This window comes from Canis aureus, chromosome 25 (genome assembly GCF_053574225.1).
Source record: "Canis aureus isolate CA01 chromosome 25, VMU_Caureus_v.1.0, whole genome shotgun sequence".
NCBI lineage: Eukaryota > Metazoa > Chordata > Mammalia > Carnivora > Canidae > Canis > Canis aureus.
In genome coordinates, this window is record NC_135635.1 from 37,417,686 (window position 1) to 37,539,581 (window position 121,896).

Consider the following 121,896-nt stretch of genomic DNA (forward strand, 5'->3'; position numbering starts at 1 on the left):
AACATTGTTCTTCTTTTTCAAAATTATTTTGTCTATTTGAAGTTCCTAGAGATTCCGTGTGAACTTTAGGATGACTTCTTTCTATTTCTTTCTCTTTTGGGGGTGGGGGGCAGATGAAGAGAAAGAATCCCAAACGGCTCTAAGGCCAGCATGAAGTCGGACATGGGGCTCAATCCCATGACACTGAGATCTGAGCTGAAATCAAGAGTTGGATGCTTAACTGATTTAGCCACGTAGGTTCCCCATTTTTATATTTCTGAAAAAAAAAGTGTCATTGATATGATTTTGATACAAGTTGCATTTAATCTGAAGATTATGTAGTATGTACAGTTTAGCAATATTAAGTCTTCCAATCCATGAACATGGGATGTCATTCTATTTATTCATGTGTTATGTAATTTCTTTCAGTAAAGTTTTGTAGATTTCAATGTACAAGTCTTTCATTGCCTTAATTAGGTTTATTCCTAAGTATTTTATTCTTTCTGATGCTATCGTAAATGGAATAATTTTCTTCATTTCCTTTCCTCCCATGCCTGCCTGTATTAATGTACCTCTGCTTGCTGTTCACCTCAGTTTTCAGTAGCTTCTAATTTTGAGCTGGTCCCCTAAGCACTCTGAGTCAGGCAAGACAGAAACCAGTTCCTTGAGTAGTCCTCAGACAATCCAGAATGTTGAGTGCTTGGTCTACTCTTCCCCCCACCTGTCCCCTATCTAAAGGAGATTACATGGCATTTCCTCTCGATGTCTCCACAGTATACTCTCTAGGGGTGAGGACACCAATGATTGTACCAAATGCTGGGAATTATCCTACCACCTTTGGTGGAATGTGTTCTTGGTTCTGGTTGCTGCAGTTGCCCAGCTGGTCTCAAGGGCTCTTACAGAGGTATTTTGATCCATATTCATTGGAAGAGGTGGGCCTGTAGCCTCTTTTATATTATAAGCCTAAAGTGGACTCTCTTGTCTCCTGATTACTTATTGTCTCTTGTGTTTTCACCTTTTTGCACCAAATTATTCTCTTATCATTAATTTCTCCATTTCCTAGCCATCTTTTGACCTCTATTATATTTTTGCACGTTCAAAGATAAATTTGCTTTTATTTTACTCTCTCTTCCTATCCACTCTAACTCCCACCATTAACCTAGAAAAGTTCAATGTCAAAATAGGTGATAGAATTTTAAAAATCTATCTTTATTGTTTTCTGAGCTACTCAATATTATTGCTACTCTTACACATTCTAAATCTCAGAGCTTGTAATCATTCATTCTCTGAAATATTTAGCTTTAACATTCTATATATTATGTGTGTGCCTGTCTCTGTATGTGTATATATGTGTGTGTGTATTTATAAATACACACACATACACATAGTCAGGGATGTACTGTCAAATATATATGCATATAACATACATACATATAACATGTATACATATATACATACATATCTAACAGTATATTCCTAAATTCTGAAATACTTTTTACAAAAGTGCTATCTAGATGATTAGATGAAAATAACTAAAAAAATTCTCCAGGTTTGAATTCTCATAAAGGGTTTATTTTATATGTATACAATAATGATTGCACAATAACGGTCTTTTGAGATGGATGATTGTGAAGATGGCTGAACAAACAAAATGAGCCATCAATATATTGCATATTGCATATGGACGAGTAAAGAACTCACTTTTTGTTTCTACTTCAATCCAGTTTATACTTTTGCAGCTGGCTTTTACAAGCTTCTGTTTGAAGGAAACACTCTGAAAGAAACACTCAAACTATATTTTCATATGGTCATTGTAGATTCTTAATCTTCACAGTTGTGCTGCATAACCTTATTTTTAAAAAATATTTATTTAGCTGAGAGAGAGAGTGGGCATGAGTGGATGTGGGGGGCAGAGGGAGAAGGAGAAGGAGACTCTCCACTGAGCAGGGAGCCCCACATTTGGTATTCCAGGACTCTGAGATCCTGACCTGAGCCAAAGGCAGATGCTTGACTGAGCCACTCAGGCACCCCAGTGCTGAGTAACTTTATATTAAACTTTAGTGCACTAAAAGCATTATTTAAATACCCTATCTGACTTCTGTTCACTTTATTGATCTTTCTCAAATATCTCCACACTTTTTACTTGCTACATGAGTATTTATGTATGGTTCATGAACCACCTCAGTTACCTGGGCTGATTTTTTTTCCATATCCCCTACCTCAGACTAACTGTATTTTACAAAGGGAAGAGTATATGAGACAAGATTCTACATTATTAACAAGTTTTCAGGTGGTTATTATATATAGAAACTAAAATTCAAGAATGACTATTCTATATAGGTGACCCAGTATACCCTTCCATAATTCTGGCAGGTTATATTTACTCTAAAAATTTAGGTAAAATATGTGACAAAACCAGATATCACAGCACAAATAAAGTGACTCTTCCTGCTTCCTGGAGAATCAAAACCAGAAGACTGCTTTCACTGTTCAGTAATTTTGAGCATTTGGTACAATTCTGTCCTGGTTACTGCAAGCAACTTTGAGGAAATCCCTTTCTTATTTGTAACATGGGAATGTCAGACTTGGTGGCATCCATGGTCCTCTGCCTCAAAATCCTTGAAAGAGCAGAAATTCCACAAACTCACATCTTCCACTTTCTATAATTCTGGCAGACTAATTTTTTTTTTTTTTTTTACTTATGTGGAGACTGCTATACTCACAAGCACCTTTAGAACTAAGCTAAGATCGTTTTATGGATGGTTTTCAATTGTCTTATTAAGGGGCCATTTCCATATTTAAATACCATTTTCTAGGTTTTGCAACTTTATTTGGAGCACAAATATTTCAGGAAGAATTTAGAGCTTTTGAAATGCATCCTGCCAATTTTTGCATAAATCTTTATTTTTTACAACATTGCATTGAGTATTATTTCTCTTGACTGTGGAGTCTTTTTGGAGTCTCCCTTAAATTTGCACCATAGATGAATGTCTCATTTGCTTCACCCTAGTCCTGGCCCTGAGAAAGATACTCAAAACAGATGGTTAGAAGGACAACAAAAAATCTCCCCCAAATTTTGTCAAACAACAGACCAGTTAATTAAGCAAAGTAGATATTACATATCTAAGTATATTGGATCCCCAATAAATGGATTATCTCTCTAATTTATGGAGAAAACCCACAGCTAAAAGTGTGGGTGGTTGGGCATACAAAAGAAACAACAAAGCATTTCAGCCTGGGCACTTCCTTTTGCTGATCTTGACTCATAGAACTTGAAATCTGTCCTTGCACACAAGTTCAGTGCCATATTCTCCTGCTTGCAATGGATAGACAAGTGATATATGCTGATTTAAATTTATCCAGGGGTTCTTGCTTTGCGAGTTCATCACCTCCATCTCTTCCTCAAGGTAAGTACCTTTAATTTTTCCTTTTGGCATTTGTTTATCTTCCAGAGTTAGAATTTCCTCTTGTATTTATACTGACTAGCAGTCTTATATGAATGTTATGGTGGAGCAGCATAGTTTGTCTGAGGTAACAATAACTGTGAACAAAAGCACACACCTTGTAGATTTCTTTGTTCATCAAGATGCTTGTACGAAAAGTGAATATCACTTCTATTACTGAGCCTTGGTTAAAAACCAGGGAGAAATATTTTACATGTACGAACAAAGTAATATTTTTAGAGACACATTGGTACCTTGCTATTAATGGCAACCTACCTAATTCCAAATCCCTTCTCAAAATACTAAGATTAAGTTCCAGCTAATTCACTTCCATAGTATTTTTCACAATACAAAATATAAACTTAAATGACTAGCTTCCTTCATTCTCCAAAGAGACAGGGGAAAAAAATTCTGAAAGAAAATCATATTCAAGATCAAAGACTTCAATATAATTACTATGCAATAATTTCTAACTTTGAAACTTGATATTTGAAAAGTATCACAATTTAGAAGGAGATAAGCCATGAGACCTTGGAGAATATCATTGATGAACCTACTCAGCACTTGGTGAAATTAGCACTTGTCTGAGTTAGTGAAAAAAAATATATATGAAAATTTAATGTGAAGTAATAAATGAGGGATGCTATGGCCTAGACCTGGGTGAAAAAAAGCCAGAAACTAGGCAGAAAATATGTATGAAATTATCATGACTTTCTGAAATCTAAACAAATGTAATATTGGAATTTTTATCTAACCTGATATTCGTTTCATATTGTGCTCGGCCTGTGGGCTATATCCTTTTAGGATGATTTAGTATAGGTTTGAAACTATTAAATTATCAATGTTCCAAATGGGGGGAACAAGTTTAAGTTTACCAAACAAGTTTCACCATACTCTTCATAGGGGAATTAGGGTGAGTTGGAGGATTTTGATAACTACACCTGGGGTTTGGTTTAGACACAGTTGATTTTGTTATAGGAAAGAGCAAGACTTCTTGTACCCTATTCAGATCTAGCAAAAGTAGAGAGAAAGTAAGGTGATGTTGAAAGGGGATGCCAGAAAAAGGGAGATTTTCCTCAAAAGCTACTCTCTATGACCCCAAATCAATGGGTCCAGAATATTTATCTAGTCTGATTATTTTTTTATTCTACAAAATATCATCCTGAACATGGACCTGAAAAAAAAATAGAATAAAATCAACAAAATATGTCATTAAAAAGCACTGACCTGGGATCCCTGGGTGGCGCAGCGGTTTGGCGCCTGCCTTTGGCCCAGAGCACGATCCTGGAGACCTGGGATCGAGTCCCACGTCAGGCTCCCGGTGCATGGAGCCTGCTTCTCTCTCTGCCTCCCTCTCTCTCTCTCTCTCTCTCTGTGACTATCATAAATAAATAAAAATTTTAAAAAGATTGTTTAAAAAAAAAAAAAAAAAAGCACTGACCTGATATTACGGTTATTGTGAAACCACTTCTGAGCTTCCTAGCTAAACTTTTCAGGCTGTGGTAACTATAAAATAGTGAGTGCCCAAAAGAAATCATTAAAACCAGACAGAGATGTGAGCCGTGACCTATTTTGTTACAGCCAAGGGTTTGGTCCCCTAGAAGAGTAATTATGGTGTTGTGTTGGCAAAATGCTTCACGGTCATTCATTCATTCAAAAATAAACACCTTCTATGTGCCAGGCATATGACTGGTGCTGAGACTACAGAAGTGAGCAAAGTAGAGAAAAAAATCTTTTCCTTTATTGCGTTTATATTATACTACTATAGACACATACAGATAAACAAAGAACTAAGTATATTTAAAAAGATCACATAATATTAAGTGCAATTGAGAAAAATAAAAAGTAGATGTAGAATAACTTTGGGGGAGGACATCAAATGGAATATTCACAGAAGGTGATGGCAAAATGACATGTAAATCAAGACCTGAAAGAATTGTGGGAGAAAGTCATGGTATCTGGGCAAAGAGTCTTTTAGGGGATGAGAATTTGCCCATCCCACTGTAGGAGCAGCATGCTAGTAGCTCCTAGTGTGAACTGTCAGCATGTGTGCAAGGAGAGCTGCAGCAGGTGAAGTTAAAGAGGTCATTGGAAGCCAAACTGAATGGGGAACTGCAGACCATTTATAGACTTTATAGGTTCAGATCTACTGGATAGAAAGCCATTGAAAGATTTAGAGCAACAGAGTAAGATGATTTAGCATACTGTTTATACCCAAAGAAGAGCCCTGAGCGGGTATTTCCCAATGACTAAAGTGTACTGGCCCCTTCAGTTTGCTATTGTAACATCATTAATTTAATCTCATGTAGTGCAGTAGAGAAAGTTAATATGGAAGAGTATACCAAGCAAAGGACCTTCCACTCAGTTCCTTAAATTTTACAAGGGGCAACTGAGTGGCTAGGTTGGTTAAGTATAGGATTCTTGGATTCTGCTCAGGTCATATTCTCCCAGTGGTAGGATTGAGCCCCATGTCAGGTTCTGCACTCAATGTTGAGTTGGCTTCAGATTCTTTTTCCCTCTCCTTCTGCCTTTCCCCACTTGCATTCTCTCCCTCAAATAAATAAATAAAATCTTTAAAAAAAAAAGTCTTAGCAAGAACAAATTAAGTTTTGGGTGTTTTTTTTTAAGATTTTATCTATTTATTCATGAGAGAGGCAGAGACATAGACAGAGAAAGAAGCAGGCTCCCTGTGGGGAGCCTGATGCAGGAGTCCATCCCAGGACTATGGGACCACAACCTGAGCCAAAGGCTCAACCACTGAACCACCCAGGCATTCCTAAATAAGTATTTTTAAAGTCACTCCAAATTGCCTTTGACCTATACAAATGGCGCCCTACTTACAATGGTTCAACTTAAAATTTTTGGACTTTATAATGGTGCAATAGCAATACAATAGCAATTGCAAATACAATGGCAATAGCAATAGCCAGCAATCCCTGAGTAGCAAACGTGCAATATAGTCCTATCTCATAATGCTGGGCATCAGCCACACAATCAAAAGGGTCAACAACCCACACAACCATTCTGCTTTCCTGTACCTATGCAACCATTCTGCTTTCACTTTCTTTTTTTTATTTAAATTCAATTAGCCAACATACAATATAACATCCAGTTCTCATCCTTGCTTTTGACTTTCAACACAGTATTCCATAAATTATGATATATTCCACACTTTATTATAAAATAGGCTTTGCATTAAATGATTTTGCCCAACTGTAGGCTAATGTAATTGGAACCCTTTTAAGATAGACTATGCTAAACTATGATGCTCAATAGGTTGGAAATAGTTAATGTATGTTTCGAAAGAGCCAACTCATATGAATCTCAGTGTACTAATGGAAGAGACAATCTGAAGTTCTCTGCAAGTTGGGTTGCACAAGGCAATTGCCAGGGAGAGTATAAAAAAACAAACAGGAGAGGACTTGTAGGTCACTGTTGAACATCTAAGGAGCATAGAAGATAGAGTTTGAACAAATATGATATTAATGTTTTTAACAACCAAATCAAAACAAGTAATAATTTCTATAGAGAAATATAAGAGAAAATATTTAAAAGACTAGATAATATAAACAAATCCATAACTGTAGATAATTTGGAAAACCTTTACTGGTAAAGGCCCTCTGCTTTAATAATAGAATATAGAAAACAACTTATAATTGTAAGGTAGGTATGAATTACCAGAATAATTCCCATCAGATCTGATTTAATTTTGGAAGCTATAGCCCAGTGTTACTCCACAAATTTTTCTTTTTCTTTATTTTTTATTTTTTTATTTTGTAACATTTGAAATTTATTTAAAGTCATCTGTTTCATTTATGAAAAATTTTATTTTTTTATAATAATAATTACTTTTTCATTGGTGTTCAATTTGTCAACATACAAAATAACACCCAGTGCTCATCCCGTCAAGTGTCCCCCTCAGTGCCCGTCACCCACTCACCCCAATCCCCACTCTCCTCCCCTTCCACCACCCCTAGTTCATTTCCGAGTTAGGAGTCTTTATGTTCTGTCTCCCTTTCTGATATTTCCTACCCATTTCTTCTCCCTTCCCTTCTATTCCCTTTCACTATTATTTATATTCCCCAAATGAATGAGAACATACAATGTTTGTCCTTCTCCGATTGACTTACTTCACTCAGCATAATACCCTCCAGTTCCATCCACGTTGAAGCAAATGGTGGGTATTTGCCCTTTCTAATGGCTGAGTAATATTCCATTGTATACATAGACCACATCTTCTTTATCCATTCATCTTTCGATGGACACCGAGGCTCCTTCCACAGTTTGGCAATTGTGGACATTGCTGCTAGAAACATTGGGGTGCAGGTGTCCTGGTGTTTCATTGCATCTGTGTCTTTGGGGTAAATCCCCAACAGTGCAATTGCTGGGTCGGAGGGCAGGTCTATTTTTAACTTTTTGAGGAACCTCCACACAGTTTTCCAGAGTGGCTGCACCAGTTCAAATTCCCACCAACAGTGTAAGAGGGTTCCCTTTTCTCCACATCCTCTCCAACATTTGTGGTTTCCTGCCTTGTTAATTTTCCCCATTCTCACTGGTGTGAGGTGGGATCTCATTGTGGTTTTGATTTGTATTTCCTGATAGCAAGTGATGAAGAGCATTTTCTCATGTGCTTGTTGGCCGGGTCTATGACTTCCTCTGTGAGGTTTCTCTTCATATCTTTTGCCCATTTCATGATGGGATTGTTTGTTTCTTTGGTGTTGAGTTTAATAAGTTCTTTATAGATCTTGGAAGCTAGCCCTTTATCTGATATGTCATTTGCAAATACCTTCTCCCATTCTGTAGGTTGTCTTTTAGTTTTGTTGACTGTATCCTTTGCTGTGCAAAAGCTTCTTATCTTGATGAAGTCCCAATAGTTCATTTTTGCTTTTTTTTCTTTTGCCTTCGTGGATGTATCTTGCAAGCAGTTACTGTGGCCGAGTTCAAAAAGGGTGTTGCCTGTGTTCTTCTCTAGGATTTTGATGGAATCTTGTCTCACATTTAGATCTTTCATCCATTTTGAGTTTATCTTTGTGTATGGTGAAAGAGAGTGGTCTAGTTTCATTTTTCTGCATGTGGATGTCCAATTTTCCCAGCACCATTTATTGAAGAGACTGTCTTTCTTCCAGTGGATAGTCTTTCCTCCTTTATCAAATATTAGTTCACCATAAAGTTCAGGGTCCACTTCTGGGTTCTCTATTCTGTTCCATTGATCTATGTGTCTGTTTGTGTGCCAGTACCACAGAGTCTTGATGACCACAGCTTTGTAGTACAACCTGAAATCTGGCATTGTGATGCTCCCAGATATGGTTCTCTTTTTTAAAATTCCCCTGGCTATTCGGGATCTTTTCTGATTCCACACAAATCTTAAAATAATTTGTTCTATACTATCTGAAGGTATTTTGATAGGGATTGCATTAAACATGTAAATTGCCCTGGGTAACATTGACATTTTCACAACATTAATTCTGCCAATCTATGAGCATGGAATATTTTTCCATCTCTTTGTGTCCTCCTCCATTTCTTTCAGAAGTGTTCTGTAGTTTTTAGGGTATAGAACTTTTACCTCTTTGGTTAGGTTTATTCCTAGGTATCTTAGAGTTTTGGGTGCAATTATAAATGGGATTGACTCCTTAGTTTCTCTTTCTTCAGGCTCATTGTTAGTGTATAGAAATGCCACTGATTTCTGGGCATTGATTTTGTATCCTGCCACGCTACCAAATTTCTGTATGAGTTCTAGCAATCTTGGGGTGGAGGCTTTTGGGTTTTCTATGTAGAGTATCATATCATCGGCGAAGAGGGAGAGTTTGACTTCTTCTCTGCCAATTTGAATGCCTTTAATGTCTTTTTGTTGCCTGATTGCTGAGGCTAGGACTTCCAGTACTATGTTGAATAGCAGTGGTGAGAGTGGACATCCCTGTCTTGTTCCTGATCTTAGGGGAAAGGATCCCAGTGCTTCCCCATTGAGAATGATATTTGCTGTGGGCTTTTCGTAGATGGCTTTTAAGATGCTGAGGAATGTTCCCTCTATCCCTACACTCTGAAGAGTTTTGATCAGGAATGGATGCTGTATTTTGTCAAATGCTTTCTCTGCATCTAATGAGAGGACCATATGGTTCTTGGTTTTTCTCTTGCTGATATGATGAATCACATTGATTGTCTTACGAGTGTTGAACCAGCCTTGTGTCCCGGGGATAAATCCTACTTGGTCATGGTGAATAATTTTCTTACTGTACTGTTGGATCCTATTGGCTAGTATCTTGTTGAGAATTTTTGCATCCATGTTCATCAGGGATATTGGTCTATAATTCTACTTATTGGTGGGGTGTTTGTCTGGTTTTGGAATTTGGAAGTACTCAATACTCATAGAACGAATTTGGAAGTACTCCATCTCTTTGTATCTTTCCAAACAGCTTTAGGAGAATAGGTATGGTTTCTTCTTTAAACGTCTGATAGAATTCCCCTGGGAAGCCATCTGGCCCTGGACTTTTGTGTCTTGGGAGGTTTTTGATGACTGCTTCAATTTCATCCCTGGTTATCGGCCTGTTCAGGTTTTCTATTTCTTCCTGTTCCAGTTTTGGTAGTTTGTGGCTTTCCAGGAATGCATCCGTTTCTTCTAGATTGCCTAATTTATTGGCGTATAGCTGTTCATAATATGTTTTTAAAATCGTTTGTATTTCCTTGGTGTTGGTACTGATCTCTCCTTTCTCATTCATGATTTTATTAATTTGAGTCTCCTCTCTCTTCTTTTTAATAAGGCTGGCAAATGGTTAATCTATCTTATTAATTCTTTCAAAGAACCAACTCCTGGTTTTCTTGATCTGTTCCACAGTTCTTCTGGTCTCGATTTCGTTGAGTTCTGCTCAAATCTTTATTAACTCTCTTCTTCTGCTGGGTGTAGGATCTATTTGCTGTTTTTTCTCTAGCTCCTTTAGGTGTAAGGTTAGCTTTTGTATTTGAGTTCTTTCCAGTTTTCGAATGGATGCTTGTATTGCGATGTATTTCCCCCTCAGGACTGCTTTTGCTGCATCCCAAAGATTTTGAACGGTTGTATCTTCATTCTCATTAGTTTCCATGAATCTTTTTAATTCTTCCTTAATTTCCTGGTTGACCCTTTCATCTTTTAGCAGGATGGTCCTTAACCTCCACGTGTTTGAGGTCCTTCCAAACTTCTTGTTGTGATTTACTTCTAATTGCAAGGCATTGTGGTCTGAGAATATACAGGGGACGATCCCAATCTTTTGGAATCTGTTCAGACCCAATATGTCGTCTATTCTGGAGAAAGTTCCATGTGCACTTGAGAAGAATGTGTATTCAGTTGAGTTTGGATGTAAAGTTCTGTAGATATCTGTGAAATCCATCTGATCCAGTGTATCATTTAAAGCTCTCGTTTCTTTGGAGATGTTGTGTTAGAAGACCTATCGAGTATAGAAAGCGATAGATTGAAGTCACCAAGTATAAGTGTATTATTATCTAAGTATGTCTTAACTTGGGTTATTAATTGATTGATATATTTGGCAGCTCCCACATTCGGGGCATATATATTGAGGATTGTTAATTCCTCTTGTTGGATAGATCCTTTAAGTATGATATAGTGTCCCTCTTCATCTCTCACTACAGTCTTCGGGGTAAATTTTAGTTTATCTGATATGAGGATGGCTACCCCTGCTTTCTTTTGAGGACCATTGGAATGGTAAATGGTTCTCCAACCTTTTATTTTTAGGCTGTAGGTGTCCTTCTGTCTAAAATGAGTCTCTTGTAGACAGCAAATAGATGAGTCCTGCTTTTTTATCCAGTCTGAAACCCTGCGCCTTTTGATGGGGTCATTAAGCCCGTTCACATTCAGAGTTACTATTGAGAGATATGAGTTTAGTGTCATCATGATATCTATTCAGTCCTTATTTTTGTGGATTGTTCCACTGAACTTCTTCTTAAAGGGGAATTTTAAGAGTCCCCCTTAAAATGTCTTGCAGAGCTGGTTTGGAGGTCACATATTCTTTCAGTTGCTGCCTGTCTTGGAAGCTCTTTATCTCTCCTTCCATTTTGAATGAGAGCCTTGCTGGATAAAGGATTCTTGGTTGCATGTTCTTCTCATTTAGGACCCTGAATATATCCTGCCAGCCCTTTCTGGCCTGCCAGGTCTCCGTGGAGAGGTCTGCTGTTACCCTAATACTCCTCCCCATAACAGTCAGGGATTTCTTGTCTCTTGCTGCTTTAAGGATCTTCTCTTTATCTTCGGGAATTCACAAGCTTCACTATTAAATGTCGAGGTGTTGAACGGTTTTTATTGATTTTAGGGGGGGATCTCTCTATTTTCTGGATCTGAATGCCTGTTTCCCTTCCAGATTAGGAAAGTTTTCAGCTATGATTTGTTCAAATATATATTCTGGCCCTCTGGCCCTTTCGGCGCCCTCAGGAACTCCAATTAAACGTAGGTTTTTTTTCCTCGGGCTGTCACTTATTTCCCTTAATCTATCCTCATGATCTTTTAATTGTCTCTTTTTTCCTCAGTTTCCCTCTTTGCCATCAACTTGTCTTCTATGTCACTCACTCGTTCTTCCACCTCGTTAACCCTCGTCGTTAGGACTTGTAGTTTGGATTGCATCTCATTCAATTGGTTTTTAATTTCTGCCTGATTTGATCTAAATTCTGCAGTCATGAAGTCTCTTGAGTCCTTACGCTTTTTTCCAGAGCTACCAGCAGCTGTAAAACAGTGTTTGTGAATTGGCTTTCTGACATTGAATTGTAATCCAGATTTTGTAACTCTGTAGGAGAGAGGACTGTTTCTGATTCTTTCTTATGAGGTGAGGTTTTCCTTCTAGTCATTTTCCTCAGTATAGAGTGGCCAAAAACAAGTTGTATTGGGAAAAGGAGAAAAAGAGAGGAGAGAATGAAGGAAAGAGAAGAGAAAAAGGAAAAAGGAAGAAAAAAAGAAAAAAAAAGAGAAGAAAAAAAAGAAAGAAAATAAAGGTGCGGGAAGCAAACAGAAATCAAAAAGCAAAAACAAAACAAAACAAAAAACACGGCGAGTATCTTCTGATTCTGTGTACTTTAAGTCCCTTGACTTCCCCTGGAACTTGTCCGTCTAGCTGGTCTTCTGGGGGAGGGGCATGTTGTGCTGATTTTCAGGTGTGAGCACTTGGAGGAATTGCTCTGCCCCCTGCCTGGTGTAGGTCAGTGAGTCCTGTTTATCCTGTTTTCCCGATGTGGCCACTGTGAGGCTCAGTGGGAGTTGTTTACCCCAGTGGCGGGGCCAGCTCTGCAGCCCCGGATTCAGCCCCCGCAGTAACCCCGCAGCTCTCTGTCTGCAGGGCCTGGAGGCTCCAGGCGGGGCCGCTGATCTGCTCAACTCGGGGCAGGAGCGTCCTTGGGGTCCTGGGCCCTCCTGGCCTCTGCATGTCCTGGGGGACTCGGATCCTGGGCTGTGTCCCGGCGCCCTGTGCTCCGGGGCCTGCGCTGTTGGAGTCGCAATCCCGTCCCGCAGCCCCCTCCGCAGAGCCGCCGCCCGAGCCCCCCGAGCTGCTCCCGCCCCGCAGCCCCCTCCGCGGAGCCGCCCCCGAGCCCCCCGAGCTGCTCCGGGTCCCGCCGTGCGCGCTGCAGCCCTTAGGGAGCTCGGCGCACTCTCCCGGGGCGCAGGTGTCTGTTACTGTCCCGGGGAGCCCGAGCGCATCCCCGCCCTCCTGGGTCCTGCTCCACCTCCCTGCGATCCCCTTTCAGCCCGGGAAGGTCGGTGCAGCTCCTGCTCCTCCGGGACGGGGCTCTCCTGTCCTGGGGACACTCCTCCCGGCCTCAGCCCGGCTCCTCGCGGGGCCCCTCCCCCTTGGAGGCCTTTTGTTTCTTTATTTCTTTTTCCCCGTCTTCCTACCTTGATAGAAGAGCGAACTCTTCTCACTGTGGAGTTCCAGCTGGTCTCTCTTTAAATGTCAGGCCGAATTCATAGATTTTCAGGATGGTTTGAAGGTTGTCTAGGTAATTTGGTGGGGACAGGTGACTTGGGGACCCTACTCTTCCATCATCTTGCCCCTCCTCTCGCACAAATTTTTCTTATTAGAAAATTACTCTCAACAGGAAAGCTCCGGAGAGCTTTCCTGAGAGCAACCGAGAGCTCTGAGCTACTGCGGGGGCTGACTCCAGGGCTCCAGAGCTGGCCCTGCCACTGGGGCTGTTCCTCCTGCGGCCTCACGGGGTAAACAACCCCCACTGAGCCCTGCACCAGGCAGGGGCACAGCAGCTCCCCCAACTGCTAACACCTGAAAATCAGCACAACAGGCCCCTCCCCCAGAAGACCAGCTAGACGGACAAGTTCCAGGGGAAGTCAAGGGACTTAAAGTACACAGAATCAGAAGATACTCTCTCGTGCCCCCGTGTTTTTTTATTGTTGTTTTTTTTTTTTGCCTTTTTAATTTCTGTTTGCTTCCCCCACGCTTTTTCTTTCTTTCTTTTTCTCTCTCTTTTTCTTCTTTTTTTCTTTTTTTTTCCTCTTTCTCTTTTCTTTCCTTCTTTCTCTACTCTCTTTTTCTCCTTTTCCCAATACAACTTGTTTTTGGCCACTCTGTACTGAGCCAAATGACTAGAAGGAAAACCTCACCTCAAAAGAAAGAATCAGAAACAGTCCTCTCTCCCACAGAGTTACAAAATCTGGATTACAATTCAATGTCAGAAAGCCAATTCACAAACACTATTTTACAGCTGCTGGTGGCTCTGGAAAAAAGCGTAAGGACTCAAGAGACTTCATGACTGCAGAATTTAGATCAAATCAGGCAGAAATTAAAAACCAATTGAATGAGATGCAATCCAAACTACAAGTCCTAACGACGAGGGTTAACGAGGTGGAAGAACGAGTGAGTGACATAGAAGACAAGTTGATGGCAAAGAGGGAAACTGAGGAAAAAAGAGACAATTAAAAGATCATGAGGATAGATTAAGGGAAATAAGTGACAGCCCGAGGAAAAAAAACCTACGTTTAATTGGAGTTCCTGAGGGCGCCGAAAGGGCCAGAGGGCCAGAATATATATTTGAACAAATCATAGCTGAAAACTTTCCTAATCTGGAAGGGAAACAGGCATTCAGATCCAGAAAATAGAGAGATCCCCCCCTAAAATCAATAAAAACCGTTCAACACCTCGACATTTAATAGTGAAGCTTGTGAATTCCCGAAGATAAAGAGAAGATCCTTAAAGCAGCAAGAGACAAGAAATCCCTGACTGTTATGGGGAGGAGTATTAGGGTAACAGCAGACCTCTCCACGGAGACCTGGCAGGCCAGAAAGGGCTGGCAGGATATATTCAGGGTCCTAAATGAGAAGAACATGCAACCAAGAATCCTTTATCCAGCAAGGCTCTCATTCAAAATGGAAGGAGAGATAAAGAGCTTCCAAGACAGGCAGCAACTGAAAGAATATGTGACCTCCAAACCAGCTCTGCAAGACATTTTAAGGGGGACTCTTAAAATTCCCCTTTAAGAAGAAGTTCAGTGGAACAATCCACAAAAATAAGGACTGAATAGATATCATGATGACACTAAACTCATATCTCTCAATAGTAACTCTGAATGTGAACGGGCTTAATGACCCCATCAAAAGGCGCAGGGTTTCAGACTGGATAAAAAAGCAGGACTCATCTATTTGCTGTCTACAAGAGACTCATTTTAGACAGAAGGACACCTACAGCCTAAAAATAAAAGGTTGGAGAACCATTTACCATTCGAATGGTCCTCAAAGGAAAGCAGAGGTAGCCATCCTTATATCAGATAAACTAAAATTTACCCCGAAGACTGTAGTGAGAGATGAAGAGGGACACTATATCATACTTAAAGGATCTATCCAACAAGAGGAATTAACAATCCTCAATATATATGCCCCGAATGTGGGAGCTGCCAAATATATCAATCAATTAATAACCCAAGTTAAGACATACTTAGATAATAATACACTTATACTTGGTGACTTCAATCTATCGCTTTCTATACTCGATAGGTCTTCTAACACAACATCTCCAAAGAAACGAGAGCTTTAAATGATACACTGGATCAGATGGATTTCACAGATATCTACAGAACTTTACATCCAAACTCAACTGAATACACATTCTTCTCAAGTGCACATGGAACTTTCTCCAGAATAGACGACATATTGGGTCTGAACAGATTCCAAAAGATTGGGATCGTCCCCTGTATATTCTCAGACCACAATGCCTTGCAATTAGAAGTAAATCACAACAAGAAGTTTGGAAGGACCTCAAACACGTGGAGGTTAAGGACCATCCTGCTAAAAGATGAAAGGGTCAACCAGGAAATTAAGGAAGAATTAAAAAGATTCATGGAAACTAATGAGAATGAAGATACAACCGTTCAAAATCTTTGGGATGCAGCAAAAGCAGTCCTGAGGGGGAAATACATCGCAATACAAGCATCCATTCGAAAACTGGAAAGAACTCAAATACAAAAGCTAACCTTACACCTAAAGGAGCTAGAGAAAAAACAGCAAATAGATCCTACACCCAGCAGAAGAAGAGAGTTAATAAAGATTTGAGCAGAACTCAACGAAATCGAGACCAGAAGAACTGTGGAACAGATCAAGAAAACCAGGAGTTGGTTCTTTGAAAGAATTAATAAGATAGATTAACCATTTGCCAGCCTTATTAAAAAGAAGAGAGAGGAGACTCAAATTAATAAAATCATGAATGAGAAAGGAGAGATCAGTACCAACACCAAGGAAATACAAACGATTTTAAAAACATATTATGAACAGCTATACGCCAATAAATTAGGCAATCTAGAAGAAACGGATGCATTCCTGGAAAGCCACAAACTACCAAAACTGGAACAGGAAGAAATAGAAAACCTGAACAGGCCGATAACCAGGGATGAAATTGAAGCAGTCATCAAAAACCTCCCAAGACACAAAAGTCCAGGGCCAGATGGCTTCCCAGGGGAATTCTATCAGACGTTTAAAGAAGAAACCATACCTATTCTCCTAAAGCTGTTTGGAAAGATACAAAGAGATGGAGTACTTCCAAATTCGTTCTATGAGTATTGAGTACTTCCAAATTCCAAAACCAGACAAACACCCCACCAATAAGTAGAATTATAGACCAATATCCCTGATGAACATGGATGCAAAAATTCTCAACAAGATACTAGCCAATAGGATCCAACAATACAGTAAGAAAATTATTCACCATGACCAAGTAGGATTTATCCCCGGGACACAAGGCTGGTTCAACACTCGTAAGACAATCAATGTGATTCATCATATCAGCAAGAGAAAAACCAAGAACCATATGGTCCTCTCATTAGATGCAGAGAAAGCATTTGACAAAATACAGCATCCATTCCTGATCAAAACTCTTCAGAGTGTAGGGATAGAGGGAACATTCCTCAGCATCTTAAAAGCCATCTATGAAAAGCCCACAGCAAATATCATTCTCAATGGGGAAGCACTGGGATCCTTTCCCCTAAGATCAGGAACAAGACAGGGATGTCCACTCTCACCACTGCTGTTCAACATAGTACTGGAAGTCCTAGCCTCAGCAATCAGGCAACAAAAAGACATTAAAGGCATTCAAATTGGCAAAGAAGAAGTCAAACTCTCCCTCTTCGCCGATGACATGATACTCTACATAGAAAACCCAAAAGTCTCCACCCCAAGATTGCTAGAACTCATACAGCAATTCGGTAGCGTGGCAGGATACAAAATCAATGCCCAGAAGTCAGTGGCATTTCTATACACTAACAATGAGCCTGAAGAAAGAGAAACTAAGGAGTCAATCCCATTTATAATTGCACCCAAAACTCTAAGATACCTAGGAATAAACCTAACCAAAGAGGTAAAGGATCTATACCCTAAAAACTACAGAACACTTCTGAAAGAAATGGAGGAGGACACAAAGAGATGGAAAAATACTCCATGCTCATAGATTGGCAGAATTAATGTTGTGAAAATGTCAATGTTACCCAGGGCAATTTACATGTTTAATGCAATCCCTATCAAAATACCTTCAGATAGTATAGAACAAATTATTTTAAGATTTGTGTAGAATCAGAAAAGACCCCGAATAGCCAGGGGAATTTTAAAAAAGAGAACCATATCGGGAGCATCACAATGCCAGATTTCAGGTTGTACTACAAAGCTGTGGTCATCAAGACAGTGTGGTACTGGCACAAAAACAGACACATAGATCAATGGAACAGAATAGAGAACCCAGAAGTGGACCCTGAACTTTATGGTCAACTAATATTCTATAAAGGAGGTAAAACTATCCATTGGAAGAAAGACAGTCTCTTCAATAAACGGTGCTGGGAAAATTGGACATCGACATGTAGAAGAATGAAACTGGACCACTCTCTTTCACCATACACAAAGATAAACTCAAAATGGATGAAAGATCTAAATGTGAGACAAGAGTCCATCAAAATCCTAGAGGAGAACACAGGCAACACCCTTTTTGAACTCGGCCACAGTAACTGCTTGCAAGATACATCCACGAAGGCAAAAGAAAAAAAAGCAAAAATGAACTATTGGGACTTTATCAAGATAAGAAGCTTTTGCACAGCAAAGGATACAGTCAACAAAACTAAAAGACAACCTACAGAATGGGAGAAGATATTTGCAAATGACTTATCAGATAAAGGGCTAGTTTCCAAGATCTATAAAGAACTTCTTAAACTCAACACCAAAGAAACAAACAATCCCATCATGAAATGGGCAAAAGACATGAAGAGAAACCTCACAAAGGAAGACGTAGACATGGCCAACATGCACATGAGAAAATGCTCTGCATCACTTGCCATCTGGAAAATACAAATCAAAACCACAATGAGATCCCACCTCACACCAGTGAGAATGGGGAAAATTAACAAGGCAGGAAACCACAAATGTTGGAGAGGATGCGGAGAAAAGGGAACCCTCATACACTGTTGGTGGGAATGTGAACTGGTGCAGCCACTCTGGAAAACTGTGTGGAGGTTCCTCAAAGAGTTAAAAATAGACCTGCCCTACGACCCAGCAATTGCACTGTTGGGGATTTACCCCAAAGATACAGATGCAATGAAACACTGGGACACCTGCATCCTGATATTTCTAGCAGCAATGGCCACGATAGCCAGACTGTGGAAGGAGCCTCGGTGTCCAACGAAAGATGAATGGATAAAGAAGATGTGGTCTATGTATACAATGGAATATTCCTCAGCCATTAGAAACGACAAATACCCACCATTTGCTTCAACGTGGATGGAACTGGAGGGTATTATGCTGAGTGAAGTAAGTCAATCGGAGAAGGACAAACATTGTATGTTCTCATTCATTTGGGGAATATAAATAATAGTGAAAGGGAATAGAAGGGAAGGGAGAAGAAATGTGTGGGAAATATCAGAAAGGGAGACAGAATGTAACGACTCCTAACTCTGGGAAACGAACTAGGGGTGGTGGAAGGGGAGGAGGGCGGGGGGTGGTGGTGACTGGGTGACAGGCACTGAGGGGGGCACTTGACGGAATCAGCACTAGGTGTTATTCTGTATGTAGGTAAATTGAACACCAATAAAAAATAAATTTATTATAAAAAAAAGAAAATTACTCTCATTATTTTTCCCTATGAAATCTAAGATTTTAAAGATGTCTAGAACCAAAATACATTGATAAAGTTGTTATTAATTTAGGCTCCCTTCTTGTAAACTAATACAATCACAATTTCTGATGAACATGAGATATACAGCATGTTGCAAATGATATGATTTCAAAGAAAACCAAATGTATTTGATATTTTGTTAGACTATGCAATGCTGTAAACATAAGTTCAGGTTATGTTTCATTCGTTGAAAGACTGAAAATAATATGCATTCTTCTAAAACATTCTTCCTCAAATGCCATACAACTGACTCAAGATGGAGATAATTGTTTTAGACAATAAAGCAGAGGAATCCGTGTCCAAGAATAGAATTGTTGTATATAACCAGAACCTAAAATGGTGCTTAGCACAATATAGAGTTCTTTCTAAAATATCTTGACTGGACGAAGGTCATCCTTTTTAGACAAAATTCTTTGACTTACTTCCGACAATAGGGCAGTGCTTCATTTTTACACAGCACTTGGCAATTGTCAAAACTTTTTCTGTCTATCCCATTTGATTATTACACTGATCATTTGTACATAAGACAAACATAAATATATTTCTGTTTTATCAATGAGCAAACTCTTAGCTGGATCAGACTGAGAATCTACTTTGAGGGTCTCTAATATGGCTGATAAATGTTCTTTCCTGCCCCCAGCTCCCAACATGACTCTGTGTATATTGATCCAAACCACCCTTGCTTTTTTGTATGAAGTGAACTCAACTATATTAACTGAGTGTATTTTCTTACCTTCTCAGATGTCTGTCAAGGTTCAGCTTGGCATCAGTTTGCTCTGAAACTTGGTTGTACCGCAGTTATTCTTCTTACTTTGACTGTGATTGGGTTGAGTGTTTCAGGTAAGTGATTCAAGATCATTTGCTTCAGAATACTAATAATACTTCTATAAAAAAATGTTAGAGTACCAACATCATTTGGCCACCTTAAACTTAGTGAAAGAGCAATAACATAAAAACAATTACAAAAAAGTGCTTTTCACAATTCTCTGCCCAAATCTACTCCACAAACTTCAGCCTTTCACATTTCTCTTCCTAATTATTCTGATCACCTTTGTTTGATATTTCAGATGTGTTCCCAGAACCTAAAAATAATCACAATTATAGTAAAAAAAAATGGTAATGACAAAAGAATTAAATTTTTCCATTATTTATAGTTTTTTGAGTATCTACTAAGTCTACTAAATTTCAGATTGCACTAGGCATTCTCTCCTATGGGATACATGTAATTATACTCATCCTGAAGATGAGAAAGCTTGGTCAGGAGTATAAACAACTTAAAAGTAGATAGCCGATACGTCAAGGTCTGTGTGAGTTCACTGTTCTACGTAGTTTCTTGTTTGTTTGTGTATGTATGCTGTATTCTAACTAGACCCTTTGCTATTGCCTCGTCTTCTGTCCACATTCAGCCTTGTTGAGATAACATAGTGATCCTGAAATGATCAATATAACATATCCATTTCACCACATTCAGCATTTAATCTTCTTATGGTCTCTCCTTATTTACTAGTGATATTCTTAAGACAAAACTCATCAATAGAAGAATGTCGAGTAGATGTTCAAGTGAACGGGAATGAAACAACAGGTAAGTGGGTAGCTTGATTTTCCTAAAAATAACAGCCATACATTACAGAAGTAAAGGCTCCTAACAACTTATATGTTAAGATGGCGTTATCTTTCTGATTTTGTTGAACAAAACTGAGGAATGAAAAGGGTAAGCAACTCACTTAGGGTCATATTCCTAGTAAGAGGCACAATGGAAATTACACCTGTGACCTGATATCAGAGACTATGATCTTAACCACCAGTTCATGTCATTTCCTGAGAAGTTGCTCCTAGAATATTCAATAATTAATACCAAATATTATGTTAAAAAGTAAAATATACACTCCCATGAAATATTTAATGATTTTAATGAGGCTGTCAAAGAAATAACTTTTGTCTGAAGCTAATTAGTAGAACTAAAACATAAAATGAATTTTTAAATATTTATTGTGTTTGTTAATCTCAATGATCATTAATCTTAAAACATTACTCTTGCTGCACTAGGTAGTATGAGTTAATAAAGACACTATTGTGGAATGACTGTAGTAGGATGTGATCATGATTATGCACATTCTTACAGAACAGAAATGTTAAGAAATTGGAAAAATCCTTCTGGAAAATGTTACCCAATAGATTTCATTAAGTCAGCAAATAGATAATTTGGCAATTAGAAATTTTCCATAGAATTTGTCATCAATTTAGTGAAATCAATTGCCTTGCAGCTCACATGTTGTTTAACATAAACATTTTTTAGATAACTACATGTTGGACATATAGTGGAGTCAGCACTAGTGATGAGTTTAAGGAAACTCAGAAATAGTTTTGACTCTACCACCATCTGATTGTGTGGACTTAAATTATTCTGTCAGTACCTTAAAAAGCAAGATGTGGTTCCTTAAATGATTTTGATGCTCTTCCTCTGTTCTAATATTCTATGATTCCATCTATGCTCAACATATCTGGTCATGAATTTCCAATTCTTGATACCAGAATGAATAAAAATAAGTCTCAAAAATCGCAAAATTATAATAAATTCACTTGTTGTTCTCCTAGTGATAATCAGAGACTTTGGTGCATTTACAATGACCCGTGTATTTGTGATTGGTTGTGGTGGGTGGAGACAGGACAAAATATAACACTTACTTATTTCTTCTTTCTGTATACCTCAGAGAAACCAAATCTGTTACAGTGCCCAGTACATTGGCATCTACTCCAAGAAAAATGCTTGTTTTTTTCTCATGCTTCCAACACTTGGAAAGACAGTCTAACTGACTGTTCTGTGAAAGAATCCAGTTTGCTGCTTATTCAGGATCAGGAAGAGTTGGTAAATAATTATATAAGACACCTTAATAGAATTTAGCACTTTTTTGTAGCCATACCAAGATTTGGGCTTTAGAGCAGAGGTTCTATGTGGATAGAAGTAGCAACTCGGGCTTCAAGAAGCTCACAATCTGAGAGACTAAACACACGTGTGAGCAAATAATTGAATATAACTTAACATATGCAATAATATGAATATAAATAGACAATAATATCACAAAGAAGGAGTAATTAACTCTCATGGGGAGTTAAGAAAGGCATCATAGACAAGGTGAGATTTGAACTCAGTTTTAGAGAATAAGTAGAAAAATGCAAACCATGAATAGTAGTACAGATTGAATATCTAATCATTCCTTTCGTTTCATTGATAGAGACTCATAAGAGGACTGATATATAAAAAAGAAATTCTGTTTTGGATTGGACTGAATTTAACATTATCAGAGAAGAAATGGAAGTGGATAAATGGTTCGTTTTTAAATTCAAATATGTGAGTATTAGATCAGCTCATTTGAATATTCACTCTATCAGGTTTACATTTCTAGATAGTGAACATTGTTATGGAAAATTGAGTTTTGTGGTTTTAATTTAGTTTAGAAATTTTCAAGAGGTTCAGAATAGACAAAGAAGATGAATGATGTTGAAGTTATTGGTTGAAAAGTTCCATATATGAAAAGACATCAGGCCATTACAGCAAGGTATATTTTTATCTGCAAGGTGGTTTTAGAGGAGACAAGAAATAGGCTTTTTTTTGGGAGGAGCACATGAAATTAAACAATCTCTAGCTGGAAGCTTATAGTATGCCAAAATTTTTAAGTGAATATAAAAGGAAAAGGGAACAGTGAATATAAAAAGAAAAAGAAAAAAGCAAATATCAGAGTGCAGAATCTAGACACACCAAAAGCCTTATTGACAACATGAACAGTTGATTAATATATATTTTATATGTTTTATGTATTCTCTACTGTATTCTTACAATAAGCTAGAGAAAAGAAAATATTAAGAAATCATAAGAACAGAAAATACATTTACAGTACTGCACTGTATTTATTTTTAAAAATGCATAGAAGCGAACTTGTGTAATTCAAACCCATGTTGTTCAAAGGTCAGCTGTATATTTTAACCAGTGGTATAAAGGAAACAGTCATTTGAGGGAATGCGTTAATATAGCTTAGGCCACAAAGGATCTATTTGCTGTTTTCTATTGGGGTCTCATTACAGTTTCTTGTGTAAGATGGTCAAGGTAATAGTATAATAGGAGAGTGGATACTGGACAGGTAAATTACATATTTTAACAGAATTTATGGTTCATTTCACAACAAGGGAAGAGTATTTTTTTCCTCAGAAGCAAAAGTATGAAGGTATTCAATAATGTTTCTGAAAAGAACTTTCAATAAGTTTTTCAGAAGAGATGATATACATTGCATTTTTGAGTCTGTAAATGATTCAATCAAATTTGTATAAATTATAGTTAAAACGCTTTTTGTCATTTAAAAAACATGAGGAACATGAGGAAAAAACATGAAATTTAAAACACAAGAACATGTTCAAGTTTATCTACAGTGATAATTTATATGAGTAAGTATTAAACATTGAAAAGATGTTGGCTTAGTTAACAAATTTTTACATTGTTTGACCCATGTTCTAAACTGTTTTTAAAAATGTGATTCTTTAAAAGAAGGTTTTAAAATAAGTGCTGTGGATGGCACAGTTGGTGATTGGTTTTGGCTCAAGTCATGATTTCCTGGGTCCTGGGATTGAGCTTTGTGTTGGGCTTCATGCTCAGCACAGAGTCTACTTGGGTTTCTTTCTCCCTCTCCCTCTGCTCCTCCCCCTGTGCACTCTCTCTTCATATAAATAAATCACCAATCAATCAATCAATCAATTAATAAAGTAAGTGTTCCAGAATAGAATAAACTTATGAAAAGGCAAGCATACTCATTCTGTTAAGTAAAATCTATCCTTACACCACAGGTACACCACAAACACACCACACATACACAACACACACAGAAAAACTCACCAAAAACGACACAGACATACACCAAACATGCATCACACATATACTACACATAAAACACACTCACTACACATACACAACACATATACACCGCATGTACTCCACATATATACCATACACACACAGCACAGACACACAAAAAATCCATTCTCATTTTTTACATGCTTTCTAGGTATTATTTTCTATACTTTATTTAAATATAAATGAAAACTTGATATTAAATAATTTTTATTTTTTATACATAGTAAAGATTAATTTTGGCTGATTAAATTTAGCATGTGTGGGTGTGGATGTGTATTTATTTTACTGAGATTCAAAATAAAATTGGAAAATGCTGAAGTGTCTGTGAGCAGAGATATAGGTAAAGGGGATTATATTCAGCTGAACATTCCATTTTACTCTGGGATAAAAAACAATATTTTAAGGTATCAGTGAACAGATACACCTGAAAGGTATTGAGTTATAGTAGAAATGGTATCAGGTTCTGTTTTCATTTTAACTGTCAGCCTGGCTTTCAGGTAAGGAAAAAAATAGAGGGTTGATAATTTTCTTCACAGGACTACTGAAGGACTAAATGAGATAAATTTAGAGAACCAGGCTGACATCAGGCCAAGGAAAGCCTGGGAGGCCACTGAGGGCCTTTCAGAAAAAAAAAAAAAAAAAAAGTCATTGACCTGGCCATCTGAGCATTACAAAAGTTATCTTGAAATTGTTAAGAAGGGATCAAAAGGGTAGAAGAGATAAAACATGGCAGACTTCGGCAATAGCCCAGTTGAAAGAAGTTCATAATTTGACTAGAGTGTCAGACACTTGAGAGGAATCAGATTGGCTGCTCAGGCCCAAGGGGCTGCACGAAGGAATGCATTGAAGGAACAAAGAAAACCTGTGACACACCCTGTCCACTGCCACCACTCCACTTTGTTTGAAAGCAGATAAACTTATCTTGAACTCACCCCATCCTGGCACCTCACCCTAATGCTGCCTATTTTGTTTTTGATTCTACTCCCACCCTTACCTGCAGACACCCACCAACCTCTGTTTGGAATTGGAAAAAAAAAAGGAAACCTCTGACCACATACCACACAAATGAAGCCTCTCTCCCTAGCTGTGTCCAAAGTCTGTAGACTCTGGATGCCCATTACACACTGTGTACTTAATATGTTTCCTCAGCACATACTTTGTTTAAGCATTGTCATACTTTCACAAGTGCCATTTCAGTGTGTCCCCCAAATATTAGTGGTTATGTCCTATATATTTAAGAAAATTTAAGTTTAGTAGAATTAAAAAAATTTTTCACGTGATATATTAGTAATAGAGTGGGGATAAGAAGAGAATTCCAGCCTCTAAAGCTTGTTTTCTTCGTATATATTATGAAGTTTCTTGTTAGAGGACGTTTTTCCAGGGAAGATCAACTCGCAAGTTTCAGAGATTTATGAGTTCCACATGTTGCTCCATGCTCAGCGAGGAGTCTGCTCTCTCTCCCTCTCTTCTGCTCCTCCCCCCAACTTGTGCTCTAAATAAGTCAATTAATTAATTAACTAATTAATTAATTAAATCTTTTTAAAAAGTTTATACCATTATATTTGTGACTGCATACTTACTCTATACCTAATAATTTGGCATCCTATTGTTTCCTGAAAGTTGTAGGAGACACTGGCTAGATGAGGAGAATTAATTACGCGAGAAAATCCCAAATACTAACAGAGACATTTCTTTTGCTTCGCAGATTACAAATTGCTGGTTATAATAAAGAAAGCAGCTGCGTTTACATCTCTCTGACAGGAATTGTTTCAGAGAACTGTGATGCAGAAAATCAATGGATCTGCCAAAAAGAACTGAAACCTGACAGAAATAAAATATGTTCTAAATTCTGACTACGCATCCCCTCTCAATTTCTTTACTTTTCACTCAGGTCTCTGCTATTTTAATTATGCATATGGTTAAACTGGCCTACTGTATATTTAATAGCACAAAATGCATCAATACTGAGAATTCTAAAACTATTGTGAATCTTACAGAAGTTCATGTCTAATCTCCTCACTAAATGAATGAGGAAACAAATACATAGGGAAAACATGTATCATTTTTAAGATAGAGTGATGTTCTATGGAAACAGTCAGACCAGCTGAGAGGAATGGTTTCCAGACTGGGGTATATGTGTGGCCTTCATTGGTCCCCTCTATGCCTTAGCTCACCTCTAGAAGTTTTAGTAAAAGATTTCTAAAGTCCTGTGAATATGTAATAGTCTATGGTTTTTCATATTATCACACAACTGGATTGCGGCAGGACCCCGACTTAAATCCATTCATTTGACTCTGATATCAGAATCTCAATCAAAGGATCCTGGGAAGGGATCTAAAACTCCACCATTCCAATGTTCTTCCCATTTTAATGTTCTCATTACGTCTTTATTTTCCTTCTATGTCTCCTTTTATCTATGGCTCACATACAACTGTAGGAAATATGTAATTAAATTTTTCATTACTTAATGGGAAATAAGTGATATTTTTTCAACAAAAGAGAAATTATTCAAATAAATATCATGAAAGTTCACTTTTTAAAACATGCCATATTTTCTGTGGAGAGCAAATAAATAATAATTAATAATACTGAATTTACTCTGTAAGGAGGCTTATAAAAATTTTTCTGAAAAATACATATCTACTTGCTCTGATCATTCGATGCCAATTTGAATTATATAAACTCAAGTACATACTGTAATGACCAAAATCACATTTCAATTTCTGTTTTCCATGATGATTTATAATACTTGTTAATATAAAATTTTGAAGATATCAAAGAGCCAAAGTATAATTTGTGTCACTTAGGGAAACATTCTAGACAAGAGAATCATTATGAACAATATATGATAACAGTGAGATTTGGAAGTGTTGGGCACTTTTGGGGAAGCGACCTATAAAGAGCAGAAATCTGAAAAAAAGTGTTTCCATAACTGACAATGTACATTTCCATCCCTTGGAATGATGTTCAGTGCAACCTTCTAAAGCAAATCAGGATAAGGCTCTCTAAATCCAACCAGTTAATCTAGAATTCATTCCAAACATGGATCTGTAAACTGAGTATATGTTGTGTCAACTATACTCAAATTAAAAAAAAAAATTAGAATTTTGTCACAGAGAAATGATAAACAATAAATAGTTCTATAGCAGAAGTTTATCCATTTGTCCCATTCCAACACGTTATTTCCTTCACAACATGTAAAATTGGGTAATTATTTTGTTTACTTATTTATTATTTTGTTATTGTTATTATTTTGTTAGGTTGACTCTTGATTTCAGCTTAAGTCATGATCTCAGGGTTTTGAGATGTAGCCCCATGTGGAGCTCTGTGCTCAGCAGGAAGTCTGCTTAAGGATTCCCTCTCTCTGACCTCACTTGCATGCACAATCTTTCTCTAACTCTCTAAAATAAATAAGCAAATCTTAAAAAAAAAAAATGAGCGCCATGAGTGGAAGGACCTTCATAGTATTATTAACCAATGCATGGTTCTGGCACAGAGTAGATTCTCAATAAATATTTCCTGCCAAATAAATAATTGTACAATCAAATATGTTGATTAAATGGGCATACTGAGATGGTTCTTGCTTGGGGTCTCTAATGTAGTTAGAGTGAGATGGTGATTAGGGCTAGTGGTATCTCAATGCTTTCCTCATCAATATTTGTGGCTATTGATTTGTGGCTGTTGCCTCGAAACTCAGCAGGGCAGGCAGAATTACAGGAATAGTTTTTCTAAAAAGACCATTTCCCAAATAATAATACAAGCAGCATAGAATGACTTGTCAACATTTAGGAAGTGACCCACTGATAGAGCTAGAACCCAAATATGATCTCCCAGGTATATGAAGTCAATTGCATATCCATCTATCCTGACACACTCTATTAGAGCCCTTTCAAAATAAACATTTGAACACTGCATACTCAGAGTGTGCTTTGGATTTATCATTTGTGATTCATGAGAAATTTTCAATATTCTATCTCAGGAAATAGGTAATTGCAACATGGCTACAAATTCTCAGGCAAAGACTTTCAATAAACATAATCTGTAAATGTAATTCAAATTCTGACTTAAACTGCCCTCCAGATAGCTTGTTTTCTTCTTCAAGTTTTTATTCAGAAAGTTTTATTCAGTTGTAATGATTTTGAGGCTAAAAGCATGAGAGGCAGTATCCAATTATTAGTACCTTATTTCAATTTATTGTTTGGTGCTAATGTAAATACAGGGCAATTTAAATTAGTGATAATTTGTATGTGAAGTGATTTTGCCCAACCAGCAGTGGGAGGGGTGGATCCAGAATGCAAGCTCCTCAATCACAATGATCTCTGCCTGTCTCTTCACTGATGTGTCCCAAGAACCTAGAAAGATATTGGGCACATGGCAGGTACTCGGTGAATACTGAACAAATGATGATTTAAAGAGAAGAATAAATATTCTGTCAGAGTTTATTTTGTAGGAAATTGTAAGTGATTAATAAAACAATGTTTCAGGGGACACGTAGATGGCTCAGTGGGGTGTCTGCTTTTGGCTCGCATCATGATCTCCAGCTCCTGGGATGGTGCTCTGGGTCTGGGATGGAGCCTTGGGTCCTGGGATGGAACCCCACATTGGGCTTCCTGCTCAGTGGAGTCTGCTTCTTCCTCACCCTCTGCCCCTCCCCTACTCTCAATAAATAAAAATAAAAACGATGTTTCTAGAACTGTTATATGGGATGAAGATGCCTTTGTTCATGGTGTTTTTCTGAGTGAATGTCATTCTTTCCTCTGTATTTGTTGGGAACTTTGAATATTTTTAACCCTCAAATTAAGTCTACCTTTCATAAAGCCCCTGGCAAGGGACAGTGCAACTCTACCCAGGCACAGACACCTGAATCAGTGCAGCAGACTCCTCCCTCAGAAGACTAGCTAGAAGAACAGAGGAGCAGCATGTTTATTGACCAAACAGGACTGGAAAACTGTAGGACTGGGAGAAAATAGTATATAGAACTGGAGGGGTTTTTTTTTTCCTTATGATTTATCTTTCAGGTTAAAATTTTCCACTGTTTTTTCTTTTTATCCTATCTCTACAAGTTTCTTATTTAATCAAATCTTCATTTTGAAGTCTTTTCTTTTTAATTTTCATATTTTGCAATTACAGGTTATATATATATTATTCATTTTTGGCTTCCTTTCACTGTATTTTATTTTATTTTTGTATACATAAATAAATATATATTTATATATATAAATTTGCTTTTTTATAATTTGGAATTTAATATCTTCTAACCCACAGACCAAAATACACTCAGGACCAAGTGAATCACCCTGTTTTGTCCACTCTGTGAGATTATATCTCCCCAAATTCCCACCCCCTCTTTTCCCTCTTTTTTAAATGGTTTTCTTTTTCTTTGTCTTTTTTCCTTTATTTTCTGGTTCCTGACCTTTTCAGAATTGTCTAGTGTGTATTTTGCTTGGGTTGTGGTTGATATTTTTGACTGCTCACTCTACGACCATTCTGCACTTGACAAAATGACTATAAGGAAGAATTCACCACAAAAAGAACCAGAGGTAATATTCTCTGCCACAGATCTAATGGATATGGATTTAGTAAAATGTCAAAGATGGAATTCAGGATTACAATTATAAAGTTACTAGTTAGGCTTTAAAAACGTTTAAAAGACTAGAGAATCTTTTAGTGCAGGAATGAAATCTAATCAGGCCAAAATTGAAAACACTCTGAGATGCCTTCTAAACTGGATGCTCTCACCACTAGGGCAAATGAGGCAAAAGAGAGAATAAGTGACATAGAAGACAAGTTGATGGAAAGGAAGCTGAGAAAGAAAGAAAGGCAACTAAGAGCTCACAAGGAGAGGCTCTGAGACATAACTGATAGTTTGAAAAAAAAAATGTCAGGATTATTGGAATTCCTGAGGGCATGGAAGGGGTGGGAGGGACCAGAAGGTATATTTACGTAAATCATAGCTAAGAACTTCCCTAATCTGGAGAATTAGAGAGATAGAGAAGACCCTTCCCAAAATAAACAAAAGCAGACAACACCCTGAGGTATAATAGTGAAGTTTGCAAATTTCAGAGATAAAGAGAAAATCCTGAAAGTTCAAGAGGAGAGATTCCTAATATTTAGGGGGAGAAATATTAGATTAACAGCAGACCTCTCCATAGAGACCTGGCAGTCCAGAAAGGGCTGGCATGATATTCACGGTACCAAATGAGAAATGACTTGGGTAAGGTCACATCCCAAGTATTAATTGAGCCGGGAGTAGATACTAGATTTCTCCTTGCTTCTTTCTATTTCCATGTTTTGTCCACTTTCCAGCTTGCCTATGTGAATGTTAGCTACTAAATTTTAAGTGTGAATTTTCTCAGTAATTCTTGCCTCTTGAGATTTTCACACATTTCTCCTCCTAGAGCCAGCAGTCAAAGATGTGTTAAATGTCCTTTTCTGGAGGCTCCTTTCAACCGCAGGAGCATCCTTGTATAAATTCAAGAGTGAGTCTATCGCCACCTTGTGACCATCATGTGCATCTGCAACTGTAAAAGTGTAAAACGGTATCACAAAATGCTAACATTTAACAAAAAACATTTTGTTAAAATGTGTTAGTGGTGGGGATCCCTGGGTGGCTCAGCCGTTTAGCGCCTTCGGCCCAGGGCGTGATCCTGGAGACCCGGAATCGAGTCCCGCGTCGGGCTCCCTGCATGGAGCCTGCTTCTCCCTCTGCCTATGTCTCTGTCTCTCTCTGTTTATCATGAATAAATAAAAAATCTTTAAAAAAAAAATGTGTTAGTGGTTTCTAAAATAATGAATGATAGTACATTTAACTTTATGGTTTGTATTTTTCGAAAAAGAAATAGTGTATTCTCTGAGGTGCATCATTTAAGTAGCCCATAAATCTGCCCTATTATTTGTATTACTGTCTGTTATAATGAGCCTTTAGTCAAGTGAATATATGGAATATGGAGTCTGGTGTGGCAAAGCTCCTCACTGTAGTTTTGATTCTACACATTCCACATATATTTTAAAACATTTCTATAGATATTCTTTTTTTAATTTTTATTTATTAATGGTAGTCACACACACACACAGAGAGAGAGAGAGAGAGAGAGAGAGAGAGGCAGAGACACAGGCAGAGGGAGAAGCAGGCTCCATGCACCGGGAGCCCGGCGTGGGATTCGATCCCGGGTCTCCAGGATCGCGCCCTGGGCCAAAGGCAGGCGCTAAACTGCTGCGCCACCCAGGGATCCCTATAGATATTCTTAATCTATACTGTGGTACGTTAAAGTTCAGAATCAATTATTCATTGAAGAAATGCTGGATGACCTACAATGCCTGCCAACTTTTGTCATTTGGGATATGTCAGTGAACATGGTAGAGAAAGATCCCAGACCTCGTAGAGCTTCAGTTACATATTGTTCAGAAAAACAAAAAACAATAAAAATAAGTAAACCTGTAAAAGGTAATAAAGAAGGAAAAAAGGAAACAATGGGTGAAGGGTTTGAAGGATGGTGGTGTAGACCGCTCTACTAAATAAAAGGGTCAAGGTCAGATATAGTGAGCATAACCTTGAAGAGAGTAGGAGATAAGACAGGTGACAGACTATCACAGTGAGTGCAGAATCAGGTAAAAGGAAGAGCCAATGAAAAACAAAAGTATGGCTGGCATGTTCCAGGAACAGCAAGGAGGCTGGAGCCAAGTAAATGAAGGCACAGTCGCAGGAACTGATGTCAGCAAGATAACAAGCTAAGATCACGTAAAACCTGTAGGTCACTGTAAGGAGTTTGGTTTTCCTCTTTTGGAAATGGGAAGCTATTGTGGGGTTTAGAGCACAGTAAGGGCTTGATCTGGTTTACATCTTAGTGCTAAGTGTTCAATTTGATTTCTGTATTGATAAAAACTGTGGAGGGCAAAGACAGAAGCAAGAAGGCAGATAAGGAAGCAGCTGTGATAACCTAGGAAGGCAAAGATGGTGGCTCAGAGCAGGGTGACAGCAGTGGGGTTGGTGAGATCTGGATTTACTTCCAGGGAGGAAAGCCAGGCTGCTTAGGTTCTGGGTCTATGGTAAAGGTGAAATTCATAGGGTTTTCTGACAGATTGGTGTGGGATGTAAGAGATAGAAAACAGTTGGGAATGAGTCCAGATTTTACAGCTTGAGCATGGGAAGGAGAGATTTGTTATCAACTGAATGGAAGAGGATTTGGGGCAGATTAAGAGTTCCATTTTGGACAATGGGACCCAGATCCTCATTAGACATACAGCTTAAGATTCCTAGTTTGTAACTCAAAACGTGTGTTTTGAGTTAGGGAGACGGCTCTGGGCAGCAACTGGAAAGTCGGAGATTATTAGCATATAAAGCTAAGGAACTAAATGAGACCATTGAGAAAGAGAATGTTTACAGGGAAGTGAAGGGGCCAGGACTTCGCCCCCGTGGCACCTCAACACTGAACAATGGAAGTAGAAGAATGAACAAAGACAGTGCACAAGACACTAATGAGAAGGAAAACCACACAGGCCGGTGCCCTGTGAGGCAAGTGAGCCAAAGGTATCAGGAAAGAGGAAGCATGTCAAAGTGTGTGGGGGGATATTTCTTTTGCAGGAAAGATATTCCGTGCTATACTTTCTTAAATGGATTAGGTCGAAGCTAGACCTGGGCAGTAGAAGGAAGGCCCCGAGGCAGAGTCCCAAGATCTTGAAGAAGAATGATAGAGACAAAAAAAAAAAAAAAGAATGATAGAGACAAGAGGGGGAGGCATGGATGGTGATAAACTACACATTTTAAGCCCTGGAGCTCAACATCCTCACCTTGTGGCTTCTAAGAGCTTGGGCCTGACAGATCAAAAGCCACAGGTACAAAACTCTTCTTCCACCTCTGCTCCGCCCCAAGGTAACCTCTCGACTCTCCTTAGAAAACATTTGCATATCAGATACAGCCCCGCCTGATGAAGAAGGCTGCCAGGACCTTTCAGTACAAACCTGGTAGGGTCAACCTGTGGGAGGAGCCTCCCAAAAGATTGGAAGCAGCCTCCATTAGAGACCACCTGGGCTATTGCACCCTGTGGAACTTGCCAGCCCTCCCCCCTTGAGAGCATACTTTCTCTTTAATCAACTGCTTTGTGCTCTGCTCGCTACTTTCTTTCTGTCTGTCTTTATTCTGAGCGTGGATCCTCACAAAAATAATGGGGAATCCAAGGACCAAGACTACCTTTCTCACAAAGCTAAGTCCCTCTCACCCCTAACAAATCCGTGAAAAATTTGAAAATGTTCAACGTAGTATTCTTAGTTCAAACCTTAATACAAACAGACACAAAACCTCTATAGGAGGGTCTCTTGTAGTCTCTTAGTTATCATAGTATGGAAGTGGAGACCAGCCTGGCTTTCCTCCCTGGAAGTAAATCTATGTGGGTATCTACTGGTTTCCAGTCTCCAGTCTCACCTGTATCCTTTTCTTAAAAAGGATTTTTTATTTTTTATTGTTTTTATTATTTCTTAATAAAAAGGCAATTCTATAGGCTAGGACTAGACATTAGTCTCTTAAGATAGACCTTTACTTATATGCTAATTTTCAGTTTGTGTCAGCTAAATTGAAAGACAGACTTAATTGCTCTGTTTACTGCTCTACACTTTATTCTAAAACAAAGCAGTATTAGTGGGATTATGGAAGAGTCTTATAAACATTTCTCCTGGGTTTACTACTCTTCTAAATGGAAACCATCTGATCAAGATCTTCCTTTTTGCATCAATTTTTTTTAAACTTCCTGCACTGTATCTCATATATACATGGAAGACAGTTTTTCTAGTTTTCAGGACTCATGCAACTTTTTTGTTTTTGTTTTCCATTCTTCTTCTTATTTTGAGGATTCTGGAAGAGAATCACTCTTTGGGTTCATTTATACTTTTTCCTCTAGCCTCTAGCTAGCTAGATTGCTGCACTATGTCTAGCTGTGCTAGTTTACTTTCTTTCAGGAGAAAGAAAGAAAATAAAAGAGAAAAAAATTAGTCTTTTTTAAAAAAAATACAGAGCATTACAGATCTCTTTACCCCTAACCCCAAACATTTTTCTAGCCCTTATTTTATACATGCAATGATAAATTAATATACCCTTCTAAACATAGCCATATACTATGGTTCCATCTGTTTTCTCTCCATATGTTTTGTTCAAAAAGTAAAATGTAGGTGCACTTGTGGCACAGTGGGTTAAGATCTGACTATTGGTTTTGGCGTAGGTCATGATCTCAGGGTCATGATATTAAGCCCAAAGTCGGGCTCCATGCTCAGCACGGAGTCTGCTTAAGACTTTTTCTCCCTCTCCCTCTGCTTTTCTGCCCCATGCTCATGTGCTTGTTCTCTTCCTCTCAAATAAATCTTTCTTAAAAGGTAAAATGTAATATAGATCTTTTTTTTTCCACTGATGTAAACTATGTCTGTCTACATTAGTGCCGAGACTTCTACCTTAATTTCCTGAATCAATGTCTGCCAGCTTAAGACAAGAACAAATCTGAGTTAAAGCTGGGTTTATTGTGTGCTATAGCAAGGAATACCCACACTATGGGAATCCCCGGGTGCAAGGTTTTTGGCAGTTTGGATTTGAGCATCTCCAAGACTCTCCAGAGCATACTCATGTAAGCCCTTCACCTAAAAGCTACAGATACAGGCAACCAGAGAAAGATTATGTAGGAAATCATTTGGGATCCTGGGGACCTCCAGAGGCAGTCACCGCAGAGCTCTTATTCACACATAGTTTTCATCTGTTTCCAAATTGAACTACCAATATTTATGCAACAAACTGTAGTTCTGGGAAAACTGAAGACAGAAGTTCCCATCTGGGTTTTTAATTCCCCATTGGCCCCATTATTTATTGTCTGGCTGCCTCATTGGTGGTGCTAGTTGAAATCCATCAACAAACTAGCCGTAGGGGTCACCGTGGGAGTTTCAAAGTTTAAACAGCACATCATAAATCCCATTGTGCTTATCTTTGCCAAGAGTCAAACACACAACCAACAGTCCTCAGAGATAAGGCTATAACTTTTCTCATCCAGTTCAACTGTAAGTCAACTTTATCTCTGACAGTGGAATATTTTAGTAGGAAAATATTAGGAATGGCTTTTTAAAGGTTTGGACCTTATGCTAGGTGATTTAGGGGAGAGTCCAAAAGCATTGGTCTTGCTCTGGATAGGAGCTTTCAGAAACTAGCATTTTAGTCCACAGGGCAATTTGATTATTGAGTATTGTAGAGGGATAGAGCAAACTTGCAGCTGTTTTGTGGTAGCTCTAGCATTGTCTCTGCTGAAAATGAACAGATTGATGTTCTGTACTGGGTTAGCTTGGCTTCACAGGCAAGTTTTGGCTATGTAACCAATGGACGATAAAAGACCTCTCAATAGACTTGTCTTTTGGTTTCCCTGAGGCTGAGATATCATACAGACATCATGGTGGCTCATATTCCAGAGACAAAGCATGTTCTCTGTGGAATGCAAGAGGACCCTAGAAGATGTACCAGGATATCTAGTATCTTTGTGATATTTGCCTGTGCTTTCTTTCTCCTGTGGGCATAGATCTTTTGTCTTTATCAAAATTTCATTTAGGTATGCTATTTGGAGATCCCTTTCACTTATATAATCCTGTATAATTGCTGAAGGTTTCTTAGTAGTTTTAATCTAGGAGGTAGGAAGATCATAGCAAGACCTGAGCCAGAGAAAGAAGCTGGAGTCACATATGTCACTGAGAGAGGGAGATACTTGATTATTTTTATAGTTTGCACAAGGTTCTGATTTGTGTCTGTACTAAATACAAATAGGAGTGGCTTTGCATTTGTCTCATTTGAAAGAGACACTATTTTACTAATGATAGTTCTGAAATTAGTACACTTCTGATAAGCTGGATTTAACTGCTAAAAATACAATGACCTTAATAGAAGTATTCTGTTGGGGAGAGGGGCAGCAAGGCCCAATTTTTACAAGATTAAAGGTTGCAACTAATAATGTAAGGGTAATTTAAGTACCAGACAAGACCTGCAAAAGAAAATCTCCTTTTGAAATATTTTCACAGTGCTTCTCAATCTTTCTTCAATTCTGTCCCCCTTAAGGAGCCCTTTTAGGCATTTTGTTTCCAATTGTTACACCCAAGAAATGTTAATACCATAGATTTAGATATGCTTATAACTGTTTATGCATAGTATGCATAAAAATGCTTATATATTAAAAAGTTAGACAACTTCAACCCATAATAACTTTTTTTTTTTTTGCTCTCTTAGAAGTGATGTCACCCCTACTGAGAATGCGTATTTTAAAGGAATAGCTATTAGATGCTTAACAGCAGGAACAGATGGGGGATGATAAGCCCACCAATCAGTTTGCTCAAAATGGTAGCTATGGTCAGAAAATGCATAAGAAAATTTCCTTTTTCCTTGAGTAACAGAAGGCCACAGTGTGTCAATAGTAAAAGGATGGAGAAAGACTCCTTTTGGGGAGCTTGTTGGGAAATCATTCAGTCAACATGAGGTGTTAAAATGCAATAGTAGGCAGGATATAGAGGATAAAACAGAAAGAAATAGGATGGCAGGTAATCAAAAAAATTAATTTTATTCCATCATCTTGTATGGAAGTTTTCTACTCTCTGTGGCTACCTCTTTTTAGAGGACAATTCGAATCTACAATTTAAAGTTCTCCAGTGAAACAGAACAAGAAGATATCCGGTTGTTAAGAGAAGATACTGTCTGTCTTCTTAATTGGGAAGCATGGATCCAAGGATAAACACTTTGGGGTTTAACTGCAATGCTAGTTATTAGGGTACCAGGCTAGATCCTTTCCTTCAAAAGACAAGGATGAATTTTTTTTATAGTGTTTCTTTGAAAGGACTAAAGTTCCATGTTCACATTATGAAGGGATATGTTGAGTGATTATTTTAGAAAAACTGTACCTATTTAATAAGACTGGTTGTGTCTTGTTATATCTGTTCATAATAGGAAATACCCTAGTGCATGGGGCAGCCTGTTATTAATCTATAAGGGAGAGTCTGTACCCTATGTATCATCAAGGCTTATGGCAATTCCTTAGGCCATGGAAGTTCTTAGAGTCTCTGAGAGCTTTGCCAATTTTTGGTTTTTCCATTTCATTTGTTCTCCTACTTTTCACTGAAGATTAAGGATAGGAACAATGAAACTTTTTTAAGTAAAAGGTAAAGACTTACAAAGGTATTTAATAACATTCTCAGTGAAAGCTAGCTCTCAAAATAAGCTAATAATGACCAGGCATACTAGAACATGAACATTACTTGTTTATATGTTGATTTTTATCTTTTTTTTTTAACCTGGAAGGCCCAGATGAAGGAAATTAACTCAGTCATGTGGATTAATTGAAATGCATGAAGTGGCTCATGTTCCAAGATTGAATTTGAATCTGTAATTCGATAGTCTGCTTGATAATTTCAAGTTTTCGCTTTTAAGTGTAAATCACTATAAAAAATTAAATCAAGATTATCCAAGGAAATTACAAAAGGCCTGTGTAAAGCATAGGATATTTTTTAGAGGAGATTAAACCACTGAGGAGTTTTGTTAAGTAGAGAAAGGAGCACTCCTGAGTTCAGCATGTTATAGTGGTGGATTGCTATGTTAAGAAGAGCCAAATAATACAAGGACTTTGGTGTAACTCCAAGTGCCTTCAATTAACAAAAGAGTATTTATTTTAAAGATTTTATTTATTCATGAGAGACACAGAGAGAGAGGCAAAGACACAGACAGAGGGAGAAGCAGGCTCCTCATAAGAAGCCCAGTGTGGGACCCAATCCCTAACCGGGGGATCACGCCCTGAGCCAAAGGCAGACAATCAACTGCTGAGCCACCCAGGCATCCCTAACAAGAGTACTTAAAACTAGATTCCTAGAAACAACAGCTTTTTGTAAATAATTATTATACCAGTCCTTGTGCTTAAACATGAGTGTCCTATTTTTAAGCTTTTTTTTTTTGGTAATCCTTATTTACAATCATTATAATATTCTCACAATATATTCTTTTTTTTTTTTTATGAGAGTCACATACAGAGAGAGAGAGAGAGAGAGAGAATGAGAGAGAGGCAGAGACATAGGCAGAGGGAGAAGCAGGCTCCATGCACCGGGAGCCCGACGTGGGATTCGATCCCGGGTCTCCAGGATCGCGCCCTGGGCCAAAGGCAGGTGCTAAACTGCTGCGCCACCGAGGGATCCCCTATATTCTTAACTTATATGTAAAAAATCTAGGAAGATGTACTTTCTTCTACATTTATCGGGTTTTTTTTTTTTTAAGATTTTATTTATTTATTCATGAGAGACAGAGACACAGGCAGAGGGAGAGGGAGAGAAGCAGGCTCCATGCAGGGAGCCCGACGTGGGACTCCATCCGAGGTCTCCAGGATCACACCCTGGGCAGAAGGCGGCGCCAAACTGCTGGGCCACTGGGGCCGCCCTATCAGTTCTTTTAACAAGTTCAGTAGCCAAAGTATTCTCACATAGTATGAAATAATCAGATTTTGAGGCTGACAAACAAACTTGATTATTTTTAGTATTCCTACTCTATTTCTTTAAATAAAATAAAGAAATAAATGTGTTATCTGGTCCTGTTTCCAGGACCCAAAAATTGAATATACATAAAGTTATCTCAATAGTTTTATTATTCCTAATTTGGGACCTAAATTTGAGAAAGGCAAAATTGACTACTGCCAAAAGAAACTAGAGGTAAATAGAATACTATGTTTTAAAAACACATTTCAATAAGAAGCAAAGATTAATAGAAACATTTAATATTTTAAAAAGGAATTTTTAAAAAATACATCAAGATCAAGTTTAACAGAATAGATTGGTAAATAAAAAGAGCATTTGTTATCTGAACATAGAAAAATAGTCATTTTACAAAAAAAGAGAAAAATTCTAATTTTGCCCATGTGTACCACTTATTTGAAATTTTTCAGTAAAGGATTTAACACATTTCTATGTATGCATTTATATGTATAAATATATGTGTGTATAAATATACAAATGGAGATAAATTTAACTAAAAATTAAAATAAATTTAACCTAAAATATAATTAACACAGTACTTTAAATAGGACACTGTATTATATTACAATATTACAATGTTACATTGATAATACAGGACAGTATTCATATTATATTGAAATTGCCATCTTAATAAAGTGTAAAAATGTCCCTAATGAGCAGATAAATCATATTATCCATATTATACAAACTCAGTTTTTCTGTAAGCACTAAACCAAAAATGTTTAATCATTTAGATTAATTACCATATTAAACCACGTTAATAATTCTCTATATTATGGGTAGGGGTTACTCAACTTATTTCTCTATTTCTCTCAGACATAATCGATCAGCTGTAGAGCTGTATATTTGGCACATCTGTAGAAGGAGGAGATTCAGGAATCTCCTGTGTTTCCACCTTGGTGACATCCATCTTCAGTGCACATCTTGAGCCAAGCTCTTAGAGCAGTCTTTCTCAACTGGGTTATATGAGAGACTGAAGTCCCACAAATAACCTACATTATCAACATTTTCAAGGATGGCACCTACAAAGTACCATTTTGTATGCATAGGAGAGAAGTTAATTCATTACTTCCATTAAGGAATTGGGGGTGACTTCTGTTATAGATGTCTAGATGAGAAGGGTTGATTTATTAAAGTTCTGAGCTTATAAAAAAATGAAATCTTGCCATTTGCAATGACATGGACAGAACTAGAGGTTATTATGTTAAAAGAAATAAGTCAATCAGAGAAAGACAATTGTCATATGATCTCACTTGTGGGGAATTTAAGGAACAAAACAGAGGATCATAAAGAAAGAGATCATAAGGAAAAATTAAACAAGACGAAATCAGAATGGTAGACAAACCATAAGACTCTTAATCATAGGAAACAAACTGAGGGCTGCTGGAGGCGAGGGGATTGTGGGATGGGGTAACTGGGTGATGGACATTAAGGAGGGCATGTGATGTAATGAGCACTAGGTGTTATATAAGACTAATGAATCACTGACTTCTACTTCTGAAACCAATAATATATGTTAATTAACTGAATTTAAATAAAATTAAAAATAAATCAATGAATAAAGTCCTGGCCTTGTCATTCCTTTTCTTTAATTTTCTTAGTACTCTTAGAAGTAGTCAGCCCGTATTATACCACAGTGGTATAAATGTGGTCCCCAAGAGCTTGGCACTTCATTAATTAGCTTAGTTAGCTTAATTAATTATTTAGTTAGCTTTTCCACCAGTATGTGATATGAACTGCTGAGTTTTTATCTACCAATAGTTACATGATTTTCATTAGTTTCTACCTCATTTAGGGTACATAACCCACACCTGTGATCTTCCTCCTAGCTTTCCCAAAGATAGGCAGTCCAATCTTGGTAGGCCTAACAGCACAGATCCATCCCCTAATGATTTATCAAGTTTCCAGAGGTGTTTAGAATGCCTAGCAATGATTAGAATCCCCACCTTCAGCTCTGTGAAATAAACACACCAGACTAGTTGTGAAACAGTTCTTATCTTACCCTGAATAACCTACAAGTTGCCACTCACCTCACACTTTCTCCCACCGCCTCCTCATTTCACTCATTTCTGACTCCAAGTCTTATAATAGAGCATGTGGTTGGCTACATTTACATTCCTCACCTGCTCTCTGACTCCAAGGTAATCCAGGAATGGAGTTTTCTAACTTTTTTTGGAAGTGAAACATATATGTTGAAAATTACCAGTCTATGAAAAATCCATCAAATGGCCTGTAATAAACATATAAACCATGTTACTAGCCTTGAAAAATGTGTTGCAAGGTGATTATAGATTTAGAACAAGACACATTGGGAGGCTGTTACAACATGTTTTAGAAATGAGCTGTATTGAAGGGCACAATCTTCTTTCTGCCAGAAATGGATTATTGGACTCTGAGAGCCAAGGTATGGATATGGCAGTGACTATTGTAAAATTCTTTTTTCATTCTTGGGAATATGAGCTTTTCTGGTTTTGAGGTTTTAGAACTCAGGAAAGAAATGCATTTTCATTAATACACTGAAGAATTCCACTGGATGGGCAGCCCCGGTGGCTCAGTGGTTTAGCACCTGCCTTTGGCCTAGGGCGTGATACTGGAGACCCGGGATCGAGTCCCATGTCAGGGTCCCTGCATGGAGCCTGCTTCTCCCTTTGCCTGTGTCTCTGCCTCTCTCTCTCCCTGTGTCTCTCATGAATAAATAAGTAAAATCTTAAAAAAAAAAAAAAAAAGAATTCCACTGGATTAGGGGAGCCTGGGTGGCTCAGTCGGTTAAGCACCCAACTGTTGGTTTCAGTTCTGGTCTGATCTCAAGGTCATGAAATTGAGCCCAGAGTTACACTCCACATCAGGGGGGTGGGGTTGGGGGTGGGAGCCTGCTTAAGATTCTCTCTCTCTCCCTCTAGCCCTCCTCTCTCTCTCCAAAAACAAGAAAAAAAAGAATTCCACTGAATTAAAGGCTGTTATCTGGTATTTGGGATTCCCATGTCCATGCCTCTGGTATCCACATACAAACTCTCAAGAAACAATAGATTTACTGAAACACAGTGGGAGCAGGAGTATGAATGGAACCAAGATGGTCTCAAGAAGCTCCAGCATATACCATAACACAGTAGTCACATTTAATGTGAGGCTAAGGCAACCCCCATTCAAGTAGAACTATCAATAAGTTAGATGCCTCAATTTATGAATTGAAAACCATACAACAGGTGAAGAATTCTTATGATCTGTTTGCTTCAATGTGAGCAAAAGCAACATCAAGGGAAAAGAATGCTTAGTAATCTTTCAATAAATTGCTTTACTGCTCAAGTTAGCTGGAAAACCCTGACTGATTATAAGCCTCTTCTATATACAAATAGCCTCTATAATTTACTGCAAGCAGAACCAGTAATTTTCTTAACTGTTTGACTCATACAGATTTGTGGATTTCCATATTTAGAGAAAAAGATATTCTATGTAAGTAAAAAGAATTTATTATAATGTAGTGTACTAGATATAGAGATTTTGCTTGACTCTTCTGGGATCATCTTCTTGAGCTCCTCAAGTTTTTACTCTCCACAAAATGATCTAATAAAATGGATCTCAAAAAATATGGGAAATCTTTATTGTATGATTTTTTAAAGATTTCATTCATTTATTTATTATTTACTTACTAAGGAGAGAGATTGAGAGAGATAAATAGAGCATGAGCCAGGGGTGGGTGCTGCAGAAGGAGAAGCAGACTCCCTGGTAAGCAGGGAACCTGACTCAGGGCTAGGTTCCAGGACCCTGGGATCATGATTTAAGCCAAAGGCAGATACCTAACCTACTGAGCCAACCAGGTGCCTCAACTTTTTTTTTTTTAAGATTTATTTATTTATTTTAGAGAGAGCAGGAGCAGGAGGGACAGAGGAAGAGGGAGAGAGACTCAAGCAGACTCCATGCTGAGCATGGAGCCTGACACAGGGTTCAATCCAATGACCCTGAGATAAGGACTTGAGCCAAAACCAAGAGTTGGATGCTTAACCAACTGCACTACCCTGGCACCACAAAATCTTTATTGTGTAACTTTTGTGATCAGTTGTGATTAGGTTAGAAGTCCTGGTTTCATTCTGATAAGGATGGCTTTGCAATTCACAACTTTATGCAAAAATACTGTCTGGAGTTATCTCTAAGGACAGCCAGTATTAAACATGGTTGAGACATATAGTTCACAAAATATCTTTAATTTGTTCAATTATATGCTTTTTTTACTTCACCAATGGACCAGAATTTCTTCACTATCAAAATATTGAAACTAAAAGTAGTTCACATCTTCATCTCCATATAAAAATAACTCATTATGGATCTCCCAGGATAAATGAATCCTAAAACAGTTGCTAAGTTAACTAATTATGATAACTTGAATATATTTATTTGCCTAAACTTAATATGCTATTTTGGCAAAATTTACATTGAATTATTCATCTCAAACATAATCTCACAGGATTATTTTCTTCTTGGGTTATTTCTGGAACATGCTACAGTGTACTACCCTACAGTGTAGTCTGATAATCTCGTAGGTATATCAAAAAATAAACCCAGAAGAACAAACTTTTGGCCTAATTGCTTCATGTTCTTCATTTAGATATTTAGGATAAGACTGATCAACCCTGGATGTAATTTATCTTGACTTTGCCTGGAGAACACATAGAATTTAATATACAGGAAAATGTTAGTGAATTTTATTTAATATGTAATTCAAATTGATTAGAACATTTATTAAGCCAATATTGTGCGTAGAGATCTGTACTTCACTTATATAATGGGAACTATAACAGTAACACAAGAAGATTATATAAATGCAATAACAAAGAACACATGGCTCAAATTTTCAAGCCAACATGAGTTGCGATCATGTTGCATTCATTTTTGTGCTTTCAATCTTTTGGTCAGCTCATGGAACATACCTGGCACTCTACAATATTTTAAAATTTATTTAATTCAGTATAATCTGACACAAATAGGGGAGGTACAAATTCTTATGGTCAAAGCATGTTACATAGTCATCTGAGGTTATAGCTATTAGTGTTCTTAAGCCTTAATAAACTGCCAAAAAGTACTGTCTTTGAGTAAAATACTGCCTTAAAATGATGGACTTATGTTTTAAATCAAGATACATTATGAAAATATATTACAACTCAGAAGAAAATTATGAGTTTGGACTTTTTTTAAGTTCCACCTGATGACATACCAGAAATTTTTAAGAGAAAATTAAAAATGGAATTGTCTGGAAAAAAAAATTCTCTGGGAAAAAACTTCCAGAGAATCTGCTTACTATGGAAGTATTTAAAAACTAATTTTATATACTTTAAGATACATATAACTATGTCTCTTGGTTTAATAACCTAAAAAAATCTGACTGGCTCAGATTGACAAATATTTGATATGAATTGAATATTAACTATATGCCAGTGAGACAGAGACTTCACAAATGTATACCTTTAGCTCCCACTCCTCTCCAGACCAATTTATTCAATTGCTTACTTAACATTCACACATGATACCTGAGGGGGAAAATGTTTATATTTTATATGCAACATGCATAAAGTAGAACTCTTAATTGTCTGCTCATTTGTATTTCCACTTCAGAAATTGCTTTTAACTAGTCATTCATAGCACTAGCTAAAATAGAGAATTCATTCTTTATTCCTCACGTTCTTTTATTCTTCACAGCAAGTTCTGGTTACTTCTCTTTCATAACATATTCCAAATATCTCCCCCCTCCTCCATCTTTCCCCCATACCATGCCAGCAGAAAGCTACATTACTTCCCTTTGTATCTCTCCCATAACATCTATAGTGGTCTCCCATTTGCTTCCAAATTGGTTCCCTGAAACCTATTTTCATCAAAGAAACTAAAATAATTATTTTTTAAAAATCAGACTCACTGGGATCCCTGGGTGGCACAGCAGTTTGGCGCCTGCCTTTGGCCCAGGGCACGATCCTGGAGACGCGGGATCGAGTCCCACGTCGGGCTCCCAGTGCATGGAGCCTGCTTCTCCCTCTGCCTGTGTCTCTGCCTCTCTCTCTCTCTCCCTGTGTGACTATCATAAATAAATAAAAATTAAAAAAAAATCAGACTCACAATCATTACTTGAATGAATTATATTCCACCATAACATATTATACATATTATGATATAATTATATACTATAAATCATTTAAAAAATATTTATTGAGCAATTACCATGTCACATAGTTTAAGACACTGAAAGTACAGTACAAAAGAAGACATAGCTTTTCAGTCTCTGCCCTCATAAAGATTGCATTTAAGTAGGAAAGAACAAATATTGAATCATCTATTTCAAATACAATACATAATGAAGGAGAAATCATGAGTGATGGGGGGATTATGCTATTCTGGAGATTTAATTTAGTAATATATTATCTTACACCTGAAGTCTAATATAGAGGTTTTCCAAGCAATGAAAATATAGAGCATAGCATGGGTAAAAACCTTGTGGTGAAAAAGACCTTTTAGTTGAGGAATTGAAAGAAGTCCACTAGGTCATAAGTGGGGCAAAGTTTTTTGTTTGTTTGTTTGTTTTTTTGTTTTTTTTTAAAGTTTTTTTTTAATATATTTGCTTTTTGTTCTAGACTTTTGTTGAGCTCAGACCTTGTTACTGTAAATTGGGGTTTGAAAATAAAAGCAAGTCCTACCTAGAAAATTTGTATTATTCTAAAGCTATGTAAATGAAATCCATATAAAGCAAAGAGTGCCACTTTCTCCACATCATTGAAGAAACAGACAACTTTTGTTTATTTAGAGTCTTGATCCCATCAGTTACACTGGCTTTATGTGGGGTCAGCTCCTGTTAACCACCTCAAGCCTCAGGGTTATTTTTTTTTTTTAAGATTTTATTTATTTATTCATGTGAGACACAAAGAGAGAGGCAGAGGGATAAACATGCTGCCTGCAGGGATCCTGATATGACACTCCATCCCCAGGACTCCAGGATCCTGACCTGAGCCAAAGATAGATACTCAACCATTGAGACACCCAGGCCCCCCCTCAGGGTTATTCTTGATAATATTCATAAGTAGACTAAAGTCAATAGTCCTAGATATTTTTATACAGAGGAAAGTGAATGTGATTTGACTTAAATATTGAAACAGGAAGTATTTTTATCTATTTAGCTAAGATTTTTTGTTCAACTGTATATGGCAAAGGCATTTCAAGACTGTATTCTTATAGCTACAATGAGGCAAAAACTAGTTGATTCAAATGTTAGCTTATTTCAGCCACGGACCAATTGTTTAAGAAGTAAGATTTCAAAGACATGGACAGAATGGGATCTAAAATACAGGTGGAAGAAGAATTTACCTTTTTAAATGAAGGAGAGACATTTAATCTTCTGACATTTAAAAAAAAAAAAAAAGGAAGGGCTCCTGGGTGACTCCATCACTTAAGCACTCAACTCCTGATTTCAGTTCAGGTCATGATCTCAGCATTGTAGGACTGAGCCCCGGTTTGGGCTCCATGCTCAGTGCAGTCTGCCTGAGATTCTCTCCCTCTCCCTCTGTCCCTTCCCCATCCTCTTGTTTGCACTCTCTCCTCTTTATTTTTAAATAAATAAAATCTTTTTAAAAAAGGTCTTGAGGAAAGATGGATTCAAATGTGTTTGAAAGTTTGTGAAAGATATGGAATGAAATCATATGTGATATTCTCAATTTTATTGATGCAATAGGATGAACGTTTTGAAAAAGTAGAAAAATTCACAGGTAATGCTGAGTGATTTGCTTAGCTGGACCATCACCAGTTTTGCTCTACAAAGAATTAATTTGTGTAGCAGTATTATTTCTTCAAAACTAAGCCATGATTAAAAAGAAAAGCATATTATTCTTGATCAGGGCTATCTAGAAAAATAAGGATTTTACAATACAAAAATGCTCCATTTCTTTTTGTTGGATGTAGGATAACAGATTGGTAGCTTCTCTCTTTAATTCTGTGTAATACTTTAAGGATATCACAGATCAATAGACAAAAGAAAAAAACATTCACCATTCAGATCTTTGCTTTCAACAAAGACTTAATATTTGTGACCCTAGAATGTTTTCTAATCCCAAGTAAGTGCTTTCTTATCTATACAATCTAAATTTGCAAAGGAAAGTGCCTTTCTAAAGGCTCAGTTACCCTTGGATTTATTTTTTTATTTTTTTATTTTTTTGGTCCCGGTGTTTGGTTTTGGTAAAGATGAAATCTGCCCATGTTTATATTGGACTAATCAAATATTGTTGTACTAATTTGCACAATTCAGATCAATTAGGCAGAGTCCAAGTCATAGGGAGCAATTCTCCTTCCTCCTTCCTGGAACAACGCAAATCACTGCCCTGGCACCAAGCAAATGACCACTTGCTCTCCTAAACAATCAATTCTATTTATTTCTTGGAATATCAATTGGTCTAACCTTAGAGATAAAATGTATAAACATAAAAGCAATCATAGGGACTGTGTATCGTTCAATCACCACATTCTACAAAAGCAGACGTGAGGTCAGGTCAAAGAGTTTTACTTTGCTTACACTCCATGTCTTACCTCACCTTACATGTCCTAACATTTACTGAGCTTTTCACTCTGTAACAAAGATTGTTCACTTTATCTTTTTAAAAATTTTCTTTATTCATGAGGGACACAGAGAGAGAGGCAGAGACATAGGCAGAGGGAGAAGCAGGCTACCTGCAGGGAGCCTGATGTGACACTCCATCCCCAGGATCCCTGGATCTTGACCTGAGCCAAAGATAGATGCTCAACCACTGAGCCACACAGGTGCCCTTGTTCACTTTATCTTTGTTTATACATTTAATCCTCATAAGAACTCTATAAGATTGGTACCATTATTTTCCTTATTTTGAAGATGTAGGTATCAGTTTCAAGAAGGTTTCAACATGCCCAATATCAGTTTGTAAATAAAAGAGTCTAGATTTGAACCTGGAAGGCTCCACAGCCCACACGTTAAACACAGTACATTCTACCTCTCTAATACTAGCAATATTGTGAATATATTCTCTATCATACACAAATATTTTCATTTATATATAAAGATGACTTAGTCACATTTCACATGTTATTTTTCAATATTAAGAACATACTTTGAACTATACTTAATCTACTTTAATAAATATTATATTTATCGGTTTAGATAATCGTGAATCCTTATCCAACATCTATCTACTCATCACTGATGTGTTTATGAGATGCAGCAAGCTGTTAACACTGGATCCATTAAATATATTCTACCTCAAAAATGTTTTCTTTAGAAATTTTATACTACAGCATTTTGTCCCTTTTCTAGTCAGTTAACACCAACAAATCTTAATTACGGTGAATAATGCATTTCTTTTTCCCAAGGCATAAACAAAACCCAGATGCTTCTTTCCTTCGCTTTTTCAAAGGATGATTTCCATTGCCAGGAATACAGCAGGTACTCAGTAATTATAATGAATTAATGAGTGAATAGAAAAGAACAAATTTATCTACATCACTGAGATCTGAATTTTTTCCTGTTCAATTACAATCTGGAGAATTTTCTACCCAAAGGGTAGTGAAAAATATATATCTGAAACTTTAATTATTTGCATACAATATTATTATATCCTTGAAAAACTCAAAGGAATCATTTGAAATATTCTTATGAAACAAGTCAGCAAAATATAAGTGAATATTCAGAAATCAATAATCTTCATGTGAGCTAATTTTCTTTGGGTATAGAGAGCCACCAGAAAGGTAAACAAATCAAAACAGCAATCCAACAGAAAAATAAACAAAAGATTTTAACCAAAACTTATCAAATAAATAAATGAATATACATGGCATGTAAACATATAAAACCATGTTCAATTTCACTCATCATAAAGCAAATACAAACCAAAACTACTATTTTTATCTATCATGTTGGCACAAGTCTAAAAATTGGACCATGCATTCTGTCGACAAGGCAGTTTTAAAACAGGCATCACAGGACACCTGAGTGGCTCAGTGTTTGAGTGTCTACCTTTGGCTCAGGGTGTGATCTCAGTTCCAGGGATGAGTCCCACACAGGCTCCCTGTGAGGAGCCTGCTTCTCCCTCTGCCTGTGTCTCTGCCTCTCTGTGTCTCTCATGAGTAAATAAAAATCTTTAAAATAAATAAATTTTAAAAACAGGCATCACTAATGGTAGTACAGAATGGTAAAGCACATATGGAGGGCAATTTACCAATCTTTATTTAAATTGAAATGACATTAATTTTGACTTAGAAATTCCACTTCTGGAAAATTTTTCCTACAGATAACACTTGTCCAGGTATAAAAAAATTTATATCAGATTTTATTGTAGCACTGCTTCTAAGAGCAAAAGATTAGAATTAGGGACACCTGGGTGGCTCAGTGGTTGAGCATCTGCCTTTGGCTCAGGTCCTGATCATAGGTCCTGGGATTGAGTCCCACATCGGGCTCCCCACAGGGAGCCTGCTTCTCTCTCTGCTTATGTCTCTGACTCTCTGTGTCTCTCATGAATAAATAAATAAATAAAATATTTTTTAAAAAGATTAAAATTAATCTAAGGGTCCTTATATATCAATAATGATTCACTCCATATAATGATATGGCAGGATTTCTAAAACCGTGAAAAAAGAAAGAAGAAAAATAATGCATATGATACATAAATATTATTGGTAGACAATTCTCCACAGGCCTCTGTGCACATTTTGGGAATAGAGACACTAATAATATTTTCTTCTAGACCATCTTTTCAAGGACCTTATACAGTGAACAGCCTTAGATAATGCAGACCGTGTCTCCCTCCCGAGTAGAAGGCAGATTTCCTGTCCAATATAAGTAATGTCTCTTTTACTTTTAAAATAATTTATTTCATCTATTTTTAGTGTTTAAAAAAAATAACCTTTGCCTGAAGCAAAGATCAGATAGGTTTGTTTGCAGCCTACTCTAAAAGATCAAGTTTTCTCAAGGTTGGGGCTACTAATCTGTGACTCCCACCCACTATTCATGTAGCATTTGTCTGGTTCATTGCATGTTGTTCCTGTGGAACTGGGAAGGACCATGGAAACCAAAGTGAACGTGTGATTTATACTGGTTACTGTGAATAATAAAGTTGCTTTGTTTCTGCTCCAGGAGTCTAGTATCCTCTGCTGACTTTCATGAAATAAATGGCTAACTTGTTAGCTTGAAAATAGGATAAAACCTCATATTGTTTACAGTTTCTTGACACTTTTGGAAAATGAAAATGGGTTACTGACAGAAGCATGCACTTCTAGAAGAGAAAGGACAAGAGTTCTGTGGGTCGAGCTAGGGAATATTAGAAAACTTCCTAGGATCTGCTGATGAATGCTCTCACTCAAGTGCTAGGTGAGTAGAGAGGAGGAAGGTACTCCAACCTCCTACCTGTTAGTACATGCTTAAAGGTTGAGTGGGTAAAAGGTAGAATTGAAACGAATTGCCTGAATGGTACCTTAATTGCTTACTCTTCTACAAGCAGGAGAAGGAAAGGATATATATTAGCCAGAGTTTTTGAAAGAAAAAGAAACAATGGGATGATAGATGATTCATAGATAGATAGATAGAGGAACTCCTGGGTGGCTCAGCGGTTGAGCTCAGGTCATGATCATGGAATCCAGGATCAAGTCCTACATCAGGGCCCCCTGCAAGGAGCCTCCTTCTCCTTCTGCCTATGTCTCTGCCTCCCTCTCTCATTCTGGGTCTCTCATGAATAAATAAACAAATCTTTAAAAAAGACAGATGATAGATGATAGATAGATAGATAGATAGATAGATAGATAGATAGATAGATAGATAGAGTAGAGATTTATTATTGGAATTGATTAATTTGCTTATGGAGGCTAAGATATGCCACAATATGTTGGCTCCAACTGGAGAACTAGGAAAGCCAATAGTATAATTCATTCTGATCCAAAGGCCTAAGAACCCAGAGATCTGATGTCTGAGAACAGAATATGGATGCTCCAGCTCAAGAAGAGAGAGAATTTGCCCTTACTCTGCCTTTTTGTTCTGTTCTGGCCTTCAGTGGATTAGATGATGCCTATCCACTTTGGTCAAGGCAGATCTTCTTTACTCAGTCTACTGATTCAAATGCTAATGGCTTCCAGACACACCTAAAAATAATGTTTACTGCCTATACCCTAGTTCAGTCAAGTTGATACATCAATGTAACTGTCAAGGATGTTACTATGAACATAAAGCCTCAAGTCCTGTGACCCTAGCCAAAATCCAATGTGGGTATAGCTGCTAAATCAGAGTCCTTAAAGTTTTTTTTTTTTTTTTTTTTTTTTTTTTTTTTTAATAATAGTCACACAGAGAGAGAGAGAGAGAGGCAGAGACATAGGCAGAGGGAGAAGCAGGCTCCATGAGCCCGACGTGGGATTTGATCCCGGGTCTCCAGGATCGTGCCCTGGGCCAAAGGCAGGCGCTAAACGTTTCACTGCGCCACCCAAGGATCCCAGAGTCCTTAAAGTTTAAACAAATGATATCAGCAATAAATATGTCCAGCTTTTGGTGGGTAGAAGTTCACTACAACTTCATTTGGTTGATCCATTTGCATTCACCATCCTCTCAGAACTGAAAATAAGTGTGACTTCCTTACTGATACAGTTTATTTCCTTCCATGCTCCCTGAGCCCTCCCATTCCTTTACCCTGACCTCAGCTGCTCTAAAGCAAAAAGGGACTGGAGATGGTACAGAGATCTCTCTGACCCCAAGGAGGACCAAAGACCATATGCATCAGTCTGGGTATGCTAGAGAACTCTGGATAGGGGAAAGACTCAAACTTTTTTTGACTGCACACCTGAAACAAGGCAGATCTCCAGACCATCAGCCTATCCAATCCTATGATGGGGTACAGACATCCAAATTCAACAGACAAGGTTTGAGCCTAGGAAATTCAAACTCAACTGTGCTTCAGCCATGTGACTGTCTTGCTGGAGTGACACGGTTCCAGATTGCAAGAATAATGATCACTTGGTTGAATACACTGCTTGCTGAATTCTCCTGGAGTGGTCCATGTGGGCCACAGTAGAGCACATTACAGGTCTCTGTAAATTTTATTTTTTAAACGCTCTTATTTCTCTTGTACCTGACATTTTTGAACAAAAGATCAGGGTGCAAGTAAGGGATGACTGGAAAAAAAATGAAGTTATAGCTACTGAAATGAGACACACTGACTTTTTGGATGTGGAAATAGAGTATCAATTCTAACACCTGGGGAGAGAATATCTTAGACACCAGGAGGTATGGAGAAAGGGGAATATTAGTGATATTTGTTTTTCAAAATCATACCTAGTTGCTTCCTCATGAAGGACTATGCCCTGGGTGCAGCTTTATCAAACTGTTTCAAGTGACTTAATTTTGTATCAGCATTAGGTCTACCATCTTCCACCAAAGAGTTCCAATCACTTTTTTTATTGTTCTTCCCATTAACATTTCCAGGAAGTCTATTAGAAATAGGGAGGGATAGCTACAGCTCTTGCATCTCCCATGCAAAACTTCTGCCACACCTCCAGTGTATTCCCCATTCCTGTTTATTGCCTTAGTGGGTTCCATATATGACACCCAGCTGTTGGCTTGGACAAAGGGAAAGTTGGACTGACTTTCCTCACGCAGTCCCTCAAAAAAGAAAGACTAGGGGCACCTCGGTGGCTTAATGGATGAGTTTCTGCCTTTGGCTCAGGTCATGAAACTGGGGTCCTGGGATTGAGTCCTGCATCAGGCTCCCCATGGAGAGCCTGCTTCTCCCTTTGCCTATATCTCTGCCTCTCTCAGTGTGTCTCCCATAAATAAATAAGTAAAATCTAGAAAGAAGAAAGAAAGAAGAAAGAAAGAAAGAAAGAAAAGAAAGAAAGGAAGGAAGGAAGGAAGGAAGGAAGGAGGAGGAGAAGAAGAAGAAGAAGAAGAAGAAGAAGAAGAAGAAGAAGAAGAAGAAGAAGAAGAAGAAGAAGAAGAAGGAGAAGAAAAGGAAGGAAGGAAGGAAGGAAGGAAGGAAGGAAGGAAGGAAGGAAGGAAGAAAGGAAGGAAGAAAGAAAGAATTAGCCTGAATTATTAGAACTCAACTGGGACTCTTAAGGGATATCAGCCAGCTGGGAGGCTATGCCAGTCTATACCTTAACACTGATGACTTATAGAAGTCCCACTTGAGATCTCCAAAAACTGTAAATAATATTGTGTTCTTAAGCATATCCTTGGAATTATACGCCTTGTGTGGAAATCGGCCATTAATTTGCCTTACTCCCCAATACACAGTGACTACTTTAAGGGTAGTTAGGAGACTGAGATGTGTGGGGTTGTAAGGCAAACTTTGCTATTTCCAAGTTAGTTAGAATTAGCCCAGATATTTTCTTCCCAGATGTTATAAGAATATTTCTGTTTCAATGACATGGTCATTAAATTTCCTCTATAGAAGAGGATTTCATAGATCAATAAAACAAGTTTAAAAAAATTAGGAAATTGACAAAGGTGGCTGTTTTTTTAAGATTTTGCTATGTAAAGGACTACAAATTAAAAGGTACCATCATTGGGGCACCTGCGTGGTTCAGTCAGTTAAGCAACAGACTCCTGGTGGCAGCTCAGGTCCTGGCTCAGGGTGGAGGCATAGAGGGAGCCCTACAGCTCCCACGATCAGAGGGGATTCTGTCCTCCCCTGCTGCCCCCTCCCCAGCCTGCTCACATGCTCTTTCTCTAAAATAAATAAATATTTTGTTAATGTACAGTCATTTATTTTTACCATTACTCTATAAAAGAAAGGACATTTGATGCCAAGCATGTAGGAAAAATATAACTTCAGAACAAAGAACTTAATATGCTGTCAGGTTTCCTTATACCCCAGGGATTAATGCAAACTTTGTCCTCAAAACCAGTATCTTATTCTCAGGTTTTCTTGCATTATTGATTGGCAAACATTGTTCTTGTATTTTTTTTTTTTTTTTAAGATTTTATTTATTTATTTATTTTTATTCATGAGAGACACACAGAGAGAGAGAGGGAGAGAGAGACAGGCAGAGGGAGAAGCAGGCTCCATGCAGGGAGCCTGATGTGGGACTGGATCCTCGGTCTCCAGGATCACGCCCTGGGCCAAAGGCAGATGCTCAACCGCTGAGCCACCCAGGCATCCCTGTTCTGGGGTTCTCAACTGAGGAAAATTTGGCCCCCAGAGGATGTTTGGCGATGTCTGGAGATATTTTTGGTGGTGACAACATACTAACATCTAGTGAATAGAGATCAGGATTCTGCTGAACATTTTACAAGGCACAGGACAATCCCTACAACAAAGAATTATCCAGCCCAAGATGTCACTAGTGCCAAGACTGGAAGACCCTCCTCTAGGGGCTCCAAAGAGTAAAGAAATTCCCGTCTCAAAGAAAATGGCTGCTCAGCACCATAGGACAACACTTTTTATTTATTTATTTTTTTAAGGATTTTATTTATTTATCCTTGAGAGACACAGAGAGAAAGGGAGAGACATAGGCAGAGGGAGAAGCAGTCTCCATGCAGGGAGCCCCATACGGATCTCAATCCCAGGACCCCAGGACCACGCCCTGGGCCGAAGGCAGGCGCTAAACCACTGAGCCACCTAGGCATCCCCGGACAACACTTTTTAGAAAGGAATATCAGTGTCTTGTTTCCTGGGATTTTATGACTCCAGTTAGGGAATTCAACTTCTATCTGAAGCCTGTGGGTCAGTAGTTGTCATTTAATCCAATGCATTTCTCATTACTCTCTTTTTCCTAAGCTAAATTTACTGGAGAAAGTGTCAAGAAACTATCTAGCACAGGGTCTAGCATATAATAAAGGTTGAATAAATGTTGCTTTCTTTATTTTTTCTAAATAATTGCTCTAATAAACCTTTTTTCCATGCGTAAATCCATTACTGAACTTATTAACATATATGAAACAGCTCACCAAACATTCCCTCAAGAAGGAAAAATGATAATCTCACATGCTGGAAAGATGACTGGTGGATTGATTGATGTAAAAGACTGAGTTTATCTGAAATGTTCTGAATATTATAATTAGCAAATTTGAATGACACCAGTCTTAGAACATCCTTGAACCCAGTTTCCAATACAAGCAACTATTTCTGTCAGTGCCACATATAAGACACTTTAATTTGAACAAAATAAAAACAAAATGTCCTCATGATTTGGCACCTCAGTTTGCTGGCTGTCTCACATTGCACTATATCCTATTCTCTCTTTCTGTATTCAAGTTACTCTGGTTACTCTGAAGCCTTGTACTTGATAGACATTCCCTTACTTTTAAGTTATGGCACATTTTTTCCTTCATTTGAGTCCTATTACTTACCCCAACAACAGACATATTTTTCCATTACAAACATGTACCTGTCTTTTACCTGCAGTATCACACTTTTGAGGAGGTAGACTTCCCTGCTGCCCTGGCCACCTCTCTTACTTACTCCTTGTCCACCTTGCACTACTCCTATCAAGGGGCTGTCATACTGTTTTATAACTACTTTCTAAAATGTATCTTCCAGGGGATCCCTGGGTGGCTCAGCGGTTTGGCGCCTGCCTTTGGCCCAGGGCGTGATTCTGGAGACCTGGGATGGAGTCCCACGTCGGGCTCCCTGCATGGAGCCTGCTTCTCCCTCTGCCTGTGTCTCTGCCTCTCTTCCTCTCTCTCTCTCTCTCTTTCTCTATCATGAATAAATAAATAAAATCTTTTAAATAAAATTAAATTAAATTAAATTAAATTAAATAATAAAATAAAATAAAATGTATCTTCCAGGTGTGCCTGGGAAGCTCTGTCAGTTAAGTGTCTGCCTTTGGCTCAGATTATGGTCCCAGGGTCCTGGGATAGAGCCCTGAGTTGGACTCCCTGCTCAGTGAGAAGTCTGCTTATTCCCTCCCTATGCCACTCCCACCTGTCTCTCTGAAATAAGTAAAATCTTAAAAATAAATAAAATATAATGTCTATCCCATTAGGTTGTAAAGCCTTTTAGAGTGGGAGTCACTCATACCTTGTTAACTGCTGAATTCCCAATACATTTTTCAAGGTTTAGCAGATAATAGATATCCAGCAATTATTTGTTAAATAAATGACAAATTCTTTTAAATGAACCCCATTTTTTATATCCTTACCTAGATAATTAGCTGTAGGTCTTTTCAAGCAACGCTTAGTTCATAGGCATTGACAAGAATCCAAAGACAAGAAGGAAATGACAAATTCCCATGTGCTACATGGGAGTAGCAATTTGGCAATCATGCCCCAGGGGTATCCCTGAAAGATGATGATCAACTAACTATGAATGGATTGATTGTAGAATGGCATTTGAGCCAAATTACTGAATTATGTCTTCCCTTGTTCCATGAGTGTCAGAGTAACAATTCAGCTTACTGTGCTTGAGATTTACCATCTGAAAAACAATGTCAGAGTTAGAAAGAAATGTGGACTGGCCTAAGGCAAAACAGGCAGTGAGAAAATATCTTTGAAACTATAACTCAGACCATACCAATACAGATTACCATTACATATATCATCCCTGTATCATTGTCCTATTAGAAAGTAGTAGAAAGACTAATGCATAAAATTATATGAAATAATGTGGCAAGAATAATATATAAACATATTCTTTTAAACATCACCATAGTCATTGCTTCTCAGCCTTTTGGCTAAGATCACGTATAAATATCACCATAGTCATCACTATGAGCTAGGTGTCCAGACCAGACGGGTTACTCAAGGTAGTTTGATTGCCCAGATAATCACAACAAACTAGATCAGATCCGCTCAGCTTAGGTTATTTCTCTTTATGATACTATCTCTTCATTTTGGAAGCTAAGGAAAACATATACAAGAAAATAAGGACACGGTGTCCCATTTCCTCCCTTCATCTTCAAAAAAGTGCCATCTAAGTTGGTTTTATCAATCTAGTTGATTATAGAAGGAAAAAGAACTCTACCAATTCAGAGGAATTCAGAAACCTGGGTTAGCTAACTTTTATCTCCCTTTATTCTGGGGGAGAAAGAATCATACCTTATTTCTCATGCCTAATATCCAGGTTCCTAGAATTTCTTCTTAATCTAATGTCTTTCAAGTTCCATTTATTGAGGTACTATTCAGCCTACTCAAGTTAAAGTGTAACAGTAGTTCTGGATAGGGAGTACATCTAACTGAAGCTTCTGATTTTTAGATAAAATAAAATTGAAACCTGAAGATCCTTAAATGACATCTTTTTGATGGGATCTTCCCCCATCTCATCCACACTTCACCTCAAACTTTTTCTCTAGTAAAGAAAAGAATTGTAGTACTGAACATGTCTGAACCACTATATGGCTGGTAGCATTTGGTAATGACTCCATTTGACATTTCTCTGTTAATTTATTTGTCTGTTTGGGTGGAGTGATATTATTTAGGATTGGTAGTGGATGCTGAAGCAAATGGAAGGATAAACTGGCCACAGTTTATCTTGGAAAATTGTACCTTTGACCCTGTTGAATTTTGTTTGCAGAGTTGAAAAACGTGGTTTTGTAAAACTTGTCACATCAGAAGTATTCAGGTGGCCATTCATCATCCATCTGGTTTTCCCCATTACTTTTATTTTAATCACTCATCCACAGGTGGGTATTGTGTGATTAGAAATTTCTTGGCAACCTTAACAACCAATCAGTGATGCAGAAAAAAAACATCTGAGAACAAGAAGGGTAATTTTACTTGTCAAGCAGGTTGTTTTAGGCGAAAAGGTGATTTCCTTTTCAATGGATTGCAACATCAGGAACTGAATAGTTTTATTTTAAAACATAATTAAGTGCCTATAAATTACTGGTCTTGAGAAATACTCTTATTTGTAATGTTGGCTTAAACATTTCATAAAGGTGAGCTAGAAGTTCAAGATTTCCTCAGGAACTCTGAAATAGATTTTAAATTTCTGACACTTAAAATGGACTATTATTAATTATGTAGCTAAAATCAAGAAAATGTTTTCTTGCTGTTTAAAGAATTTATAAAACATAAAATGTCAAAACATTTTAAGGTATTGCCTCAGATTAATCTCAATGGTGCTAGGGAAATAAACCAGTATTGCCCCATACCTGATGAGTATCACCTTACTGAAGTAGCAGAGAAGCTACATCTTCATCAGACTTTCTGGTAGCATTGGCTACCTTCTTACCTTTGTTTAATGATTTTCGTCTATAATTTTAGCAACCTATGATATTAAACATCATATATATGATGTAATGATTTCCAAATCTATATTCACTGATCCAACTTTTAAAAAAGCACCAAATTTATTATTTAACCTGTCTACTGGGTATCCCATCTTTGTTGCACTGCAGTTCCTCATATTTAGTATATACCAAACTTAAATCATCACTTCATCTATATATTTGTTTTGTCATCCCTATTTTGTCAATTTTGCTCAACTGGAGTATACAAAATGTTTCTTGAGGAGATACTCCTATTGTTCAGTCCCTTACCTTTGTAACTTAGAATAGTCTTTGAGCTGGCTTACGTATACTTCTCTTGCCACTATTTTACTTCTTTCTATTTTCTATGGAGTACAGAGTCATTATCTCCATTACCCTTCAAAATAACATTCAGTCTTCTTAGCATAAGAAAAAGACTTCTCACAAGCCAACCACAACCTTTGTCAATCTCCTTATTGAATGTCACTCCATACCACACTGTTTTCTCTGATACTATTATTTTTTAAATACACATAATATTTGGTTATAATTTTCTTCAAAAAGCTATTATTTCAGAAACAACAAATGTTGGTGAAGTTTTGAAAAGGAACTCTGATACACTGTTGGTGGGAATGCAAGCTGGAGCAACCAAGTGGAAAACAGTATGGAGGCTCCTCAAAAAATTTAAAATGGAATTACTGTATGATCCAGAAATTCCACTACTGGGTATTTACCCAAAGAAAACAAAAATTAATTCAAAAGATATATGTACCCCTATAATTTTTGCAGCCTTATTGACAATAGCCAAGATATGGAAGCAACCCAAGTGTTTAGCCATAGATGAATGGGTACAGAAACTGTGATATACATATATACGATGGAATATTACTCAGCCATAAAGGAGAATGAAATCTTGCCATTTGCAACAACATGAATGGATCTAGAGGTTATAATGCTAAGTAAAACCAGTCAAAGAAAGACAAATACCATATTATTTCACTCATATGTGGTATTTAAGAAACAAAACAAATGAACAAAGGAAAAAAAGACAGAAACCAAAAGCCAGAATCTTAAATAAAACAGGTGCTTGCCAGAGAGGAGGTAGGTGAGGGGATGGGTTAAATAGGTGGAGAATTAAGAGTACACTTATCATGACGAGTACTAAGTAATGGACAGAATTGTTGAATCATTATATTGTACACCTTAAACTAATATAACACTACCTAATAATTATACTTGATTTTTTAAAATTTTAAGCTGTCACATCAGTATCACTTTCTTCAATTTCTACTATACCTGGAAAATTCATAATCATGTTAATATTTCCAACTCAAAGCCTTCTTGTTAAATTCTTTCCCAGCTTTCCAATTTATTGTTTTAATGTGAGTCCATTGAGCATTGTTTATAGTTCCAATATAAGATAGTCTTTGTATCACGTGGCCTTGCAATTTGCATTTACACATCCTACAAAGTTGACAGAGAACTATTCTGGGAAAAGAAGTAGGCTTACATATTTGTTTATCAACAGGATCCGGTTTATTTTCTTTTCAGGACCTGGTTTACTCCCCAACATACATTCCCACAGTGCCCTGTAGTTGTTTCTCTTCTGTGATACTTACCATGATTATAAGGAATTATTAGTTATTGAGCCTCTGCCCTTCCTATAGAATAACTCTAAAACTTATATTCACCTCTTCATTCCTACCATCTACCACAATTCTGGCAGATAATAGGCACTTAATAAATATGTGCCAAATGAATGAGTGAATAGAGGTGTTCCTATAGCAGTAAATACCAATAACTTAAATAGTATGGAATCTGTCAAATGATGATGTAATATCTTTTTTTCCATTGCATATGCCTTTGCTCAGCAAAAACCAACTGAGAACTTAGAACAGAGTATATTAATCCATGTCCTTTCATATTCTTGCACATGAACATACCCTTCCATCTCATTCACCTTATGATTGTTAAAAAGAAATTCTTCCAAGACTTGCTGTCTTAGAGGCCCCATGAAAATTAATGACTTTTTTTGATACTGTATTTTCTTATCTGTAAGATAAGAATAAGTAATACATTTAAAATTGTATTTTGGGGGGATTCAATGAGATACTGTCAATAACAGCACCTCGTACACTGCCTGCTAGATATCAAGTACTTAGGAAATGCCTTTTCTTGCCTATAGTTCCTCTCTTCCTTCATCTTCTCTCTCCTTCCCTTCTTCCATATCCTTCCCTCTTCTCTTCTTTTTTCCCTTCCCTTTCTTTTCTTTCTTCCTTCTCTCCTTCTTCCTTCCCTTCATCCCTTCCTTTATTCACTTCTCTACTAGAAGATAAACTACCTTAGAGAATTGAGTCTTACTCATCTTTTGATTTATAGAACCTAGTACTATGGCCAATACATCTCAAGTACTCAATAGGTAACATTGGAGTCATGCCTGAAGTCTCTGGGATAAAAGCCCATTAACCTGAAGACCATGTTAATCAGATAAAATTATATTTAAAGAAAAGATATCGTAAAAGCATGCTAGTCCCGAAGATGAATTAAAACAACTGGGTAAAACATACATTTTTGTTAACAGTAAATTGCCTTGATTAAAGTTAAAATAAACAGAATTATTTAAACAGCATAAAAGTTTTATATTTGGAAAAATGAAATATTGTAGAGAAATTTCAATTCTTTGGATTTATCAGCCTTGGGAATAAAGAATTAGTTGCTTTGATCTGTAATCAATCTGCCTTGTGGTACTGTTTGTCTTGAATACTGGTGAGTGAAAGCTGGTGAGCTTTAATTGTTTGAGAAGCTAGTGATTTAATGTATCTTATGAGTCTCGGGAGCAGAGTGGACAGAGTGGTTCTGATAATGAGCCTAACTGGCTATCAAAGCTTAGGGTATTGGTCAAAAAACAAAGATGAACAGTTTGAGGTTCCAGTAGAAAGAAATTAAATCTTAAAACTGGCAGGACAGGTTAACAATTGAGGATTGGTGCTGAAACAGAGATTTCAAGAGAACTAACCCTTCCTATGCAGGATTAGAAAAAAGGCAGACAAAAATAAAAGTCCTACATAAAAATAAGGAAGGGAGCAGTGTCTCACATGTACTGAGAGAGCAACATGATCAGTCAGAGCTTTTGTGAACACACTCTTGCATTAGGATACAAAGTGCAGTCAACAAGGAGCCTTGCTCTCACATTCCGGAGAATGTGTATAGTTGCTCATCTGTATAATTGTTATTGTTTTCCCTTTTGTATGTGTGAGGCCCTGCCAGCCTATTTCTTTTAGGAATAAAGACTGAAAGCAGTTCCCCCTTCGTGGCATAATATGATGTTCTTCAAGGCAGATATACTAACTCTATCAAAACTTGAAATAGAAAATACTGTTTAAAAAACTGGGAAAATCAACACACCAGAGACATAGTCAAGAGGTCTTTAGTTTCTTTGGATTTATAAAAGAATAACAACCATCCCAATTATCTGTAAAACAAGCCTATCTTGAGATATCTATTTGCATCTGTGTTTTGAAAACATCAGATATACTATACTACTATCCTCAACAGCCTGAAAAATTTACCATTTGGCAATTGCGATGATAACAGCTCTTTGGAGAGGTATTTTTCTTCCAAGTGCAAATTCCTATCTATTAATGCTTTTGATACTGTGGTCAGCCCTGTGGGGGGAAGTGCTAAACCAAACTAATGTACTCCTAAGTGTCACACAATGGCTTTCTTTGTTTTCTCTTTCTTCCTGTCCAACCTGTACTGCTGATTCCAAAACCAGAACAGCTTCTTACACTGAAATTCTTAAGAAGGAAGTCAGTCCCCCACCCTCCCACCCCTGTCCTGCACTGAAGTAATGGGAGAGGCCATTTAATGTGATTGATGGGTCCCATGTGACGTGTTCCAAAGAGTAACTGATCCTTCAGTGTGCTTGACTATAAAAGCAAAGAAGTACAGGGAGAGGCAGAGTAGAAGGAAGAGAAGAAAGTGGATAGTTGGGGCAGCTAACATCTATTAAGAAGGAAAGAGAGAGATTAAATATTAACCTTGAAGTCTTTATTGTTCAGACAGTGGGCTAAAATGGTGCCCATCATTATTCTGAGCATCTTTTTGCTTCATTTTACTGTTTCTGTGGCCTCAGAACCGTAAGGAAATGTTACACCCTTTATCCTTACTATAGTAGTAGCAAAGTGACCTTATCAAATGCATTCTGTGTTCAGATTTGATTATATTTCACCATTTCAACTTCTGAGACTGAGTGCTGATTTGTCTTATAAATTTTAAACAAATGTATAAAGGAAATCAACATCTTTTTCTTAGGAGAACTCTCTCTGCATATTCAAGTTTATTGCAGTACTGTGAAAAATGTTTCAGGAATATTTCGATTAGCTGTAATTGTTTCTTAAGCATGTTCTGCATTTCTGTTACACTGGTTTAAAGCGTTGATCATTTTCTTTCCATAGGCAGTATATCCTATGGGTCTCCTCGGTGATACAGAGTCATTCTACCGAAAAGGCTTGTCTCCACCTTTTAAACCTTAATGAATCTGTATCCTTGAGTGTTGTCTTAGAACATGATGGATACAATACCACTATTTTTGACCAGTCTGTGGAAGAGGATAACTTCTACACTTGTGCAGATTTCCAGGTGAGGCACTGGATTGGCCTTTTCAGAACTTATGTTGGGGTGATGAAATTATTACTTAAAAGTTATTTTGAGAGAGATAACAAATTTTGATTAGGAAAGAATTGTGGAAGCTAGAGAGTAGAATTAGAGAAATCCTGAGAGGGACCCCTATAACAAAACTTGTGAAATATTGCCATTTTTCTTTCATAGGGAGTGATAATAAAACATAATTACTTTTTTTTTAGATGGAACCATTTAACAATATGAGGAAAGAGAATCCAGGTAAAGAGGAGCAAGACTGGGACTCAGGGCACAAAGAAAAGGAAAATAGACATAAAAATAATAGACATAAAAATAAGTTTATTAGAAACTGCTCTCATGCTAAATAAAGGAATTGTAATAAGTGGTCTCCAAATCTCCCATTAAGAAATGATGTGCTCTGTGGAGGCTCTCAGCCTAAGAAGCCAAATTAAGACATTGTTTACCAGCTTCTGTCTAAAAATTATTTTCCCTTTCTCTGCTCTTTAACATAAACAGGTTTCTCAGATGTCCTCTGAGCAATTAGCTTTTGTGACATTGTTGGCTAAAGGAAAGACATTTAAAATCTCTGAGAGGAGATCTGTAGTACTCATTTCAGAGGAGACGGCAACGTTTATGCAGACAGATAAGCCCATCTACAAATCTGGAGAGAATGGTAAATCAATATTCATGTTTCCTTTGTGTCACTAGCCTCAGGAACACGTTCTTCGGATTTAGAGCAATCCAAATATGTGAACATCAGTCTTAAGTTTATTCTTAATGTTATGGGATCATGGATTTCTAGAATTTCTACTGGTTGCCTAGGTCAGTTATGAAACAGTGCCTCCAAATTCATTAATTGAATGCTTTGCTTCTTAAACTTGTGCATGCCATGTTCAATGTTTAAAAAATACTAGTGACAGACTTCCATAATATAGTGACTATGGGCATGGGACATGGAACAAAATTTTTTGGTTTCAATTGCTGCTCCATAATTTACTAATTGGGCAAGTAAGATATTTAATCCTCTGTTTAGACTCATTATTTTCCTCTATAGAATAGACATACTAAAAATGTCTTACTTGAAGAAATATTGTGAGAATAAAATAAGCTAGCCAATGTAAAATAGTAGCTAGCACACAGTAAAGACTCCATAAATATTATTAATTTATTATTATTATTTATACCAGTAGAAATAATCACAAATCTGTTAACCTAAGCTGAGTCCTTCTAATTTTCTTTATTATTGTGGTAAATAAAAGGTAGCAGAAGAAACACCAAACTAGGATTCTGAAGGATATGAACTTTGTTTTGGCTCTTTTGATAAATTACTGGTTTACAATATTCTGTAATAGCAAGACAATTAATTTCTGTATCTATTTACAAGAAATCATACCTGGGGAAAAAAATAACAAGAAAAAATATTTTCCCTTCTTCCTCTTTTCTTTTAGTTCAAATTCGCATTGTGACACTGGATACCAAGTTCAGACCTGTTGAGGATTTGGTATGTTCAATATTGTCTAATGGTACAATGAAATTTAAGCAAATTAAACAAATTCATTGCTACCGAAAGTGTCATCAGGAAGCTTTCCATGAGTACAGAAATCCATTCTAACATGGAATGCTATATAGATATGGCATGCTGACTCCCCAATTTAAAACTTTCCTTTATAGTGAGTTAATTTATACTCTTTAGGTCTTCTTGACATATAATGAAAAAACAAATGGGATGCATGGAACCTGCTTTCTACTTCCTCGATGAGGTTCGGGATCTCTTTCACATTTGGGGTTTTCTTGTCATTCTTAGCTATAGAAATTTTGTCTTCTGAGAATGTTAAGTCAACACTAAGTCAGATAATCTTATTAATGCAATATCTGGGCGGGAAAAAAAAGAAAAGCTCTATTACAATATTAACCCGCATTTTTTTTTCTTTTCAGTATCCATTGATCACACTTCAGGTAAGTGATCTGCTTTATCACACTCATTTTTAAAATATTCAGTAAATAATGATGTGTGTCTAGCTTTCATTACATGTAGTTATAAATTAAGATAATTGAAACAAGGGGAAGAGAAATCTTTATCTACCTATACAATGTAAGGCATCAGAGGAAGACTCAAATAAAAGTTTGCCACTTTTAGTGTTAAGTCCTATTAGGCAGTCCTAATGGATTTTCACAGAAAATAAAAGATTGGGCTCCTTGTAGGAGAGTTTTATATTTAAAATTGCTCAGGTTTTTGAGAGGAGTTTTTTGGCTACTGGCCCTTCTCCATCTTAATTTAACCACATCTTGTTTTAAGGAAATATAAAATATAAACATCTAAATATTTGAAATAAATTAGGTGATATTATTCCAAAATGGACACTTTGCTTTAAAAAATATAATGGGGTCTCCTACCAATCCAAATTTCTAGTGCAGTTCAAACCCATTTCAAATCTTAACATCTGTCAGTAAATTATTTGTAAGCAACTCCAAAATATGTATTTTAATTTCTACATGCAACATGTACCATTATTAACTAAGTCTAAGTGTTAATACACTGAGATCATCATTAATGAACATGTATGTAAATGCCTACTTCAAATGGTCTTTTTTTAAATTTTTTTTTTACTTTGTTATATGGGTGGCAAATAGCTCATCCTTTTAGCAGGATAAATATCAAGTCAGCCATTTTTATGCTTTCTGCATTATTAATAATCTGTAAATAGTATTATCTTCACATCCTAATTCAGTTAGCATCATGTTCCACGGAAAGCAACAGAAAGCTTAGTTAACATTGGCTTCAATGAGTAAAAGGCTTATTTTCACAAACCCCTACGTCTGAGTGTAGGTGCTTAAGTGTGGGGACAGTAACAACATTATATTACCAAGGATCCAGGCTTCTTCTACTTAACCTCTCTGCCATCCTCTGTCGTTTTATTCTCAATGCCAGCTGCATCTGATTCCTTTAGAAATAAGTTCCCAGTGACTTCTACTTACATTCAATTGGTTACATGGGCAATCCTTCCTGAAAGGAAGCCTGGAAAATTAGTGTTATGGGATTTATCATAGAGGGGAAAAAGACAATTAAAAAATTAAGTAAGTAGTAAGTAACATTTTTGTTTCCTTGTAGAAATCTTTTAATCAGGAGTTCTTTAATCACAACTGGATGATATCAATAAATTTACGGAACCAGGCTCACAGAAGGTGCAATATGCTAAAAGCAAATAAAAAAGAAAAGGTGGCATTATCAATCCTTTCTTACTGTAGAACTTCCACTGCCCATCTCTTTCATGCAGTGCGAAAATTCATGACTAATTTACTTACAGACCAAATGAACATCAATAACACTCTATAAGTATCTGTTAGGATAAATTCCTCCCTGTGCATGTGTGTGGATCCACTCTACTTTGGAAAGCATACTCTGGAGCAGGCACACTGAGTTTTAAATTTTTTAACTATGCAGCTCTGGTTCAGAAAGACAAAAATCCAAAGCATTTGTTACAGGTTATAGTTCTTATCTGGTTGGGGGGCTTAACAGAGCTATACTATATTAATTGAATATTAATATTAATTGAATTTGGATACCTGAGAAAGTTATATTATTTTTACAGTTTGTGATATTAGTTTAATAAAGTGTAGCTTTCTTTGCTTATAATAATTACAGAAATACCCAAGGTAAAGAAGGAAAGCATAATACTCTTTATGACCTTTGCTTTTATTTCTTCTTTATTTCCAGGATCCTCAAAACAATAGGATTTTTCAGTGGCAAAATGTGACCTCTTTTAAAAATATTACCCAACTCTCATTCCAACTGATTTCAGAACCAATGTTTGGAGATTACTCTATTTTTGTGAAAAGAAAATCAGGAAAGACGTTGACACACCAATTTACTGTTGATAGATATGGTAACTAACTATTTATGTTTGTTCCGTGTAAATGTGGAGCTCAAATGACTGAACAAAACAGTTTTTATGTTAGATTTAGGCAAAAGTCTATGGACCTGATTTGGTTTTCTGTCATTTCCCTTTCTTGGGGTTTTTTGTTTTATAATCTCTCCTTTCTTGTTACTCACTCCTTGCCGAGTATTGTGATTCTAACCTCTGACTCTTCTACCTAGGAAAATCTCCTCTTCTAGAATCCAGGCAATTGTCTACACAACGTAAAAGATTACAATAATTACATTTTATTTAATGTAAAGTTCTGACAATAGGGAAAAGAAAGGAAAGACACTATCATTTACTGTGCAGTTGAAATGTGGTCTGTACAGATGCATACATCGGACAATGTTGTGCACAGAGGGATACTTAGTTACATGACTGGCATAAGTTTTTCTCACTAGCAATTGTAAGGGCTGAAGTCTCTTTCTTTGTGTTTCCAGTGTTGCCCAAGTTTGAAGTTAAGGTCAACGCACCACAGACAGTGACGATTTCTGATGATGAATTCCAGGTGAATGTATGTGCTAAGTAAGTATTCAGGAGATTTGACTCCATAGGTCAATACAAAATTCAGAAAGAATGAGAAATGAAATTAACCATGTAACTTTAATTACTTATATTCTTACATTAAGATTATTAGAGAAGTAACGAATTCTCATTGAAAAATATTTGAAAAAGATAAAAAGGTAAGAAATTACATATAATTAATTCTACCAATGGCCATTTAAATTGTAATGTATTCTTTTCTAATCTTTTATGAGTATTTTGCACAGTTGCAATCATACTTTTCTACCCACTGTAATTAAGAAAACATGTCTTAATATTAGCCAATGTTTCATGAATTCCAATTCCTTGCTGCATAAACATAGCTCTGTGTGACTGGACCAAAATAACTTTTCATTTTTTATATAACACGTAGGCTATTAGATTTTGTTTTCCTAGTAAGAAATACTATTATAGTATATATCTTTGTGTACAAGTGTATAAGAAGTAGCTTCTGAATTAAAAATTACTTACTAGAAAGATGTCCAGAATTGGAATTATCAAGACAAAAGGTGATTGCCATATTACTCACTAAATATGTTATGTCAGCCTACAATTCCAACAGCTGATACAGAAGTATCTGCCTCAATGAATCATCACCATCATTAAAAGAAAAGAAAAAAAGAAAGAAGAAAGAAAGAAAGAGAGAGAGAGAGAGAGAGAGAGAGAGAAAGAAAGAAAGAAAGAAAGAAAGAAAGAAAGAAAGAAAGAAAGAAAGAAAGAAAATAAGCCCTTGAAAATGTCATGGGGGGTATAAAGATATTTTGTCAATTTAATTAGGATTAATGTGAATCCCTTTAATGTGAAAATTTTTCCCTTATGATTTGAGAAATTTTCATTTTCCTTTTTGGGAAATTATTTCTAAAGTCTTTTATATTTTTAAAAATGTGATGCCTTTTCTCAAATTTCTAATAATAATTAATATAGTTAATATTTAATGAATGCCAATTACTATGTTGAGCACAGCATTTATATTCTTATCACAATACTATTATTATGAGAGCTATTATTATCATCTCTATTTTAGGAAGAAAGATAATAAGACACAGAGAATTGAAATAATTTATCAATACTAATGGAGCTTTTGAATGGCAGACCTAGCATTAGATTTAAACCAATACTATTTGGCTTCAGAGGTACTCTGCTAAAGGGACCTCTGTTATAATTTATATAAACAATTAGCAAATTAATATTTGATATTATTTTTTAAACTTTTAAATTAATTGATGACATGGAAATTACTTTTGAGCATTTTCAAAGTATTTTAAAAATTTTTTAAATATTTTCAAAGTATTTTTTGAGAATATTCATAGTATTTTAAAGACATTGAGTAAAAGGCTGACAGTTTTTACAATGTCTTTTGGGCTCAAGGAAAATTGTAACAGCATTTTTTTGTTTCAGGAAAGAGTAGCTGACATGTGCCAGAATTTCACAAATGTAATATATGAGAGATGGAGATTGTTTTTAAAAATAGGGAGATAATCAATATAAGCTTCAAAAAATCCAGGATCCTAAACTAGTTACACTAGTAAAACCCTACATGGAACCAGAATTGTCAATGGGGTTAATACCTATAGTTCATCTGCCCGGTGGTATGCTAAAAATGTTCAACACACGTATCAGGAGAGCCAAAATATTTATCAAGTATCACCTTCATATGAGACTTGCTAAGCTGGTATTGATACAGAATTGGGACTTCTTGACACTTCTTTAACATTATATTCTACTTAGATTTAAGATTAAATGGCATGTCAATATCCTACAACAGGACCAGGCAATTGAGACAGAAGCTCTGCTGGCTATAAGGTTATTTCTGGGCAGGCTACAGGAGCATGATGAATGAAATCAATATGTCTAGAAGTTAACAAGAGTGAATGAATTGCCTACTTGAGGCTGTGTATGCTGTGTCTGTGCATTGTTTTTTAATATTCCCTGGAACTTAACTTGGGACAGCTGAACAACAGCAAATCGTATTATTTGCATAACATATCTCTATGTGACCAGACCAAAATAACTTTTCATTTTTTACATAGCATGTAGGCTATTTGATTTTGTTTTCCTAGTAAGAAATAGATGAATTAAGAACCTCAGACATGAATCAAGCTTTTAGAATGGAAGAAAACTTACTTACTGCAAAGGCACTTTAATAAACTGCATTAGTATCCACCAAACACTTTTCAAATCACAAAGGGAGAATGTTTATTCTTTCTGTTCTGTATGAAAATAAGCTACGTATTTCATGGGCATGTGTTAACCCATATATAATACAACAACATGGGTTTTATTTTGTAAGCAAAAGTTGGTAAGAAGAACTAAGATATAAGCAGGTATAACATTCATAGCCTGAGCTTAGTCTTGCTTCTATTTTGTTTTGGGTTTTTTTGTTTTTGTTTTAAGATTTCATTTATTTATTCATGAGACACACAGAGAGAGAGGAAGAGACATAGGCAGAGAGAGAAGCAGGCTCCTGTATGGAGCCCAATGCAGGACTCGACCCCGGGACCTGGGATCAAGCTCTGAGCCAAAGGCAGACGCTCAACCGCTGAGCCACCCAAGCGTCCCAATCTTGCCTCAGGTTTACATGTAATTGATATTTAGAGCTGTAAACCTGTAATTGATATTTAGAGCTTACAGAGGATTTTAGTGATTTGGGTAGAGTCTCTGAAGCACTGAGAACTTTTAAATAGAGAAAAACCAATTAGTGGAAAGGGAAGAGCATGGACTGTGGGAAGAGAAAGACCTCAGTTTGAATTTTAATTCCATATCTTACAACGTGGAGAAGTGAGTTGCTTGATCTCAATTCACTAATCTGTACAATGAGATAATACATACATCTCAGGATCACTTAAAAAAACAAACAATATGTAAACATCGGGTATATACTAGTGTTCAACAATTAGGAAAAATATTATCATTGATAAATGTAATTATATTCAATTTTAGTATTTACTAATCTCACATTTGTAAACTTTTTTTTCCTAAATCTTAGTGGAAACAATCCTCAAGTAACAAGAAAACCCCAAATCAACTGTATTTGCCTTTGACTGAAACTTTAAAAACACTTGTGTTATAGTTTTTGTTTTAGAAGAAAATTAGTTATTTATTTCAACCCACCCTAGGACATACTTTTCATCAAAGTTTATCTAGTTTATGCCAATCTCCATACTTTTTCATTTATTGAACGTATAACGAGAATTGTCATTTAAGGCATTGATCTAGAAGTATTTTAAGAAAAAAAAAACACGTGTTACTTATATGCATATATATTTTCTGCTAAAGAAAAAGTGCTGAGAAAACTTTTTAATATTATTTCTATCAAACCAAAATATCATTTTAAAAACTCAATTTAGGGCAGCCTGGGTGGCTCAGCAGTTTAGCGCTGCCTTCAGCCCAGGGCCAGATCCTCGAGACTCAGGATCGAGTCCTGCGTCAGGCTCCCTGCATGGAGCTTGCTTCTCCCTCTGCCTATGTCTCTGCCTCTCTCTCTCTCTCTCTCTCTCTCTGTGTGTCTCTCATGAATAAATAAATAAATAAATAAAAATCTTTAAAAATAAAAAAACAATAAATAAAAACTAAATTTAATCATTAAATTCTATTTACTGAGATTTTAGATTCTACATTTCCTTAAATTTGATTTTTTTTCTTTCTTTCCTTTTTTGTTTTTAAAGTAAGCTGTATGCCCATCATGGGGTTTGAACTCAGTACCCTGAAATCAGGAGTCACATGCTTTACCAACTGAGCCAGCCAGGTGCCCCCTGCGTTTGATTTTTTTTAAAAGCAGCTGAATCCTCATAACAGATCACATGCCTAATTTAACCCAAATTCTGTGGGGAAAAATAGCACCAGTAGATGGGGGTTCCTAATTGAATTTGGTCATTGGGATAGTCATAGGTAACAGATTTTATATACAATTTCTGAAGCACCCCATAAAATATTCCCGTGGTATTGTTCATCTATAATTATGTACACTTTCTCCTCCCAGGTACACGTATGGCCAGCCTGTGCAAGGGAAAGCCAAAATCCGGGTGTGCAGAGAATTTTTTTCCTCTAGGAATTGTGAGAACAACAGCAATGAAATATGTGAACAATTTATTGAAGAGGTACAGATCATGATCTTTACTCGAAAAAAAATTCTTGTTCATTTCATGATTATTCTTTGATTCTGTAGAGAAAGAAAAAGTCTCCCTCTACCTTTCAAGGTCTTTCACTGAACCAAATTAAATTTACAAGAAGCAGGTTAACAGGAGAAAAAAATAGTTTTATTAGGTGTACACGGAGGCCCCATAATGAGACAGATCTAACAAAATGACGAAGGCAGGTAGTTTTTATACTTTTTTAGACAAAGAGACAAATTTGTGAGGAATTGACAGGATAAAGAAAACAGACGTTTAGGAACTTTAATTAGTAGGGAATTCTACTCAGAATTTGGGCTGAGGTAGTAGATTAGAAAAGAAGTAACAAGGGTTCATTTCCACAGCTTGCTGGGCTTTAAAGTCCCTCTATCCAGGGGTTAGGATGTCTTTTTACTTTTTAGTGAAGGGAGAATGCCTTTCATATGGGAGATTTGTCTCTGGCTTTCACAGGGAATGAGGAGGGTCTGAGTATTCTGGCACTGGCTGTTTCTTAAATAACTTTTATTTAAAATAATCAATATGTCAAAGTGACATGTTTGGGGAGGTCTGCCCTTGGGCTCTACAATTCCATTTATAGAAAGGATTCAACAACACTATTTTCATTTTGTGGCTAATGGAGGTTTCAGCTAGAGAAGGTGAAAAATGAAGAACAATTTCTACCAATAGTTTTCTTATTCTCTAGGCTATGTAAATTGTTACCCACCCATGGATTCACAGAATTGCTAAATTTGAAAAATCTTATTGGCTTTCTTGTTTTATATACTGTCTACTGACGTCTCTGATCTTCTGCTTGGAATCATTAGTTATCTGCTAAATAAATGAATCCCTGATCATATTCACCACAATATGCATTACTTATGAATTTGAGCATATTTTCATATTTTTGTTATCAGTTTGAATTTGTCCTCTTAAGAACTCTTAATCATCCATTTTTCCTGCTCATGTGAAATTGAAACTCACTTTTATTATAAATATTACCTTCTATCCTTTAAGCAATTTTTTCCTTTAACAGTAGCTTAATACCATAGATTTTCATACAGATCACTTTCTTCCTTGGTATTAATGTAGAAATTCTTCTCTCTTCTACTCAGGGATTACTGAAAAATGTTTTCTGTTAGTTTCAAGGAAATTAAGATTCTTCTGATTACATTTCTTTTTAATTTGTATTATAAATAGGTGTAAAATCTGTTTTTGTTGTTAATATTATAGTTGATAGTTCAAAGGAGCACAATGGCTAGCTACCACTTTCTATCTGTGTGACCTTGGGCAGCTTATATAACGTCCTATATCTCAATTTATTCATCCATAAATGGAGGTAATAATAGTGTCTAGCTCATTAGGCAGCTTTGAGAATCAAATGAATTAATATATCCCTCTAAAGTTTTAAATTTAGAATTAATAGACACTATTTTAAAATAAAATTAAATCTGTATTTCTCTAATTCTTGATGTCACCGATGAAAGATTATCTATAGATTTTTCCTAATTTTAAACGAACAGTTTACCTTAAAAAGTGTTTTGGTGTTGTTATACACTTGAAGACTTGAGATGATTTTAAACTCTAATTCTCAAAATATCATTCAGTTCCATACTCATCCTTTAATTTGTTCCCATCTACATTGTTTTCAGTAGAGTATCCCTGAAATCTGTAAAGTATACATTACCCCCTTGCTTTAATTACTGATGAACTCCAACCCCTTCTTTTGTAATTCCTGGTCACGTCAACAAGTTTGTGAGATGAAGCCATGGGGTGAGGGTACGGGGGCTAGAAATCTGCACTAAAACTCTACATCCTTTTAAGATTCTTGAATCCCTAATCTTTTCATTATACCTTCTCTTCATTTTTCAGTTGGGAAATGGTTGTGTTACTCAAATTGTTAATACAAAAGTCTTCCAACTCTACCGTTCAGGATTTTTCATGTCATTTCATACCACTGTAACGGTTACGGAATTTGGGACAGGTAATGATCGCATTTTATGGGCAACCTGGAGATACATGCAGCTTACTGAGGAGTTTATTGAGTTAGCAATATTCACCAAATAGGTATCAATAATTGTTCAACAGAGTTAAGTGGAGTATATTAATCAATAGGCCAATTGAAGTTTGCTTTTGAAAAAGATTTTCTTCATAATATTTAAAATAAACTTATTATGTAAATGCTATACATTTATATCTGCTTCTGTGGCTGCATCAATAAGACTGAGGAGCTTTCTTCTGAAGTAGTAGAGCTAAGCAAATGAATTATGGATCACTTTTTAACTTTGTATCAATCAGTTGATAACCAATTGCCAGGGTCTAGTCTTTGATTTAGTATAGGAGTTCACAATTTATATCTAGAATGTCAAATCCAACTCCATGCTTACTAATGTAAAGTTGATTGGAACAGGACCACATTTGTTTACTTTGCTTAAAAGCTGCAATTACAAAGTTGAATAGCTGTGAACCTAGTGACTCGCAAGCTTAGACTAAACACTATGAGATCCTCTTCACAGAGGAAGTTTGTCAACCTCTAGTTTGATACAAATGAAGATGTTTGCAAGTGTAAAATATTACTGAGACATTTACAAGATTGCACATAGTCGGAGCTCAATAAATAATTGTTAAAAGATTAAAAAAGAAAAAGAGGAAAGTGAAATTTAATTTGGGATGGAGAAAACCAATTATTAATTATTCCTTGTTACATAAAAATGATTAGGATAATATTATTTATAAAGTGCTTTATATAAGTGTACTTGATCAGTAATGTGATGACATTCATTCTGGATGTTTGTCACATTCATGTTATAACTTAGCTAGATATGTTTACCTCTGCTTATCACATGTTTTGCTGATACCACAGTGCATTTCTATTTACTTTGCTGTCAGATACTTTTCTTATCTGGTGAAAGTCTAAAAGTAGAGTTAACTGGTAGGCTAAAGGAAGATTTAAAGGAAGTGAAAGCCTTATTTTTGAGATGTCTGTGACATAAAAGGAGTTGCAAGCCAGAACTGAGTCGAATGGTCAGAGAAAGGAAATTAAAAGCATTTTCTCCTTCTTCTGATTCAAATACTTTCATATTAATTACATTATTCAGTTTGATGTATATTATAACCAGATAGATATAGAGTAGTATTCTGCAACATGCTCCAAAGCATTCAGAACCTCCTCTCAATGTAGAACAAGACTGTAGAATTACAAACTTCTGTGTACAGAAGTTTGCATATGTCCTCCAAGCTATTTTTTCTTTTGAGAGTCTTGATCCTCCCTCACAGTAATTTTCATTTCGTACAGGTGTGCAGATCAGTGAAAAAGCTTCTACTTTTATCACCCAATTGCTCGGGAGTGTGAGCTTTGAGAACATGGATCCTTTCTATAGAAGAGGAATTTCTTATCTTGGAACTGTAAGTCTGTACATGTTTCGTTTCATTTTCTTGGATCACGGATTGCCCTTTAAACATTTCTGGACACGATTTTCCTACTTTCCTAACACGCTTGCAGCCTTCCTGCATCTGATACACAAAAAAAGTCCCTGGGGAAAAGAAAGCAATAAATACAATTATAGATGTCTCCATTTTATGTTATCTATTTAATAGAACATCTTTTTGCCTATAGGAATATCATAAAATTACAAATAAATGATCATTTTTATGAATAGAACAATTCTTTCTCTCTAGAAATGTGACATTTCGAGTTTTAAAAATTAATGCTTTTTTTTTTTTTTTTTTGGACAGCTTAAATTTTCCGGTCCTAATAACATACCGATGGTGAACAAGTTATTGCAATTGGAGCTCAATAACAGATTTATAGGCAACTACACCACAGATGAGAATGGGGAAGCTCTATTCTCCATTGACACTTCCGATATATTCGATCCAGAGTTCAACCTGAAAGTAAGACATCAAAGAGCAGACGAGATCCCAGAAAGTATTAGTGTTATGAATGTTGAACATTGGGAATCTCTTAAAAGATCACTTGTATTAAGAATGTATTTTAGGGGTGCCTATGTGGTCCAGTTGGTTAAACAACTGACTCTTGGTTTTGGCTGAGGTCATGATCTCAGGGTCATGAGATCGAGCCCCGCAAGGGCCCCGTGCTCAGCTCCGAATCTGCTTAAGACTCTCTCTCCCTCTCTCATTGCCCCTCCCCTCTCTCTAAAAATAAATAAATCTTCTTTAAAAATAATATATTTTAACGAAGTTTTAAACTTTAGAGTATTTTATTTGTTTGCTTGTTCATTAAATAACACAGGAGAATACTTATTTAAGAGGATGAGATAATAGCCTGGTACAATTGTTACAAAGTCTTTACCAACCAATATTTTCCTCTGAGAAACTAGAGATAGTTCATGAAGGTAATTTGGCCCTTGGTTCCCCTTTGATCATCTGATGCATAGATAAGGGACATGCTATGATTTCTATTTGTCTGCTTCTTAAACAGAATTTTGGAGTTGAACAATTTGTCCGTGTACAAATACAGCTGTAAGACACAGGGTATAAGGCTATTCTCTGACTTCAATTACAAAATAAAAACAAATTAGGGTGGGCCTAATAACATATATATACAATTATGGTCATGTTTTATATACAAAAAAGAAGGAAGTGTTGTTATTTTTTTACTTCCAAAAACTTGATTTTAGAAACCTCAACTACATGCTAAGTTTCCTCCCTACTTTGAGGAGATAAGAAGCCTTCCATTCTGAAATAATTTCTGTCCTTAAAAGTCTTTATAGCTCTAAGATCCTGTGCTTTCCTTTTCTTACCAGGCCGCATATATTACTCCTCCAAGCTGCTATCCTCCCAGCTGGCTAGCACCTGAGTATATGGATGCTCATTTCTCAGTTTCACGCTTTTACTCCCGAACCAGTAGCTTCCTGAAGATTGTTCCTGAGCCAAAGCAACTTAGATGCAATCAGCAGAAAATTGTTACTGTGCATTACTCCCTAAATGGAGAAGCATATAGGGATGATTCAAATATCAACTTCTTCTACTTGGTAAGTCTCAGTTGCTGGATCCTTGGGTCTTGTCTAATTGTCTGCTTAGCATAATGCAGCTTAGAACAGTTATGTCAATCATGCCATGGTAGCTGCGTGAGCTGACCTTCTCCCTTTGTTGTGAATACTGTTGGATCTTTTAAGAACAAACACAGAAACAAATAAATGAACACATAAACGAATAAGCACATTAAAAGATCCAAGGTGATTTCAGTTTCCCTACGGTTGAAAAACTTACTCTTCAGAGTCCATTTTAAGCACTCCATTAAAATTCATGTCAAGTATTTATGACCCTCCATGAGAGTACATTAGGCAGGTGCCAGAGAGTAAGGTGGAAGGCTCGTTTTTATAAGCAAAAGAAATTAGCCCTTTTGGTTCTGTCCCCATATTTATCCATCCTGTCCTTATCAGACATATTGAAAGGTGAAAAGCTAGACTTTGCTGCCCTGTGGATGTCTCCATCTTACAAATAAGAGAACAGTGATGAAGTGAAATGACTGGGCTTACTCAAAGCTAGAGAGACTAAATAATTCAGAGCTTTGTACAGCCCCTTGCACAGTGCACTGCATATTATTCACCAAGTTTCTAGCACATAATAGGCTTACAATTAATCATCATTTCTGTGTTCTTTTCCAAGTTGTGCAGAGTTGACTTTTAGAACTTGTTCATAGAAGCTACCTTCTCTTTGAAAGAGAATTATCATTAGACCGTTCATTATCCATTTTTTTTGTTACCCATTTTTAATGTCTACTAAATGGTATATGATGTTAAATATTGTGTTTTCTTTATTCTGCACAGGTGATGGTAAAAGGAGCTCTCTTCCTCGGTGGACAAAAGGACATCAGAAACAAAGGCATACAAAATGCATTCATTTTTTCCTATGTACTCTGCCTTCGTTTTTCTTTCCTTTTAAGGAAATGTTATAGGGATAGAGTCAAGAGGTTAGGAAGAGCGACTTAACGTTACTGATCAGTGGCTAGAAAGCAGTAGTACAGCCCAAGGTATCCTTCCAAATATTTCAAAAAAAGATTTCAACTTGTTTCTGTTATTGCCAGATTATCAAGCACATTATAGAAAAGTGATGTCCAAAACCTAAATATCATTAATGCCTAAATTATGCAGTCTTTTTTATTTGTGTACATCGTTCTCATTACATAATTGATTTAGCTTTAAAATAAAGCCCAATTTGCTCTTCCTATGCCATTCTCTTTGAGCTCAGTGTAGCCAATGAGCCAGAAAACTTTGGGCACTGTATCTGTTAGTGACATTTCTTATTTACACAGCCTGGAAAGGAAGCTTCTCATTCCCAATCAACATCACTGCTGATCTGGCTCCCGTGGCCGTCGTGCTTGTCTACACCCTTCACCCCAGTGGGGAAATCGTGGCTGACAGTGTGAGATTCCAGGTTGACAAGTGCTTTAAAAACAAGGTGATGTTTCTTCTATTTCTTGCCTGTCTTGAGAGAGAGCAGCGAGCAGTTTTCTCCCTGTTGTCTTCTTATGTGACTACCGTCAGCTTTACGTGGTGATCTCACAGTAAATATTGGTGTAATTTAATTATTAGAAATGAAAGAACCCCCAAGCAGAATGAATAACTTTGGCAGCAATGCCAATACTGAGATGGTAGGAGGATGGTGAAGGAGATGTCCTTTAAGAGAGTGAAGGGTGAGAACGGGCAGGGAAAACATAAGTACAGCGATCTAAAAACCCTTATTTGGAAAAGATTGAGTTTATTCAAATTATTTTTCATGTATCAAATTTATTTATTCAAGTTATCGTTTAAATTACCTGACTCTCTTTTCCTTCCTCCACTCTAGGTTAGCATAAAGTTCTCAAAGGACCAGGGGCTACCGGGCTCCAATACGAGTTTCTATCTGCAAGCAGCCCCTGACTCATTCTGTGCACTCCGGGCTGTGGATAAAAGTGTTCTTCTACTGAAATCAGAGCAACAGCTGTCAGCTGAAAGTGTAAGCTCTCTGATTTCCTCATTTTCATCCGGACCTCTTACCCTTCAGCTGATGTTTTTATTTAAGATGAAACATGTTAAGAATATCAAATACTTTCTCCCTTTGTTCCCTCATGAACTATATATTTTATTTTTCTTGAAATCTAGAGTTAAACCTCTGTGTTGAAGGATATGCTTGGAAACAGTCTAAAGTTGTTATCTATTAACAGATCTTATATTTTCTTTTTTTTAAAGCATTCATTTTTTTAATAAATACATATTTTAAAGATTTATTTATTCATGAGAGACACAGAGAGAGAGAGGCAGAGACACAGGCAGAGAGAGAAGCAGGCTCCATGCAGGGACCCCGACGTGGGACTCGATCCCGGTCTCCAGGATCAGGTCCTAGGCTGAAGGCAGTGCTAAACCACTGAGCCACCCGGGCTGCCCCAGATCTTATATTTTCATATGCATTTCCAGACCAGTGGTTCTAGAGTTTCACATTAAAATTGTTTCCATTAGTAACAGTTGAATATTTTTCCTTATTTTTTTAGCACAAGGACATATAAATATTGAGATGTATGATCCTATTTACAACTAATTTAATAATTTAACATTTTTTCTTCTTATTAAAATTATACCTGTTGCTTTAAACTATTTGAGCTGCTATAACAAAACACCCCAAACTAGGAAGCTTATAAACAACAAAAAGATTTCTCACAGTTCTGGAGTCTGAAATTCTGAGATGAGGGAGCTAGCATGGTCAGGTGAGTTCCCTCCTCTGTTTTGTAGACTCCTTGTATCCTCACATGGTGAAAGGGACAAAGGACATCTCTCAGGCATCTTTCACAAGGGCATTAATCTCATTCTCTACTGGCTTCACATTAATGACCAATTCACCTCCCAAAGGCTTCCCCTCCTAATTCCATCACATTGAGCATTAGGATTTCAACATGTGTATTTTGAGAAGATGCACACATTCAGACCACAGCACCTGTGTAGTTAGAAAATGTGCAAAAAAACCAAAGGCATAAAGAAGGAAATCTTTAAAATCATTTATAATCTTAACACTTAGACATATATTTTTTATTTCACAAAATGGACTTTTATTGTACAGAAATGAACATTTCTGATGCAATTGTTTAAATCTCTTTTCTGAAGGCATATGCATTTTACAAATGAGATCTCACTGAAAAATGCAATTTTGCAATCTGTTTTCAACATACTAAGTAGACCTAGTTTTAAATATAAAGTATAAAAATTAATTAATAACTATACTAACAATTATTAACCATGACATAAACTGTACATTTTTCCCCAATCTAAAAGTTAAGTACATTTACATTTCTTACTGGAGCTAAGAAGCTTCTAACTGATTTCAGAGTCAGAAAAGTATCAACAGATAAAGGATAAACTTACCTATAAATGTGGAAAATGTATATATACTTTTTTCTAAGAGTTTAATGGAACACGAATAAATAGTTTCTGCTCATTCTTACTACAACTGGAGGTAGCAAGGTCTTAGAAAGACCATCTTGAGGAAAAACCATGAAGGGTCCATCATTAGAAAATTCCAGAAGCACTTCACCAGACCAGAAGATTCAAGTGAACCAGAATATAACACAGAGCCAAAACTAGTTGCCCTTGTTTACTATCTATAGCAATATTAACGCTGTAAGTCATGTTATATAAATGAGTTCCAATTCATATTGTTTGTAGTACTTTTAATATTATGTTTTGTAAGTTTTTTAGTTTTAAATAATTTTAAATATTTTATTTATTTTATTTTAAGTGGGGAGGTGCTAAGGTGTGGGGCAGAGGGAGAGAGAGAGAGAATCTCAAGCAGACCACTTGAGTGTAGAATAGCATTTATTTAATTTTTCTCTTTTTAAAATTTAATGTCCATCCAATTGATACATTATCCTTGCTTTACTGATTTGTGGTACTACCTTTTTCATATACTGTATTTCCGTTGGTAATTATGTTTATTTCTGGAATTTATATTCAATTTCATTGGTCTATCTATTATTGTGCCAGGACCACACTGTTTTAATTATGGAAGATTTGTAGTGTGCATTAATTTTAGGTAGGAATCAATTCCTCATCTTCATCCCTCAGCTCTTTGGTTTTAGAATTTCCTGAGCTATTTTTCCAAGTTTGATCTTTTTTCCATGGCAATTTTATTTTTGACTCATCTAACTAAAAAAAAAAAGTTTACTGATATTTTTATTGTGATTGCATGGTATTCATAAATCAAATTAACTACATCTTGATGGTGAGATGTCATATCAAAAACAAGGAATGTCTTTTCATCTGGTTAAGTGTACTTTTGGTCTTTCATGAACTTTAATTTTAAATCGTTTTTATATAGTTTCCTATTAAGCTTATTTATGAGCAAGTTAACTCTTTTGTTGCTATTATAAATGAGATTTTTCTCTTCTCTTATACATTCTAACTTGTTATTGTTTGGGTATATGGGAGGTATTTTTTGCATAGTAATTTTATATTTTGCTGACTTACTGAATTCCTTTATTGATTTAGTTAGTTTATCAATGGTTCTCTAGGCTTTCTAGGTATATGATCTATATCAGCAAATAGAGATAATGTTCTTTCTTCTTTTTCCCCGATGCATCTATATTTTTTAAATTTTGTACCTAATTGCAGCACAATGTTAAATTGCAGGAGGAATAGCATTTTTGCCTTATTCTGGGCCTTAACAGAAATAACTGGTAGACTATCCTATGCCTGTTGCTTTTGTGCATGGTAGTTTCTTCATAACCTCCTCTATTTCTTTTATAGAAATTAGTCTGCTTAGGCACTGTTTCTCTACTGGTGTCAGTTTTAGCAATTTTTATTTTCCTAAAAAAAGTAAGCCTTTAATATAGCCTTTCAAATTTATTTGTACTGAAAAGTGCAAAGAAATCTCATGATGTTTAAAAATTATGTGCTCTATACCCTATGATCCAGCAATTGCACTACTGAGTATTTACCCCCAAAAATACAGATGTGGTGAAACGAAGGGGCACCTGCACCCCCAATGTTTATAGCAGTACTGTCACAATAGCCAAATTGTGGAGGGAGCTGATATGTTCTTCAACAGATGAATGGATAAAAAAGAAGTGAGATATAGATAGATAGATAGATAGATAGATAGATAGATAGATAGATAGATAGATGATAGATAGATGATAGATAGCTAGATAGATACTCATTTTTCTTTAGTTTCTTTTAACCTAGAACACAGTCTTTCTTTGTCACTTGTGAAAATGCTATTTTTGAAGAACATAAGCCAAATAGGTTTTTGTTTGTTTGTTTGTTTGTTTTTAAGAGAGAGTGTATGAACAAGAGGTAGGAGGCAGAGGGAGAAAGAGAATCTTAAGCATATGTATATAATAGAATATTACTCAGCCATCAGAAAGGTATGCTTTTTGGGCAGCCTAGGTGGTTCAGTGGTTTAGCACTGCCTTCAGCCCAGGGCCTGATCCTCGAGACCTGGGATTGAGTCCCACGTCGGGCTCCCTGCATGGAGCCTGCTTCTCCCTCTGTCTGTGTCTCTGCCTCTCTCTCTCTCTGTATGTGTCTCATGAATAAATAAATAAAATCTTTAAAAAAGTAAGGTATACTTTTAATGTATCCCTTAGATTCTGATCTATAGCAATTGCATCATCATTTTTTAGAAATTCTATAATATTTGTATTTAGCATTTCACTGAAAACTCATTTATTTATTTGCCTGAAGGCCTTGAGGGCTTTTTTTCCTTTATATTTGAAGTCTAATGGTTTTATTAAAACATCTATCAGAAAAAATAAAAATAAAAAATAAATAAAACATCTCTCAGAATCTGTTGTTTGGGAGAATTTTTACCAGATATTCAGTAGACCTATGCATTGTGTAAATTCATCTTTCAATCTTTCATTTCCAGATTTTGTCTTGAATCATAATTTTAAACATTAGTTTTTCTATTTTCCTCTTTCTAGAAAAACTCTGTAACTCTACTGGATTTTCTTTGCTGGCTTTCCAATTCAACTACTTTGCCTATGCCTTATTTTAATTTCTTTTTCTCTCATTTTTATTCTATCTTATATGCTGCTTTTCAAAGTTCTCTTTCAATCTATTTTTTCTTGAACTTCTTATAGAGTTTATTTCTGATATTATTTTGACTATTTCCAACTTTAATAAATTACCATTTTATTTCTTCCTAGGTTTTGTTCACTTTCATTTTTCTTTATTGAATTTCTAATTCATGGTGCTTTTTTAATACCCCAAATGAATGTTTGAGAATATTTGACTTCTACAAAGTGTTTTGGGATGGCTTTTCTGTGTACTTATTTATTCAGTTAGTTAGTTTCTTTAGCAGAAAATTTACATTGGCTAAAATGTTTCAATTTGCATTTTCTATTTTATCTTATTCAATTTTCTATGGAATTAATTTTCTCCAGTTCTTGATATTTTTCTGGACAGTATTCTTGAGTAAAGAGTGCCTTTTCCTGTTATTTTAATGAAATGCATTTTCTTTTTTAAAAAATGTTGTTAATGTAGGAAATAGTGGTGGAGAATTGGCATATTTTTTTTGTCTTTCCAAGAGGCATCACACCTGCTCTAATTATCTATTTCCCTTCAGCTATGCTTTTGGGAGCTGCCACTTCCAGGCCGATTCATTTCAATCCCCTTTCCTGTATCCTATATTGAGTCTAAAAACTAGGACTCATATTTTGATACAGAATATTATATTTTCTTTATCTGGAGTAAATTTGGTGTATTTCCTCTCATTTCTCCATCTAGTCTCTTCTTTTTCCTTATACTCAGTTAAGCCTTCCCTCTCCAACTTTCCATACCCTCAGATTTTCAGAAGTATGGAGCTCTGTTGGAATTTGGTGTTAATTTCTTTACTGACAAGGAATTTGAAGGTCACGGTATTATCTATATCCTAGTAATGTTAAAGATAACATTTATGCGTTATTATTTCTCTTTGACCTTATATATGTTTTGGAAGGATATTTGAGAAGATTTAGAATCAGCTACCAGATGACTCGGGGTCCTAGCATTATAAATGCAATGGATCATCTGACTGATGGATGGATCAGATGACTGAAGATCTGTGGATCATCTGTAAACTAGGCCTTGGATTAATCCACAGATCTTCAGTCATCTCTTTCTTACAAGCTATCCTAAGTCCTAACCAAAGCTGGAAGTCCTAACCATGAAATTGACCACCTCAAAAAAAATTGAAATTTTCCTCTTCTGAAAGGATAAGTTGACTCAAAAGTGTTAGATTAAATATCATGGATCTGCTTTTTTTTTCCTTCAAAATTTTTATTTAAATTCTAGTTAGTTAACATAGGGTACAATAGTGGTTTCAGGAGTAGAATTCAGTGAGTGATTCATCATTTACATACAACAGCCAGTGCTCAACATGACAAGTGCCATCCTTAATATCCATCACCCTTCTAACCCATCACCCTCAATTTGTTCTCTATCTTTAAGAGTTTGTTATGATTTATTTTCCTCTCTCTCTTTATCCCCTCCCATATATTTATCTGTTTTCTTTCTTAAATTCAACATATGAGTGAAATCATATGGTATTTATCTTTCTCTGAGTGACTTATTTTGCTTAGCATAATACCCTCTAGATCCATCCATGCCATTGTGAATGGCAAGATTTTATCCTTTTTGATGGCTGAGTAATATTCCATTGTGTATATATACCACATCTTTTTTTATCTATTTATCAGTCAGTGGACATCTGAGGTCTTTCCATAGTCTGTCTATTGTTGATAATGCTGCTATAAACATTGGGGTTTATGTACTCCTTTGAATCTGTATTTTTGTATCCTTTGGGTATTTATCTAGTAGTGCAACTGCTGGATCATAGAGTAGTTTTATTTTCAATTTTGAGGAATCTCCATACCGTTTTCCAGAGTGGCTGCATCAGTTTGCATTCACATCAACAGTGCAAGAGGGTTCCCTTTTCTCCACATCCTCACCAATGTCTGTTGTTTCCTGTGTTGTTAATTTTAGCCATTCAGACAGGTGTGAGGTGGTATCTCATCTTGGTTTGACTAGTATTTTTTTGATTATGAGTGCTGTTGAACATCTCTTTATGTCTCTGTTAACCATCTGGATGCTTCTTTAGAAAAGTGGCTATTCATGTCTTCTATGTGATGGTTACTTCCTTAAAGAAAAGAACAAATCATTACAGCACAAACCTTGCCAATTTTGTAAAAATAAAAGGAATACTTAAAATCATTGTGAACCATGTAATTTTTCTCATAGGTGTACAGCCTGCTTCCAAATATAGAACTATATGGTTATTTCCATCATGGTCTCAACCTTGATGATGGCAAGCTTGAAGCTTGCATTCCTCAAAAGGATATGTTTTACAATGGTTTGTATTACATACCTGTAAGCAACTATGGGGATGGAGACATCTATGATATTCTCAGGGTAAGATCATTTAATATTTTAAAAATTGTTTCATCTCAATTTTGATTTTAGTATTCATTGTGCATATCTATGTTTTATTCATTGTATATTTTTCTTCCTATTTGTAGAGATTGGTGTCCATAATTTGTTTAAAGATCATTCAGAAATTGTCTTATAAAAAGGAGATATTAATTTTTGTTGATTTTTCTCTCTTTTGTTAAAAATAAGTGACAATGAAGTTATGAAACCTCATGTTTAAATAATGAAACAGTAAATTTATTGCAATAAATATTATGCAGAAATCATCAAATGAAGATGCTAAAATATAGTGCAGGCTCCATCTATATCTAGGCTATCAATTAGATATGCTGAGGCCTCCACAAAGGGATCTTTATAATTGAAGTTAGACGTATAGGAGAAAAAGAGCATATTATTAGACAGATGTTAGTTTGTCCCAGCTCTCCACAAGACTGACTATGCATTATGTGTGTTTGTGTTTGATGTTAATTAGGGTGATGATAGTGCTTATCTCATAAGTATTTTTCCCATCAAATTAAATGGGGAACAATTTAAAATACTTAGCAAAATCCTAGAACAAAAATGCTAGACAAATCCTAGTGCTTATCATTTTTGTTCCAAACTAAAAACTTTCCATATATCAAATAAAAGTGACTTGAAAATCCCAGACCTTGCTAGTGGAGGACACCTGTATTTATCATCTCCTTATAATTATAATATAGTTAATAGCCCTTTTTTAGATCTTACATGAAAGAAATTCACAACTTTCTTTTGTTGTTTGTTTCTTGGAAGGGCATGGGTCTGAAAGTCTTTACCAATCTTCATTACCGGAAACCAGAAGTATGTTCAATGGAGGGAAGGCTGCCATTCTCTAGGCCATCATATTTAGCCCCAGAAGAATATGCACCGATATACAGTTATGCCCCATCCAGAATTGCATGTGGGTAATCTAGAATTTTGTATCTGGGAGATGGCTAAAAGAATTCATAGAATTGGGTGTATTTGGGATAAAGCTATAAAAATTGGGGTTTACATGTGAATTATGCCATGTCTTTGGCTACAATTAGAAATCCATCCACAAGTGAATAAAGCAGGATAAGGCAGACCGGAAATGGTTTTGTTTTGCTTTTTTTTTTTTAAGAAAAAATTTGCTTCAACTATGAAAGTTTATTTTTATTGGTAGAACACAATATCAGAAGAGCATAGAAAGCAGGCAATGTGTAGTGATATAGGAAGACAGTCATTACAAGTGATTATGAGACAGAAGAATGAGGTGTCCTTAAAGGGCCCTTATTCCTTTATTATGTATAAACCATAATACATAGAGTTCAGGGCAAAGATATTTTAACTCCCAGAGAGCCAAAAAGCTGGCATCAGAGAAGCATGTTCAAATACCAGTCCACTTTCTATTGGAAAGGCTGTAAGCACAAAAAGTCAGCCATAGTCTTGGATAAATGAAGTAGCCAGGAAGATTTTCAAAACAGAAATTTAAACAGGGAAGCAAAATGCAACAAGATCATCAAAGTGGAACTAAAATCGAAGCTGAATTCCAGGTCTGAAAAAACTTGAATAACACCCTTAAGTCCTTCTACATAACATTGAATTAGTATAGTAATCGAAGTTAGGATGATCATAAAGATGAGTACTAAAACTACTCAAGAAAAGTGAAAGGCCTGACAACTTTAAACAAGGGTGAACTCAGTGAGGAGTCAAGAAGCCCTATGAAGTCCAGAGTTTGAAACTACTCTGGAGTCCTAATCAAGAGGTTGGGCTTTCCATTTTTCTGCTACTCAATGACACCATATTCAGTAAACTTTATCGGAAACATTTCAACTTTTTAGTATGTTTCAATAAAATATTTTGAAACCCAGAATCATTCATTTTAATCTTTTTTTTCCTCAGTTATGCATTTGTTAAGTCACTCAAGAAGCATTTATTGAGGCCAGGAACTGAGTCACACATTGTAAATGCAGTGGCTTATTTTCTACTCTCGTGGAACTTTTAGTCTAACAGGGAAGCATTATAGTGAAACAGGTAATTCCAAAAGCCTTGGGAGAGTGCATTATATGGAAAGAATATGAGTAGAAGACATTAATTTCAAATCTCCAAGCGCCTATTATATGCCCCTCAAATAAGTAGCATTTATACCAAGAAGTGAAAGATGAGTAAGACACCACCAAAAGAGATAGAAGGGCATTCCAAGCAGGGAGAAAGTACTCTGAAAGACAAGCTAAGAAGGTAGATAGCTATGTAGACCTTGTAGGACATTCTAAGAGTTTGGAATGCATCTTAATCAATAATGCACTACTGACAAGTTTTCAGCAAACAATCTAATATGTGTTTTTAAAAGATATCTTTGGCTGCTCTATGGAAAAGGGGATTGGGATTTGGGCTGTTTGTATGAAATATTCTAAATGCTAGTAATCAAATTGAGAGATGGTGGTACTTGGACTACCATAAAAAGACACTGGAAATAGAAAAACGTGGATAGATTTGAGAGCTGTTTTCAAGTAGTTTTCATCAGATTGGTTAGGATGCGAAACGTAGGATGAGGCATGGGATCAAGGACAATTCTTCAGTTTCTGATTTGGGCAAGTGGATCTTGGTACCTCTCAAGGAGACAGGATATACTGGGGGAGGATATAATCCATTTACTTTTGGAACAGTTTCATTTGAAATGCCTAAAAAGCATTTTAGAAGAAATGTGTGCATAAGGGTACGACATGCATAAGTCTGAGACTCAGAAGAAAGGTCCAGGCAGGAGACACAGAGGTGGGGGCGGGGGGCAGTCATCAGCTCACACATTGTAATGGCACCATGTGTGAGGATATGGAGACAGTGTATAACGCAAAGAAGAGGAGGACCTAAAACAGAGCTCTTAGTAACAAGTCGAAGAGGGACTAATTACATCCTCAAATGAGAATGGCAAAATGAGAGTCGCAAAGGAAAAAGAACTAGAAGGATGTGCTATCACAGAGGTTAACAACAGTGACAGTTTGAAAGGAACACAGTGATGAAGAATGTCAAATACAGACTAGAGGTAAGGCAAATGAAAGAAAGTGTTCTTTAGAACTAGTAATATTAATGTCCCTAGAAACTTTAGGGAAAGTAATGTTAGCATAATGGAACTAACACTATATTGTCAAATGAGAAACTCAATTCAATAAATAAATATAACTTTCTCTAAATTTGGCTGTGGAAAAACAATGTAGACCAATTGTTGTTTTTGTCTGTTTGTTGCTGTTTTTCGTAGTGGCAGAGATTTGAACATCAAAATGCTGATGCCTTGGTTGAAATGTACATTTATTGGCAATGCCAATAATGCCAGGAGCAAAGCCCTATTTTGCTTCACACTGACCATGTGTGGATAAAGACATAGCTAATAGATGTGTGCCACTGAAACCCATACCTTCGTTCTCTCCAAATAAAGCATTCTCTTTTCTTTTAGCTCATGAAAGCTTGAAGGAGAATTTTGACTATGTAGGACAGGCTATAATAGAAACAGTAAGGACAAACTTTCCAGAGACATGGATATGGGACCTTGTCAGTGTCGAGTGAGTTTTTGAGTTTTCTCTCCTGTGTCTTTATTTCTATTTTCTTTTTGTGGTTATTTCTTCAAATTTATTTCTGGATATATAAATCAATACCATATTTGTAAAATATGTAATATATTCATTTGTATGTACTGACCCCATATTTTAATTTTTTCTAACATTCCTCATTTATTAATCTCATGCATATAGATGTAAGCTGCCTCAATTTTTAAAAAATAATTCAGTGTTTAAAGAAATATGACATTTTTAAGGATAAATTTCATAGAAATCCAGCTCTCGAGATTGTTATTTAATGCCCTGTCTAAACATCTTAACTTACTTTTAACCTTTGGTTAATATACCTTTGCTTGCTCTGGACTAAATTTAGTTTCCTTGTTTAGATAAAGAATGCATTTTATCAATGATCTCTCCTTAGTTCCTCAGGCTCAGCAAATCTGTCCTTCGTTATCCCTGATACTATAACACAGTGGCAGGCAAATGGCTTCTGTGTGAATGGTGATGCTGGATTTGGCATTTCATCGACAGCTACCCTGGAAATCTCCCAGCCTTTCTTTGTTGAAATGACCTTGCCTTTTTCAGTTGTTCGAAATGAACAATCTGATTTGATTGTCAATGTCTTCAGCTACCTGAACACGTGTGTAGAGGTAAGTTGCTGCTTTTGACATGGAGACAAAAATCTAACATGGCCAAGAGATCCCTCAATGTTTTCCTTGACTATTGCCATCTTCTTTTTCTTCAAGTGCAAAATGGTACTACAAAGTGATGAGACCTGTTTCCATATTCCCTGGACAAAAACTGTTGCTTTAATTCACAGCAAAGATTTAAATACTACTTGACAATGTCCTTTCATAATGATGAGTGTTCTACCCTATTTTTCTTCTTGTGAGAAGTCATTTGGTATCTTTAATTTTTGCTAACTTAAAATAGTTAACTTTCTCAAGAAGGGAAGAAGAGTAGTAACAGTAAAGTATTTAGAGTGTCACCCTCATTGCATGACTGTTTTTTTAGATTTCTGTTCAGTTGGAAGCATCCCAGGATTTTGAGGCAAATATCAGCACCCCTATAAACAATGGCAGCGAGGTTATCCAAGCTGGAGAGAAGAAAACATACGTCTGGACTATATTACCTAAAATATTGGGTAAGCAGCTATGTATATGCCAATGTCTCATGGGAAGCCAGTGTCTTTTTTCTTTTTTTACTTTTAATTCCAATATAGTTAACATATATTAGTTTCAGGTGCACAATATAGTGATTCAATAATTCTATATGCTATTTAAGGCTCATCATGATAAGTATACTCTTAATCCTTGGGATGGGTAAAATAGGTGAAGGGGGAAACCAGCCTATTTTTATTCCCTTCATTTATTTCCCTTACACCTTCTGCACAAACAGAATTTTCTCCCTCCCCTTTTTTAAAATTCTCAATTAAAAATTCTATTTAAAAAAAACTATTTTTATCATCTAATTCCAGTTGCTTATGCTTATGTAGAGCAAAACTACCATTCATTTGCATAAAAGCATAATGTGATTGAAATACAATATAAATGCCAATTTTCATGATTTATAAAATCCATACATCATATACTAAAAGATTATATTTTCATTAATGTGGCCTAGTTCCTTCACTTCTAACTTACTCCTTCACCTATATCATGAACATGTAACCTACCAAAATTTCTCCTCAATCACAATGATTGCCAGGATTTGCAAATTTACTAAATATATCATGAGACATCAAAAATACTGAACACTTGGATGGAGATCAAACACTGAGAAGAGTATTGTCTTCATGTTATACTGTCTGCAATATAGAAAAATAAATTTGAAAATATCTTGTTGAAAATAAAAGGGAAAGGAAAGGTAAAAAGAATCTAGTAAACAGAAAACACTAGATGTGGTAGAAGCATGATATGCTTTATCGCTTATGTAAAATATTGTCATTAAATTTCCTTTATTTCATGTCCCATATTCATTGTATTATTTGGGACAGCAATGGGTTTATTTATGAGATTATTTTAGTTCACCTGTGAGGTTGGTCTGATTAAAACTAGTTTTCCTGTTAGATTTTGTTTCTCAATTGTTCTGACTACAGTAGGTCTTCAAAAATCTAAACCTGGCAATTAAGATAGAATACTACATGGCATTTTTTATGGCAACTTTTATGACACTAAGTGGGGGACATAGTTCTAAGAATGGAGAATCAAAGGCTTTCTTAAAAAGAAACAAATGAGACAAAACACAGCAATAAGCAAAAACAAGAATAGTAAATATATACTTATGTATATATTATAGTATATATATTATATATACAATTTACTATATATACTATATATAACTAGTTATATATTTACTATATTATATGTATATTACTATATATATATATATATATACTATATAAAATATATCCTATACTATATAGTTATATATATATATATATATATATATATTGGTGTTTAGGCATACAGTAATACTAAACCAAAAGAATGAACCTTTTCAGTCTTCTAATTTTTACAAGGAAACTGAAGATCAGTTTTAATTTCATGATCTATGATTCACAGGAAGTTAAAAAAAAACTACTCCTTGCTAACACTAGTTTAAATCTAACACCCTTTCCACGATGTCATATTTTACTATTTTTGTTTGTTCAAATTTGGGGAAAGTTAGGAGTCCTGGTTATTTGATGTTATGTCTGCATATTGGTCTATGTAACCTTCATAAACAACCAATGATCAGGGAATTGGCTCTGTTGGCTTTGCAAATTATTATTTTTCCTTAAAATTTCTTACTTTTTAATTAAGTAAATGAATCACTTATTTTTTGGTTGGTTGGTTGGTATTTAAAATTTTTTTGTTTGAGTATGGTTGGCCCACAATGTTACATAAGTGTCAGGTGTACAATTTAGTGATTCATCATCACTATAGGTTATGCTGTGCTACCACAAGTATAGTTACCATCTGTCACCATACAAGGCTATGATGATATTATTATATATTTCCCCTACTGTGCCTTTTAGTCCCATGATAATTCATTCCATAACTGGAAGCCTGGATCTCCACTCCCCTTCACCCATTTTGCTCATCCTCCCCCACAGCCATCTCTCTGGCTACCATCAGTTTGTTCTCTGTATTTATAGGTCTGATTCTGCTCCTTATTTGTTTATTTATTTGTTTCTTGTGTTTTTAAGGTAATGAATCATTTATTCAATGTAAGGAATCTTGAAACAGGTAAAACAGAACATACCAAATTATCTTCAAGCAGGAGAAAAAGCAAGTTATTTTGGTCAAGCATAAATATGATGATAGTATTCAGTTCATTGGATTCAAGATGTGGTTCATTAGACTCTAATCATTTCTTTACAGATGGACCAGTCATCAATTTAACTTATATTCTGGAATGTTTTCCAGGTAAAGTGAATATCACTGTAGTTGCTGAGTCCAGACAAAGTAGTGCCTGCCCAAAAGAAGCAACTGAGCAGCAGAATCTAAACTGGAAAGATACTGTGGTCAAAAGTCTATTGGTAGAGGTATGTGCATACAAAAGTATCAAGCACTTCCAGATAAGAAATAAGTTAAATATGTAAAGACATTCTTCTTGAATAAACTTGATTGACTACAGTTACTTTTGACACAATACAGAACATTTTATATGAAATAAAACAGCAATAAAATTCATCCTTTCTTTAATTAATATCTGACCCCAAGATAGTAAAACTTAACACTCAAAAAAGGTTTGATGATATTTTCCTTCTCCTGAATCATGTTTCCTGTTGCTCTTCCCTTCCCTTTTTAAACCAGCTCTCAAATCCAAGACAGATCTATTTGTCCTACACTCCCATGTAGTTCTCATCACCCTCAAAAAGAATTAACACTGGTCAGTGCGTAATTCTCATGTTGCCTCTTGGTCTGTCCCTACCCTGCAAAACACGTTCATTTGTCTATTGGAGATGCTAGACAGGATCAGAAGAGTGGAGATTGTCCCACAATGACATCAAAGTTATCTCTGTCTGAACTGTGGGAACACAAGGACTAAAGTGGGTACAGTACAGTGATCTTCAAATTTAAACAAAAGGGAGCAACAAATGGATTATCTCCCAGGGACAAATATGTGCCAACCGTGCCTATCTGAGCTGAGGCTTGATAACGTTTCCTACATAGAAGGTGACCCAGACTCATTTTGTGCTTGTTGTTTACTCTTTGACAGCCTGAAGGTATTGAAAAAGAAATGACCCAAAGTTTCCTTATCTGTACAAAAGGTAAGAGGATCCTTTAAGTGGTCAGATTGGTCCCAAAGAAAATTTATCAACAGAGTCAACTTATTTCCTCTCCTTCCACGTTGGTTCCCTTGCCATATTGAGTCATTTCAGTGATTACATTTTAAGGATCTAATGGAGGATTACTTCATTTCATGCCTTATCTTCATTGTATAATTTTGGCTAACAAAAAGTATGAGCGGTTTTTTGTTTTTTTGTTTTTTTTAGTTCACCTATGACATTGGTCTGCCACAGCCTATTTTTCCCATCTTATATGTTTTTGGTTCCTCTTGTCATGTGATCGTGGCACAGTATTGGACAGAGGAAGGTCATGATTATGCCCTTTGTACTCTTGGGATAAAGCAACTGAGAGCTACATCACTGTCCCTCCATCACCTGCTTTGTGGCCATCTTGTTGATGATGATCTGATTTTAGTAGGAGTCTCCAAGCTTCACCTTTTGTGTGTGCTATTTTATATGTCACAGTCAGTAGTTTTTTGCATTTTTTTTGATACATAGAAGTTTAGGCATTAAACTAATGGAAGATAAGGGCCATTATCCAATACATACATATATATACCATTTTCTGTATGTACCATGATTTTAAACTAGATCAGAGATGTCAGTTTTATCTTTTCTAACAAGCAACTTGCAAAATAAAAGTAAATAATGGAATCTACTTCCTAATATATTGGTCCCACAGATCAGCTGCTACAGTTTATAAAAGAAAATTATCACATTATCTTTATCGATATTTTCTTTCTAGGAACCAAAGCCTCCAAACAGGTAGTTTTGGACTTGCCAAACAATGTAGTAGAAGGATCAGCCAGGGCCTTTGTCACTGTCGTTGGTAAGTTCGTTAAATTTTGTCTTTCGTGATGCTTTGAAAATTTTGATTGAGATCATCTTTAAAAAATAATAATCCTTAAAATAACATGATGGAGAAATTTTTCTAAAGTATTAGCTGGAGGGAAGTACAGTTGAAGGTTCATCCTCTATGCTTGTTTCCATGTGGGATCTAAAGGAATTACAGTACCATTTTCAAGTCTATGTCCCAGGAAACACTTGTTTCAAGTCTATGTCCCAGGAAACACTTGTTTCTAAATGACTGGCATTTAGAAAACAAAGCCTCCTGTTATATAGCTCATTCTTCTGAAATATTAAATTCCCTTTTGAAGAATCAGAATAAATTCTGCTTGTTAAAGATGGTGGGAATTTCCTCAGTAACAGAAAATATCATTTTATAAGAGGTAAACTTTTTTCTAGCATTAACACTTCTTTAGGAGTGATGGATTACAGTTTATAATCCACAGGGTCAGTTTCTTGAAGAACAAGCAAGCAAACAAACAAACACACATTCTAACTTCCTCTTCTCTCTGGTAATGAGATCTTCAGAAATATTTTTCATACCAGAAACTCCTTTAACTTCACCTTTCATGCCTATCTTCTCTTTAGAATTACCTCATGAAAACTTTCCTTGTTTCCACCTTTTAAGTACAATTTAAAGTATTTCCTACATCCACTATGTGTCTTTTATCCACAGTTATTAATGCTGAGATGCCAACTTATAAGCAGTAGTAACCTTCTGCTTTTCTTATTTTTAGGGGATATCTTAGGACTTGCTATGCAAAATCTGGAGAATCTTCTCCAAATGCCCTATGGATGTGGAGAGCAGAATATTGCCCTACTAGCATCAGATACCTATGTCCTTGACTATCTGAAATCTACTCAACAGTTGACAGAGGAAGTTAAATCTAAGGCTTTCTTTTTCTTGTCTAACGGTGAGACCATTTAAGTTATTTCTGTCCATAATAAATAAAATTAATTGTTACTAATACTATGATGTCATAAAGCTCTTACTGTGATATATTATCATGGGTAGGGGACAGTGGATCTGAACTCTGAACTGGGATGCTCTGAGTCCAAACTAGTCTTTTTTTTTTAATTCAGTATCTGTGTGGTCATATAGCTTCTCAATTCAAAACAATAACATCGGGATCCCTGGGTGGCGCAGCGGTTTGGCGCCTGCCTTTGGCCCAGGGCGCGATCCTGGAGACCCGGGATCGAATCCCACGTCGGGCTCCCTGCATGGAGCCTGCTTCTCCCTCTGCCTATGTCTCTTCCTCTCTCTCTCTCCGTGTGACTGTCATGAATAAATAAATAAAATTTAAAAAAAAAAAAAACAATAACATCTCAAATTATAAGTCTATTTTTTTTAATCTGAATATTTTGCCAAGTTACCTTGTTCATTGCTGTTTTTCCTAATAGTAGCTATAAATAGTTCATTTATCAGCTTCCGTTTGTTTGTTCAGTTGTGTTCCATTGCAATGGAGTGATTGGATTTGTATATAGAAAAAGGATGTATAAATCTTGTAAAATACGATATCAAGGGATGTCTGGGTGGCTCAGGGATTGAGTGTCTGCCTTTGGCTCAGGTCATGATCCTGGGGTCCTGGTGTGAAATCCCGCACTGGGCTTTCCTCAGGGAGCCCGCTTCTCCCTCTACCTATGTCTCTACCTCTCTCTCTGTGTTTCTCATAAAAAAATAAATCTTAAAATCTGAAAAAAAAATGCTATGAAGAAAATACCCAAGGGTATAATTTCTTCAGGTTTTCTTTTCAGAAAGATAACACAAAAGAAAATTAACCTTAAGGAAAAGGTATTAAACAATTAGTTAAGTGCCTATAATTACATATATATATATTTATAGTCACATGTAATATCTTGTCATAAAACCCCAGAAAGTAAAATTTACTTTTTCTCACTATGAGTAGAGACTCTGAGTTTCAGAAATTAAAGTTGATCAATCTAATAATTTATGTCTAAAACCCAAACACAGGGCTTGTACTATGCCATTTTTTTCTTCTAATTTTCTTAGATTAAAAAAATAATTTCCTGATTTTTTACTTTAGGTTATCAAAAACAGTTGTCTTTCAAAAACTTTGATGGTTCATATAGTGTTTTTTGGCAGAAGAATCAGAAAGGAAGCATATGGTAAAGTATTTTCTTGAAAAAAAATTTATCTTGAATTATATAGGAGTGATCTGAGGAGGGCTTGTGAGGGTCTGAGGGAGTTGAGTTTGGTAGGATTGGGAAGCAAAATGGGTTTCAAAGTGAATTTACAGAGATGAATCAGAGAACCTAAAGTGTTTGATTATTCTAATTCTAATGCAACCATACACCTGGAGTGCCATGGCAATTTGTCAAGGAGTCTGATCATTCACTGACAATCTCCTGTACTTCCACAATCTAACCTTGTGGAAAGTGACACAGGCTGATCTGCACTTCTCAGAGACCTGTGTAGAGTTAGGAGAAAGGAAAGCAAAACTAGAAAGCTCAAGGGGCACCTAGGTGGCCTAGTTAAGCATCCAACTCTAGATTTTGGCCCAGGTCATGATCTCAGGGTCTTGAGATCAAGCCCCATGTTGAGGTCTCCTTCTCCCCCGCCTCTCCCCACCCTTCCTTCTCTGACTCTCTCCCTCTAAAACAAACAAACAAACAAACAAAACTAGAAGCATCTGATTATACCCCCTTCATCTCCATGTATAGATAATCTAATGAACCATAAAGCAAGAACTTTGTCTGTAAACATGCTGAAAATGACCTACACTTCTTCTTTACATATTGATTTTCATAACATTTTACTGATCAAAAGGAAAAAATGCACTATCAGTAAAGATTCTTTGCAGTTAACATTAGCCAAATTAGATGCATCTGTTATCCAAAGGGAACAATGGTAAGTGAATCTGTAGAGTAGATGACATTTCTTTCTTACCTAACTTTTGTCTAACTAGTGATTTGCATTACAGGCTCAGTGCCCTTACTTTTAAGACATTAGAGAGAATGAAGGAATATGTTTACATTGATGAACACGTTCAAAGAGAGACTTTAATCTGGCTTTCAAGCAAACAGAACATAAATGGCTGCTTTGAAAGTGATGGCAAGGTTTTCAACAATGCCTGGGAGGTAAGAAATGAACACAATCAGGCTCTCCTTGCCCCCTTTGCATTGCCTATCTTTCCTACCTCTGATCTAATTAATCTGGAACAGGGATGTTTTCTGGTGAATATTACCCTTCTGAATCTGCCAGGCATAGCATCATTCTACTACATACTTGTTTACCCCATCTAGACTTAACTCCTCATGAATCTGCTGTTTGCTTCACTGTCTTTTGTTCTTCCATAGAACTAGTTTCCTTCAGTGTATAAACTGAAAACAGGAGAGAAGGAAGAAAAATCTGGGAAGATAGCATTCATAAATTTGGAGCCAGACAATATGTAAAGGATCCTAATCAGGATCCTTGATTAGGGAATTTATTCCTATTATGGATAGCAAGAAAATTCAGGAAACATATCTGGGAATTTACAGCTGAATTTCAGTGAAACACTCTCCCAATACCTTCTCAAGTCAAAGCATAAAGACCTCGCTTGCCTTAGGTCAAAATTCAAATGATATGAACTATGTCCTTAATGGTACCTACTCCCTATCCATATTTAGGTAAATTGCTAGAAATTTTCCCTTCTGATTTCCTTTCTTTGCAGATAGGTGTCCACTTCCATTCCATCCCCTGTGTCTTTTATTCTCCTAATCTTTGTATTTTCCTCTGGAAACAACTCCTCTGATCATGATACTTTAACATGACCTACTATCACCTGAAATATTCTGGGCTTTCCTGCTGTATCCTTCTTAATCACCATTCCTGTTCTTGGATTTGGGAATGTAAAGCTAATCAACTTCAAGATATGGACAAATGGCCACTCTGTGTGGTATGCAATTTTAATGCAAATGGTTTTCAGATTGCTATACTTTTTGTAGTCTAGAAAAATGTCTTTAAATTATTCCAAATCTATTCTTCACAACAGTAGCTCCCTGGTAGAGAAGAGCCCTTGTTCTCATGTAAAAAATGAGAATTTTTCATGTTCTCTTCTAAAACATCTCTACATTTTTCTCCTTAGTGAATTCATTACTGACTACTGCTTCAGTTTGTCTGATCTTACCCAATCCCTCTTCCATAATTGTGTGTTTGTGTGTGCGTGCACGCACACACGCGTGCGTATCAAATTGGAAAAGAGTAAGAAGCAGCGAAAAAATAAAAACCTATACTGTAGAGGAATGGTAATAGAACTTATTATAATTTAAATGGATTCCTGCATCTTATTTTAGTGTTTGCTTCTACAGTTATTTGTACCTTGAAAACTGAGCTCCTCAGATATTCATTTTCTGTAGAAGAAAGAGGTCATATTTTTGCTTAGAGAAAAAAAGAGGTTTATGCTAGATCAGTGGATCTCCAGTGCCAGCTGAATACTGTTTTGTTTGTATTAGTATCTTTAGAGCTCCATACAGCTCCCTCTGTCTTATTCTTGACTTTTTGAATCAGAATCTATGGTGTGAATGCTGGTTTACTTAATGCTTAAGTTCCCCACTGCATTTCTATTCACTGTCAGCTTACAAATTGCATAACTTATACATGCTTTTCTGATTTTATCCCCTAAGATTCTATGAGGGGACACCTGGATGGCTCAGTCAGTTAAGCGTCTGCTTCAGCTTAGGTCATGATTCCAGAGTCCTGGGATTGAGTCCCATGCTGGGCTCCATGTTCAGAGAGGTCTCTCTCTCCTTCTGCCCCTCCTCCCTGCTTATGCTGTCTCCCTTACTTCCTCTCTCTCTCCCTCTCAAATAAATAAATAAAATCTTTAAAAAAAAAATAGAAATCTATGAGACCTAACTATTGTTACTTCTCAGGATACTTTTCCAGAAAGGTTCAGGCACCTTCCCAGAAACTTTCTCTCCAAGCAGCAGAAATTCTTTGCTTGCGTTTCCAAATTAACAACAAATAGAGTAAAATAGAGCCATAGAAATTGCTTGGAATTCATACTCAAGATTAGGGCATAAATAGATGTGTATTATGTTTTAATGTACTTGAGATTAATGGTATTTTTTATTTCATTACTTTAATAAATCTTGATGGATTCTTATTCAGCATAGTTATTAACCATTTAATTTTAAAATTACATTTAAGATGATTTTATGAATAAGGGTATTTGTTCTACTGCTTTTTTCATACTTAGTTTCACTCCAGAAGAATAGCTTTTTTTATGGCCTACTGTCCTCTGATTAATTATTCCTTTGTGTTTAGGGTGGAGAAGAAGAGAACATTTTATTCACTGCATATGTTGTTGGAGCCTTCCTTGAAGCTGGACTCAATTTCACTGTATGGCTTCCCATCATCCTTGAATTCCAGTCACTTAAATGCACATTAATTATGGATTCAGAGTGATCTGAAATTCTCAGACTGAATGAAACATCAAGAGAGCATTTAATTCATTACCACCCCTTAAATGAATACTGCTCAAAGATTTTTTGATTCGTAGAAACTGGTGATGAGCACTCTTGAGTTTTTCTATAGGGAGAATACACAACTGCACACATACACAAGCTTTTCATACCATTTTGGGTATTGAAATAACTTCTGAAGTTTGGCCATGAATTTCAGGTGAAGAACCCCTATTCTATGTATAGGCATAACTTAATATTCTATTTGTCTAACCAATTCAGTGTGTAAACATTTTCAACTTAAGCATGATTCATATTGGCTACACTCCATCTCAAATTCAGATTATCTGACTCAAAAATCTATTTCTGAACTAAGATAGCAGGAGTTTTCTGAGTCATTAGAATATGTCAAAAATCATCTTTAGAAATATAAACCTCTATTTTAGATATTAGAGTAAAATATCTTAGGTCTAAAAATAAATTCATATGCTTTGCCACATAGAAGAAGTACATATTATCAATTAAAATATTACTGAGGAGATATAAAACTACTATTTTCATATTATGTATATTTTATTTCCCAAATACTAATGTTGCCATTAAAAATGAATTTTAACAATTTTATAAAGTATAATACATGTGTACATATGAATAGGTTTTTATGTAAAATATACCTCAAGGATATACTATATAAAGAATGATTATTTTAAATATTCAGCAAGCTTATGAAGTATTCTGATATATTTTTAAAATATATTATCCCTCTCCTTAACTAGTTTCCTGCTCTACGAAATGGACTCTTTTGCCTAGAGGAGGCACTGGAAGATGGTGTCACCAATGGCTATATCCATGCAATTCTAGCTTATGCTTTTGCATTAGCTGAAAGAGAGAAGCAAGTGGAATCCTTACTCCAGATCCTCGATCAATCTGCTACCAAAACAAGTAAATATTATTATTCACTTTTACTAATGGGGATGACCTTGAGAATAAAGCAATGAAACTTACTTAGCAACCATATAGGAACCCTGTCTTCACTGATATGTTTCTATTTCTCTTCTGGGGTTTCTCAATGGCCCCTTTATCTCTGAAGAACATTACATATTTTCTACTTCCTTCTTTCTCCTTTCAACTAGTTTCTTTTCAAATGAGTGAAATAAAGGAAATCAAGCATTGTGATCATGCCATAGACCAAAAGTACTGTTTGTGGGATTTAATCACATACCACTTTTAACCTTAGGAAGTTGCTATTGGAGGCTTATTAGTGTGATAGGACCTCCATAACAAAATACCACAGACCAGGTTCCTTAAACAACAGAAATATATTTTCTCACAGTTCTGGAGGCCAGATGTCCAAGATCAAGGTGTCAACAGGTGTGGTTTCTTCTAAAGTCTTTCTCTTTGGCTTATATTTGGACATCTTCTCCTTCTGTCTATACACGGCCTTTCCTGCCTATCTGGTGTCCCTTTTGTGTGTTCAAATTCCTCTTCTTATTGGAACACCAGTCATACTGGATTAGGGCCCACCCAAATAGTTTCATTTTAACTGAATCACCCCCTTTTAAAGGCCTTATCTCCAAATACAGTCATAATCTGAGGTACTAGAGATTAGGACTTGAAATGTGAATTTGAAGGGGACTCATTTCAGCCCATAGCAGAGGCCAGGAATGGAATTTGCACTGTTCTTATGAGTAATTAATGGTGTTTATAGGGACTGTGTGAAAATTCTTCCTTTTCCTCAGATAATGTGATATATTGGGAAAGGGCAAAGAAACCCAAGACAGACACATCCCCATCCTTTATTCCTCATGCACCTTCTGCTGAGACCGAGAAGACTTGTTACGTGCTGTTGGCTGTTCTTTCCAAGAAAACTCCTGACCTCACCTATGCGAGTAGGATTGTGCAATGGCTTGCCCAACAGATGAATTCGCATGGGGGCTTCTCTTCCACTCAGGTGATTGATTGTTCTCGATAATAATAACAATATGTGTAACACAAAAGATACTACTTTTCAATAATCTAGATAGCAAAGGTAATCATAGAAAATGCTTTCTGAGATGAAGAATATTCGATATTATGTATTCTATTATTAGTCAACAACTATTTATTGGGCTGTTCTTGTGTAACAGACACTCTAGGAAGAACTCTCTATTGGTATAAATGAATAAACTAAAGTCTCTTTTCAAGGAATTTATGACTAATTTCTCCTTTCACGTATACAGTAGAAGTAGAATACAGGTCTAGAAGAGATTGTTGTCATAAGCACTGGAGTCTTGATGATAAGTTAGATATCCAATGATACTATATATCAACCAGGAAAAAAATATTTCCCTCTGTTTCTGTGATATATACATTGGGAAAAACAATGAAAGGAATGAGTAACGGAAGAAATGGGTATAAAAAGAATAGTGGTTTGTGTCTTAACGGAAAAAAATTAAAATTGAAAGAAATGCAGTTTCATTCCCTCAAAGGAAAGCTTTACTTCTCACCTTACTTTCTTTACTGTAGTCTTACTTTCTGAATAAAACCATATTAGTGTATCTCACAACATCCTTTTCTGATTCTGAATACTTTCTTCAAAGATCAATGGGCATAAGCATTATCCAAGGTAACCAAAATACTTAGCAAATGGACATAATGGAAATATCATATGATAATATAAGTAATATTATATTATGTCAATTTTTATAAAAGATTTGGCACTATTTTCAATGCAGAGATTACACTTTGTAAAATCCTTGGACTACTAAAATCTGAATTTGTTGAGGAAGACTAAATGACAACAATTGCATAGCAAATGTATTTTTCTTTTTATTTCTTTCTTTTTTTTTTTTTTTTTTTTTTTTTTTTTGCAAATGTATTTTTCTATTGTTTAGGATTTGGTTCTTGGTGTTCTGTTGACCTGTCATAGGAATATTTTTATGAATCGACTTAAAGTTAATGGCCAAATGATGACTAATATGGCATCATAACAAGCTGAGATCTTTGCTTCTACTGTTCTTTGCAGGACACTGCTGTCTGTCTTCTTGCTATAACCCACTATATGAAGTTCACCTTCTCTAATGATCAAAACACTGTCACCTTAAGCGGTGAAGAATCCAATGAGATGTTCCAGGTCAACGGTGACAATCGCTTACTGGTCCAGCGTTCTGAACTAACAAAAGCACATGGACAATACACACTAGATGTGGAAGGACAAGGTTGTGCATTTATCCAGGTAATAGAAATCTACCTGAGACAAAGATAAATATTTTCCAGTTAAAGAGCTAGACTATCCTTTCGGTTACAGATGGAGTGTTATTTTGCCATTGTGTATTTCCATTATTATCTCTGTTCTTTCTCTCATTGATATTTTCTATTCAATAGTTGAAAATGCAAGTTATTTTACAAAAAGATACTCTTAAGCATAGCTAGATAACTGAGGTTTCTTGAAGAACATCGCTGTTAGAAAGCATTCTGATGTTTCCATTATGTCAAGATTATTTGTTTATGTAAAGATTCTTGGGTCTACTGAAACCTGGATAATTACATTTTGCCTTATTCCCTAATGATAAAAATGTAAAAAAAAAGTGCAGTAATAATGAAAATAGAGAAAAAATAAGTCCTTCAGTTCTTACTACAGGATATATGAATGGATTGTCTTCTGATTTGGCATTCTTTCTAGGTTACCCTGAGGAATAATGTACTATTACCTAAAAAAGCATCTGGATTTTCCCTTTCCTTGGAAATAATCAAGAAAAACTCTTCAGATACATTTCAGAGATATTTTGACCTGATAGTAACCCTCAAGTAAGTGTTCCATTTTGTTATCAACTCCTGGGTTAGAGAGATCCTGAGTAATAGATTAAAAAATAATTGTTTTTTTAAAAAAGTAATTGTTTTAAATACTAGCAAAATAAATATTAATGATGGTGACCACAATGAGTTCATATGTTGGTGGTGACATTTCTATAGCATAGGCTCTTTCTAGCTCTGTGTGTACATCACAGTGCAGTGCTTATGCAAGTGAGAATTGTACTGTAGGCAAGTATGAATTTGAAAGCTTCTGCATCACTGATATTCCAGAAATGCCTCCGGTGTTTCATGTTTATGGAAGTACCGTTGGATTTGGACAATGGAGGTGCCAAAGACAGGCACAGGTGGGCCAGCATGAGAAAACTTATGGATGCTTATTCTCTAACTGTGTAGAGCAATTATTTTAGATTTTTATTTTTTGGAGTAGATAAAATAATTTTCCTGAGTTAAAATATAATTTATAGGTGCCAGAGAGTTTTAGTCCTCATTAATACATGGAGAAACATTGAATACAATTCATTTGGGGGATTTTTCTTAGGATTTCCAAATGAAATCTTTTAAACATCAGAGCTAAGATAAGAACTGCATACACCATGGAACTCTCAATTTTGTGTCCCAACAATGCTATCCAGAGTTAGGGACATAATCTACATGACTTGGGGACATGGTTACTCTAAATTTCTACCAACACCTTGCTTTCTAAACAAAGATATCCTTTAAGTATTATGCAAATCTGAAGCTAAAATAAGTATATGTGATATAAACTTATCAGCTTTGTTTATAAGCTATGACTTTGAGGCCCCGAGGAAGCTTAAAAGAGATTGGGGAGATTTCAGGTCCATATAATTCACTCTTTATCCCAATTTATATGTCCCTTGTCTTTCTAATTGTTCCTATTCTCAGATGTTTGAGAATCACTTTCTTTAGGTGTTCCCTCTTCAGTTTTTTACCTTTGCTCCAGATATATAGCCAGTTGGTATCTATGTATCCACCATCCTTGCCATAAGATAGGTCACTTTTTAGGCTATTGTCTAAACTTGTGTTGTTTTTAAATTTCAGGTATACTGGAATTCACAATAACTCCAATATGGTCCTTGTTGATGTAAAAATGCTGTCAGGATTTACTCCAGTCATGGCATCCATTGAGAAGGTAAATAATAGAAGACTACACTTTCAGTCCAGAAAAAGAAATTGTGTATAGATACAATAATTTGTTAGCCAAACAAAGTCATGTAATTCTTCCTTTACATAAATATACTCAAAGTTCATTTTTATTTTTGCTATAACACTGGAGAAACAAGTATTCTTAATTTGAAGCAATTGGCAGTCATTTTTCCCATAGGTCATAATACAATTATACAATTCTTTGTTCTTTATTTAGTCCCTACTTGTGTTTATAAAAAATATCATGGCACAGACAACATCCATAATATAGAAACCTGAAAACTGGTTAAGTAAAAAGCAAGAAAATATTCAATACTAGAGGTATTCTTTAATATTTTAATCTCCATCCCTCCCTGCCAATTTCTATAAAGCTTGAAAACAATGGCCAAGTGATGAAGACTGAAGTCAAGAATGACCATGTTCTTTTCTACTTGGAAACTGTAAGTTGAGTAATAATTTTTTTCCCCATGGCTTTCTTTTCTTTTCCGAATGTCCTTGGATGCTTGTATTTTATTCATATGTAAATGAATACATCCAGTTGACCCTTGATCAACACAGGTTTGAACTGCATGGGTCCACTCACACAGGACTTCTTTTTTATAAATGCAGTACAAAACTGTAAATATATTCTCTCTTCCTTATTATTTTTTAATGACATCTTCTTTAGCTTGCTTTGTTGTAAGAATACAGTATATAACACATACAACCTACAAAATATGTCTTGTTTATGTTATTGGTAAGGTCCACAGTAAGCTATTAGTAGTTCAGTTTTTGGAGAGTCAAAACTTATATCAGATTTTCAACTATGCAGGGGGTTGATGCCCCTACAGAGGGTCAGCTGTATATATGACAGAGTTAGTCAAAAAATATGGGACATTAAAGATGATCAGTGCTCTTCAATCCCACTGATAATCTATCTTCTCCCCACTAACTCTAACATTGTTTTATATATGCTTTTGCTACTTGACTAGGTGACTCTCAAGTCAGAACTATCATTTCCCTGTTTTTCATTCCTCACAGCATCGAACATGGTATGGTTACAGAGCAGATGTATAATTCTTTTATAGTTTGGCTTGAACTCCAACAAAGGCTAGCAAGAGTTTTAGAGTCATCCCTTCTATGTGTACATCATGACCATTCACACCTGCATTACCCTAATGCTTTCAATTAGATTTCTTGGACCTCAATATAAGAAATGGAACTTAAAATTTCATATAATTTAATATCATTTAACTCATTATTTTGTCATTATGTAAGATCCTGCTACCCTAGATCTATTTAATTAAGTAAATAATGAACTCCCAGAGATAATTTGTTCTGTGATTTTCTTTTTTTTTTTTTTTTTAAATATTTATTTATTTATGTATGATAGTCACAGAGAGAGAGAGAGAGAGGCAGAGACAAAGGCAGAGGGAGAAGCAGGCTCCATGCACCGGGAGCCCGATGTGGGATTCAATCCCGGGTCTCCAGGATCACGCCCTGGGCCAAAGGCAGGCGCTAAACCGCTGCGCCACCCAGGGATCCCTGTGATTTTCTTTTTGTTGCTGATGTATTTATACCTAATGTATTTATAATTTGTGTCTTTGTGTGATGCAGACCTGACATATTTATAATTTGCATCTTTACAGGTTTTTGGGACAGCAAACCACTTTACTTTCAGTGTTGAGCAAACCAACCTTGTGTCCAACATTCAGCCAGCCCCAGTTATGGTCTATGATTATTATGAAAAAGGTAGGCAAGCAATGCCTATGTCCTAAAGCTACTGACTTCCTGAGCCTCTACATTTTCCAAAATCATCCTCCGTCATCAAAGACTAAATGATGACTGCTTTTACTTTATATATTGATTTTTTTTCTCCCTACTATATATTTTGTCTGGGCCATTTTCCAGTTACCAGAGTTTTTCAATGCCTAGAATCCTTTTGATGTGAGAGGGCTCCTCTTTAACTTGAGATACATGCTGAGCTTTAAGATATCTTTGTTGTTATTTTTGTCGTTGTCAATGCCAAGAATTACATTTCATGCTACCTTTATGGACATTGATTTGAGAAGGGGAGGGGGCAATATTTTGAAACGTTATAGGAAAGTCTTGATAGATTAATTTCCAAAACAATTATTAAGATGTATAAAGACCCTAAAAATTTTCCCTGGAAGGTCAATGCTATTAGTTTCTCATTAAATGTCATACAAAGTGTATCAAGTATTTGAATTCCTGCTCTATCATTTACTAATTGAATGTACTTCATTAAATACCTTAAGCTTAAATATGATATTTTTGGATTTAGAAATTGGAGAAGTGATTGATTGTCTTGTAAAATTTTTGGAAAGATTAGGCCTGATGTACCTATATTGTCTGACATAATCTGGTTATAGAAAGTTGGAGATTTAAGATGGGTGAACTTACTCTTTATTTTCCAGATGAATATGCCCTTGTTTCTTACAACATCAATAGTGTTTCAGCTTCCCAGTAAGACAAAACAAAGCCCAGGAAGAGGTAAGAAAATTACAAATATTGAAAACATTGAAACCATTGAAAATACATCTGGTACTAAAAGGAAAACCTAAAAAAAAAAATACAATGGATGAAGCAAAGAGAAGTCTGTGGTATATCACAGAGTTTGAATAGTTTATGTGTTCTAGATGCGTATTATGATAGTCATTAAGATTTTATTTTCTTCAAAATAGCTTTAAAGAATTTACAACTATATGGGACAACTGGGTGGCTCAGTTGGTTAAGTGTCTGGCTTTGGCTCAGGTCATGATCTCAGTTTCCTGGGATCGAGGCCCATATCAGGCTTTCTGCTCATCGGGGAGTCTGCTTCTTCTTATGTGCCCTCCCTCTCTCCATCTTTCTCTCTCTCAAATAAATAAATAAAATCTTTTTAAAAAAATTTACAAAAAAAAAAAGAATTTACAACTATATATGTGACTTTTACCGATGTCTCATTTTTAAAAATCACTCATCTTTGTTTTATAAAATCAATAGGTCATTAAATACATATGTACCTATATTTATACATATTCACATATATATATGTATGTGTGTGTTTGTGTATGTGTGTATATATGTATGTTTTCTTAGCTATATATATATACACACACACACACATAGTTATGCATCGTTTAAACTCTGTTTTTATATCCCAGGTGGAAAGCTATTTACTATGAACTAACTCATTCTTCTGTATCAAACCTGGAAGAAAACCATGAAAGACCTCCTGTACTGAGTATACTGCAATCTGCCATGACTTCTTATCAGATTTTATTTCACTATTATTCCATAAAATGCTCTCATTTCTCATCTGAGTCTGTGATTTTCTTTTCTTTCCGTATATTATACAGAATTTTCATCCTAGAAAACTCAAGATTTTCTTTGAAGACAACTCTCATAATTTGCTTTATTGTCATCAATTCTAAATCTAAGCTTTTAGACATTGTGATGTACATAATATGGAATCCTCCAACATACAGAGAAAAAGAGAGAAAGCCAGGGTCAGTGGACATGAGGGAAAGAGACTAAGTTGCAGAGGACTTCATTTGAGCTCAAGGAAATAAACACATGCAACACAAAAACAAAGACAAAACACACAGACTCTTCTCCATGAAAGATCATCAAAGAATGGGGGAAAAATACTAAGGAAGTCATAAATGAATTGATGGATTTATTGAGTTTCCACACATGATTGAAAGGGTAATCCAAGGGCATTTTATCTTTTAAGATTTTATTTATTTATTTATGAGAGACACAGAGACATAGGCAGAGGGAGCAGCAGGCTCCCTATAAGGAGCCCAATGTGGGACTCGATCCTAAATCCTGGGATCATGGCCTGAGCTGAAGGCAGACGCTCAACCGCTGAACCACCCACGCGTCCCAAGGGAATTTTATCTTTTTAAAAAGCATTTTTATTGTACTAATTTTGTCACTTATTACTGAAAAGCAACATTCAATGTCTATCCTTTGCTCAACCTAACACTACTGATAAAGCAATAAATTAATATTGAGAAAACAGAGGCAGGAAGAAATTGGAGAAAATAAGGATAGAAATGAAAACAATTTCTCTACTGACTTCTCTACAGGCTTCTAACCCTGCTGAGAATACTGCTACAGGCAAGAAAAAGATACAGATTAGTTCTCCAGCTGTAGGGTTAAAAAAATTGGAAACAGTGTTCTGTCATCAGTGCCCCACAAATTAAAAATACAGTGTTTTAATAGATGATGATTAGACTTACTTATTTTTGTCTTTCTGCCCAGTGTCTACTGCTTATAGTGCCCACGTTATAACTTGGCCCTTAATAAATGTTTATTAATAGATTTATCATAGATAAACTGCTGGTGTCAATCTATATCTGGTGCTATAAAAGTTTATTTCATTGTGTTAAGAATTTTTTTATGCCTTCTCAGTTTTCTTATTTTATCAAAACTTGGCACATCAGATGTGTATATATGACATCAGTATTCATAGTTTTTAAAAACACCCTAGGCTCTATACATACTCAAGAGTTTCACTCAAGGAAAATATGACTCTTCTAGTACATTTTATGCTAAAGGTTCAAGTAAAATGAAGGGAATTTACTTTGTGGTAAATAATGTCTTTTTGTGGGAAATTTTTTTTTTTTTGCCTAAGTAAATAATTCTAAATCCCCATTTTACTTAGCATATATTCAATAGTTAGTCTGCTGGTATAATAAAATTGTTTTCAAATTCTAAGCAGCCAAAGAGGTTATGGGGAGGCCTGCTACCAGCTATGCTTCAAGGCACAGATAAAGTTTAGAATTTAATGTTTATACTTGCAAAATTTCTTGGTAAGTATGAAAGATGACAGGGAACTGGGATCTAAATATATTCTAAAGAATAAGACTATTAATGAACAATATAGCTCTGTTACTTGCCCCTTGCATTGAAACCTCTTTCTGGTTTATATTGGACAGACAACCAAAATCATTTTCTTGGTCTACATTTGAATATAAAATAGGACATACCGGATGTTCTAGTTTAGAGTGTTGAATGGGAAATGCCAAGTTTCAATGTGACTGTGTGTGTTTCTGTGTACACGTGTGTATTTAAGAAGGGATCTTTAGTAAACTAGACCGCTATGGACTATTTCATGGAGGATGATGTATAGCTCTGATCTAGATGAGGCTCGTGTTATCCAAGTATCACATGACACTTGCCCCTCTTGCCCCTCTATACCAAAGTACTTGGACAACAGGAATAATTCATTCCATCTATCATGTTTTTATGTAGTCATCACATCCTTTTTGCATTTTGAAATAAGTTAGGTATACATTTAACAAGTACATGAAAAACCAAGCCCTAACATCCTCTTTACTGTCTCCTAGAAATCTCATCCTTTTTATCCTCCTCCTCTTTCTATCAGCTTTTTCCCTTTTATCTCTTTTCTTAGGTCTCATGCTCTTTTTCCTTTTATTGTTTTATTTTTCTTCCATCATCACTTAACAATTTGGTTCCTCCCTCTCCACAGTATGTACATTTCCTTCTCACTATCCAGATACTTATTGATCTTCTTTTCTCAGCTCCACTTTCTCTTACCAAACATTAAATAATATTTTTCATCATGATTCTAGCAAGTCTTTTTCTCTTCTCACTATACACACTAAAAATCCTACAAAATTAAAATTTATGTCTGATTCCCACATATATGCTTCTCTATCTACTTTCCAGCCTCCATGAATCCCACTGTCTATTGTACATTAGTCAAATGTCCCACAGACACCTCAATAATATCCATCATTTACCCCTAAACCAGGTTCTTTTACTGAGATACCCTATCTCAGTGTGTGACAATATCATCACTAAAGAATTATCTAAGTATCTCACCTCGTCCCTCACATTCTACTCATTCACTGTTGATAATGGACCAGTGTTCACCTACCAAATGAATAACTCATTGATCCATTTCCTTTTATCCATACTGCCATCCTGTTTTAGTTCAGACCATCAGTCTTGAGTGCCTATATGCACCAAAAACCTCTTCTGGACAGTCAGGCTATATCGGTAAATGAAAATAGTAAGAAATGGCTATCCTTGTGGAGCTTACATTTCAATGGGAGAGATATACAATACATGTAATATAATCAAACAATAAATGTAAGCATAAAATCAGCAACATAGATAAGCAAAATTTAAGAAATTGGAAGGTGGTAAGTGTTGTTGGAAAATAAAAACTGTAGAGATGGGTAAGAGGATCCAGAATGTCCAGGGAGATGGGACGAGGAGAAGGATTGAAATACTAGGTAGATTTACGTTCAACCTCATTGAAGCAGTGACATTTGAGCAAAGATTTGAAGGAGGTGAGGAAGTTAACTGCATAGATGTCTGAGACAGTGAGAAAAACTAGAAAAACAGGAATTTGTGTTTAGCTCTGGCCTCGGGCAGGATACTTTTGGATGAATTATAACTATTAAGCCAATCACATTATCACAGTTCCCACTGAAAGGGAGTGGTGTCTGGAGTCTAGGTTCCCTAGAATATAGACTCTGAGGTGAAGATTTGTGGGTAGGGAGTTTGACTAAAGAGGGCTTTAAAGAATAACACCAGTGGAGGATAAAAGAATCTGGATTATACAGAGAGAAGAGTTGAGCTGTGATGAATCCCAATAAAAATCTCAGACCATTGAGCTCTTTGGTGCTAGAATGGGTCTTTAGAATTCTCCCATCTTAAGGTGAGGGAGCTAGGTCTTTATAGCATCAAAGCACCCATTATGGGATACCTTAAGGGGATGAAAAGTCTCTCTTATACTGAGGGAGACTTTCAGAGCTGAATTCATCTGAGAGCCAACAGCCACCAACATTTCTAGCAGCTGGGATTATGAGTATTTCTGCCATAGAGAATATCTAAAGGACACACCACAGATCACTACTTTGGTCTAGCACTGAGATATAAGAAACAAATCTAAGGACCTATACAAGGATGTCTCCTGGTACAGCATCTGGAATGACTTTGATCCTTGGTAGAAAAGGAGAGAAAGGAGAGAGAGAGAGAGGTATTCAGGAGATTCGGGAGAAGAAAACTCTTTTTCTGCTGACCCTCTTCTTTAAGACTGAGATATTATTGGGAATGCATAATGTTTGCTACTGTAGAAGCCAAGCTGTCACTAAAGAGGCAAAAAAAATACTGACCCACCAAGTGGCAGAGAAGAAAGAATGAAAGAAATGCCTTGAGGGCATTGGTAAGCTGCTGAACCAGTGCCAATACCACCTTCCTCAGAATTTGTGCCAGAAGAGATAAATGTTTGATATTTTTAAGCTCGGCATTCTGTTACATACAGCTCTTAAAGATTTTCTCATCTTTTTTTTCCAATTCTTTGCCTTTTTTTTTTCCTATCATATTTTTATATAGAACTTGTAATGTCTCCTTTTTAAAGTTCTTTCTAGATTACTAACCCCAGGGAAATCATTTTGAAGAGGGGCTAGTACACGTGCTGATTGACATGAACCCCCCTATTGTTCACAGTAATGTTCTCCACAATGAGAATTTGGGGGGGGGGGGAGGGCTGTGCATGCATGCATATGTATGATATCTTGATAGGGACTTTTCCAGGGTTTTCTAAGTGTCAGGCACTTTAAATATATTAATTTCTTTAATCCCCACAACAAGCCTATAAAATATTGTTATTATTATTCTTGTTTATGGACAAAGAAAGAGAAACACAGGGAATTCAAGTAACTTATTCAAGGTCTTTCCTCTGTTAAGAACTAGGATCCAAACACTGGCTTTCAGACTCTAGAGACTTTGCACTATAACTGCTTTGCAAAGGAAGGAAAATTCTATACACAAATCACATACTAATATTGAAAAGACGAGTTGAGTAAATGTGTTTTCCTATGGGCTACAATAAAAGTAGAACTTTATTCGTGTAAAGAGGTTGCATTTATTACAAACCATTCCCAGCGTGGTGCATTCATTCCCAGTCACACTCTGCCTTAAAGACTAAGTATGCCTCCACTGGCAAAAAGATTCTGGAAATTTTTATAACTTGCTAGAGAAACTTTGATGCCAAAATCAAAACAAGTTTACAAACACTTTATTATTTTCTGTAACAGTACCTCAGAAGAGAACACTGTGAGCTTGCTACCCTTGACAGGGCCCCACCGCAGGCACATACTCTGTGGGTCTTCACACAAAGAGAGGTCTGAAAGAAGAACACAGATGAGCATTGCTTACCATCTACTGCATGAAATATCAGCCTACTGAGGTTACGGGTAGAATTCTCGTCATGAACAGGTTCTACAGAGCGCAGGACAAGGTCTCATTTGTTACGTGACTCGTGACTTGTACTAATTTCCTGGCAGATTTCTTTAAGTCCTTTAGCCTCTATCCTAACACTGAATGTTATGCAAAGTAATGATAGTTAAAGTTGGCAAAATGGTTAGGGAACTTCCCAGAGGTTTCATATTTTATTTTTTTAAGATTTTATTTATTTATTCATGAGAGACACAGAGAGAGAGAGAGAGAGACAGAGGCAGAGGGAGAAGCAGGCTCCATGTAGGGAGCCCAACATGGGACTCAATCCTGGGTCTCCAGGATCACGCCCTGGGCTGAAGGCGGCGCTAAACCGCTGAGACACCCAGGCTGCCCTTTTTTTTTTAAGATTGAAGTTTCATATTGTAATGTTAAAAATTATAGATACCACCTGAGGAGCTGTACTTTAAAGAAAATGAAGCAAGAAAGGAAGGACAGAAGAGAAGTTACACTTCAAAACTAACTTTGGAACTGAGAATATATTTTCACTAAGATGGGAAATATAATTTCCTCTTTCTTATTTTGACTTTTCATGAGTATTTATTACCTACTTACTTTTTATTAGTATATATTGCCTATATACTTTTCAATCATTTTTCTATGTAGACAAGAGTAACTGGATATAAAATGTCTTTGTGTATTAAATATATGAATATATTGAAATAAAAGCACACTATCAATAACTGCAATATATTCATAAATATACAGACTTGGACTTACATCTTCATTATATTTCATTTGACTATTACTGGACTCATTCTCTTGATTTTATAAAGGAAGCCACTGCTCTTTTGAAAACATTTACCATAAAGGAAATTCCAAGATACATTTTAGACTAGAGCAATGACCTTGAAAATAGATTTTGTTTGGAATTCTTTATTATTATCTATAAGGAAGCCTTATTCCAACAATGCACATTTATTCTTCATGATGAAATAAATCTCTGCTTTACAGGATGAAAAAAATGTACACTGGAATGTATGTGAATAGAAAAAAGGCGAATTTCCCATATGTTGGAAGTGTGACACCAATTTTGCCTGATGAAAAACCCAAGCTGAGAATCAGAAGCAACAGTTCAGCATTCCCTATTGAAATGGCATTCTTATTCATTGAATTTATCCCAAAAACATTGTGTGTGTGTCTGTATTTTTGTGTGCATACATATTTCTGTTATTGTTACCATTTCACATTTAAATTTCACATTTAAACAGCTAGATAACTATACCAAATTTAGAGAGTGTATTTGGGAGATACACACACGCACATGTGTATGTGCACACATACACATACAATGGCTACTCTGCAAAATTCACTTTGGAGGTCCCAGGAGGACACCTCAAAACAAGAAGCAATCATAGTCTCAGTCAGATGCAACTGAATTACAATCAGAGGCGAGTATAAGTAGATTAAGAGAATCATTCTCTGAGTATCATAATTCCATGGAAAAAGAAAATAAACCATAATTCCAAACATAAGTCCCAGATAGAAAATTATAAGGGTAGATACTACAAATTTTTGTTGCTAATTGGCAATCTAGAGAATTCTCATATGGGGAAGTCTCTTTAGTTAGCTTAAAGGTAGATATATATTTATTTATCAGAGGGGTATTCAAATATTTAATAATTATGATTGTCTCTGCCAAATCAGGTCAGATTACATGTACATGTGTAAATATAAATTCAATTCACCTTATTAAAAGGAAGTGTCTCGCAAATTTTTCCTTTCCTTCAACAAACTTAAATGTTTATAGTAATTACCGTGTATTTTAAAAATTCCTCATGTTGACTTTCCTCTAATTGATGTTAGATTTAAAGCATCCAAATTACAATATATTAATAAAGTCTTAGAAAACATTTGATTTCCAGCTATGTCCCACAGCTGGTATGATTTATATTCTGCATTTTAATTAATAAAAATGTTCTAAATGTAAGTACCCTTTCAGAGTCACACTTTGGAGGAAGTGTTATGACAAAGGGCAAAGAAATGCTAAGGAATGGAAACACATGAAGAGCAGTAGATTTTTGTTGTTGCTTTTCATAAGGGATAACATAAATGCTCACCAATCTGAAACTGCTTCCTATGTGTGATGGAGAGAAGTATTAGGTTAAAGACATGGTCTTAGTCAACTAAGTGGAACCAATTTTCTTTAGATTTGGCCCAAATCCTCAAAGTAAAGAAATACACAACATGAGGCTGTCTTTTTAGAAAGAGGTGAGTGAAACTATAACAAGAAGAAAACACAAGTTAATGCCTCCTGAAGTTTACCATACCCTATGTCAGCCTTGTAAAAGAAAAAGGTAAACAATTCAGCCAGCAAAATTGAATTTATTCAAAAATAGCAGAGGAGTCACAATTCGACACAAACAAATTATGGTGAACCAGAGGCAAATCCAGAGAACAAATGAGGACAGCATCATTTTATAGAGGAAAGGGGGAAGTTGGGAGGAGTTGTTTTGAGCAAAAGTTTATTGAAGGAAAATGAGAGTTTGAAGCAGTGGTAGCTTCTCACTGGCTGCAGACAAGGGCACCTTGTTGTTGCTGCTAAAAGAAAACTATCCTTCTTCCTGCCGGCCAAGCTGTGACAAGTGTACATGCATAAAAGCCCTCTTTTCTTGGCTTGCCAATTGCAATTTTTTAAAAAGATTTATTTATTTATTTGGGGGTTGGGGACAAAGGGTGAGAGAGAATCCTAAGCAGGCTCCACATCCAGTGCGGAGCCTGACATAGGGCTCCATCCCACAACCCTGAGATCATGACCTGAACTGAAACCAAGAGGCAGATGCCCAACTGACCGAGCTATTCAGACACCCCTACTAACTGCAATTTTGAGTTAGGTTTCCTTAACATGTTTTCACATCTGAACACTAGATGTGATTGACTTTAGTCCTTTTTATTATCTGGAATGTGCAACAGTGGGAACCCAGCAAAAGACACTTTTGGTTGGAGATGTGTATCTTTCCCTATTAAAGGAATAGTGTAATGTAATGTACACCATGATGACTGCTGCATAGTGCATTTGAAAGTTGTCAAGCAAATCCTAAGAGCTCTCATTATGAGAAAAAATATATTTTTTCTTTTTTTATATTTATATGAGATAATGAATGTTAATAAAACAATGTGGTAATCATTTCATAATATATGTAAGTCAAATTATTATACTGTACATCTTAAACTTATACTGGGCTGTATGTCAATTACATCCTAATAAAACTAAAAAAAAGTGCTTCAGACACGTCATAAGGTGGGTTCAGTGAATAGGAAGAAGTTCTCTTTCCTGCTAGAATTAAACTCTTATGCTTTACTCCCTAAGAAATGCTTAGTTGGGAGCTGGGGCAAAATTCTATGCAAAACCTAAAGCTGATGAAGAGCTATAAGTAACTCAGAAGGTGCTTGCATTTGTTAAATATTTAAAATAGTGTTAGCATTTATTAAGGGCTCATAATAGTCTCACTATTAGAAAGTTAACCATGAATAAAACATACCAGCGGTGCCTCTGAGATTCTGACAGCCATGTGCAGATGTAACATAAAAGAAAACATTTACATGGGAACATGATACTCTGTAATAGAGATATATATTTGAGTTATTATAGAAGTCTAAAGTACCAACTACTTCCATTGGAGATTCGTGAAGGTTTAAAGTGAACCATGAAGGAGAAGAAACAGAGCCGCAGAAAGCAAGTCATGGAGAGACATTCTACAGGATGTAGCACATACACAAACACAGAGAGACAGAGTGTGTGGCTCACATAAGAAATTGCTTGTGTTTTCATAGAAATTAGCAAAGTACATCTGTAAGGAAGTGGATGGTGCTAAAGTGGAGTATGGACCATTAAAGAGTTTTTAAACAGGACATAATATCATTAATTTGCATTTTAGGGGGGAAAAAAGTTGATTTATTGGTGGAATAAAATGATTTCCCACTGTCTTCAGTAAAGGGGCAATATTAGAGGCAGAGCCCAGCAGAAGAAATCCTTTGGGCTGCATGAGATCACAGCAGTCCTAAGATTGTCTTCTGAGAGTTTCTTGTTTAGTCAAATGCCCAGAATAACACAAAATAATGGGCAATAGTCTTGGAAAGGGAAAGGAGCAAATACATTGTAAAAATGGGGTAATGCGGGCAGCCCTGGTTGCCAGTGGTTTAGCACTGCCTTCGGCCTGGGGTATGATCCTGGAGACCCGGGATCCAGTTCCACCCACATCAGGCTCCCTGCATGGGGCCTGCTTCTCCCTCTCCCTGTGTCTCTGCCTCTCTCTCTCTCTCTCTCTCTCTCTCTGTCTCTCATGAATAAATAAAATCTTTTTTTAAAAAATGGGTAATGCTTCAGTGTCCTGTCAGGATACCTTTATTTCACAGATCACTAGGCCTTGTAAGGCTTACCTCACTCCACTTAACCACATCCTTACTCATTTCCCAAATGGTGAATGCTAAAGTGATCTATCTCCTGGAAGTGGAAATTCTCTTAAGCTTCTAAGGCAAATTGTCCTACTACTTTCCTGAATTCGACCTACCAAGGAACATAAAGAGATGTACCTTGAAAAAGTAATGGGGGGGGGCGGGGCAGGAAGCACATCTAGATTCATATGTGACCACCACCTATCTGCCTTTTTATATTTATACATTTATCTCTCCCTCTTCCTCTTTGAAATTACAGAAGATGTAACATCAATCCACACTGAAAATTGTACAGGCAGTTCTTAATGGCTAAGTTATTGCAAATTTAGCCATTTAAAACTCTTTAAGAGAAGATCCATAAATCATCCAGATACGTTTTTTAACTTTATGTTTTCCAGTTTCACATTTGGCATTTATCACATATAGAAATACCCTACACTTGTAATTAATGAATTGTATGAAGGCCTGGTTTGACCAGAATCATCTGCCTTGCAAAAAAACTGGATATTTAATTGGCTCTTCTTGAGTGTTGTCATCACTTCTGCCCAAAGTTGCTAGGAGCAAAGAAAAAGCAAACAATGAGACTTAACTCAGAGATCAGAAATAAGGACACGCTAGCTAATTTATTTGCCTGCTTTTTATGAGCAGTGACCACAGGGCAGGCCTTAAGAAATTTAGTTTATGGGGCACCTAGATGGCTCAAGTCAGTTAAGCATCTGCCTTCAGTTTGGTTCATGATTCTGGGGATCTGGGATCCAGCCCTACTTCAGGCTCCCTGCTCAGTGGGGAGCCTGTCTCCCTCTCCCTCTGCCTCTCCTCCCCCCACTGGGCTCTGTCTCTTTCGTGCCTTCTCTCTCTCTCAAATAAATAAACTCTTTTTAAAAGTCTAAATCAACAAAAAAATTAAGAAATTTAGTCTGTTTTATCTTGCATAATTTCAGGTTGCAAGTCCCTCCCATAAAATGAGCACCACTGCTAGTCCTTGAGTTCTGCAATTCTATAGCAGGAGCTACACTGCATTTGTTTAAAGTATCTATCCCTGCTAGAACACAAAATTAATACCACGAGCCATTTTCTTTATTTCAATTCAATAAGTTTTCGGGTTTTTTTCTTGAAAATACATACAGGTAAATCTCTAGAGATACTGGGCATCTAAGTAGAGGGAAAAAGAATGCTTGTTAAAAATTTGAAAGATAAAAAAAAAAAAAAAAGATTTGAAAGATGTTTTAAGTCCCCAAAACAAATTTCTAAATATCATAGAATTAGGAAGGGGAGGTTATTCGCACTTACCAGTCTGAACCCAGAGTAAATGATAGTGTACCTCCACTATCTAGAAGAGTATTATGTTTATATGACAATTATTGTCATTCTTTGAAGAAAGTTTTGTCTTATTTTGGCAATTTTATGCTATCTGATTTTATTTCACCAGAAATTTCTGTGAAGTATATGAATTTAAACTATATGATTTTGAAAGTGTTGACATGAATATATATATGTATTTAAATCTCACTCTATGTTCATAATTTTAGTAAATTAAAACATCCTTTCATATTTTTTAAGATTTATTTACTTGAAAAAGAGAAGCATGAGGTAAAGGGGTGAGCAGAGGGAAAGGGAGAGAACCCCAAGTAGGCTCCACATCCAGTTCAGAGCCCAACCCAGGGCTCAATCTCACAATCCTAAGATCACAACCTCACCAAAATTAAGAGTCAGATACTTAACCAACTGAGCCATCCAGGTGCCACCTTCCTCATATTTTTTAATTTTTTAACTGAAAAAAAAAAGTTTCAGTTGTCATAGTTTTTTTTTAATTAATTTATTTTAAAAACTTTATCCATCTATTCATGAGACACAGACAGAGAGGCAGAGACATTGGCAGAGGGAGAAGCAGGCTCCCCACAGGGAGCCTGGTGCAGGATCATGACCTAAGCCAAAGGCAGACGCTCAACCACTGAGCCACCCAGGTGCCCCGAGTTTTCATAGTTTTAAAGCTGGCAAATAAAATAAAATAAAATAATGCCAGCAAACTGAATGTACTATAAGCTATTTCTGCTATGGCCACATGGGAAATTTAAGTAGTCCACAAAAAACATATGTCATGTTTTAACAAGATAAGTCCTAAGTTGAATAAGTTTTAAATTGAAATTTTCTATAAATAATAGTGAAAGGGAAAATAAGGGAAGGGAGAAGAAATGTGTGGGAAATATCAGAAAGGGAGACAGAACATAAAGACTCCTAACTGGGAAACGAACTAGGGGTGGTGGAAAGGGAAGAGGGCGGGGGGTGGGGGTGAGTGGGTGACGGGCACTGAGGGGGACACTTGACGGGATGAGCACTGGGTGTTATTCTGTATGTTGGTAAATTGAACACCAATAAAAAATTAATTTATTAAAAAAATAAATAAATAAATTGAAATTTTCAAGAATGTGTCTTACATGAAGGGCACCCTCTTATTAAAAAAATTAATAAAATTAACCTATTGTGATCTAATATTATATAGCTGTCTCAAATATTTCACAGGATGTTGACACAATTCTAAAACACCTAATTTACTCTGTGTAAAGTTATAAAAGAAGGAAAAATGCAGTATCGTTAAGGTGAATCTACATGGAAAATATACCCACAGATTTAAGCACCCCATGAACCATTTTTGGATATTATTTCTGTAATTGGTTTACAATTATTTTGTTTTTATCTTAAGAGTTTTGCCTTAGTTTTCTTTAGTGAATATGTGTTGTATAACACTAAACTTTCATAATAAAATCACCTGAACTATTTGACATTATAAGAAATATTAATTCATAATTCCATAGAAATCTGTCCTTCAAATCAACAGTGAATAATGTCATAGTAAAATACTTAGTAGAATCTTTATATTTTAATATGGTTGAAAAAATCTACTGTCATCAACAAACATTGAACTCTTGTTACACGCTGGGTAATCTGATATAGGGTAGCACTACAAAAGTGAATAAGAAATACAAAACTCGACTTGATGGGATGAGCACTGGGTGTTATACTTTATTTTGGCAAATCGAACTCCAATACAAAAATATACAACAACAAAAAAAAAGAAATACAAAATTCGTAAGCAGGAAACTGATCAGGGAGCCCAAATTCGTTCATGAATAAATAAATAAAATTAATAACGTACCGTGATAAATGCTATATAATGGCATGGACAAAGTATAATGGAAAAAAGTACAGTTGAAAGAAAATAAAATGACTAACTCTTCAATTCATAAAGAAATATATCAAAGGGAATCTACAGGAGTGAATCTGGAGAGATAAAGGATAATGTAGTTAACTAATACAGTCTTCAACAACACTTTCAGTTGATTTCAGTTGTGTTTGGGAGAATTAAAGAAGGGGCTATCCCACGCTTCCAGTGGCAAGGTAAAAGAGAAAATGCCCCCCTGCATGGAAAGAAAAGGGCAGAATGCATCATATGAATAGCAATGAAAGAAATATAGGTAGGACAGCCTGGGTGGCTCAGCGGTTTAGCACTGCCTTCGGCCCAGGGCATGATCCTGGAGACTCAGGATCGAGTCCCACATCGGGCTCCCTGCATGGAACCTGCTCCTCCCTCTGCCTGTGTCTCTGCCTCTTTCTCTCTCTGTCTCTCATAAATAAATAAATAAATAAATAAATAAATAAATAAATAAATAAGACATATAGGTAATGCTAATGAAGGAATAACTGTAGGAAAGATGTGCCTTGTGGCCCCAGGTTAGGTGGTATCCTAGGGAGTGGCTGAGTAGGAGCTTTGAGAAGATAGGCCAGTACTTTAACAAAAGCAATGTGTGACCAGCTGCCTACCAAGATATGAAGACACTGACATTTATGCAATGGAAGGCTTTCAGCAGAGAAAAGAGAAGAGAGCTCATTTTTGAAAGGTTAACACTGATAACTATGGAAGACTTAGCTGGATTAGAGCAACACTAATGGCAGAGTTAGAGGCTGTTGCAAGAGACCAAAGAAGGGTATGTCTTGAACAAAGACAATGAGTAAATGGTGTTGGAGTAAAGGAGAAATCAATTGTATGTCTCAGATTGCAATAAGCTAATGCTTTCTGATTTAATTAATTTAGTAGGAAAGCTCTTAAGACACACACACAAAAAACACTATCCTTACATTATATCCTTCTCAGGGATGTTTTGAGTTATGTCTCTGGATGTTTTGAGTTATGTTGAAGAAATTCTAAGTTGTAATTGGCAATACAGGGACGCCTGGGTGGCTCAGTGGTTGAGCATCTGCCTTCAGCTCAGGGCGTGATCCTGGGTCCTGGGATCAAGTCTTACATTGGCTCCCTGCGGAAAGCCTGCTTCCCCCTCTGCCTGTGTCTCTGCCTCTCTCTCTCTCTCTCATGAATAAATAAATAAAATCTTTTAAAAATGGAAATACATAGGTATTTATGCACATTTTTGTTTCTTATGTCTTAAAGGGAATCTGCAAAAATAAGGCAGGCCAGTCTTAATTATTGATTCTGTGTTCCTCGTAGCTTTATGACCCATTAGTCGGTGGAGCAGGCAACTCTTGATCTTAGGGTCATGAGTTGGAGCCTTACACTGAGAGCAGAGTTTACTTAAAATAAGTAAATAAGTAAATAGAATTCTTGCCCTTCTTCTTTTCTCTCTCTCAGGGCAGCAAGTTAAATATATTTCCCAATTCCTCACAAGATTCCTAATTTACTGAACCTTTACTACATATAAAAGACAGTGCTAGCTAAGGTGAAATCAAAAGAAAAAATCTTTCCGCCCTCAAAATGATTTCATGAGAAGTCTTTGAAGAAGGGGTGCCTAGGTGGCTCAATCAGCTAAGCGTTTGACTCTTGATTTCTGCTCAGGTCATGATCTAAGCTGGTGAGATCTAGCTCCTTGTCATTGGCTCCTTGCTCAGCAGAGTCTGCTTGCAATTCTCTCTCTGGCTCCCTCTGCCCCTCACCCTGAATCCCTGCACACTCGCACGCTCTCTCTTGCTCTCTCTCGAATAAATTTACTTTTTAAAAAAGTATGTGGAAAAGAATATAAATAGCCATAATCAAAGTGACATAAAGAAATCATAAATAAACAAAACACAATTCTGTGTCCTTGATATCTGGAAGAATAGGACTTGGCACACAGTAGGCTCTTAATATTATATAATGAATAAATTGTGTAATGAGTAAATATTATATAATGAGTGAGTTATGTGATAAGTAAATGAAAATATTATGGATGCTTCATATTTTAGTTATCAAGAGATGTATTATCCTAGGCCAGCTTCCCCAGACTCAGATTCTGAGACACAAAGAAATGAACCAGGGAGTTATTAAGAAAGTGCCATCGGGGAGAAACTATAAAAAAGAAAAAAAAAAGTGAGGGAAAGCAAGGGAAGGAAAGAAACCAGTCAAGGGGGCATTTGATTTTAGACAATGTCTTAACTTCAGCTCGTCCCATGTCCAAGAAAGGAACCTAAGCTTTTATTCTATCACCAGGCAGTTACTAGTGATGGGCAACCCCCAAAGCAGTGGCAAAACCCCAGGGACAGGCCTCTTAAAAAGTCCACAGAGGCAAGCTGTTAGAAGAAAAGCATAATGAAGCTGAGAGTGGGGCCTAGGGCTAGTAAAAGGGATCTGGGACGCGTGGGTGGGGAATTGGCTGTCAGCACTACAGGTGCATCTCAAAGGGACGGTGAACTCAAGGGACTCCTTAGAGAATAGAGATGATACGAGTGAGGATAGCATAAAGAAGAACAAGGTTAGTGAAGTCTTGTGAGTGGAGAATCAAGAGAACGTTGAGAATAGTAATAATCCAGCTCTGCTGAAACATGCAACAAACAAGAAGTCACGGTGAAAAAAATTTGGAAGAGTCTCGGTGCCATGTTGTGAAGGCACTTGGGTTACAGTTAGTCATAAAATCACCCTTTGTGTTTAGAGTAGAGGAATAAAATGATTGGGGAAGGAGTTCAAGACCTCTTCAAAAATTACTCATTACTTCTGCCAGAATAGGAAAAATGAGACGTCTTTTTA

General features: G+C 36.2%; 2 protein-coding genes across 3 annotated transcripts; both read left to right on the forward strand.

The window, feature by feature from the left end:
• The first annotated feature begins 3,207 nt into the window (after positions 1-3,207).
• On the forward strand, positions 3,208-25,799 carry KLRB1 (killer cell lectin like receptor B1). Its single transcript, XM_077871885.1, has 6 exons — positions 3,208-3,386; positions 19,784-19,882; positions 20,550-20,624; positions 21,754-21,908; positions 22,276-22,391; positions 25,648-25,799. Exons 1-6 carry the CDS (start codon positions 3,302-3,304, stop codon positions 25,793-25,795), a joined length of 678 nt encoding a protein of 225 aa, XP_077728011.1. The 5' UTR covers positions 3,208-3,301; the 3' UTR covers positions 25,796-25,799.
• A 35,749-nt stretch (positions 25,800-61,548) lies between these two features.
• Positions 61,549-112,620, forward strand: LOC144297262 (ovostatin homolog 2-like). Of its 2 annotated transcripts, none has more exons than XM_077871118.1 (36): positions 61,549-61,750; positions 62,069-62,252; positions 62,769-62,925; positions 63,701-63,753; positions 64,188-64,208; positions 65,968-66,136; positions 66,610-66,694; positions 70,692-70,809; positions 72,691-72,802; positions 74,114-74,223; positions 74,554-74,712; positions 75,585-75,812; positions 76,611-76,665; positions 77,096-77,241; positions 77,629-77,778; positions 84,030-84,200; positions 84,990-85,137; positions 87,646-87,751; positions 88,167-88,395; positions 88,760-88,889; positions 91,156-91,274; positions 91,952-92,003; positions 92,767-92,850; positions 93,605-93,781; positions 94,913-94,994; positions 95,810-95,966; positions 98,137-98,211; positions 99,050-99,215; positions 100,013-100,224; positions 101,278-101,487; positions 101,935-102,059; positions 103,125-103,215; positions 103,601-103,669; positions 104,858-104,960; positions 105,647-105,722; positions 112,446-112,620. In XM_077871118.1, exons 1-35 carry the CDS (start codon positions 61,686-61,688, stop codon positions 105,697-105,699), a joined length of 4,371 nt encoding a protein of 1,456 aa, XP_077727244.1. In that variant the 5' UTR covers positions 61,549-61,685; the 3' UTR covers positions 105,700-105,722; positions 112,446-112,620. The 2 variants fall into 2 exon arrangements, with proteins under 2 accessions (XP_077727244.1, XP_077727245.1); XM_077871119.1 differs by lacking the exon at positions 112,446-112,620 and adding an exon at positions 106,376-106,529.
• Positions 112,621-121,896: the final 9,276 nt, after the last annotated feature.

What these genes read in the sequence shown, in the direction of transcription:
- KLRB1 (XM_077871885.1), top strand. Translation starts at nt 3,302, where the DNA reads ATGGATAGACAAGTGATATATGCTGATTTAAATTTATCCAGGGGTTCT. An exon ending in TTCAGGATCAGGAAGAGTTG is followed by an intron (nt 21,909 to 22,275) that starts GTAAATAATTAT and finishes TTTCATTGATAG; the next exon opens with AGACTCATAAGAGGACTGAT. An exon ending in TCGTTTTTAAATTCAAATAT is followed by an intron (nt 22,392 to 25,647) that starts GTGAGTATTAGA and finishes TTTGCTTCGCAG; the next exon opens with ATTACAAATTGCTGGTTATA.
- LOC144297262 (XM_077871118.1), top strand. Translation starts at nt 61,686, where the DNA reads ATGGTGCCCATCATTATTCTGAGCATCTTTTTGCTTCATTTTACTGTT. An exon ending in ATATCAACTTCTTCTACTTG is followed by an intron (nt 75,813 to 76,610) that starts GTAAGTCTCAGT and finishes TATTCTGCACAG; the next exon opens with GTGATGGTAAAAGGAGCTCT. An exon ending in TCATGGCATCCATTGAGAAG is followed by an intron (nt 103,216 to 103,600) that starts GTAAATAATAGA and finishes ATTTCTATAAAG; the next exon opens with CTTGAAAACAATGGCCAAGT.